This window comes from Acipenser ruthenus, chromosome 34 (genome assembly GCF_902713425.1).
Source record: "Acipenser ruthenus chromosome 34, fAciRut3.2 maternal haplotype, whole genome shotgun sequence".
NCBI lineage: Eukaryota > Metazoa > Chordata > Actinopteri > Acipenseriformes > Acipenseridae > Acipenser > Acipenser ruthenus.
Genome location: NC_081222.1, coordinates 4,357,420 through 4,501,598, shown reverse-complemented (window position 1 = coordinate 4,501,598; position 144,179 = coordinate 4,357,420). Strand labels below are relative to the sequence as shown.

Sequence of the window (144,179 nt, the reverse complement as noted above, 5' to 3'; positions counted from 1 at the left end):
CATGTAAAGCATGGTAAAGCACAGAGAGGTATGGTAAAGAATATTAAAAAAAAAAAAAAAACTAAGTGAAAAGCATGGGAAAACTCTCAAAACATGTTATCAAGTCAAAGCAAAAGAAAAACAAGAGTTAGCTGGAACACCAGCGGTTTTATGCTGTGCAGTAAATCAATCAGTCACCGACACACTGGGAACCAAGTATTTCACACACCTTGTGAAGGTTTCAGTCTTTCACTGGCATGCCATTGGTTATACATATAAAATCTTTCAAATCTCATTTCTTAGGAAATGTTTTCAATCCCTCCCGTATGAGTGTGTGTGTTTATTATTATTTGTTTATTTAGCAGACGCCTTTATCCAAGGCGACTTACAGAGACTAGGGTGTGTGAACTATGTATCAGCTGCAGAGTCACTTACAACTACGTCTCACCCGAAAGACGGAGCACAAGGAGGTTAAGTGACTTGCTCAGGGTCACACAATGAGTCAGTGGCTGAGGTGGGATTTGAACGGGGGACCTCCTGGTTATAAGCCCATTTCTTTAACCACTGGACCACACAGCCTCCGTGTGTGTGTGCGTACATGTGCATGCATGTTTATGTGTGTGTGTGTGTATGTGTGTGTATGTGCATGTCTGCCTCTGTGTGCGCTTATTTGTATGTGTGCGCATGTGTCTATATGTGTGTGTTTATGTGTGTGTGTGTGTGTGTGTGTGTCTATGTGTATGTGTGTGCGCGTGTAGGCTTGAATTTCACAGTTGGATTGCGGGAATCGCACATTTTCCAAGTTTCTCCTGCATATCTGCAACTTTTAGTGCAGGAAAATCCTGCAGAGAAATTTGAAGACACCCAAGCTACTTGTATTTTTCAACCAATTTAGAATGCCTGAAACGCTACAACAATCTATAAGGAAGTGGTGTCAGTGATGAAAGCACTGTGAGCCGCATTCTGAGTAGCTCTGCTTAAAATAAATATGTCAAATAAATAAAAGGAGTCCCGGATATTTTAAGTGCCGCGAGACTTTATTCTCTCGTACGTGGTTCTCGGCCTCTATCTTTAAGCAGTATAGAAACTCAGTAGACATGCAGTAAGTAAACGGTTTTGAAAAACAAAAAAAGACGATATTAAGTCTGTCTAGGTGTTGTTTTGCAATCCATAACTTTTGCTTTAACTCATAACTCTGCCCCATTCATTTTGGGGCGCCGGGGCACCAAAGGTTACGCACATATTACTCAGGCACCCTAAAAGCCACCTACCATCTTAGGTTTCGTTTTGAGCCTATTGCTGTTTTGTGGTTTGTGGACGGGTAAACAGCTTAGCATCCCGTGTTAGTCAGGGAACTTACCTGTGTTTAGTTAGTGCTCCGAACGGGAGCTAGGTGTTTGTTTCATTTTGTTATTGTGTAAATATTAAAAATAGCACGTCAGCGCTTATAAAATTCAATTTCTGTGTCCTGGGTCTGTGCTTTTAAAGGGGCAACGAACCGTGAGTGGTGAGGCTAGTTTACAATATATATATATATATATATATATATATATATATATATATATATATATATATATACTGTATATATATAAATAGCAGTGACCAATGACCAAACATGATTATTATTATTTATTTTTTTTACATATATTCTCATCTCTACCACATATAGTATGCCTGATCCTGTTGCAACTTAAATATGCAAGGACATTTTGTGGCCTTTTAATTTGATATGTTACATGCATGCAATACAAACGATCCAGTAGTTAAACATACATTAATGAAAACAGTGAAAAACAGGATTGAGTGTAAAGAGTTAAAAAAAGGAGCGCTGGTTAAAAAGAAAAGCACCTTTTTCTTCTGCTGCAGCAAAAACTTCACGTCAGGCAATGGCAAAATCAATGGAGAGTGCTCTGTGTCACAGTGATGAACAGCTGTCGGTCTCCTGAAAGCAGCTTATTTTAAAGCAACGGCAGTATGAATGATGATGCAGTAAGATATATATATATATATATATATGCAAAAGTGCCTTTTCTGTAGCCGTTCCCCCCTAAAATTTTGGAATTCCCCCCATTGTCTGCAGCATAGGGGTGAAATCCCCCAGCACACAAAAATGAAATTCAAGCCCTAGCACGTGTGTGAATTTTATTATTTATTTCTTAGCAGACACCCTTATCCAGGGCACCTTACAATTGTTACAAGATATAAACAAATAATAATAATAATAATAATATCACATTATTTTTTAAATACAATAACATTATTATTTTACATACAATTACCCATTTATACAGTTGGGTTTTTAGTGGAGTAATCTGTGTAAAGTACCTTGCTCAAGGGTACAGCAGCAGTGTACCCCCACCTAGGATTGAACCCACAACCCTCCAGTCAAGAGTTCAGAGCCCTAACCACTACTGCAAACACTATTGCAGAAGCAAAGGTCATTCAAAACGATCTAGACAGCATTCAGAACTGGGCAGACACATGGTAAATGACATTTAATAGAGAAAAGTGTAAAGTACTGCATGCAGACTATAAAAATGTGCATTATAATTATCATATAGGAGATTCTGAAATTGAAGAAGGAATCTATGAAAAAGACCTAGGAGTTTATGTTGACTCAGAAATGTCTTCATCTAGACAATGTGGGGAAGCTATAAAAAAAAGGCCAACAAGATGCTCCGATATATTGTGAGAAGTGTTGAATTTAAATCAAGGGAAGTAATGTTAAAACTTTACAATGCATTAGTAAGACCTCACCTAGAATATTGTTTTCAGTTCTGGTCACCCCGTTACAAAAAGGATATTGCTGCTCTAGAAAGAGTGCAAAGAAGAGTGACCAGAATGATCCCGGGTTTAAAAGGCATGTCGTATGCAGACAGGCTAAAAGAATTGAATCTATTCAGTCTTGAACAAAGAAGACTACGCGGCGATCTGATTCAAACATTCAAAATCCTAAAAGGTATAGGCAATGTCGACCCAGGGGACTTTTTTGACCTGAAAAAAGAAACAAGGACCAGGGGTCACAAATGGAGATTAGATAAAGGGGCATTCAGAACAGAAAATAGGAGACACTTTTTTACACAGAGAATTGTGAGGGTCTGAAAACTCATGCTCATACTCATAATTGCCTTTAAGAAGTATTTAAAGTATTTAAGTATTTAAAGTCAGCAGGTGTTCAACAAATCCATTCAAGCTGACTGGAAGATTACTTTCCTCTCAATTATGGTATCTACAACCACAGTACGTTTCTGATAGTTTTACCTCAGGACCTCTTAGTAAAAAAAAATATGGCAAACCATAGTATAGTATAGTAAATGCATATTATAACAATGAGATAAAGATGGGAGGAAAACTGCCAGTTTCTGTACACCCCTAATTAAATGATCTAACCAATCATTTCAAAGTTGTTGAAGCTGACACCCTGGGATCCTTCAAGAAGCTGCTTGATGAGATTCTGGGATCAATAAGCTACTAACAACCAAACGAGCAAGATGGGCTGAATGGCCTCCTCTCATTTGTAAACTTTATGTTCTTATGTTCTTACTCCACACTGCTGCCCCAGTGTATGTGTGCACAAGTGTGTTTGTGTATGTGGCAGCGCAAAAGCCCTAAATGTAAATAGTATGTGTGTTGGGAATATAGGGTTGGCAGGGAGGGGGTTAATGGAATGATTAATGGTTCATTAGCATCCAGCCACATGGTATTTAAGGAGGGGAGAATGCTTTGGTTGGTGTTTGGTGAGTAGGTGAGTTTGGAACTGAAACACAGTATAGTGTTTGGAAGTCTGTAGTGAAGACGAATGCCCATACTTTCAAGAATTCTACTTGTGTTTTGTTTTCACTATAAAGTAGTGGTGGGAAAAGTGAAGCTTCTTGAGCCACTGAACCCTCTGAACCATTTGCTTCATAAAAGATTCACTGAGCCGAATCACTTGAAGCGCTTCGTGCTCCATAGTGACATCTATTGGTAGAGCTGCATCATTGAACATACTTGAACTTGAACATACGAGTTACACACAGGCTGCTATTGCCTGGAACTTGGCATTTAGAAATTATGATCTGTAGCCTAATGTACACAAAAGACACCGTAAAGCACGCTTTTTACAGGCTCTGTCAGTGTCATTTGTGACTTACAAAATGAAGTTACATTTTATAATTTCTCTGCTATCTGTTTATATATCAACCACACATATGATTGATTACCCAACAAAAAAAGCCAGTCACGCATACGCATTATCATACTTGAAATGTAAAATTGTTGTACAATCGAAAACACGATTAATGTTGCTTTTAGAAAGGTAGGCATATGTACTCGGCTGGGAAATTAGTGTTGAAACAAATAAGATATTTGATGTTTCATTTTTTAGCCAGTTTCCCGGTGGCACAACAAGTTAGTAAGTCGTGTAATTAGAAATGCTTGTCAAGCGCAGGATTGAATCCCTGCTCCTGTGAGGAAGTGTGCGTGTAGAGAACTTGTTTTAGATTTTAAATAATAATTACATTTTCCAAAATGCAAAACTAAAAGAATCATATTTGCTGATATTTTTTAAATAAACAAATTGAAAAAAAGAGAAAGAAATAATACATGCTTCCTTCCAGGAGTAATCTAGGCTATATTTCAAGGAAGCATTGTATTGATTCTGGTTCAGTCAGATCACGTGATGCTTCATGCGGAATACTGTTTGCTTCAGATGGTTCGAGGCGGGTTATGTCATTTGTTTGCTTCACATGAAGCAGTGGTCATTTGAATCACCTGAAGTAGTGAATCACTGAATCATGTGACTGATCCGAAGCCTCAATGAACCCTGTGAATGATTTGAAGCCTCAATGAAGCAATGAACCATGTGAATGATTTGAAGCTCCGAACTAATGTAGTTGAATCACTTGAAGCCCCTCTCCAAAACTCATAGACATTCTAGTATTAGGCATAACATTAATGGGTCATTAGTTCAGTGTCTCATCGGTGTCTCTCGGATGGCTAGATTATTCCAGATTATTTTTAAGCATACAACATACTTGAAGTGTAACCCCAAGTCAGTTAAAGCCTATTGGACATTTAAAACAAGAAAAGTGTTTTTAAAGAGCATAATATATAGAAACACAACATCATAATAATGATGATTTTATTACATTTCAGTGAAACATACTTGAATGCAAAGATTTGAACATATACAGCCATATATATTTTTATAAAAAAAAAAAAAAAAAAATGCATATTACATATATGATTGGGCAGACACGAACCCAGACCTCTGGATTGAGATTGATTCCTTCAGCTCACTAAACTCATAGTGCCATCATGGATCCCACAGTCATAATACAAACATCAACAACATATGGTGCTGTGACAGGGTGACTGGGCGGTGACGTCAGGCAGGACAACACTGACACCAGGCAGTACTGCAGTTTAAAGGCTTGCGCTGTTTTAATTAAATAAATCAAAAATAAAATATTTAAACAAAAATAAACACTTGCTCACAGAGCAGAAATAAAACAAGTAAACAAAAATAAATCTCGAACACAAATAATGAATTAGGGTCCGGCTGGGCAGTAGCCTTCACGGATCCTTATCTTCTTTTTAACTATCTCTCTCGCCTCTCGCTCTCCCGTTCTCCACTTCCGAACACCCACCCGGAACATGGAGAGCTGCAGGCTTTTTATACCGTGGCCGAGGGGTTTAATTAATTAATTATCCTATTACCCCTCGGCCACAATCTGCATGAGTTTATTAATTAAAAGTGCAAAACAAATAAATCGGCTACGCCGTCCTAAATACAAACAATAACAAAAACAATAACATAAAAATAAACAAACCAATAACAAATACAAAAACACACAGCACAGGGGCGGAGGGGGAGACCCCGATCCAAAAACAAACAAACAAAACAATGCACAGGGCACCTCGCCCTGCTATAGGTGCTTTAAGGTGTAATGGTGTTTTTTACTATAGCAATTTGATATTTATAAATTATATTTATTTTGTTGATGTATCACAATGAAATAATATTGAATTCAAGACTTCTTTGACAAAGGTTTGAAAACACATTTTATTAACAATTATTTCTGGAAAACATCTCAAATAATCATTACATTTATTTTTATAATAATGAACAATTATTAAACTCCCCCAATTTCACATAGTAGTAGCCAGCATATGTATATATACATATGTATGTGTGTGTGTGTATATATATATATGGTGGTTTGTGTCTTCTTTTGTAAATATACCATCAAAACGTTTCGGTAGTGCACCTACGACACCGTCAGCAAGATTTTACTGAGCGTGCGTGACTGAACACCCCGAGCGTCTGCAGCTTCAGAGGATCCGTAGAACTGTTGGTGTTTGTGTCACGTGATATATTGCTTCATGCGAACCAATTGAACCTTTGATTCACAACACTGTTTGCTTCTAATGGTTCGAGACGGGTCGAAGCGGGTGAGGCTTTGTACCCATCACTACTATAAAGCAGATGTTAGACTGTATTGCTTCTCTTATATGTCAGCACACAGATTGAAAATATACATTACTTTTTGATAAAGGTGACCAGTTTGCAATTGTTTGTGATGCATTTTAAAACAAATGTTAATATGAAATAATGCTGAATACCACTGCAAGTATACTGTATACTAATTAAAAAGTAATTTACATCTGTTCATTGTGTTTTTTGTTCATGTGCTATTTGAAGGTCCATGTTATTCATTCCTATCCTTATTTGGTATACAAGTCCTTATTGGATCCAGCGTACCAGTATGTATATATGACAACCATGCAAACTTCATACCATGTCCAGGTAAGACACTAACATTGAGCAGTCATATATGAGGCAACATATAAAATCCAACATGTCTGCCTTATATGTTGAATTTTGACAATGTTCATACTTGTATTTTAAATTCACAACATATATGTTAAATATATTATACATGCATAACACAGAAGAAGTGGGTGTGCGTGCGTGTTGGTCCCGCACAGACAAACACTTTGGTTAATGTGTTTACAAAGATGAGAGCAGCAACACCTGTCTTAAATCTTCCCCTGGTAAATCTGCAGAGTAATCTTGCAGTTTCCCCCATGCTTTACACATGGTTATATTATGCATAGTTTACCCTGGTTTGCCATGTTTTTTTAATATGCTTTCCCATTTCCAATTTTAAAAAGAATTCCTTCAAAGCAATTGGAATTGGAATTTATGTTTTAGAGACATACGTGTTGTGATTGTTCCACCTGCTTTCATTTGAAGCCAATTTAACAGTGACTTAAATGTAAGTAATTTGTTGCCACTGAGAAGCTCACGATAACAGAATACTGCTAATTGCAATTTTGATCAATTATGTGTTGGGATTGATTAAAAGGGGATTTGAATTGGCAATTGAATTTAAAATTAAATTAGAATTGGAATTGAAATATAAGAGAAGGTTGCCCCAAAGGGGTGTCTTTCTCAATTGACAGGACAGGGTGTGCCTTTTGGCTACAAAACAACCTTTTTTTTTATTTGACTAATTGTCTCATATAATTATGTAAGCTGTCTTGAATTTTCATCAAAGTAAAACCTTGGAGCTAGTGTTGAAAATGACATGGTTTAATTAAACCCTGCCTAAAGGAATTCTTATATTCTGTCTGCGTGCGAGGCAATAAAAAAATCTTTGACTTGTCAAAAACATTTTTAAAAAGCAAGACAAGACATTCTTAAGAACATAAGAACATAAGAAAGTTTCCAAACGAGAGGAGGCCATTCAGCCCATCTTGCTCGTTTGGTTGTTAGTAGCTTATTGATCCCAGAATCTCATCAAGCAGCTTCTTGAAGGATCCCAGGGTGTCAGCTTCAACAACATTGAAATGATTGGTTAGATCATTTAATTAGGGGTGTACAGAAACTGGCAGTTGCCAAAATTGAGAGGAAAGTAATCTTCCAGTCGACTTGAATGGATTTATTGAATACCTGCTGACTTTAAATACTTCTTAAAGGCAATTATGAGTACGAGCATGAGTTTCTGCACACCCTACATATAATTACCTATAGCTAACAAAATAATTCCAGTAAATCTTATCAATATGTATTAGCATCACTTTGTAGAACTCACATTTTCCTATATGACAGATGCACACATATGCTAAATGTGTATTTTATTTTTTTAGCTTCTGTAAAGAATAAGACTGGTGAACGTCACTAGCACTCTTTTCCATGCTGCACTTCCCGTTGGAGGAACGCATCCGACACACGTCAGCTGCTTCTGGGATTATAAATCCTCGTAGAATTAGGATTGGGATTGGTAATTTGGGATTGCTTTAAGGATCACAATGCCCTGCTTCCAGTTCAATCTCAGAGATGGGTGTCCCATAACTTTTTGGAGGGGAGATCTTCTTCAATTCACAGAGGAGAGTGTGCCTCTTAATTACAGAACAACCTGAATACATTTATTTAATAAAATGAATTAATCAAAATGAAGTATTAAATACACAGAGGTACAAAAATAAAATGAACACAATGCATTCTTTAAAAATGTCCTCTTACTTTTACACTTTAAAATAAACTTCTTAACAGTGATTGAAGACGTTGAGGTTGTCTTTGAGCCAACACTCTAAGCCACTTGCCACCATTGGTAGTTTTACAGTTATGGATGATGGAATATACTCCACAGCACAGTAATAGTTAATGAATGATCATGTTCTAAATTCACTTTGATCAGTGCTCAAGTGACTGAGCAGGTTAGGGCAGTGTAATTTTGTTGTTTTTGCTATTGTACCTCAGGCAGCGGAGTCTTTAAAAATGCATACAGTAGTTTACTCCTCCTCCATGCTTGTGCAAGCTTGTGTGGCTTCTACATGGAACAATAGCATACCCCTGTATACAAATAACAACTATCGCATCTGTTGTGTACTTCTATTCGTAGCTCTCATGAGGTTCTGAAACATGTTGCAAATCCAGCATTCGTTTTCTCATTTTCTTATTAAATGAGATTTGGTATCACGCTAGGTTAAAGAAATCCCTCAGTTTGCATGCCTTTGTAGGTTACACGCTTGCACTAACTGGGTCTTCCTAACTCACTGGCTGCAAAGGGCGTCAGTCATTAGGGGATGCAGCACTGGTTTGGTTGAAGACGATTTTGATACGTGTGAAAGTGTGGTTTGCAGTGCTCAGGTGAACAGGTGATGCAGGGGCTCCAACAACGACAGACACAAAGTTACGGTTCAAACAGCACTTTAATAATGCTCCTTGCTTGGTTTGAAACCGTCAAATAATAAGGCTGGCTCTACCCAAAGATGTGTATTGCCAGCATGTAATAAAAGGGATTGCAGTCCCGAAATAATAAGACAAACACAAACACAGACACATAAACCCGTCTCCAGACTGTGTGTGCTCTTTGTGCAGGTGCGGTGCTCTCAGCAGTGGTGGTGTATTTACAGGTCCGGGCTTCATATTAGCTGTCTGGCAAAGACAAATACAGACAATTTCTCAATGGAGAACACTCCACTCAGATTTTCAGTCCTTGTTTCCTCCCATTAACCACACCAAAGGAACCGACCACAGCGTCACGCCTCCCTAAAGTACCCTAAGTCCCGCCCCCTCTGATAGCTAGTTCAATCACGTCTCCTCCAATTCATGAATGAAACTTTGCTTAGCGTACTAGGGCGGAGACTCCTGGTACCGTGACTCCGCCCCCTTCCTGAATGTCCGGCTTCCGACTGCCCCTGGAATGAACTGCCCAACCATTCAGTACGAGGCCCGCAGTTCCTGTTGTACAGCGCCCTCGCAGGGCGAGAGGGAGATTGTTGATTCGGATTCATTCGCTCTCTGTCACATACAGGTCAAATTTAAAGATTGTATTAATGCTTGGTTCACTAAGGGTCCAGAGGAAAAATGATCAGAAACTTACTGAGAGGTCTAGAGGTAAAGCGATCAGAAACGTACTGTGGTTGTACCTACCAAAATAATTCCACAGGGATCACGTGAACCACTGACAGTGGATGCTTGATCTCCAGGCTCGCTGGTGAATTGTAGTATTTTCCTCCATTCTGTAACTTCACTACTAGCTCCCGACGACGTTAAATGATGGCAAATAACCAGGGTATTAAGGCATGCCCTCTTTTCACCTGTTCGCAGAAGTCTGCCGCTACCAAAAAGACCAAAGATACTTCACAGTCCTCCTCCTCCTCTACCGATGGAGCAACAGTGGCTGCGACTACGGGCTCAAGCCAGGATGTGTTGCTTCCTAAAATTTTATTTGAACTAAAATCCCTTAGCTCGAAGTTCGACACACAATGTGAAGTGCTTGACTCTTGCCTAAACGCTATTACAAACTCTGTGACCACAGTGGAAAACTTGCTGACAGGGATAACACAACATACTCTGCTTGAAGCCCGGCTTGATGACACAGAGGGTATGATTGTAAGCTTGGAATCCAGACTACCAGCAAATTAACTGTTGATAAATTCTCTTAAAGAAAGAGTGGCACACTTAGAATCGAAGGTGGATGATATCGAGAACCGTGGTAGATGTAAAAACATTTGTCTAGTGGGTCAGGCCGAAGGAGGGGAGGTACTGGTCCTAGATTTCTCCAAAACATGCTACCAGTGTGGTTGGACCTGCCCTCCGGTCATTCTTTTGCGATTGAAAAAGCTCACAGATCCTTAGTACAAAAAACCTGGAGCTAACCCGAGTCTGAGAAGCATCGTCGTGCGCTTCCTGAAATATTTGGATAAGGAGGCCATTTTAAATGCTTCTAGGAATAAAGGGGAGGTTTTGCACAAAATTGCTGTTCTTTCAAGATTGGTTATGGAGGTGCTACGCAAGAGGAGAGAACTGGCCACGGAGAAAAATAAGTTTGCAGATCTAGGCATATTCAGAGGCTTTGCTTACCTTGTCAAGCTCAGGACTCTGCACAAGGGGAGAATCAGTGTTCGACACAGCAGCTTCGGCCACTGAATTCCTGGAGAAGGAATTTAAAGACAGCTCAGGGATTCCCCCGGTGTGAAGTTGGACTGGGCGCTACAAGTTTCTTTATATTATTATTATTTGTTTATTTAGCAGACGCCTTTATCCAAGGCAACTTACAGAGACTAGGGTGTGTGAACTATGCATCAGCTGCAAAGTCACTTACAATTACGTCTCACCTGAAAGATGGAGGACAAGGAGGTTAAGTGACTTGCTCAGGGTCACACAATGAGTCAGTGGCTGAGGTGGGATTTAAACCAGGGACCTCCTGGTTACAAGCCCTTTTCTTTAACCACTGGACCACACACAGCCTCCTATATATTAACAAGGCAAGCTGATGTGCATGCATCCCCACCCCCCGTTGACATCCCGGAAGGGATTAAAGGATTTACAGTTTGGGCACACATGTATGTTGTGCTTGTTAATGTCTTGTTCAGACTTTGTTTTTCATTGTGCCTGCTTTCTATATGCTTATGTTTACTCACACAGTTGGTTTGGGGCGGGTGCTGGTAAGCCAGCGCGGGCATATTTTTGTCAGTCAAGCACATGGAATTGTGATGCTGTTTCACTTTCTAAGTGTAACATTGATTTCTTTTTTCAATTTTAGGGTGTACTGACGCTGAGGTTGTTGGTTGCCAAGTCGTTTGGGGACTTGGCAAGAGTATGGGGAGGGCTTTTTATTTATTTATTTATTTATTTATTTATTTATTTATTTTTTCTACAACAGGCCAAGCTGTTAAGGTATTCTCGTATGCTATAAGAAATGGGCTTGTAACCTTGAGGTCCCCGGTTCAAATCCCACCTCAGCCACTGACTTATTGTGTGATCCTGAGCAAGTCACCTAACCTCCTTGTGCTCCGTCTTTCGGGTGAGACGTAGTTGTAAGTGACTCTGCAGCTGGTGCATAGTTCACACACCCTAGTCTCTGTAAGTCGCCTTGGATAAAGGCGTCTGCTAAATAAACACATAATAATAATAATAATAATAATATATACCAGGGGTGGCCAATCCTGATCCTGGAGAGCCGCAGGGTCTTGTGGTTTTCGTTCCACCTGAGTTCTCAATTACTTAATTTAACCAATTATTTTCTTAATTGGGCAACACTAATATGTTTCCTATGTCTTTGGCCATTGATGATTTAAAGAGACCCAGAAAACCCACAGGATTGTGGCTCTCCAGGACCAGGGTTGGACACCCCTGCTATGTACAGTCACAGACAAAAGTATTTAGGCAGTTAAAAAAATGAGAAAAACAACAAATGATTACATAACATGCATACAATGAAAAATAACATGTCAAAACGAATTTCATAGTTGACATTAGTATTTGGGCAATCAACATATTTCATATTAAACCTATTTGTTGCTAATTATTGACAATTATCATGATCGAAAACCAACACCTGATGATAATTATAGAATAAATAAATACATAATCATCGTGTGATTAAAAAAGCAACACAAATGGTTAAAACTAGAGTACAGCAACGATCTCAAAATGGCAGCGATATAACTAAACGAAAAAGGAGAAACTACCAGAAAAATAGCAGAAAGACTCGGTTTAACGAAAAGCACTGTGTGGGGTTTGAACTATATCATGCTGTAGCAGGGCGGCAGTAAGCCCTGCTGCTTTAAATGTATTTGTTTATTTTTAGAACGGGGTTTCCCCCTCCGCCCCTGTGCAGATTATTGTTTTGTATTTGTTTTGTTTTATGACTTATTGTAGTTGTATTTATTGACGGCGAAGCGCTGTGTGTTTTGTTTTTGTTTTATAAACAACTCGTGGGAATGCGTGACTGTCAGCTAGTTATTATTGAATTAGCTGGCAGTCACGCATAATAATTGTACCCGTGCAGATTGTGGCCGAGGGGTAATAGAATAATTGCCAGCTAGTTAAACCCCTCAGCCACGGTATAAAAAGCCTGCAGCTCTCCAGCTCGTGGTGGGTGTATGAGAGGAGCAGAGAGAGCGAGGAGAGAGAAAACGAAATTAATGAAATACAAGAACAGTGACAGCAGTTGCCCAGCCTGACCTGTGTTGTTTTATTTATTTTGTGTTCGAGACTTGTTTTGTTTAAACCTTTTTATTTTATTTTTGTATTATTTAAATAAACGGCGCCGCCGCGTCACTTTGTTTGATCTGCAGTATTGGTGTCAGTTTTTAGTTCCTGTTTCTCCCGTGATGTCACTGCCCAGCCACCCTGTCACATATGCATTTACCATAGTTTACCCTGATTTGCCATGTTTTTAAATATGCTTTACCGTAGGGTGCTGATACGGCAGATACTCAATAAATCCATTCATTAGCGTGTTGATTTCATAACAAGAAAAGCTGTCCTCCCCTCACCTTTACAACTGAGTACCCGTCAATGTCAATTAACATCCGCATGGAGTGTTTTAAAAGCTGATTCGAAGAACATTTCCCTCTGACCTCTCTGTGCTTTACCATGTTTATCTTTGCTTTACCACGCTTTCACAATAGTTACTACAATTTTCTATGCTTTTACCTTTTCTACACTGATAAGTTCCACCTGAGAAGTTAAACAAACACAAAGTGGGGTTTTGTTTCTTTGTTTTTATAGTAAAGTGCATACTGCTGCCACGGGCAACAGAGCCTTTTATCAACGACTTGAGTTCACAATATGAGAAAGGGAGTCATTAGGTTAGCCCTTTTTAACAACCCGTTTTCAGATTTCATATGGATGTTTTTCTGCTACAGTGTTTGTTTAACTTTGCTATGAAGGGAAAGGCACACACATGCAGACACATGGAATACAATGAGGGCTGAAGTTGCAAAACATGAACTCCAGTAGTGTTTACACACAGCACAATGTTCATATACTCAGTTCAAACCCCTAAAACTGCCCCCCTAGTCACTGACTTGAAGGCTGCTGTTGCAAAAAGGAAATCAAAGTCGATTGCAGAACTCAAAGCTGTATGTGTTGAAGAATGGGCAAAAATATCTCCGGAAAGATGCCAGGAACTGGTTTCAAAATACAAAGAAAGACTGCAGGCTGTAAATGATGGGCTCACAAAATACTAATGTAAGGGTGCCCAAATACTTTTGTCAAAGTATAAAATTAGTTTTTGCATGTTATTTTTCATTTTATGCATGTTATGTAATAATGTGTTGTTTTATTATAAAGCTAAATCTCTACTTTAATTTATATCTTTCAACAAACCTACTTAAAAAAAAGAACAAGTAGAACGCTGTGTAAAATCCATTAGAACCCCAAGTAACACTGTTGCATACGACCTTTACTCATCATCTCTGATTTCATGGGTTAATGTGGTTACTCATCTCTGATTTCATGGGTTAAACAGGACCCCAGTAATACCAATACTGGTTAACAGTCAAATGCTGGCACACTCACAGGTGCTCTGAAATAATAAATAACAAAAGGCAAAAGAAAAGGGTAAATAAAACACAGTAATTAAACTAGAAAATAAAGGTGCTGCTTACGCAGTGCTCCCACTGCCGCTAAGCTGGTCAGCTCGGGTCTACGTCCTACGCTGTTATGTACTATACACTGGGGTGGCCAAGGTTCACCTTCCACTCATACACCTTCCCTCGGATACATAACCATTTATTTTCTGTATTATTTTCTTTCTCTAGGCTGGCTGTCTTCCTCAGCCGTGTTGCCTATTTTGGTTGCTCGCTCCAACCACTGGCGTTCCTGCCTGGTCTATGTTTACACTGGCCTTCTCAGCCAGCATCTCTGTGTATTCCCAATCACGGCCACCCGAATGCACAACCAAGCGCAGTACTTATGGGCTGAGCAATCCCCCAAGGCCCACCTCTCAGCCACTCAGAGAGAGGGAAAGCCAACACACCCTCTCTCCCACCTCTCCGTGTCATCACCATGACTGACAGGCGGATCTTACGAGGCTGCTGCCCTCTTCCTGCAGAAACTCGCATGCGCCAGACAGTCAAGTCAGATCTCCCCCGTTACATGTGTTGATATCAGCTTTTTGTTTATAAGTGTTCAATGGCTATCTCTAATCAAGTTGAGAGTGTACTCTGTCTTGCACTCTTTGTAGAAAGACCCGACACAGTAAAGAATGCATGAGAAATACACTTTCAACTTGATTCAAGGTAAACACCGAACACTGAAGCTGATGGAACACAAAGCGACTTTTTCAGGAACAGCGGCTTGAAACCTGGTTCTAGGAGACCGGGAGACCTAGTCTGAGGCAACTTTGCTGTATCAAACCCCAAGTCTCCCCTGGTGTGCCACGCAGTGGCCTGAGACCTGGTCTCCTGAAACCACGTTCCAAGCCACAGAGTGGCTTTGTGGTCCCTCAGCTTTAGAAACATACATGGAAGCGCATGATATAAGAGATATTTTGCACTGCTAGTGATCCTGGTTTAACTGACATTTTTCTAGCACACCTCAGTTGCCCTTGACATCGTATATAAACATTGTGCTGTATGTAAACACTGCTGGAGTTCATGTTTTGCAAGACTCTGTTGCCCATGGCAGTAGTATGCAATTTACTATAAAAAAAAAAAAAAACCTACTTTGTGTTTGTTTAACTTCTCAGGTGGAGCGTAGAAAATGGTAGTAACTATTGTGAAAGCATGGTAAAGCAAAGGTAAGCATGGTAAAGCACAGAGAGGTCAGGGGAAATATTCTTCCAATCAGCTTTTAAAACACTCCATGTGGTACTCAGTTGTAAAGGTGAGGGGAGGACAACTTTTCTTGTTTTGAAATTAACACGCTAATGAATGGATTTATTGAGTATCTGTCATATCAGCACACCCCTACGGTAAAGCATATTAAAAACATGGCAAATCAGGGTAAACTATGGCAAATGCATAATATAACCATGGGAAAGCAGGGCAAAAAGTGCAAAATTACTGTACAGATGTACCCTCGAAAACTTTTATAAAGGACCATTACAGCCAGGGTTGGGGTCAATTCCTAATGGAATTGGAATTTGTTGGTAAATTCCAATTCTATTCAAGGATTGGAATTGGAATTTGAATTGAACAAATCTTCAGGATACAGAATTGGAATTTGAATTGGAATGAAAGGAAATAGAATTTAATTCCATGAAATTCCATGAAATTCCACTCATTTTAAAAAGTCAAATGCCACATTTATTTTATACTATATACTTTATACCTTTATATTATACCACTATAAACAATACTGATTGCAATAGCATTAATAAATACTTTCAAATACTGGATCTTAAGCATGGCTCAATGCTTTCAAAACTTAGATTTTTGCATTTTTGTAATGAGATGTTTAAGAGCTACAGTAGTCCTTAATTATTTGTTTTTCTTTTCATCTTTTATTTAATCGTTTAGTTCTTCACGCCTATGTTGTTACATGCCAATCATTTTTAAAAGTTTAAAAAATTGTTCAATTGAATTGGAGTTTACCAACACATTCGGAATTGACCCCAACCCTGATTACAGCATCAGAATGCTATACAAAGTGGCGTGACCATCTTTTACAATGCACCTCTCCTTCCCTTCTGCTGTGCTTTTACCATGACATTCTGTACAGTGCGTTTTGATTAGGGATCGTGTTGGCATCATCGTGGGAATATTTATTTAGCTGGCCCTGATATTTGAATTTTTTTTTCTTTTAATTAATCATTGGATTATTCCTTGATAGATGTCTATGACACATTTCAATTTGGTACTCATTTTTTTTTGTACCTGCAGTGTCGTCCAGGTTTACAGTTTGAACCCGCAGATTCATGCCAGCTCTTGTCTGCCTTGCCTGATTCTGCAATGTGCATTGAGCTGATCGAGCTGTTTGAAGGGTTCCAGTCAGGTAGAGTGTATTTCTCCCACACTGTGTCTGTTATACAAAGAGTGCAAGAGGACTTGGTTTGAGGAAGCCACTAGTGGATAATGGCCAATGGATCAGTGAAAGCTAATTCTTTTAAGATAACTTCATACCTGCTAATAACTGGCCTCAACTTTCACGGAAGCAGCTGTTTCCTGAGATTTCTTTGCCAGCGTGCTTCAGTTCCAATGCCTTGGTGTCCATTTACACTTTAGCTTGTTCATTACCTGCTGTTAACAACTATTAACATGTGGACATAACTACTAAACTCTCAACAGTGATACATTGAGAAATACTAGAAGAAACTTAATCAGCCCAATGACAACCATTTAATATGTTTCATGCTGGCACTGAGAAAGACTTCTAGTCATTGAACCTATTATGTTTCTTTTAGTATTTCTTAACATTTCCATACACTTGAGAATTCAGGATCACTAACTGAGCTCAGTTCCATTGCAGTTTAATACTGCACAGTGGGATAGATTCTCAAAGTCATTTACTACAAATCTTTAGCACAATTGTTTTCTCCACCAATTGCAATCACATTGTGCTGTAAACATACCTTTTAAAAGTGTTGCATGGTGTTCCTGTAGGTTCCCCGTGCTTTCACCATGGTTATACTATGCATTTACCACAGATTAGCGTGGTTTATTTGCCATGTGTTTTTTATAAGCTATCTCTGTGCTTTACAATGCATCCCTATGCTTGACCATGCTTTCACGCTTCATTATTACACTTTGCTATGCTTTTACCATGGGAAACCTTTACAATGTTTGCAGATTTTGCTTTGTTGTAGATTGCTTTCAGAATCTGTCCCATTTACTGTGCTGGTGAGGACACCTCATTCAGTTCAGCAACAAGACCACACCCTGTTGTACTTTATAACTCTCACTTTTTCTGCTTATAGATTTATCACATTCCCACATATAGATTGTGTCAAAGCTCTTTCAGTTGAACTGGGAATACTCCACTGTTGTCTTGCAGAGTTGATGCAGGGTATGATTAAGTTGTTGTCTGCCTTCCTAGTTGCATCTGAGGCCGGCTTGCTGTAAGATTGCCTGTGCTCCTGGTTAGGCAGCCCAGTCTTGCTCAGCATATTGGAAATCTTGCTGTAATTTGACCAGTGCCGGCAGACCAAATCAGTTCATCAATTTATTGGTTCAGTGTTCGCTGACCTTTCCTCTTTTTTCGATGGTGATCCAGTTGGTCGAGTTGCTTTTTGTATTCATTAAGTTTCTCTCAATTTTAACCAAATTATTGGGGTGTTCCTTTTGAATATTGTGAAGAGCTATGAGCTAGCCTGTTGTCCATAGCTCTCCTCTCCTGACTTTGCTTGGTAGATGTTGAGAGCATGCTCCCTTTTCTCTGACTGACTGAAGAACAAGGAACAGCTTCTCCCTTATCCAATTATTCTTTTTGCATCATTCGACCTTGATAACCAGGTGCAACCAGGCACGGCTATATTGTATTTATTCAGGGCCTTCAAGGCTTAGGAATTCAGGAGAGGCTATCTCCCCAAAACATAGTGTGTTACTATGGGGACCAGGCCATTTTCATTATATATAACCTCAAATTGTCATGGCAACCAGGGGCCTATTTCTCTCCATACTATGTTACAAGTTGCTCAACTCCCTTTTACATTCCCAGGTGCTAGACAATTATAACAAAGTTTAACTTTTTAAATACTCTTAGTGTTGTACTTTCCTTTCATCCATTTTAGTCCGATAATGGCTCCAGTAGGAGTTGCGTTCTTCACACAGCAAAGGCATTAGACTTACACATCTGACAGTGATGTGCAGTAATTAAACAGTCCTGCCCCAGCTGCATGATTACTTCAAAGCATGCAGTCCAGAGCGTGACTAATTATTAAAATCCCAAATAATCTGGGATATGATCATCATGTTGACGGGATGATGGGGTAATGGGACATGCTCCAAAAACTATGAGGGGATCAAACGTGCAATAAAAACCACAATATAGTAGGGATCATTAGGGCTTCCCAAATGATCTGCAATGGCAATGCAGACAGACAGACAGTGGGACTGCAATGGCAATACAATGGTTCTGTACTGGGAGGCAATGGTAGCACAAGCTGCACTGGGATGAGGCTGCCATTGGGAGAATGGTACCACTGCATTTCCACTAATGCTGCGGTCCAGAGGCGCCGGCTCCAGGGAGTATAATAAGCGGGTCCTCACACCCACTCCACCACAGCTTGGTTTTATGCAATAAAGGTGATTAATGATCTGTCATGTTAAAAGCGTTGCACTGAAACCAGACACTTAAAAATGGCAAAAATTAAAAGGTCCCTGTAGCAGGGGGAGACCTGTGCTGACTCTTCTGGTGTATTCAAAGTGCTGCAGGAAGAGGGCAGCAGCCATTCAATATCCGCCTGTTGGTCATGGCAGTGACACGGAGAGGTGGGAGAGAGGGTGTGTGGGCTTTCCTTCTCTCTGAGTGGCTGAGAGGTGGGTCTTGGGGGGGATTGCTGGTCCTATAAAATAATATTCTGTTGTTCCCACAGGTCTGCCCTTTTAAGAGACGTGTGGATGCTCTGGTCCAGAACGGTGACGGCCGGGAAGGAAAATCCCAAAAGGAAAAAGAACACAAAGAAAGAGAATACTGGTAGCGGGGAAAACTGTGGGCAGACCCCCTAAGTATTTTTTGTAGGCTGAGGGAGCGGCGAGAGTAGGACGGAGACCTGGGCCATGTGGATAGTGACGGTCGGGGTGAAGCTGCCGAATGCAGCACCTTTTATTTGTAGTTTTGATCACTGTGTCTTATTTTCCTTTTTTCTTTCACTTTTTGTTTATTTTTTTGTTGAGCACCTGTGAGTGCACCTGCACCTGTAATCTGTACCGCCTCTGGTATTACTGTGGTTCTGTCTACCATCGCTGGTAGGCAGACCATGGTCAACAGCGCCCTCTGCGGGCTGAAAAGTGGAACTAACCACCATTAATAAAACTGGGCACCTGTGCGGTGTTTCAAGTTCACCTTTGTCTCCCTTGTGTCAGTGAATCACCCACCACCCTTCCACAGTCCCATATAGTGCAAATCAGTTTCTCAGTCATCGCATTTCTGAAAAGTGAAGGAAATGAATATGCCAACTGAGTGCTGCACATCTTTAACAATCCTGCATCCGTTTCACCCTGCGCTGCAGCACACTCGTTCTCCGGCCTCCACTATCTCCAGTCATCAATGGGACAGGCGAGGCTGAATCATGCTGCTGTCCTTAATGTTCATCAAGACCTTACCAGAGATCTAGATGTGAATACGACTGATGACAATTTCATCCAGAGGGCTACAGCGAGACGTAATGTCTTTTAATTGGGACATTAGCGAAGACTGTGTGTACATGAATACATTCATTATTGTAGTGATTCATAGTTATTTAATCAGGCTGTAACCCCCCCCCGGCACATTTCAAAGCACCCACTGGCAGAAACCAAAGCCAGCGCCTATGCTGGGTCTGCCAGGGTATTGGAATGGCTGTTAAAAGCACAGCACAGGTAATGGGGGTAAAGAATTCCCGGGGCGTACATGCTCGACTCTGACAGTGTTGATACAGTGCAGGGGATTACTTGGTTCTCACTCACCCCTGCAGAACCGTTGAGAAAAGTTAGTAACGCCTACCAGGGTGTGTCTTCATGTGTGTTTGATGTTGTTGCCATAGAAAGCAGTTGAGCAGGACAAAGTTTCAAAATCTTTTCACTTCAACCTGTCATACAAAAGCCTTTGGTAGTGGTGTTTCAATACTCAATAGGTGTCTTTCAAAAACTAAACAAACAATCGCTCAGTGTGGCTGAGGGGTGGAGTGACAGGGAGAGGGTTTAGCCCTTATAAATAATCCTGCTATTAAATCAGATTCTTCTCTTAGCTGCACTGACTTTTTAAACTTTTTTAACAATAAAATAGTGGCCATTAGAAACCGAATCACATTGACGCCTTCTGCTCGGGAGGCTCCTAGTACACTGCTCCGAACTACTACAGAGACCTTGCAGGACTTCTCTCCAATTACCTTTGATGACGTGGAAACAATAGCTAAGCAGACGAGAACGACTACCTGTTCCCTTGACCCAATTCCTGATACACTCTTAAAATATATTTTAATGCTGTTAGCAACCACATTTTAAACATTGTAAATGGCTCACTTTCATTGGGCACAGTTCCACTGGCACTCAAGGTAGCTGTGGTAAAACCAGTCCTTAAAAAACATAACCTGGACCCTCAAGTCCTTACTGACTATAGGCCAATTTCCAATCTACCTTTTTTAGACAACATTTTAGAAACACTAGTTGCAACCCAACTAGAAAAATATATCACTCTAAACAGAGTCAATTCCAGTCTGGATTCCTTAGGGCTCATAACTCCAAAACAGCCCTTGTAATAGATGTTAACGACCTGCTCTTCAGCACTGAAACAGCCCTTGTAGAGTTGTTAACGACCTGCTCTTCAGCTCTGAAACAGCCCTTGTAAGAGTTGTTAACGACCTGCTCTTCAGCTCTGAAACAGCCCTTGTAAGAGTTGTTAACAACCTGCTCTTCAGCTCTGAAACAGACCTTGTAAGAGTTGTTAACGACCTGCTCTTCAGATCTGAAACAGACCTTGTAAGAGTTGTTAACGACCTGCTCTTCAGCTCTGAAACAGCCCTTGTAAGAGTTGTAACGACCTGCTCTTCAGCTCTGACTTGAGCTCTCCTTCAGTATTAGCTCTCTTAGATTGAAGTGCTGCATTCGACATTATGGACCACTCCATTCTACTTTACCGCCTTGAATACACTGTGGGACTGTGTGGCACTGTTCTTTTGTCGTTTAAGTCCTATCTTACAGGCAGATTCCAGTTTTTTTCTTATGAGGACATATCTGAAAGATCTGATGTCCTATATGGGGTCCCACAGGGCTCTATCCTGGGTCCACTGCTGTTCTCACTATATATGCTTCCTCTGGGTTACGTTATCGTTACACATGGAGTGAATTACCGCTGTTATGCAGACGACACACAGCCTTATTTGTCTGTAAAGTCAGGTTTAAACACTCGTTTGGCAGGTGTAAATACCAAAGGAGTATTTAACCCTTTTATTGTTATTTGTGTTAGTTATTTGTAATTTAAACATGGCACCGCTGTGTGCAATGGCGGATGTGCTTAAATGACCTATATGGTAACAGTATCCTGGGAGACAATCAGCATGGTTTAGGAAAGGGAGATCGTGTCTAACTAACCTGCTTGATTTTTTTGAGGATGCAACATCAACAATGGTTTATTTAGATTTCCAGAAAGCTTTTGACAAAGTCCTGCATAAAAGATTAATTCTCAAACTGAACGCAGTAGGGATTCAAGGAAATGCATGCACATGGATTAGGGAGTGGTTAACATGTAGAAAACAGAAAGTACTGATTAGAGGAGAAACCTCAAAATGGAGCGAGGTAACCAGTGGAGTACCACAGGGATCAGTATTAGGTCCTCTGCTATTCCTAATCTACATTCATGATTTAGATTCTGGTATAGTAAGCAAACTTGTTAAATTTGCATACGACACAAAAATAGGAGGAGTGGCCATTCAAAATGATCTAGACAGCATTCAGAACTGGGCAGACACATGGCAAATGACATTTAATAGAGAAAAGTGTAAGGTACTGTATGCAGGCAATACAAATGTGCATTATAAATACCATAGGGAGATAATGAAATTGAAGAAGGAATCTGTGAAAACGATCTAGGAGTTTATGTTGACTCAGAAATGTCTTTGTCTAGACAGGCCAACAAAATGCTTGGATATGAAAAGTGTTACATTTAAATCAAGGGAAGTAATGTTAAAACTTTACAATACACTAGTAAGACAAACGAGCAAGATAGGCCAAATGGCCTCCTCTCGTTTGTAAACTTTCTTATGTTCTTATGTTCTTATGACTACACTTCCCATGACCTGTGAGGCAGGCAGTTAGCACTCAGCGGATCAAGAAACATATAAAAGGGAAGTGATTTCTCTGTGCAGGTGTGTGTGGCAGTAGGAATACTGCGTGTGTTCGTGGAGAAAAAAATCTTTGGAAACTTCATGTTACAGCATCCAGTTCAGCAGTGTGAGAACCCCAAGCCTGAGCAAAGCAGCAAAACCGTCTGGACACAGGAATCACTAAAACTGCAAGTAGAGGTCCACTAGAACTAATCTACAGTGTGTTACAGACCTGGGATATTTGACTGCAGTTACTGGACCCTGTGTGTGTGTAATCCAATGTGCTGGAAGAAAATGACAGGACAGTGGGTACAGTAAGTACTTTGTGGACAGTTGCAAGGGACTGTCCACAAAGTACTTACTGTTAAAGAAACGAAGAAAAATTGTCGGTTATTTGCACTGGTGTGTTTTAGTGCAAATATAAAACATAAGAGACTGTTCAGCTTCAACCAAAGCTTTATTTTACAATGAACTTTATTGGAGTGTGGCTATTGCTAAAGGGAGTACAACCAGGACACCAGGAGGTTTCGCAAATACCGGCTCAGCCACAATACTTACCTGGGGTGGCTGCTGAAGAATTAACCTGGGAACCTGTGGAAAAAATTACAACAATATAATTAACAAAGACATTGAAAATACCATGGATATAGTTCTTGTTAACATTTCACTTACCTGGCTGGTTGTGTGAAGTCTTCAATAGAAGAGATTGTGGAAAGCTGGCTAATTCTTCAGGTAGAAAAAACTATATATACCAAAAAAGTTTATTAAAAAAGTATTTTGTCACTGAAAATAAAACTCACCATTGGTTTCACCACTTCTGTTTCCTGCACCGTTTTTAAAAGCACCATCAGCCAGCTTTCCCCAAATAGAGCAACCTCGCTCACAATATATATATAGAATAATAGACTGAATATAAAATTGACTGCACTGGCACTGCTGTAAATGTGAACATTTCCCAGGGGCTTTGCCTCTGAACCCCACCGGGAGCCTGCTGGGTCCCAGACCCCCTTGTGTGTGTGAAAACGCTCACCGTTGCTCCACATTGCGTAACCCGATCGAGCCCACTCACTATTTTCTGTTGGAATCTAACGTCCGCTATCCTTCTCTTCCTTTTCCCTTTGTGAGTAGTAACGCTTGCTTCCCAACCTTGGAGGCTGTCAGTTCGGTCTCACCTCCAGCCAAGGGAAAAGCATGTCATCTTCCTAAAGTCACAAGCACACAATTCCTATTTCAAGTCCCAGGGTTCAAAAGCACACCATGGTAAACTAACCCTTATAAAGGTTTATCAAAATAAAAGCACAGCAAAGTGAAAAGCATGGTAAAGCATAGGTACGTATTGTAAAGCACAGAGTGATATGGTAAAGCATATAAAGAAATGGTAAACTATGGTAAAACTACAGTAAATGTATCGTATAACCATGGGAATCGCATAAGAAAACTGCAAAATTACTGTGCAAATAATCAGGAGGCCATGTCATCTGAGTGTTGTTTTGTATTTTCCACAGTAATTGAATATCTTCTTTTGAACAAACACTCAGATAACATGGCCTCCTGATTATAGAGAGGGGAGAGAGAGAGAGAGAGAGAGAGAGAGAGAGAGAGAGAGAGAGAGAGAGAGAGAGAGAGAGAGAGAGAGAGAGAGAGAGAGAGAGAGAGAAAGTGAGTATGCACCAGATCTTGAAAATACACTGCTAAGAAACCAGACATGTATTTAAACACAGTCTTGCTTTTAACTTAATCAGCAGCAGCATATCCTGCTATTGGCTTCAGTGTGTCGTGCAACGTTAAGATGCTTCCCCACCTCACTTCCTCACAGTCTTGACTATTCAAACCTCATTTGTGCTGGAGGTTTACCACAGTGTTTAACATCCTGTTTGTGCATGTCTGGAAGCCACAGCTCAGGATTTGGTTTCACGTTACAACACTGACACCTGGTGCACATAAGAGGAACAGCAACATGATCCATCCATAAACTCCATTCACTCAGTTTACAGCTGCTGTACCTCTTGCTGGTTTAATAACAAGTGTTGTAAAAATTCTACAGACATTTTAATTTCTCTTTTTATTTGTCCTTTACTATGTTATGATGTGAGTGGTTCTGATTCAGAAGAATCAGTGCACCTGCGTGTGTGTGCGTGTGTGTGTGCGTGTGTGGGTGTGTGTATATGTGAGTGAGTGTGTTTCGGTGTGTGTGTCTGTGTGTTTGTGTGTGTATGTGTGAGTGAGTGTGTTTTGGTGTGTGTGATTGTGCGTGTGTGTGTGCATGTGCGTGTGTGTGTTCCAGTGTGTGTATCTGTGAGTGTGTGTGTCTGTGTGCATGTGTGTCTCTGTGTGTGTGTGCGTCTCTGTGTGGGGGTGCGTGTGCATCTATGTGCGTATGTGTGCGTGCGCGTCTGTGTGTGCGTGTCTATATGTGCGTCTGTGTGTGTGTGCGTCTCTGTGTGGTGGTGCATGTGTCTGTGTGTGCATCTATGTGTGTGTATGCGAGTGCGTATGTGTGCGTGTGCGTCTGTGTGTGCGTGTCTATATGTGCGTGTGTGTGTGCGTGTCTATATGTGCGTCTGTGTGTGCGTGTCTATATGTGCGTCTGTGTGTGTGCGTCTCTGTGTGGTGGTGCGTGTGTCTGTGTGTGCATCTATGTGTGTGTATGCGAGTGCGTATGTGTGCGTGTGCGTCTGTGTGTGCGTGTCTATATGTGCGTCTGTGTGTGCGTGTCTATATGTGCGTCTGTGTGTGCGTGTCTATATGTGCGTCTGTGTGTGCGTGTGCGTTCACTCTCTCACTTCACATTTGTTTGTGTGAAGCAGACCTGGCTGTCCTTGCACGGCTCAGACGAGTTGTTTTCCTTTGCAGTCGGTAGAGCTCAATCAGTAATTGGCACACGTTGTTTTTTAAATTGCTTTACAGCTCTCGTAGTGCTATCTTCCCAGCAGGCGAGAGATAACAGCAGCACCCTTGGATCGGTTTATCTCCATTGACGTCATCGACACTCATTAACCTTCACCCCCATCCATCAGCCAGCAGGCAGGGAAAGGCGCCTGCCCAAGAGTCAGGCTGGACTGGACACTTCCTCATATCTCATCATCCTCCAACAGGCAGACCAGCCAGCCATGTGAGAATGTGGTCAGGTTAGACTGGCAATAAAGCCTGGCCACAAAACAATATTGTTGCAAAGTGGGGTTTATTTTGCCACATTCAGGACCTTTTCACTGTCTGATTGTGCATAAAAGAAGTACTTCCGAAACAGATTAAATTGGAAAACAGGACGGTGCCTGTATGTTCATGAAAATTCTCTTATTGGTATATTTGATAAGTTTCAGTCTGGTTTTCATGCTGCACATAGCACCGAGACGCCCTTGTCTGATCTGATTTGTTTATACAGGCCTCAAGCCTGTCCATAGGAAACAATGTATTTTAGAACTCTGTGACTGGAGTGCGTACAAACCCGGGGGTGGTCTCTTTCCTTAGCTAAGAACCTTGTGCATCTAAAGAGACATGCCACAGTGAAAACTCCCTGGGGTCACTGCATTACAGAAGAGAGAAGTAAAGTTGATGCAAATGTAGTGAAAAGTAAACGGCGATTAGCTTTCTATTGTTCTCTAACTAGGGGGCTTGTGTGAGAGTTCTGTGGTGTCCTGCATACATATTGAGAGCTATAGCCCTGCAATTATTTAGTTTTGAGAGCATAATCTCTCCATCTCAGATGTCTCTCTCTCTGACCATTTCTTAATCACTGCTAATATTAATCTCCCTGCTCCTGATACTGTTGTCTCCTTCCGTCCCAAGAATCTGCTTAATCCTCTGAAACTCTCAGAATATATCTCTGCATCCCCTCTAACTGGTACTCTCCCATCCTCAGATGATGATGCGGTGACCCTCTAGAACGCCACCCTTACTGGTACACCCTCGAACTTCGCAAGTGGAGGTCATCTGGACTAACGGTTCACAGAGAGATCTGGACCGACCATCTCGCGAGCCACAAGCGTGCACTCACCGCTGCCAGGGTGAAATACTTCTCTGAAATCATAACTATGGGACACGGTAAACCTAATGTTCTCTTTAAGACCATTGACCAAAACCTACATCCAGCCACCGACAGATCCAAATCCTGTCCATCCTCCTCTCTTACCTGTCATGATATCTCCTCTTTCCTTCGGAACAAAATCGACAACATCTATTCTACACTCGCCCACCACAAACCCAGTCAACTACTTGACCACCTTGCTCCTGCTTCTGATCTTGCTCCCTCCATTCCGCACACTCTCAACCTGTCCCTGGACTCTGGCTCGGTTCCTGCTGCCCTTAAGCTTGCCCGAGTTACGCCAGTAGTCAAAAAACCCTCCCTTGACCTGGCTGACTTATCTAATTTCTGTCCCATCTCCAATCTCCCTTTTCTCTCAAAAACTCTTGAAAGGGCTGTAGCCAGTCAGCTGATGAAACAACAATCTGCTTGAATCTCTACAGTCTGGTTTCCGGCCGCATCACAGTACTGAAACTGCTCTGCTCCGGATTGTGAATGATCTCCTGCTCAATGCTGATGCTGGTACTCCCTCTGTGCTTGTCCTCCTTGACCTAACAGCCGCTTTTGACACCATAGATCATGGCATTCTTCTTGACCGTCTTCAGAAGTATGCTGGGATCTCTGGAACCTGTCTCTCCTGGATGTCCTCTTACCTATCTGGTCGCATGCAGTCTGTTTTCTATGATGGATGCAGTGGTGTCCCCCAAGGATCTGTTCTTGGGCCCCTTCTCTTCAATATCTACATGCTTCCCTTGGGTCACCTCATCCGCCAACACAGCCTCATGTTTCACTCCTATGCTGAACACACCCAGCTCTACTTAAAACTCAACCCTGGAAGCCCCTCTGCCATGGTCTGGCTCTCGGCTTGCATTCAAGATGCCTGGATGTCTGCCAATTTTCTTCAGCAACACTAGCAAATCTGAACTCCTTCTAGTAGGATCTAAAACTCAACTTAAGAATCGAAATATAGCTGCCCTGAATCTTGGAAACTGTCTGCTGCTGCCTTCCCCCACAGTACGAAGCCTTGATGTACTTCTTGACAGCAACCTCTCATTTGATGCCCACATCTCCTCCGTGGTCAAATCATCCTTCTACCATCTTCGAAACATATCCAAAGTCCGTCCCTACCTTTCTCTCCTGGAGGCGGAGATACTTTGTCATGCATTTGTCTCCTCTCGACTCGACTACTGCAACTCTTTATATGGTGATCGCCCACACACACCATAAATGACGCTGCCAAGATGCTTATCAGATGTAAAAAACGTGAACACATCACCCCCGTCTTGCCCAGCTGCACTGGCTACCTGTAAAGTTCAGGATTATTTTCAAAACTCTCCTGCTCACCTACAATGTCCTTCATCACACAGGTCCCGAGTACTTCCTCACCCTGCTGACCCGCTATGTCCCTGCCCGCAAGCTGAGGTCCTCCGACTCTGGACTGCTTGTTTTCCCCAAGCATAAGTGCACCACACTTGGAGAGAACGCTTGTTTAGCTTCATGACTCTGACTCTCTGGAACTCTCTCCCAGCTTTGGTGCGTGATGCTCCCACCGTCACTCACTTTAAATCAACTCTCAAGACCCACCTGTTCTCTCTTGCTTTCCATGCTCTTTAAGCCTGATATCTGCTATTAACTGCTGTGTTGCTGCTACTATTTCATGTATTATGTTACTATCATGTATTATGCACTTTCCACTGTATTTAATGTATTATGTTTTTTTTTTTTTTTACTGTATATCATGTATTATGCATTTCTCTGTATTTAAAGTATTATGGATTTTCTTGTTGTTACTGCATCTTTGTGATGGTGGTCCACTATGAAAGGCACTATATAAAATAAAGATTGATTGATTGATTGATTGATGTATGTGGGGCGTAACTCTCGAACCCGAGCACCTAGAACCACCATTCAAAGTGTTCTGGACTCAGGGGAGCACTCTGACTCGAGCTTTACATCAGTTTTAATTCTTCTTCATCTAAGAGCTGCATTTGATACTGTAGACCATTCCATCCCACTGAATCATCTTGAAAGCACAGTGGGACTGTCTAGCCTTGTCTTATTTTGGTTCAAATCTTATCTTTCTGATAGGTTTCAGTTTGTCTGTATTGGAAAGGTAAAATCGGCATTATCGGAAGTTGTCTGTGGTGTTCCACAGGGCTCCATTCCAGGTCCCTTGCTGTTTTCATTATATATGCTACCGTTAGGTGACATTATCCGCAGACACGGAGTGAACTTCCATTGCTATGCTGATGATACCCTTGTCCCTAAAGCCAGGAATTTCTTCTACCTGGGTGTTATTAGCTACTTGCCTTACAGACGTCAAGCATTGGATGTCACAGAATTTTCTAATGTTGAATTCAGATAAAACAGAGGTTATGCTATTGAGATCACAGAACCAACTAAAAGGAAATGTGGGATTACATGAGCTCGACCCTTGCAGTCGCTCATCAAAACTTAAACTAGAAATTAAGATCATCATTTGAGACTCATATTAGGGAAGTTACAAAAGTATCTTTTTAACATTTGTGAAATCTAGCCAAACTTAGACCAATTATGATGCCGAGAGACTAATGCATGCCTTTGTTTCATCTAGAATTGATTATTGAAATGCACTTTTTTCTGGTGTCCCAAAACATGTTGTATCCCGCTTGCAGCTTGTTCAGAATACCGTCGCTAGAATTCTGACTAAGGAATAACCAGCAGCCCTGCATCCTGTGATCTCAGAGTGCAGTTTGGAAGATACAGGGTCAGTAACTCCTGCAAATAACTAAGTGCTAATCCATTTAGGACTTTATAGGTTAACAGCAAAATCTTAAAATATATTCTATACTGCACAGCGAGCCAGTGTAAGGAGGCTAAAACAGGGGTAATATGTTCACTTTTCCTGGTTTTAGTCAGAATTCTAGCAGTGGTATTCTGAACAAGCTATAAGCAAGACAGCACACCTTTTGGGATATAAGAGAGAAATGTATTATAGTAATCAATTCTAGATGAAACAAAGGCATGCATTAGTCTCTTGACATCAGATACAAAAATAATTGGTCTAAGTTTGGCTATATTTCTCAAATGGTAGATGACCTCCAAATTTTTCATTTCTAGTTTAAGATTTAATGGGAGATTACTATGGCCGAGCTCCTGTAATCCCACATGTTTTTGTTGGTTCTGAGATCCCACGAGCATAACTTCTACTTTATTTGAATTTAGCATGAAATAATTCTGAGACACCCAACACTTGATGTCTGCAAGACAAGCATCACGTAACTCCCCAGCAGAAGTATTTCCTGGCTTTAGGGACAGATATAGCTGGGTATCATCTGCATAGCAATGGAAGTTCACTCCGTGTCTGCGGGCAATATCACCTAAGGAGACGAATATAATATTAGTGGGTACACACTGTATAGGAAAGACAGGCAGGACAGAAGAGGCGGATGGGTAGCGCAATACATAAGAAATAGTCTTGAAGCCCAGGTGTTAAATCTGGACAAAAAAAACAACGCCGAATCAATATGGGTCAGAATAATGTACAAAAATTCAAAGGGCATAATAATAGGAGCATGCTATAGACCGCCAAATTCAGATGCTGAGCAAAATAATCTGTTATACAATGACATTTGAAATGCGTGTAGAAAAGGAGAAGCCATACTAATGGGGGACTTCAACTTCCCCTCTATAAAATGGGAAAACCCAACGAGGTGCACAACGGACAAAATTGAAATGACAAATGACTGCTTCCTACGCAATTTGTCAAGGCACCGACTAGAGGGGAGGCATGCCTTGATTTGTCTTTTCAAATAACGAAGACAGAATAACTAAAACAGAGGTCAGAGAGCCATTGGCAAACTCAGACCACAACATGGTCTTATTTGAAGTATTTTATAAAACCCCAAAAGTAATGACTAAAGCTAAGGTTTACAATTTTAGAAAAGCAAACTATGAAGGTATGAAATATAGACTAACAGAAGTAGATTGGAGTAAAATAGAGAAAATATCCACAGAAAAAGGATGGCTGTTTTTTAAAAATGTAGTACTAGAGGCACAAAACAATTACATCCGAAAAGTAGACAAATCTAAATCTAAAACAAAATGGCCAAAATAGTTTAATAGATGAATTAAAAAAAATATTCAGCGAAAAAAGGCACTTTACAAAGCGTTTAAAAAGGACCAAAAACAAAGTACACAGAAAGAGTACTTGGAACTGCAAACACAAGTCAAAAAGGAAGTTAGAAAGGCCAAGAGAGAGATAGAAATCAATATTGCTTAGGGGGCTAAAACCATTCCAAAATGTTTTTCCAATATTATAACAGCAAGAGAACATTCAAAGAGTAGGTTAAATGTCTAAGAGACACAAATGGCAAAATCATAGACGAAGAAAAAAAAATAGCAAATATATTAAATGATTACTTTTCACAGGTTTTTACAAAGGAGGACACGGACAACGTGCCCCACATGTCGACCTGTTCCTATCCAGTTTTAAATAACTAGCATAACAGAGGCAGAAGTGTTAAAGGGACTAAGAAAAAGTTATTTACAAACCGCTAACCAAGATCATGCAACAGTCTCTTGACACAGGGGTTGTACCGACAGACTGGAAAATTGCAAACGTAATACCGATCCACAAAAAGGGAGACAAAACTGAACCAGGTAACTACAGACCAATAAGCCTGACTTCTATTATATGGAAACTTATGGAAACTATAATAAGATCTAAAATGGAAAATTACCTATATGGTAACAATATCCTGGGAGACAGTCAGCATGGTTTTAGGAAAGGGAGATCGTGTCTAACTAACCTGCTTGATTTTTTGAGGATGCAACATCGACAATGGATAATTGCAAAGCATACAACATGGTTTATTTAGATTTCCAGAAAGCTTTTGACAAAGTCCTGCATAAAAGATGAATTCTCAAATTGAACGCAGTAGGGATTCAAGGAAATGCATGCACATGGATTAGGGAGTGGTTAATATGTAGAAAACAGAAAGTACTGATTAGAGGAGAAACCTCAAAATGGAGCGAGGTAACCAGTGGTGAACCACAAGGATCAGTATTAGGTCCTCTGCTATTCCTAATCTACATTAATGATTTAGATTCTGGTATAGTAAGCAAACTTGTTAAATTTGCAGTCGACACAAAAATAGGAGGAGTGGCAAACACTGTTGCAGCAGCAAAGGTCATTCAAAATGATCTGGACAGCATTCAGAACTGGGCAGACACATGGCAGATGACATTTAATAGAGAAAAGTCTAAAACATTGCATGCAGGCAATACAAATGTGCATTATAAATATCATATGGGAGATACTGAAATTGAAGAAGGGAACTATGAAAAAGACCTAGGAGCTTATGTTGACTCAGAAATGTCTTCATCTAGACAATGTTGGGAAGCTATAAAATAGGCCAACAAGATGCTCGGATATATTGTGAGAAGTGTTGAATTTAAATCAAGGGAAGTAATGTTAAAACTTTACAATGCATTAGTAAGACCTCACCTAGAATATTATGTTCAGTTCTGGTCACCTCGTTACAAAAAGGATCTTGCTGATCTAGAAAGAGTGCAAAGAAGAGCAACCAGAATTATCCCGGGTTTAAAAGGCATGTCGTATGCAGACAGGCTAAAAGAATTGAATCTATTCAGTCTTGAACAAAGAAGACTACGCGGCGATCTGCTTCAAACATTCAAAATCCTAAAAGGTATAGACAATGTCAACCCAGGGGACTTTTTTGACCTGAAAAAAGAAACAAGGACCAGGGGTCACAAATGGAGATTAGATAAAGGGGCATTCAGAACAGAAAATAGGAGGCACTTTTTTACAAAGAGAATTGTGAGGGTATGGAACCAACTCCCCAGTAATGTTGTTGAAGCTGACACCCTGGGATCCTTCAAGAAGCTGCTTGATGAGATTCTGGGATCAATAAGCTACTAATAACCAAACGAGCAAGATGGGCTGAATGGCCTCCTCTCGTTTGTAAACTTTCTTATGTTCTTATGTTCTTATATATAATGAAAATAACAAAGGACCTAGAATAGAGCCTTGTGGAACACCGCAGACAACTTCAGACCTTTCAGATTTTGCCTCCCCAATAGAGATGAACTGAAATCTATCGGAAAGATAAGATTTGAGCCAGGATACGACAAGGCCAAACAGTCCCACTGTGTTTTCAAGACAATTCAATAAGATGGAATGGTCTACAGTATCAAAGGCAGTACTTAGATGAAGAAGAATTAATACTGATGGAAAGCCTGAGTCAGAGTTTATCAGCAGATCATTCACAAGGGCCGTCTCGGGGCTATGTGCAGCACGGAATCCAGACTGAAACTTCCCTGATACACCAGGAATAGATCAAGAGAGCACGTGGTAGCTCTCATATGCTGCCAGTTCTTGTAAATTAATCAAAGAAAAAGCCTCCATAGTATCCTGAACAGTTCTAATCGGTCATATTGTGGTGGAATCCTCCTTAATAGAAGGTGCTGTGTAATCTGATTTCTGGCGTCCAGTATTTAAGTTTAAAAAGTCATTGCAGAGGAGCCAATGTCAAGGGGGAGGACAATTAAGAGGGGGGGGGGGGGGGGTAATTAATTTGTCAAGGGTAGAAAAAAGAAATCTAGGATTATTTTTATTAACTAGAATAATATGATGATCAAGCCAACGCCAGAGCCTTCCTATATTTAACCAGGTGGCCCTTCTTCCATCTCCATTCTAGTTTACGACCCTCATATTTCATCTTACGAGTTGTATCATTAAACCACGGTGAGCTTTTTTAAAAAGACACTGAGTTTTGATTGGCACTACAGTATCTGTAGGTATTAACCAGTTCATCTACTGATAAGGACTCAGAGAGTGGTAATGAGCTCAAGACATCAGAAAGCTTAACAGTGAAGGAGTTAGAATCAGAATCAATGTCCGCATGAAGGTTAAAATCACCCAATAAAAGAATCCTATCACACTTGAGTGTCAATATATATAGCAGATCACCTACATAATGGGTTTGACTTAGGCGGACGATAAATAATTATAATATGAACAGGCAATGGGCTATTTAATATTAAGGTTAACACTTCAAAATATGAATAACCTTCAACAATTTCCTGTTTGATTCTAAGTTCACTACAGAAGACAGTAGCAAGTCCACCTCCCTGTCCAGCAGAGCGAGCTACAGTACAGTAGATTCTGCCATAGTACAATCACAGAGCAATGCTTAGAGCTTGTCCATTGTACTGTAGAACAATGGCCACTAAGCAAAAGAATATGCACAATGATGCAAAATGATGTACCACTAAGCACCACCGTGTTCATACCACCACTAGAATACTTGTAACATTACTGTATACTCACTTGAACATATTCACGTCGTAATGCCTTGACTCGGTCCTCATTTCTTTGGAAAGGAACCAAATATATCTGCTTCATAGTGCCTTTTCAGAATGCATGCTATAATGGTAGTGCTTATGGTCTCAACCCCTTGGAATGTTTCATTATTTCCTAAGATGTTTTGCTGTATGTCCCTGTGGCAGGGCAAAGTTGTCCTGCCCCTGTAATGGAAGAGGTCACGTGATTGGCGACCATTCTGGCTCTGGAGTGGAGCTACAGACCAGAGCTGGAATGGCCGCCAATTAAACACACATTATCCCAATCACCAAATGGGGGATTATATCATTAATTGTTTAATTGGCCCAGCTGGCCAATATAAAGCGGGCCATGCTGCAGCACGGGGGAAGGGAGAACAAAGGAGAAACACTGAAGTGCTGGGGGCTGTGTGTTTGCTGTTTCCATGACTGTGAGTTTTGTATGTTTAGTTTAAGATATTTCTGTTTTGTTTAAATCTTTGTTTTGGCCATTGTGCCCTTTATTTTGCCGTGTGGCATTTCTTTTTTTTATTTATGTTTTGGTTTATTAAAAATAAATCCCCATTTGCTAAAATACTCTGCCTCTGAGTCTTGAGAACGCCAGTATCCTCTGCCATCCTGTCACAGTCCCTGAGGCGTATATCATTTTGTGCCACCTCCATGTCCACAATGGCCATCTCCTGCTGAGCAGTAAGGATGCGCCCTCGCCCTCCAGAGGAAGGTCTTCTTTCAGTTCTGCAAGACAAAACTTTGACATCAGCACCAAATATATACAATGAGTAACATTGAGTAATTACTGTAAAGAATAACATTAGAATGGTACACACATACCTATTTTCAGCGCAAAATGTCCGGATAATTGATGGAACCGTTGACCGTTTGGTTGGACCGTGCAACCAGCCTCTGCCATAGTTGAACCCCTGTTTATAACAAGATCAACCACTGTAGCTCTGATTTCATTGGACACTGTAATGCTCCTTTCTTGTTGATGACAACCTTGACCACGATCAGGAACTACTTCTAGCTTTTAACTACTACTGCCATTTCCTCAGAGCTTTATGTCGTGATGAACTAATTATCAATTAAGCTGTCTTGCATTCTCACATAGAGAAAGCTATTTGCAATTATGACCCTGTGACGGGGGACTACCCCGTCTTTATGATCATGGTTGGGACTGGCAGGGAGGGGGTTAAAATTCCTCCCTGCCAGAAAAACATGTGAGAATGTGGCTGGAGCCCTAATTGACTAATTAGCAATTATTGATTAATTGGGCTCCAGCCACAGGGGATAAAAGCCAGGGGAGAGGCCCTGGCTAGGAGAGGAAGAAAGTAGTAGAGAGAGTTCTGGAAAGAGAAGGAGTGTTTTGTTTGTGCTGTGTTTTCTGTTCCAGTGAAGGCAACGCCCAGCCTGGAGACTTTATTTTGTAAGTTTTTGTTTTGTGTTTGTATTTTGTGTTTTTGAAACCTTTTTGTTTGGCCCTCGTGCCTATTTATTTTGTATTTTTTGTTAATTAAAAACTTTATTTTTGAACTTAAAACTGTCTCTGAGTCTCAAACCTCGGTCAATCCTGTCACAGACCCCCAATTGTTACCAGGTGATCAAATAGTTAAGAACTCTACCAGATAAGTGTTAGCATTTGACATAAGTCCTAATGGTTGACAGGGCAACTTTATGATTGGAAGAGGTGGTTTACAGTTATGCATGTTGTATGTTAGCATGGAAAAATGTGTCTAAATGGTTGCATTTTACCACTCGGTTTGTCGTTTTGTGTTAAGAGTTGTGCACACTGGGTCGCTGTATTCAAAAATGAGTCAAAGCAATCATAAAAAACTGTAGTATGCCTGCTCCATAACGGTTCAAATGCAACCGATCGTTCCTGTAACAGTTTGGCCGATTCCAAAAGCTATCCTATTTGTCAATAAAGCCAGTATTTTCCTGATCACACCATACGCCTTCCATCCACAACTTTTCCCAGTGGTTCACCACAAAACACACATCTATCTATCTTGTGTGTCTGTGTGACTGGGTGTTGGTGTTTGTGTCTGTGTGTTTGTGTGACTGTGGGTCTGTGTGTGTGTGGGGGACTGTGTGTCTGTGTGACTGTCTTTGTGTGTATGTATTTGTATGTCTGTGTGACTGTGGGTCTGTGTGTCAGTGTTTGTGTCTGTGAGTTTGTGTGTCTGTGGGACTGTGTATCTGTATGTCTGTTTGTGTGTCTGTGTGTTGTGTGACTGTGTGTCGATGTTTGTGACTGTGTGTTGTGTGACTGTGGGCCTGTGTGACTGTGTGTGTGTGTCTGTGTGACTGTTTGTGTGTCTGTGTGTTGTGTGTTGTGTGACTGTGTGTCAATGTGTATGTGTGTGTCTGTGTGTGCTCTTGTGTGATTATTATTTGTTTTGAATTGTATTTGTTTTTTGTTTAGCTGCATCTCCGCTGTCTTGCCTGTGCCTGTTGTGCTGCTGCTAGCCAGCCCTGCCCACAATGCTTCCCTTTCAAGCAGCCTCGTCCCAGTGCATTGGCTTGGGTGCAGCCTCACCAAAATAATGGGTTTGACTGAAACTGAAGAAGGAATCTATGAAAAAAAAACCTGGGAGTTTATGTTGACTCAGAAATGTCTTCATCTCTAGACAATGTGGGGAAGCTATAAAAAAGGCCAACAAGATGCTCGGATATACTGTGAGAAGTGTTGAATTTAAATCAAGGGAAGTAATGTTAAAACTTTAAAATGCATTAGTAAGACCTCACCTAGAATATTGTGTTCAGTTCTGGTCACCTCGTTACAAAAAGGATATTGCTGCTCTAGAAAGAGAGCAAAGAAGAGCGACCAGAATTATCCCGGGTTTAAAAGGCATGTCGTATGCAGACAGGCTAAAAGAATTGAATCTATTCAGTCTTGAACAAAGAAGACTACGCGGTGATCTGATTCAAACATTGAAAATCCTAAAAGGTCATAGACAATGTCGACCCAGGGGACTTTTTTGACCTGAAAAAAGAAACAAGGACCAGGGGTCACAAATGGAGATTAGATAAAGGGGCATTCAGAACAGAAAATAGGAGGCACTTTTTTACACAGAGAATTGTGAGGGTCTGGAACCAACTCCCCAATAATGTTGTTGAAGCTGACACCCTGGGATCCTAAAAGAAGCTGCTTGATGTGATTCTGGGATCAATAAGCTAATAATAACCAAACAAGCAAGATGGGCTGAATGGTATCCTCTGGTTTGTAAACTTTCTTATGTTCTTATGTTCTAAGCATTGATGCATGGCCATTAAAGATTGTACGGATATGTGGAGATTCAAAATGAAACACATTTGCAGGAAGCAATGACCCCCCCACCCCCACCCTCACCCTCCCAACTATGCACGATGCCAGATATTCAAGTCACCCTTTTCAAAGTTTACCACTGTATTTCTGCAGTTTTACCTCATGCTTTTCCATGGGCTATATTTGCTTTATCATAGTTAACCCTGGCTTGTCAAGTTTTTTTTATTATTTATGCTTTACCATTTTTTTAGGATGCTACAAACATATCTTGACATTCTTGTAAGCCCTGTTGCTTGCTGACTGTTAATAACTGAACTACGTGGAACTGAACTTCAATACAGTAAACAGGTAATTGCAAATCAACTTATTCATGGCAAGAAAAATGATGCGTTACTAAGACTTCTTATTGGAACGCCAGTCTGATTCCTCTTCAGGGCTGCAATATGTTTTGCTGCCATGGATAACTGGCAGCAAAACATGGATTATAAACTTTTGAATGTGGCCTGATTTTATCAAATGCTTGCATGTTGGCCAATTAACGCAGTGTACAAACTCCCTCAGTGATTCATTGCATTGATCAGGCATCGGGCCAAACAAAAGTTGCACGACAGGTGAGCAAACCTTTGGATCCATGTTTTAAGAAAGTGGATTTTAGTTGACATGCCTTTAGCACACAGTGCCACTCAGTGGTTGTCACTTGTAAACGCGTTGAGGATCTTCAAAGGCTGATCAAACACTGTGGTCTATTTTACTGGAGGACTTAAACCTCCATTTAAGTCTGTTTTTATGAATAAAATCAAGTCTGATACTGGACTATCAATGGTTTTCTTTATAAAAGTTTCCCACAGTAAAAGTGTAGCAAAGTGTAATCAAGCACTTTTACTGTGGGAGACTTTTATAAGAGCAGGGCCTGCAATGTACAACTTCAATGGCCAAGAAGAAATGGTTAAACAAACCTATGGGCTGCAGCATGTCAGGAAGCTCCTGCTGTTATCTCCTCTTGTCAGCAGCCCACTGGCTGCCTGTTGCTGGTTCAAGCTCCTCTGGGTCGAGGCTGTGCTTCCCTGACCGATGCAGTGCTGGCATGGGGAGGAGCGCAGGGTTTATGGCACCTACACACAGGGACAAAGTCCAGGTAGCTCCGTCTCTCCCAGCTCTCCCCTGTCTGCTCTGCTGTGAGACCGCAGGGACACGCGTGTCGTTTGGAGATGAGCCTCTTTTCACCGGACCCAAGCGCACAAGCTGCACTTTCTTCTGTCGACTATGCTCAGGATTTACTGGGGAGCGATGTGTCCGGCGCTTGTGAGTACCGCACTGCGCTCCTACATTACAATGTACATTTCAATGTTACATTACAAGGCATTTTATCTATCTGTGTACCACAAATGTATACAGGGCAGCAAAACAGGGCAGTAAATAGGGCAGCAGTGTGGAGTAGTGGTTAGGGCTCTGGACTCTTGACCAGAGGGTCGTGGGTTCAATCCCCAGTGAGGGACTGCTGTTGTACCCTTGAGCAAGGTACTTTACCTAGATTGCTCCAGTAAAAACCCAACTATATAAATGAGTAATTGTATGTAAAAATAAAGTCATATCTGTATAATGTGAAATAATGTATAATGTGATATCTTGTAACAATTGTAAGTCGCCCTGGATAAGGGCGTCTGCTAAGAAATAAATAAAAAAAAATACAACCGATTTTAAACCCCCTCTTTATAAAGGTTTACCACTGTATTTTTGCAGTTTTCCCCCCATGGTTAAGCTATGCATTTACTATAGTTTACCATAGTTTGTCATGTGTTTTTTTTTATATTCTTTACCATACCTCTCTGGGCTTTACAATGCCTACGTACAGTATGCTTTACAATGGTTTCACTGTGCTTTATTATACTTTGATTTCCTTTTACTATGGATAACTTGTATATGGGCCCTTACCTTAAATATATATATATATATATATATATATATATATATATATATATATATATATATATATATATATATATATATAGATAATGTAGGCCTCTGTTTAGATCAGCTTTTTTTTTTTTTACGGAAGATCATTAGCGTCACAACAGAAAAAAAAAAAATGTTGCAATCATTATTGAGTTGTTTCGCAATCATTATTATGGTATTAGGAGATAGTCAGCGATAAAGATGTCCTAGTGTAGCAGAAGTGAAGTGCAGCTGGACAGTGAGAAGCTGTGAAGTATCTCTATTACAGGTCTCTCAATGTGAAGTATCTCTATTACAGGTCTCTCAATGTGAAGTATCTCTATTACAGGTCTCTCAATGTGAAGTATCTCTATTACAGGTCTCTCAATGTGAAGTATCTCTATTGCAGGTCTCTCAATGTGAAGTATCTCTATTACAGGTCTCTCAATGTGAAGTATCTCTATTACAGGTCTCTCAATGTGAAGTATCTCTATTACAGGTCTCTCAATGTGAAGTATCTCTATTACAGGTCTCTCAATGTGGAGTATCTCTATTACAGGTCTCTCAATGTGAAGTATCTCTATTACAGGTCTCTCAATGTGAAGTATCTCTATTACAGGTCTCTCAATGTGAAGTATCTCTATTACAGGTCTCTCAATGTGAAGTATCTCTATTACAGGTCTCTCAATGTGGAGTATCTCTATTACAGGTCTCTCAATGTGAAGTATCTCTATTACAGGTCTCTCAATGTGAAGTATCTCTATTACAGGTCTCTCAATGTGAAGTATCTCTATTACAGGTCTCTCAATGTGAAGTATCTCTATTACAGGTCTCTCAATGTGAAGTATCTCTATTACAGGTCTCTCAATGTGAAGTATCTCTATTACAGGTCTCTCAATGTGAAGTATCTCTATTACAGGTCTCTCAATGTGAAGTATCTCTATTACAGGTCTCTCAATGTGGAGTATCTCTATTACAGGTCTCTCAATGTGAAGTATCTCTATTACAGGTCTCTCAATGTGGAGTATCTCTATTACAGGTCTCTCAATGTGAAGTATCTCTATTACAGGTCTCTCAATGTGAAGTATCTCTATTACAGGTTTCTCAATGTGAAGTATCTCTATTACAGGTCTCTCAATGTGAAGTATCTCTATTGCAGGTCTCTCAATGTGAAGTATCTCTATTACAGGTTTCTCAATGTGAAGTATCTCTATTACAGGTCTCTCAATGTGAAGTATCTCTATTACAGGTCTCTCAATGTGAAGTATCTCTATTACAGGTCTCTCAATGTGAAGTATCTCTATTGCAGGTCTCTCAATGTGAAGTATCTCTATTACAGGTTTCTCAATGTGAAGTATCTCTATTACAGGTCTCTCAATGTGAAACACGTGTTTGTAATGGTGTTGGAATACCTGCTTTTGTTGAAAAAACGACAAAAAAAAAAACAAACACTTTTCTCTAATGTATATTACAGTTTTTAAAAACCGTTCACTAATAGATAATGTTGCTACTGTAGTAATTGAATACACATTTTCATTCAGCCCATTTCATGATACACAGACGAATAAAAAAGAATAATCCGGTGTGGAAGTCTGTCCTTTATAAAGATCAATATCATCATGAGGATTTACAACAAAATCTGGAATGGAAAAAAATGAAAATACTTCCTTAAACTGGAGCACACAGAGACACACCGCTTCTGTGTTCTGCCTATAAAACTTGATTGTAAGTGTAGTGAAAATTGTAGAAACTGTTTATCCACTCAAAACTGACACAATTTCTGTTACACATGCAAACAATGTGAAATATTGTAGGAGGCTGTGTGGTTCAGTGGTTAAAGAAAAGGGCTTGTAACCAGGAGGTCCCCAGTTCAAATCCCACCTTAGCCACTGACTCATTGTGTGACCCTGAGCAAGTCACTTAACCTCCTTATGCTCTGTCTTTGGGGTGAGACGTAGTTGTTAGTGACTCTGCAGCTGATGCATAGTTCACACACCCTCATCTCTGTAAGTTGTCTTGGATAAAGGTGTCTGCTAAATAATAATTATTATTATTTATTTGTTAGCAGACGCCCTTATCCAGGGCAACTTACAATTGTTACAAGATATCACATTATACATTATTTCACATTATACAGATATCACATTATTTTTACATACAATTACCCATTTATACAGTTGGGTTTTTACTGGAGCAATCTAGGTAAAGTACCTTGCTCAAGGGTACAGCAGCAGTGTCCCCCACCTGGGATTGAACCCACAACCCTCCTGTCAAGAGTCCAGAGCCCTAACCAGACTCCACAATATTGATTACACATGCAATAATGTGAAATATTGATTACACATGCAACAATGTGAAATATTGATTACACATGCAACAATGTGAAATATTGATTACACATGCAAACAGTGTGAAATATTGATTACACATGCAACAATGTGAAATATTGATTACACATGCAACAATGTGAAATATTGATTACACATGCAAACAGTGTGAAATATTGATTACACATGCAACAATGTGAAATATTGATTACACATGCAATAATGTGAAATATTGATTACACATGCAATAATGTGAAATATTGATTACACATGCAAACAGTGTGAAATATTGATTACACATGCAACAATGTGAAATATTGATTACACATGCAATAATGTGAAATATTGATTACACATGCAAACAGTGTGAAATATTGATTACACATGCAACAATGTGAAATATTGATTACACATGCAATAATGTGAAATATTCATTACACATGCAACAATGTGAAATATTCATTACACATGCAACAATGTGAAATATTCATTACACATGCAACAATGTGAAATATTGGGCATTGAATTAATTGGGGGCCCTCCCTTGTAAGAGTGAGCGCCATGCTTCCAAGCCTGTTTCCTTCATAGTGTGTGTAATAGGACCTCTACAAAGTGCATGTTTATTTAAAAAAAATTCAGAGCTGTTTATTTGTGCCCGCAGTCTGTAGTTTTAACTTATTAAGTTTCGTTTGGGACACAGTTTTAATTCCTGGTGTTACTTTGTGTTTAATAAGAGACACACCTCAGCTTGTTACCCATACACTGGGGCTAACCAAGCTTGTATTGAAACCTGGAATGGGTGAAAGTGCTATACAATAGGAGTCTTATTACCATCCCTGGTGTTACATGAATCTGCTATATATATATATATATATATATATATATATATATATATATATATATAATGATGTCTCTCTGATTCCCTCTCAGCCCTGCAGGTGAAGACAGAGGACAGCTGGGAAGACTCATTCAGAGAGACCTGCCCCATCTGTGGGGACAAAGTGTCTGGATACCACTATGGACTGCTGACCTGTGAGAGTTGCAAGGTGAGAGTAGGGGAGGCTTTTTATTGCTCCAGAGCACAATAATAATAGCTGACACACGCCCAAGCAGCATAGGGCACAGCAATCACAAGGGCTGTGTTGAGCTGTGTGTTCCAGGATTTACCATTGCAGGAGAAACCGTGAGAAACAGAATCTTCCTTACAATCTGCATAAAGCTTTGTAAATCATAAGAATGGGTGGTACAGTATATCACAGGGGAGCAGGATACAGAACAAAATACAGCACAGGGGAGAGGGTACAGCACAGGGGAGCAGGGTACAGCACAGGGGAGCAGGGTATATCACAGGGAGAAGGATACAGAACAAAATACAGCACAGGGGAGAGGGCACAGCACAGGGGAGAGGGTACAGCACAGGGGAGCAGGGTACAGCACAGGGGAGCAGGGTATATCACAGGGGAGCAGGATACAGAACAAAATACAGCACAGGGGAGAGTGCACAGCACAGGGGAGAGGGTACAGCACAGGGGAGCAGGGTACAGCACAGGGGAGCAGGGTATATCACAGGGGAGCAGGATACAGAACAAAATACAGCACAGGGGAGCAGGGTACAGCACAGGGGAGCAGGGAACAGCATAGGGGAGCGGGGTACAGCACAGGGGAGCAGGGTACAGCACAGGGGAGCAGGGTACAGCACAGGGGAGCAGGGAACAGCACAGGGGAGCAGGGTATAGCACAGGGGAGCAGGGTACAGCACAGGGGAGCAGGGTACAGCACAGGGGAGCAGGGTACAGCACAGGGGAGCAGGGTATAGCACAGGGGAGCAGGATACAGAACAAAATACAGCACAGGGGAGAGGGTACAGCACAGGGGAGAGGGTACAGCACAGGGGAGCAGGGTACAGCACAGGGGAGCAGGGTACAGCACAGGGGAGCAGGGTATAGCACAGGGGAGCAGGGTATAGCATAGGGGAGCAGGGTGCAGCACAGGGGAGCAGGGAACAGCACAGGGGAGCAGGGTACAGCACAGGGGAGCAGGGTACAGCACAGCTAAGAGAGGAGCCAATGTCAAGGGGGAGGACAATTAAGGGAGGGGGAGGGGTAATTAATATGTTTAGGGTAGCTGTAGCAATGTGCCCCACCCCTGTGTGCATTTGTGTGTTACATGTTGTATGTTACGTGTGTTAATGTTGGTGTATATATATGGTTGCACGGGATATAAATGGGTGTGTGCAGCACGAGTTATTTAAAATGTATAATTGTATTTAGGCACGGGAATTGCACTTCACTTCACATGCATTTAAAGTATTTAATATGTGAGCACGAGGTTGCACATAACACTGTGTAACAAATTTGTTTTTTTTTTTGGTTCCTGGGTAATAAGTGTTATTTCCTAATTGCTTATGCCTCAAAAGTATAGAAAATGGCTATTATTCCCCACAAACTTTGCTTTTGTGACCAGGACAGTGATATTTTGAAATTTACCTATTTTCCAGAACATTCCAGATAGATTCAGTGCTGAGTAAACTTGGAGTAACTTCTAGAACTTTCCAGTAATATAAATAGTAGTATAAATACAGGGGCCTTAAGCCCACCAGTTCAGTTTAGTTCCAGCTGCCTAAGTGGATACATATCTGCATTTTTCTGAGATGGCATCAAGGTCATAGGAGACTTCAAAATGGTGGCATTCCTGATGGGTCTCTGTCACAAAGACGGCCAGAGTGGGTTGCGTCAGACCAGACAGGAATTCAAACACAGACAGTGGTTGTGATGAGCTGAGTGCAATGGCTGCACTCAGTGTTTATTAACAAATAAAACGGTTGTAAACAGTACAAAAACAGGACACGGCACTTGCGCCAAAATAAACAGACATACAAAACGGACTAACACTAAACAAACGGTGCACGGAGACAAACAAACACGGTGAGAACAAACACTTTACGTTTACGATTTTACTACTACTTATTCCTCTCTCTCTCTCTCTCACCCGTTCTCCTCTTCCGAACACCCAACCACCAGTGAGTGAAAATGTGTCTCTATATATACTGTTGTGCTGGGATTCAATTACTAATTAATTATTCACTTGAATCCCAGCACGTGAATTAATTCTGTGCAACCCCGTGCTCGCATATTATATTTTAAATGCACGTGCGTGATGTGCAATCCCGTGCCTAAATACAAATCTACACTTTTTAAATATACGTGAAACACAGACCCGTTTATATCCCGTGTACCAATCTATACACCAACATTTACACACGCAACATACATACATACACAGAACACACAAATGCACACAGGGGCGGGGCACTTTGCCACATATACCCCCCCTTGTGCGCAGCACACATGGCCTCAACGGCCACCTCCCCCCTTAAATACCCAGCAGTCCAGGCCAAAGTCTCGGGCTGGGAAGGGAGGCTTCAGTGGGCCCATGGCTGGAAATGCTGTCAGCTCCCCTGCCGGTAGTGGCACGGCTGACAGCATGCTGGTCCTGTCCTGCAGCGAAAAAGCTGCGGGGGCAGGTGGTCCCCCGACCTCCCCCTTCTTCGTAGCCGGCAGCTCCCTCCTGTGGGGCTCCGGCCACAAGAACTCCTGCAGCGAAACTGCTGCTGGGGAAAGTGGTCTCCAGACCTCGTCCCCCTTCTTTGTAGCCGGTAGCTCCCTTTGGTGGGGCTCCGACCACAGTACTGCCGGCAGCGAAGAAGCTGCAGTGGGAGCAGGTCTCCGGACCTCCCCCACGATCTCCGGCAGCGAAACTGCTGCAGTGGGAGCAGGTCTCCGGACCTCCCCCACGATCTCCGGCAGCGAAACTGCTGCAGTGGGAGCAGGTCTCCTGACCTCCCCCACGATCTCCGGCAGCGAAACTGCTGCTGGGGTTGGTGGTCTCCAGACCTCCTCCCCCTTCTTCGTGGCCGACAGCTCCCCTTTCTGGGGCTCCGGCCCCCGTACTCCCCGTGGTGGAGGTATGGGAAGCAGAGACAGCTCCTGCTGTTCTGCTTCTGGCAGTGGCAGAGGCAGAGGCAGCTCCTCTGCTCCTGGAAGTGGCCGAGGCAGCTCCTGCTCCTTTGCTCCTGCCGGTGTAGGTGGCGGAGGCAGAGGCAGCTCCGGCTCCTCTGCTCCTGCCGATGTAGGTGGCGGAGGCAGAGGCAGCTCCTGCTCCTCTGCTCCTGGAAGTGGCAGAGGCAGCTCCGGCTGCTCTGCTCCTGCCGGTGAAGGTGGGAGCAGCGTGTAGTCTCCTGCCGATGGAGGTGGGAGCAGCGTGTAGTCTCCCCCTTTTTCAGGGGACTGGTGCTGCTCTGCTTCTGAAGGGGAAACCAGCAGGCATTCTTCCTCTGCTGGTTGTGCTGGGGAAACCAGCAGGCATTCTTCCTCTGCTGGTTGTGCTGGGGAAACCAGCAGGCATTCTTCCTCTGCTGGTTGTGCTGGGGAAACCAGCAGGCATTCTTCCTCTGCTGGTTGTGCTGGGGAAACCAGCAGGCATTCTTCCTCTGCTGGTTGGGCTGGGGAAACCAGCAGGCATTCTTCCTCTGCTGGTTGTGCTGGGGAAACCAGCAGGCATTCTTCCTCTGCTGGTTGGGCTGGGGAAACCAGCAGGCATTCTTCCTCTGCTGGTTGTGCTGGGGAAACCAGCAGGCATTCTACCTCTGCTGGTTGTGATGGGGAAACCAGCAGGCATTCTTGCTCTGCTGGTGAAGGTGGGAACAGCTGCCTCTCAGGCTTCGGATTCCCGCGGTCCCCCCGTCTGGGCGCTGGACGCTCGCGGTCCCCCCGTCTGGGCGCTGGTTCCTCCTCTTCATACTGGGTGGGGCATATGGCTAACGTGTGCCCATAAGCCCCACAGCCAGGGCATAACTCTGCTGCGAGGTTCTTTAAAAAAACCTCCCAGCCATCATCCTCGACCTCCTCCCTTTTGGGCTGTGGACGCCCCGACTCCTCCCACTCGGGCTGTGGACGCTCAGGCTCCTCCCACTCGGGCTGTGGACGCTCAGGCTCCTCCCACTCGGGCTGTGGACGCTCAGGCTCCTCCCGCTCAGGTACTGGAGAGGGCAGCGACTGCTCCTCTCCCTCTTGCTCACTGGAAGGCATCCCTCCCATGTCTGCAGCTAGGTAACCCAGCACCACAATGGTGAGGTCACGAACGGATGCCGGGTTGTGCTGTTGCTCCCAGTCCTCCCATCGTTTCCCATCTCGCATCTGCAGTGCGTGAATAACCATGGGGAGGTCACTGGCGAAGTTCCCCTCGGGGTGCACCAGCCAGTCCCATATTTCCCGGGACGGTGGGGAACCCGGTGGCAGTGGGGGTAGAGGGGTGGCTACTGCCCCGTTGTGGCTGTCCTCCTCCCAGCCCGGCATGCAGGATGAGGGCTGCAGCTGTTGTTGTTGCTGCTGCTGCTTCTGCTGCTTCCTGCAGCTCTTTCTTCCCATCCTCGCTTTATTTTTTTATTTTTTTTTTTCACAAAACCCCCTCTCCTGGTCTGACGCTTGGCGGCGCTATTATCCCACGATGACACCACGTGTCACAAAGACGGCCAGAGTGGGTTGCGTCAGACCAGACAGGAATTCAAACACAGACAGTGGTTGTGATGAGCTGAGTGCAATGGCTGCACTCAGTGTTTATTAACAAATAAAACGGTTGTAAACAGTACAAAAACAGGACACGGCACTTGCGCCAAAATAAACAGACATACAAAACGGACTAACACTAAACAAACGGTGCACGGAGACAAACAAACACGATGAGAACAAACACTTTACGTTTACGATTTTACTACTACTTATTCCTCTCTCTCTCTCTCTCACCCGTTCTCCTCTTCCGAACACCCAACCACCAGTGAGTGAAAATGTGTCTCTATATATACTGTTGTGCTGGGATTCAATTACTAATTAATTATTCACTTGAATCCCAGCACGTGAATTAATTCTGTGCAACCCCGTGCTCGCATATTATATTTTAAATGCACGTGCGTGATGTGCAATCCCGTGCCTAAATACAAATCTACACTTTTTAAATATACGTGAAACACAGACCCGTTTATATCCCGTGTACCAATCTATACACCAACATTTACACACGCAACATACATACATACACAGAACACACAAATGCACACAGGGGCGGGGCACTTTGCCACAGTCTCCAAGGCGGTTTTACCAAGTTTCCCTGCTATCTTTGCCTTTGGGACAGCAGGGACACCAAGGCGCACTACCACAGGCGGGACTGGCCACAGCGGACCGAGTTCTCTGTGGGGAGGAACAACGTCAAGTGGGAGCCACTGGTGGACCCCCGGAAGGTGCTGATGCCACCACTGCACATCAAATTGGGCCTTATGAAACAATTTGTCAGAGCTCTAGATAAGGAGTCGGCAGCCTTCAAGTACCTTCAAGACTTCTTCCCTAAGCTGTCTGTGGCAAAGGTCAAAGCCTGTGTCTTCGTCGGACCACAGATAAAGAAGATCCTGGAGTTCAATGAATTCCCCAAGAAGCTCACTAGTAAGGAGAAAGCGGCTTGGAACAGCTTTGTCGCAGTGGTTCGGGGCTTCCTGGGCAATCACAAGGCCGTAAACTATGTGGAGCTGGTTGAGACTCTGGTGAAGAACTACGGCACAATGGGCTGTAGGATGTCCCTCAAAGTCCATATCCTTGATGCTCATCTTGATAAATTCAAGGAGAACATGGGAGCGTACTCGGAGGAGCAAGGCGAGCGCTTCCACCAGGATATACTGGACTTTGAACGCCGCTACCAAGGACAGTATAACGAGAACATGATGGGAGACTACATTTGGGGGCTGATTCGTGAAAGTGATTTACAGTATAATCGTAAATCTCGAAAAACTACTCACCTCTAAATCTTTTGTAGTCATTTTTGTATTACTTTAGTATAAATACATGTTAATTTGGATTCATATGTTGTTTTTTTCTGACTTTATGTGAATGAAAAGACACAAATTCGCCCGTTTTCTCTCATTGGAAATAGGTACATTTCAAAATATCACTGTCCTGGTCACAAAAGCAAAGTTTGTGGGGAATAATAGCCATTTTCTATACTTTTGAGGCATAAGCAATTAGGAAATAACACTTACTACCCAGGAATAAAAATTGTGTTACATAGTGTAATTAATTCACGTGCTGGGATTCAAGTGAATGCTTAATTAGTAATTGAATCCCGGCACAACAGTATATATAGATGCACGTTTCACTCAGTCGGGGTTGTGTGTTCGGTGAGTGGAGAACGGGTGTGGAGAGGAGAAAGGAAAATAGACGAAAATAATAATAAGTATGTGTACTCACCGTGTTTGTTTGTCTATTTATTTTGGCGTAAGTGCCGTGTCCTGTCTTCTGTTTTGTTTAAATCTTTTATTTTGTTCAATTAAAACACTGAGCGCTGCCGTGACTCAGTTTCAACACACTCCACTACTGTCTCTGTGTATTCCTTTCAGGTCTGAAGTCATCCACTGCAGCCTGCTTGTCACAGTAGCAAAAAGAAATCTAGGATTATTTTTATTTTTATTTGTTTAAAGTAAATTAGAATAATATGATGATCCAGAATGGGTGGTACAGTATATCACAAGGGAGCAGGATACACAACAAAATACAGCACAGGGGAGAGGGTACAGCACAGGGGAGCAGGGTACAGCACATTGGGGAGCAAGGTACAGCACAGGGGAGTAATGTACAGCACAGTAGGGGGCAGGGGGAGCAGGGGGAGCAGGGTGCAAATTGGCTGCAAATGGACAGACTGAGCTCAAGGATCTATCTAAAAAGACGATTGCGAAGAGGCTATAAACAGGGTTTAAAATGAATCTGTTTCAAAGCATAGTCTGTTGAAAATGAAAGTAAAGATCCACCAGGTAAAATAATCCCTGATTTAACTGATTTCATAGAAAAAAGATGTACAAATTGTATTGCTGTTCATTTAAAAAATGTACTTGTGGTATAAAAAGAATGACTGATCGTTCATGGTATAGTGTTTTTATTCCTGTTTGGAGGATGTCCGTGCATAAACCACTCGCCCCTGTCGGGCTTCTGATTTACTGGGACATCCTCCAGCGGTGAATAAAAACTATATACTACAAACCGTCATTCAAATCCTCTGTATGTGTTAAAGTGTATTTCATTGCATTGCATTGTGCTTCTCTGTGTGTCACCCCCAGGGCTTCTTCAAACGCACCGTGCAGAATGACAAGCGCTACACCTGCCTGGAGAAGCAGAGCTGCCCCATCGACAAGACCCAGAGGACGCGCTGCCCCTCCTGCAGGTTCCACAAGTGCCTCAGTGTGGGCATGAGGCTCGAAGGTGGTGCACTCCCATTCACTGCCAAGCCAATAAAATCCAATTCATATCACAGCAAACCAGTAGAATCCAATTCATATCACAGCCAAGCCAATAGAATCCAATTCATATCACAGCCAAGCCAATAGAATTCAATCCCATTCTATTACAATCTAACTCAATTCTATTCCATATAATTTCATTCCAATTCCAGTTTTATTCAATCCAATTCAATCCCTGTCCAACTCATCCCTGTTTCTCTCCTTCCTCAGCCGTCAGAGCTGACAGAACGAGAGGCGGCCGAAACAAACTGGGCCCCCTGTACCGACGGGACCGGCAGCTCAAACAGCAGCGGAGAGGCTTGGACAGCAGCCCTGCCGGCATCAGCGTCTACGGGATCAAACTGGAATACAGCTTCCAACCACAAGGGGGCACCCCTCCCACACCCTCGCCGTCCCCCTGCAGCTACGAGGACTCACAGAGCACAGGCCTGGGCTTCTCCTCCCCCCTGGAATCACCCCTGCCAGGCTGCCTCCCGGAGCTGTGCGATCCCTACTGCCAGGAGGTGAAGTCTGAGTGGCTGTGCAGCTCCCAGGTCAGACCCCCCCTGCCCTCCCCCAGCCTCCTCCCCGAGATGATGCACTGTGAGCTGGAGGAGGCCGCTCTGCGCGCACGGGTCCTGGGGCACCTGCAGAGGGAGCTGGCGAGCAGGGGCAAGCACGACCGGCTCAACACCTTGGGGATCATGTGCAGGGTGGCAGATCAGACCCTCTTCGCTCTGGTGGAGTGGGTCAGGGGCTGCGTCTTCTTCAAGCAGCTCACGGTAACTTATCCAACGTTCAACAGCGCCATCATTTAGAAAGAATAGAATAGCGTATAGCGTGCTGCGTGAGGCAAGCTGACATCCGCTGCACCAAAAGCCTGTCCTTGAGTGGGTGAAAATCAGCTTGTTTCTTTCACAGCACCCTATAGTGTCACTTTTAAAATAGATGAGGATAGTTAAGCAGTACAGCTAATTGTAATGTCCATCTGATACAAACTATCTGATACAACAAAGAGATTTCAGAAGGCTGCATCACATCAATATCAGGGTCTGCTATATATTATAAAGACATTTCAGAGGGCTGTATCACATCAATATCAGGGTCTGCTATATATTATAAAGACATTTCAGAGGGCTGGATCGCATCACTATCAGGGTCTGCTATATATTATAAAGACATTTCAGAGGGCTGGATTGCATCAATATCAGGGTCTGCTTTATATTATAAAGACATTTCAAATGGCTGTATCGCATGAATATCTCACCCACACAAGAACATGAAAGTAATCCATTGATTCACCTTTTAGAACACTGACATGAGTACTAACCACTGCTATAAAATAAGCTCAGTAAAACTGCAGTACTGGCAGCCTGATCAAATATTGTAAGAAACTGTGTGCTAGTTTGAGAGCTCTGACCATTCAGTTAAACACAGGCTGGCGCAGTTGGCTATCGTCCTTAGGGGATCCCTATAGTTAAAGCCATGCCGTTTCGACTGTAATTCTCTCTCAGTGCATTGAACACTGAAGACATTGAGAGAGGCTTCTAGTTGAAACATTTCTCAGAGTTTTACCTTGTTCTGGCTGAAATTCCGGCGTTGATTGTTCTGCAGGTTGAAGATCAGATGAAGCTCATGCAGAACTGCTGGGGAGAGCTGCTAGTCATGGACCATCTCTACAGACAGGTGGCGCTAGGGAGGGAGGGAAGTGTGCACCTGGTCACTGGACAGCAGGTACGGAACCGAAGAATCGACCCCTGCCCAGCTCCAACCATAGCATGAAAACACAAAGCAAGTTGCAACTGATGCACTGAATCCCCAAAACGGGATCCTCAGAGCTTTACAAAATCACCTAAACGCATATAAAGAACAAAAAGCTAAGATTATAGGGGGCTCCCCGAGTGGCTCACCTGGTAAAAGCACAGCCGTGTGGTGTGCAGGGTGAGTCATACAACGCAGGGCCGCGTCCCAGCTGTGAGAGTCACTGGTCTTCACTGGGGACTCCGGGGAGCGTTGCATTGGCTCTGGTGCTCCTGTAGATCAGGGAGGCTAAGCCGGCAAGGACTGTTTCTCCTCAGCGAACCCTGCTGGCCAGGTGGCCAGTGAGCTCAATAGCGGACACCTGCAGGCCTGCCCTTTGTCTCCCAGATGTCAGTAGCTCACTGACATCTGCTCTCGAGCTCCTGGGTGAAAAAGGAAGCTGGCTTGGTCTTGGGATCGGAGGATGTCCACTGGACCTTCGGGTCTCCTGAGCCCTGTGAGGAATTGATGCAGTGAGGGGTTAGGGTTAGGGTTAGGGTTAGGGTTAGGGCACTCCAATTTGGGAGAAAATAAAAAAAAAACATTATTATTTACTGTTGACCCGTCCCTTATAAAAGTTTATGTGGCAATGTGCCCCGTCCCTGTGTGCATTTGTGTGTTGCGTGCGTGTGTAAATGTTGGTGTATAGTCATTGGTACACAGGATATTTCTTTCACTCAGGCCCTGGGTGTTCGGTGAGTGGAGAACGGGAGAGAGAGAAGGAGTAACGTAAATAGAAAAGAACGTAAATATTGTTATCTGCTCACCGTGTTTGTTTGTCTGTCTAGTCCGTTTTGTTTGTCTTTTTATTTTGGCGTGTAGTGCCGTGTCCCGTGTTTTTGTGTTTAAAACCTTTTATTTTCTGTTCTGTTTATTAAATGCTGAGCGAAAGCATTCGCTCAGCTGCACCAAACCCCAAATCTCTGTCTGTTTATTTCCTGCATCTGGTCTGACGCCACCCACTCCGGCCGTCTTTGTGACACGTGGTGTCCTGCGTGGGATCTACAGCGCCTCCAGGACTCAGGCCAGAGCAGGAACCGCATTTTTGGATTTAAAAAAAAAAAAAAATAAAAAAAGAGGGAAAAAAAAAAATGGCAGAAGACGTCATCAAAGTGCGGGACTGGATCCTAGAAAATGCTGGGCTGGAGGCCCACTCTATACCAGTAGCCATCCGGTTCCTGCAGTTGATGGACAGGGAGAGATGGGAGGCATATGCAAGGGAGCAGACCGTAAGCACCTGGGAGGAAGGTGTGGGGTTGGTCCTCAGCTACCTGGAGGCAGTTATAACTACAACAGCCCAGGTAGCAGGTCCACCAGCAGAGGAAGAATGCCTGCTGTCCCCGTCTCCACCAGCAGAGGAAGAATGCCTGCTGGTTTTGCCCCCACAGCCCAAGCGGGAGGAGCCCGAACGTCCTACGCCTGAGTGGGAGGAGTCTGAACGTCCTACGCCTGAGTGGGAGGAGCCCGAACGTCCTACGCCTGAGTGGGAGGAGCCCGAACGTCCTACGCCTGAGTGGGAGGAGCCCGAACGTCCTACGCCTGAGTGGGAGGAGCCCGAACATCCTACGCCTGAGTGGGAGGAGCCCGAACGTCCTACGCCTGAGTGGGAGGAGCCCGAACGTCCTACGCCTGAGTGGGAGGAGCCCGAACGTCCTACGCCTGAGTGGGAGGAGCCCGAACGTCCTATGCCTGAGTGGGAGGAGCCCGAACGTCCTACGCCTGAGTGGGGGGAGCCCGAACGTCCACAGCCCAAGAGGGGGGAGTCGGTGCGTCCACAGCCCAAAAGGGAGGAGTCGGTGCGTCCACAGCCCAAAAGGGAGGAGTCGGTGCGTCCACAGCCCAAAAGGGAGGAGTCGGGGCATCCACAGCCTAAAAGGGAGGAGTCGGTGCGTCCACAGCCCGAAGAGAGGGAAGTCGGGGCTTCCACAGCCCTAGGACCCAAGCTGCTAGCAGAGGGAGAATACCTGCTGGTTCCACCTCCACCAGCAGAAGAACAATGCCTGCTGTCCCCATCGCTGCCGTCCCAAGAGCCAGAAGGGGAGGAATTACAGGCTCAACCCCCTGAATTTTTCTGGGGGGGAGAAGGGCAGGATGCTGGTGTCCCCCAGCAGCCTCTATTTATGCTGCTGAAGGGATCACGGCGCACACCAGCCCAGCCGCCACAGCAGAGGGAGCCAGCACCGCCACAGCCTCCCTCTGAGTGGCCAGCATCAGCCCGATGGCCTCTGCCTCCACCGCAAGGAGCAGAGCAGCAGGAGCTGCCTCTGCCTCCGCCACCACCACTTCCAGGAGCAGAGGAGCAGGAGCTGCCTCTGCCTCCGCCACTGCCAGAAGCAGAACAGCAGGAGCTGTCTCTGCTTCCCGTACCTCCACCACGGGGAGTACGGTGGCCGGAGCCCCAGAAAGGGGAGCTGTCGGCCACGAAGAAGGGGGAGGAGGTCTGGAGACCAACAACCCCAGTAGCAGTTTCGCTGCCGGAGATCGTGGGGGAGGTCAGGAGACCTGCTCCCACTGCAGCAGTTGTGCTGCAGAAGAGACTGTGGCCGGAGCCCCGGAAGAGGGAGCTGCCGGCTACGAAGAAGAGGGGAGGTCAGGAGACCATCCCCCAAGCAGCCTTTCCGCTGCCAGGAATGCCCCGGCTGAAGGAGTCAGTCTGGGAGCTGTCAGCACGTCTGCTGACAGCATGGCCAGTAGCAGCCTGGCTACTGGCAACATTGCCACCTGTGGGCCCCTGGAAGCCTCCCTTCCCAGCCCGAGACTTTGTCCTGGACTGCTGGATTTTTAAGGGGGGAGGTGGCCGTTGAGGCCATGTGTGCTGCGCACAAGGGGGGGTATATGTGGCAATGTGCCCCGTCCCTGTGTGCATTTGTGTGTTGCGTGCGTGTGTAAATGTTGGTGTATAGTCATTGGTACACGGGATATTTCTTTCACTCAGGGTTGGGTGTTCGGTGAGTGGAGAACGGGAGAGAGAGAAGGAGTAACGTAAATAGAAAGGAACGTAAATATTGTCATCTGCTCACCGTGTTTGTTTGTCTGTCTAGTCCGTTTTGTTTGTCTTTTTATTTTGGCGTGTAGTGCCGTGTCCCGTGTTTTTGTGTTTAAAACCTTTTATTTTCTGTTCTGTTTATTAAATGCTGAGCGAAAGCATTCGCTCAGCTGCACCAAACCCCAAATCTCTGTCTGTTTATTTCCTGCATCTGGTCTGACGCCACCCACTCCGGCCGTCTTTGTGACAGTTTACCATGGTAATTTCGCAGTTTACAATAGTCTACCATGGTTTGCTATGCTTTTCATTTTTTGCTTCACCATGCTTTGTTACACTTTGCTGTGCCTTTACTGTGGAAGACTTTTATAAAGGGTAACCCTCCCGTCTCTCCTCTCCTCCAGATTGAAGTTTCCACCATCGTCTCTCAGGCTGGGGACGCCTTGACCAGTTTGCTGTCTCGCTCTCAGGAGCTGGTGTCCAAGCTCAGGACACTCCAGCTGGACAGACAGGAGTTTGTGTGTCTCAAGTACCTGGTGCTCTTTAACCCTGGTAAGACATGGAGTGTCTCTGCCTTACATAAGCACCTATTGTCTTCTATTGGGGCGTGCTTATACTCCTAGCCTTTAAGAAGTATTTGTCAGTAGGTATTAAATAAATCCACTCATTAATGTGTTGTTTTCAAAACAAGAAAAGCTGTCCTTCCCTCACCTTTGCAATTGAGTACCAATCAATGGCAATTTCCGGATTGAGTGTATTAAAAGCCGATAGGAAGATTATTTTCTTCTCATCTGAGGTGCTGACATTTTTACTGCCGTACGGCTCAGGTTACTCCTCGGTTTGCCAGTACAGCAGTACAAATATTAAATTGTATTCAATTGTAAAGGTGAGGGGAGGACAGCTTTTCTTGTTTTTAAATCAACACATTAATGAATGGATTTCTTGAATACCTGCCAATAAATTCTCACTAAAGGCAAATCTGAGTACAAGTATCAGCACAGTCCGAGTCTTCTAGCAATATAATGTTTTTAATGTTTGTGATGATTTGCTGCTTCAACCTGCCCAGGACTGGAGGGAGAACCCTTTCTCTTAGGGGGTGAGGGAGCGGTTCAGTCTCCATGCCTCAATCCTGCCCTTTCTTTTAGAGGGTGAGGGAGGGAGCAGTTTAGTCTCCATGCCTCAAATACCCTGGACTGAAGGGAGCACCCTTTCTCTTAGGGGGTGAGGGAGTGAGTGAGCAGTTCAGTCTCCTTGCCTCAAGCCTGCCCTGGACTGGAAGGAGCACCCTTTCTCTTAGGGGGTCAGGGAGTGAGAGAGCAGTTCAGTCTCCATGCCTCAAACCTGCCCTGGACTAGAGGGAGCACCCTTTCTCTTAGAGGATGAGGAAGGGAGCAGTTCAGTCTCCATGCCTCATGCCTGCCCTGGACTGGAGGGAGCACCCTTTCTCAAATTTTGTTGTAATTTAATATTTAAGTCCTGTGTGATATAAAATTTGTTGTGACAACCCACAATCCTTTTGCCACATTTCCATCTGCACCATGAAACCAGTCATCCGCTTTCATCAGCAGATCTCAATCTACAATCCGATCTGCAACCGGACACAAAAGTCAACAATCACCATGTATCACATTTTTGTACCATTCATTATTATCTATCATTATGTGAAAATGAATTAATCAACCTCCAATATTTCCCTTATATTTACAACCTAGATCATTATTTTTCTGCAGTCAGATTGAGCTCTCTCTAGCGTCCTTCTCCATAGTGTGGAGAGATGGAGTTCTGCCAGCCTGCAATCCTAGCTGGGGCTGACAGTCAGCAGGGATGGAATACGACTCTGTAAAGTTTCTGCTGGAGTAACGTTGTGGTGAAGAATATTTCACTGAATAAGGATTCCAGACATGTGGTTTTCCGAAGAAGCCTTGGTTTATTTATCAACATGTTGCTTTACCCTGTCCTCACAATCTGTTACACAATCCACTGACAGTCTGATAAAAGCACAGCACAGTAAGAGTTCACGTCCGGTATTCAGTGCCAGCTCTGAATTCCATTCACATTACATTTGCTTTTGCTAAGTTTGATATCGCTGCACACTGTTAACTGCCATGCGCTTCACTTACTGAGAGTCCAACTCCATTCCCTGTGATCACACTCCCACAATGCATCTCCTCCGCTGGGTGGGGTTAGACGTCAGTCTCCAAAATGCCCAAACATTAAAGGTACAGAGTACACATACAAGGGGTCATTACAACTCCCATTGCACAGCAGTTTGATCCATTCCTGGTTTTACTAGGAGTTTAATAAGACACACCTGAGCTTGTTACGTAAACACTGGGGCTAATCAAACTCATAGTAAAACCTGGAATGGTGAATCTGCTTTGCAATAGGAGTCTTATTTCCATCCCAATTGAGTCCCAATTGAAATGGAAATGAACAAGTCTGATTTCAATCCCAGTGTGAACGTGTCTTTTGATTGCAGTGTTGGGGTTTCCCTCTCTCTCTCTCTCTCTGGTGCAGATGTGAAGGGCCTGGCTGGCTGCTCAGCGGTCGAGAGGGTGCAGGAGCAGGTGAACCGGTCCCTCATGAGCTACACAGCACAGGAGCACCCCCAGCACCCCGACAAGTTCGGCCAGCTGCTGCTCAAACTTCCTGAGATCCGGAGCATCGGGCTGCAGGCAGAGGAGTACCTGTACACGAGGCACCTCCAGGGGGACCTGCCCTGCAACAACCTGCTCACTGAGATGCTGCACGCCAAGCAGCCCTGACCCTCCGCTCCGCACTCACAAACACACACATATCCATCACAATGCAGCCCTGACCCTCCGCACACACACACACACACACACACACACACCCATCACAATGCAGCCCTGACCCTCCGCACTCACACACACACACACACACACCCAGCACAATGCAGCCCTGACCCTCCGCACACATACACACATCCATCACAATGCACCTGCAGAAACTCCTCTTTTCCCTCTGGACACTTATCACTCTTCCTAAAATGCACTTTACTTGCTCTTATTTGCTCCCTATTTTACTGCATTTAATCCTGTACTTTAGAGTACTGTAATCTGTCAAGTGTCATTTAATCTGTAGTATTTTGTATTTAATTATATCCTGATGTAACTATAACTGACACTGTTATCTGCTCCATTATTGAATTGTATTTTGTCATATACTTGTACTTGCTAGAACCGAAGTGATTGTATTTTATCTTGCTCTTAATTGTATTAATACTTGTACTGTGATTCTTGAAATGTATTTTTGTTTACGACTGTAAGTCGCCCTGGATAAGGGTGTCTGCTAAGAAATAAATGATAATAATAATAAAATGCAGCCCTGACCCTCCACACACACACACACACATCCATCACAATGCAGCCCTGACCCTCCGCACACACACACACACACACACATCCATCACAATGAAGCCCTGACCCTCCGCACTCACACACACACACACACACAGCACAATGCAGCCCTGACCCTCCACACACACACACACACATCCATCACAATGCAGCCCTGACCCTCCGCACTCACACACACACATCCATCACAATGCAGCCCTGACCCTCCGCACTCACACACACACACAGCACAATGCAGCCCTGACCCTCCGCACTCACACACAAACAGCACAATGCAGCCCTGACCCTCCGCACTCACACACACACACCCATCACAATGCAGCCCTGACCCTCCACACACACACACACACACACAGCACAATGCAGCCCTGACCCTCCGCACTCACACACACACACACAGAACAATGCAGCCCTGACCCTCCGCACTCACACACACACACCCATCACAATGCAGCCCTGACCCTCCGCACTCACACACACATCCATCACAATGCAGCCCTGACCCTCCGCACTCACACACACACACACACACACAGCACAATGCAGCCCTGACCCTCCGCACTCACACACACACACCCATCACAATGCAGCCCTGACCCTCCACACACACACACACACATCCATCACAATGCAGCCCTGACCCTCCGCACTCACACACACACACACATCCATCACAATGTAGCCCTGACCCTCCGCACTCTCACTCACACATCCATCACAATGCAGCCCTGACCCTCCGCACACACACACACACACACACACACACACACACCCAGCCCTGACCCTCAGCACTCACACACACACACACACACACACACACACACACACACACACCCAGCACAATGCAGCCCTGACCATCTGCACTCACACACACACACACACAGTACAATGCCAATGAGACGAGACTGGATCATTCCCATACAGCAACAACAATGGGATGAGGCTGGAACATTCACATCTTCAGTGACAGTGCAGACAGTCAGAGGGACAGTGGCACTGCAATAGCAATGCAGAGGGACAGTGGCACTGCCGTGACATTGCAGAGGGACAGTGGCACTGCTGTGGCAATGCAGAGGGACAGTGGCACTGCTGTGACAATGCAGAGGGACAGTGGCACTGCCGTGGCAATGCAGAGGGACAGTGGCACTGCAATAGCAATGCAGAGGGACAGTGGCACTGCAATAGCAATGCAGAGGGACAGTGGCACTGCAATAGCAATGCAGAGGGACAGTGGCACTGCCGTGGCAATGCAGAGGGACAGTGGCACTGCCGTGGCAATGCAGAGGGACAGTGGCACTGCCGTGACAATGCAGAGGGACAGTGGCACTGCAATAGCAATGCAGAGGGACAGTGGCACTGCCGTGGCAATGCAGAGGGACAGTGGCACTGCCGTGGCAATGCAGAGGGACAGTGGCACTGCTGTGACAATGCAGAGGGACAGTGGCACTGCAATAGCAATGCAGAGGGACAGTGGCACTGCCGTGGCAATGCAGAGGGACAGTGGCACTGCCGTGGCAATGCAGAGGGACAGTGGCACTGCCGTGGCAATGCAGAGGGACAGTGGTTAGACTGGGTCTTTTTTTGAAAGGCTGCATTTATTTTGTCTGAGTAGGTAACGGTCAACCCTGCTAAAAAATGCTTCGGAGAGGTTTTTTTTTTACTTTTTTGTCCAGGTCTTTGCAGGTATCTGGAGAAATTCCCTTGTTTCTCCCACTGAATGCAAATACGACGTTGTGAGGTGTATGTCAGTAAGTGTTTTTCTTGTATTTTCATTTTCTTGCTCAATTAAAAACATTTGTTTAAATTGTTCTGTTAATGGTGTGAAGCTGTTGAATTCCAAATAACATTTTTGCCAAGCAATTATATATACTGTTAAATATGGCATTTCTGTGATATCTGTGTATAAATTGTTTTATATATTGTTTTTATTGTTTCCTCATCAGGTCAACATATGATGTTCTCCCATCACCACAGAACCTAAACCTCTGGGTAGGAGAGGATCCCTCATGTCCTTTGTGTTCGTCACCTGCAACATTAAGGCACATTTTGACAGGATGTAAGGTGGCTCTTAGCCAAGGACGGTTTACTTGGCGCCATGACCAGGTGCTGTGATGTTTGGCCTTAACATTGGAAGACAAGCATAACATGACCAATAAGTTGCCACCTGTTCCATCAAAACATTACACACAAAAGACAACATCCCTCCGCCCAGGAGAGCAACCACCAAGAAAAGGTGTTAAAACCAGTCCTCGCCCAGGACAACTGGAAGCTGCTAGAGACTGGAAAATGCTGGCAGATGTTGGTCAACGGCTTATTTTTCCACCTGAGATTGCCACCACTAACCTTCAACCAGATATTGTCTTGTGGTCTGGATCACCACGCCTTGTTCACCTGGTAGAGTTAACAGTGCCATGGGAGGATGCTGTAGATGAGGTGTATGAGAGGAAGAAACTGCGGTATGCTCAACTAGCTACTGAAGCGGAACAGCGAGGATGGAGAGTCCGGGTTTACCCAGTGGAGGTGGGTTGTCGAGGATTTGTGGCACTCTCTACAACCCGGTTTCTCAGAGACGTCAGATTCAGTGGCCAAGAGTTGCGTCGCACAGTGAAGAACTTATCTGAAGCAGCAGAGAGGAGCAGCAACTGGCTGTGGTTGAGACGGAAAGATTCTGGCTAAGGATCTCAAGCACATTAGAAAGAAAGAAATGCTGATGTACAGGTAAGTAAGCTGGGCTGAGTTGAGTGGAGGACGGAGGGGGATGATGCTGGGATGCCAGAATCACCGTCGAGCCCTTTTGGCGTGGTGGGCTAGTCAACAAAACACAGAGGATGGAAGGTGCCCACTTGAAGACCCCAGAGATGTACCCTACTTAGCTCAATCCAGACGGTTGTCATGCTGATGCGCTGGGGAGACCGCACTGTGGTTGATCCCCGGAGCCAGCATCGCAGCCGTTGTGTGTGCTGATGCGCTAGGGAGGCAAAATAAGCTGATCCCTGGAGCCAGCATTACACTTCAGCCATCAACACCAGGCAGAAGGATATCTACATCATCATATGGAAGGAAGTGCAAATGAATGGAGACACATATGGATCACATTAGTTTACTGTAAAGCTACGTCTTAGTTGGTGCTTATCTTGGCAAGAGCCGAGTTCAAATCAGCATGAAGTTTTAACATCTACCCTCATGTAATGGAAATCATTATAGTTCTAATAAAAATAAAAAATCAATGTACATAAAACACTGATGTTCTTTTTTTAAACTGGTTCAATTGTTCTCTATTACACTCCCTAACCATAATATTAATCACATTGCTGTTAGTTTATTAATAACACTGCTGTGCTATACAGCAATGCTGCACGGTGCTTTCCTATGTACCTGTCTAATATTCTTATATTCCTAATTAATACACACTGTGTCCACAAGAGGGCTCTACTTCACTCATTTCCACCTGCTTCTTTTAACAGCAGGTGGTTAATTGCAGTCAGTTTGTCACTCGCCAGGGACTTGAAATAAACAGCTCCCCTACTACTACCTACAGCACCAGGAGGTTATTATTATTATTATTATGTTTATTTAGCAGGTGCCTTTATCCAAGGCGACTTACAGAGACTATGGTGTGTGAACTATGCATCAGCTGCAGAGTCACTTACAATTACGTCTCACCCGAAAGACGGAGCACAAGGAGGTTAAGTGACTTGCTCAGGGTCACACAATGAGTCAGTGGCTGAGGTGGGATTTGAACCGGAACCTCCTGGTTACAAGCCCTTTACTTTAACCACTGGACCACACAGCCTCCAGTTATACAACGTCGCCTGCCTTTGTATATCAAGCATCTCATCTTTGGAACTCATATCTGTAACTCATTGCCTTCAAACATAAAGACAGCCCAATACCTTTTTAAATCACTCATCAATATGTATTTCAGATCTGACCAGGGTTGCGAATCCTGTCAATCCTGACATTGTTCTGTGTTATTTGCATCTGTTTTGCATTACTGTTTGTTCGCTTGTTTTAGGTGTTGTTGTCCTGTCTGAATATTTTGTCTCTTTTTGGTCATTGGTTTTATGTTGTTGAGTCTTGACACCTTCTCCTGCCAGGACCCCCATTGACATGAGATGTATATCTCAAGAGCGCTATCCTGGTTAAATAAACGTTTTTCTGTAGCTCGGAGGGAAGCAAAAACAATAAATTGAATAGTTTTCTGGGTTTCTTTTCCCACCAAAATTGTATTTTTGTTAACTGAAAAAGAACTTCCAGCTTCTACTTAACAACCTTCTGAAATGTGCACTGTAACATACATTACATACTGCATACTGTGTAGTGTAACATACATACTGTGTACTGTATACTGTAACATACACACTGTGTACTGTGTAGTGTAACATACATTACATACTGAATACTGTGTAGTGTAACATACATACTGTATACTGTGTAGTGTAACATACATTACATACTGAATACTGTGTAGTGTAACATACATACTGTATACTGTGTAGTGTAACATACATACTGTGTAGTGTAACATACATTACATACTGTGTACTGTGTAGTGTAACATACATTACATACTGTGTACTGTATACTGTAACATACACACTGTGTACTGTGTAGTGTAACATACATACTGTGTACTGTATACTGTAACATACACACTGTATACTGTAACATTATTATTATTTATTTCTTAGCAGACGCCCTATCCAAGGTGACTTACAATTGTTACAAAATATCACAGTACAAAGTATCACATTACAGATTATTACATTTCACAACATCACATTACAGATAAGAGCAGTTCCAAAGTACAATAAAATCAGTAGCAAAAGATCAAATTCAAATAAGAGCAAAAAAGAGAGATTAGAGTAAATAATTACATGTAAGAGCGGGTTCGACCCAGAGCAGCTAACTTATATTAGAAATATTTGCTTATATGAGTAAAGTCCGGTATGGGCAGGTAGTAAGTACGATGAATGGATGAGGATGATATCAATAAGAGCAATTACAAAACAAACGTGAATACGGATCCCTATAAGAGTAAAATCAAATACAAGATACAGGAGCTAGTTATAATTGAGAGCAGTAGTGAATACGGCAAGGTGTAGAGCAGATCTGTACAAGCACAAGCTGATGCAAGTACAGGAACAACTGGGTGCCATGTAGTCGAGAGCTGTGAGGTTTACAGAGGCACCGGAAGGTTGTCAGGGACTGAGCAGTCCTGATATCTGTGGGTAGGTCATTCCACCACTGAGGGGCAAGGGTGGAGAAGGAGCGGGCTCTGGAAGCATGGGAGCGGAGGGGGGGGGGGCAGCTAGTCTGCTGGTGGTGGAGGAGCGGAGGGAGTGACAGGGGGTGTAGGGAGAAATAATAGTCTGGAGAAAGGTCAAGACATCGATAGGCAAGTACAAGAGTTTTGAATTGGATGCGAGCAGCGATAGGGAGCCAGTGCAGAGAGCGGAGTAGTGGTGTAGCGTGTGAGAAATGAGGAAGGGAAAAGGCGATCAGCAGAGTTTTGGATGAGCTGGAGCGGACGGGTAGCAGAGGCAGGGAGGCCGGCCAGAGGAGATTTGCAGTAGTCAAGGCAGGAGTGGAGCAGTCGGTGAGGAAGGGGCGAATTCTACATATAAGAACATAAGAAAGTTTACAAACGAGAGGAGGCCATTCAGCCCATCTTGCTCGTTTGGTTATTAGTAGCTTATTGATCCCAGAATCTCATCAAGCAGCTTCTTGAAGGATCCCAGGGTGTCAGCTTCAATAACATTATTGGGGAGTTGGTTCCAGACCCTCACAATTCTCTGTGTAAAAAAGTGCCTCCTATTTTCTGTTCTGAATGCCCCTTTATCTAATCTCCATTTGTGACCCCTGTTCCTTGTTTCTTTTTTCAGGTCACAAAAAGTCCCCTGAGTCGACATTGCCTATACCTTTTAGGATTTTGAATGCTTGAATCAGATCACCGCATAGTCTTCTTTGTTCAAGACTGAATAGATTCAATTCTTTTAGCCTGTCTACATACAACATGCCTTTTAAACTCGGGATAATTCTGGTTGCTCTTCTTTGCACTCTTTCTAGAGCAGCAATATCCTTTTGTAACAAGGTGACCAGAACTGAACACAATATTCTAGGTGAGGTCTTACTAATGCATTGTAAAGTTTTAACATTACTTCCCTTGATTTAAATTCAACACTTCTCACAATATATCCGAGCATCTTGTTGGCCTTTTTTATAGCTTCCCCACATTGTCTAGATGAAGACATTTCTGAGTCAACATAAGCTCCTAGGTCTTTTTCATAGTTCCCTTCTTCAATTTCAGTATCTCCCATATGATATTTATAATGCACATTGCCTGAGTGCAATACTTTACACTTTTCTCTATTAAATGTCATTTGCCATGTGTCTGCCCATTTCTGAATGCTGTCTAGATCATTTTGAATGACCTTTGCTGTTGCAACAGTGTTTGCCACTCATCCTATTTTTGTGTCATCTGCAAATTTAACAAGTTTGCTTACTATACCAGAATCTAAATCATTAATGTAGATTAGGAATAGCAGAGGACCTAATACTGATCCCTGTGGTACACCAATGGTTACCTCGCTCCATTTTGAGGTTTCTCCTCTTATCAGTACTTTCTGTTTTCTATATGTTAACCACTCCCTAATCCATGTGCATGCATTTCCTTGAATCCCTACTGCGTTCAGTTTGAGAATTAATCTTTTATGCAGGACTTTGTCAAAAGCTTTCTGGAAATCTAAATGTTGTATGCTTTGCAATTATCCATTGTCAATGTTGCATCCTCAAAAAAATCAAGCAGGTTAGTTAGACACGATCTCCCTTTCCTAAAACCATGCTGACTGTTTCCCAGGATATTGTTACCATATAGGTAATTTTCCATTTTGGATCTTATTATAGTTTCCATAAGTTTACATATAATAGAAGTCAGGCTTATTGGTCTGTAGTTACCTGGCTCGGTTTTGTCTCCCTTTTTCGTTTGCTATTTTCCAGTCTGTCGGTACAACCCCTGTGTCAAGAGACTGTTGCATGATCTTGGTTAGCGGTTTGTAAATAACTTCTTTCATTTCTTTGAGTACTATTGGGAGGATCTCATTCAACCCAGGGGATTTGTTTATTTTAAGATTTCCTAGTCCCTTTAACACTTCTGCCTCTGTTATGCTAAAGTTATTTAAAACTGGATAGGAACAGGTCGACATGTGGGGCACGTTGTCCGTGTCCTCCTTTGTAAAAACCTGTGAAAAGTAATCATTTAATATATTTGCTATTTTTTTTTCTTCGTCTATGATTTTGCCATTTGTGTCTCTTAGACATTTAACCTCCTCTTTGAATGTTCTCTTGCTGTTATAATATTGGAAAAACATTTTGGAATTGGTTTTAGCCCCCTTAGCAATATTGATTCCTATCTCTTCTTGGCCTTTCTAACTTCCTTTTTGACTTGTGTTTGCAGTTCTGAGTACTCTTTCTGTGTACTTTGTTTTTGGTCCCATTTAAATGCTCTGTAAAGTGCCTTTTTTCACTGAATATTTTTTTAAATAGATCTATTAAACCATTTTGGCCATTTTGTTTTAGATTTAGATTTGTCTACTTTTGGTATGTAATTGTTTTGTGTCTCTGAATATGTTGCTGAGAAAGAAGCGACATACCGTATACTGTAACATACATACTGTGTACTGTAACATACATACTGTGTACTGTAACATACATACTGTGTACTGTAACATACATACCATATACTGTAACATACATACTGTGTACTGTAACATACATACTGTATACTGTAACATACATACTGTGTACTGTAACATACATACTGTATACTGTAACATACATACTGTGTACTGTAACATACATACTGTGTACTGTAACATACATACTGTGTACTGTGTACTGTAACACATTTTTTAATGACATGGTCTATTTTGTACTGTTGAGTATTTTTAAAATAGTGTTAATAAACATTCTCTAGTATTTAACAGTGCTTCAAAAAAGGCTTTGTGAAATTACAAACTTATTTTATTTAATCAAAATTATCTTTAAAAAAAATTCGTCCTGAACAAAGCGTTTCCTAAAACGCTGGCTGTGGATTGCAGAAGTGCACTGCACCACAGTCTTAACATATTTTATATGAATTTACTATTTTATCTGAAACTCTGGTACCACTGGGGAATACAAACTGGAGTGGAAACACAGCTGTCATGTGGTATTTGTTGGAGTGCACAGAGGCTTATACTACCAAAGTAAAGTATAGGTAAGCATTGTAAAGCACAGAGAGGAGTGGTAAAGTATAACAGAAAACCATGGTAAACCATGGTAAATGCATAGTATAACCATGGGAACAGCATGGGATTTTTACTGTGCTGCTGTGATTGCTGGGCATCTTATTCATTTCGTAATAACCTTTTTAATACCTATTCTCTCAGTGAGTTTCATCTTTTGTCCACTAGGTGTCCCTATATCCACTGTTTCAGCAGAGTGTGGTCAAACTACAGCAGTATTTATATAGCAGTTTACATAGTAAAAGCTTAGCACAGTGTAATAAAGCACAGTGAAAGCATGGTAGAGCACAGGGAAGTATTGTAAAACACAGAGAGGTATGGAAACTAACCCATACAAAAGTCTGCCATAGTAAAAGCACAGCAAAGTGTAATAAAGCACAGTGAAAGCACAATAAAGCATACGACCACGGCCAAAAGTTTAGCATCACCCTATAGAATTAATGCATGTTGCTTCATAACGTTGAAGGAAACCTGCTGAATAATGTTATGTCAACATATTGAATTACATACCTTTTTGTAGTTTTCCATATACTTCAGGAAAAAGTGACAGAAATTATAAAATGTGACATTTTGAAATACTGTACTACTATGATGGCTTCTGGTAGTCTTTTGCGATATAATTTTGTAGTTTCTTTGATTACATATAGTTTTTTTTTTTAAGTTATGTCTCAACCCTAAAATTCTAGTGGATGCTAAACTTTGGCTACAGCTTCAGATAATGAAAATGACACCACGGCAGCTTATCAAGTGAAATTCCTCTTGCTATGGCTCGGTTTTGACCTTTCTGTCTTGTAACGGGAGGCATTCTCTTTTGAGTGCACCCCTTAGAAAAGTTTCCCACAGTAAAAGCACAGTGAAGTGTAACAAAAGTGTAACAAATGAAAGCATGGTAAAGCACAGAGAGATGTGGTAAATCATATTAAAAAAAAACAACCATGGTAAACTACCCCTTGTAAAAACTACCCACAGTAAAAGTACAGTTAAAAGTTTAATAAAAGTTCTGGTCACCTCGTTACAAAAAGGATATTGCTGCTCTAGAAAGAGAGCAAAGAAGAGCAACCAGAATTATCCCGGGTTTAAAAGGCATGTCGTATGCAGACAGGCTAAAATAATTTAATCTATTCAGTCTTGAACAAAGAAGACTATGCGGCGATCTGATTCAAACATTAAAAATCCAAAATGTATAGACAATGTCGACCCAGGGGACTTTTTTGACCTGAAAAAAGAAACAAGGACCAGGGGTCACAAATGGAGATTAGATAAAGGGGCATTCAGAACAGAAAATAAGAGGCACTTTTTACACAGAGAATTGTGAGGGTCTGGAACCAACTCCCCAGTAATGTTGTTGAAGTTGACATCCTGGGATCCTTCAAGAAGCTGCTTGATGAGATTCTGGGATCAATAAGCTACTAACAACCAAACAAGCAAGATGGGCTGAATGGACTCCTCTCGTTTGTAAACTTTCTTATGTTCTTATGTTCTTTCTTACAGTAAGGTGTAACAGATCATTGTGAAAGCATTGTAAAGAATAGCAAGGTCTGGTAAAGCATATTTAAAACCATGGCAAACCAGAGTAAACTAAGTAAATACATTGTATAATCATGGAGAAAGCATGGGTGAAGAACTGCACAAATACTGTGGAAACGTGTATAAGGGACAGAATGGGGATACAGAGAGGAGAAATCCATCCTCTTCATAATTAGATTAAAATAGTTTTCCAGTAATCCTCTTAGGAAACGATTCCAAACACAAGGTAAAGATTTCGATTGTGACTCCTCTGGGAATCATGTGAGTGTGTAAGTCCCCTGAGAGAGCAGACTGAGATGCACTGAAGGGGTAGCAGCTCAGCATTAAAAACCTACTGCCACCACCTTCAGTGACATGCTCACTGCCACCACCTTCAGTGACATGCTCACTGCCACCACCTTCAGTGACATGTTCACTGCCACCACCTTCAGTGACATGCTCACTGCCACCACCTTCAGTGACATGTTCACTGCCACCACCTTCAGTGACATGTTCACTGCCACCACCTTCAGTGACATGTTCACTGCCACCACCTTCAGTGACATGTTCACTGCCACCACCCTCAGTGACATGCTCACTGCCACCACCTTCAGTGACATGTTCACTGCCACCACCTTCAGTGACATGTTCACTGCCACCACCTTCAGTGACATGCTCACTGCCACCACCTTCAGTGACATGCTCACTGCCACCACCTTCAGTGACATGTCCACTGCCACCCTTATCGTCGTGCAGTTGAACTCCCCATGTATAACATGTTGGTGCGCAGGTTTTAAATGCCCGCTTATAAAAGTTCAACACAGTAAATTTGCACAGTTCTGATATGTGCTGATAAAGCCCTCTCTGTTGGTCCTCTCTGTTTCACATTGAATAATCACTGTTTAATAAACTGCACGGGTTAGAGACTGCAAGGCAGCTGTTTACACAAACAAGACTCGCTCTTACCCTTAGACAAAGTGTCCCATAATAAAAACACAGCAGAGTGTAACAAAGTGCAGTGGAAGCAAGGTGAAGCATAGGCAAGCATTGTAAAGCACAGAGAGGTCTGGTAAAGCATAGGGAAGCATTGTAAAGCACAGAGAGGTCTGGTAAAGCATAGGGAAGCATTGTAAAGCACAGAGAGGTCTGGTAAAGCATAGGGAAGCATTGTAAAGCACAGAGAGGTCTGGTAAAGCATAGGGAAGCACTGTAAAGCACAGAGAGGTCTGGTAAACATAGGGAAGCACTGTAAAGCACAGAGAGGTCTGGTAAAGCATAGGCAAGCACTGTAAAGCACAGAGAGGTCTGGTAAAGCATAGGCAAGCATTGTAAAGCACAGAGAGGTCTGGTAAAGCATAGGGAAGCACTGTAAAGCACAGAGAGGTCTGGTAAACATAGGGAAGCACTGTAAAGCACAGAGAGGTCTGGTAAAGCATAGGCAAGCATTGTAAAGCACAGAGAGGTCTGGTAAAGCATAGGCAAGCATTGTAAAGCACAGAGAAGTATGGTAAAGCATAGGCAAGCATTGTAAAGCACAGAGAGGTCTGGTAAAGCATATGGAAGCATTGTAAAGCACAGAGAGGTATAGGGAAGCATAGGAAAGCATTGCAAAGCACAGAGAGGCGTGGTAAAGCATAGGGAAGTATTGTAAAGCACAGAGAGGTATGGTAAAGCATAGGGAAGAATTGTAAAGCACAGAGAGGTATGGTAAAGCATAGGAAAGCATTGCAAAGCACAGAGAGGCGTGGTAAAGCATAGGGAAGTATTGTAAAGCACAGAGAGGTATGGTAAAGCATAGGGAAGCATTGTAAAGCACAGAGAGGTCTGGCAATTTAAAAAGCTGGTAAGCCATGGTAAAGTATGGTAAATGCATAGTATAACCATGGCTAAAGCATTGGGAAACTTTACTGTGTAAATTTACTGTGACATAGGAGGCTGTGTGGTCCAGTGGTTAAAGAAAAGGGCTTGTAACCAGGAGATTCCGGCTTCAAATCCCGGCTCACTCACTGACTCATTGTGTGACCCTGAGTGAGTCACTAACCTCCTTGTGCTGGTCTTTCTGAGATATTGTTGTAAGTGACTCTGCAGCTGATGCATAGTTCACACACCCTAGTTTCTGTAAGTCACTTTGGATAAAGGTGTCTGCTAAATAAACTAATAATAATAAACTTCTTTTTTTCGAATTTACTGTAGCACTTCCCACACTTTTTTTTCTTTTAATATGATCTTAGCATGTGATATTTATGTAAAATGCATAATGCATGTTGTTATTGCAAGCGCCCCCTTTCACGCTGCTATTTATTTCAGATATCAGATTCGTTTGCCTTGTTAATCCTCAAGATAATAGTGATACATTAATTGAATATTTGTTATGATTTATTAGATCATGATTATTTAAAACGCCTTTTCATCTGGCACACACTAAATTAAAACAAAATACACTTTATTTAAACGCCGTGTATCTGCCCTTATAAAAGTTTATCACGGTGTTCTTGCAGTTATCCCATGCCTTTCCCATGGTTTGCCGTTTGTAAAATGCATTAGCATGCTTTTCCTATAATTTATTACACGTTGCTGTGATTTTACTGTAGGACAGTTTTATAAGGTACGTATGCGTTTCGTGCAGTAATTTCTAGCAACAACCAGTAAGGCTGTGAGAGTAAGACTAGAAATACCTGTATTACACCTGCTACCGCGATAAACCCTATCGTGTACGCGCAGCTACTGGCTGTATCCGTGCACCTGCAGGATAAGATGCCATTGTTCGGGACGGCCCCGCCCTCCTCTAACTAAAGACCGGGATTGGCTAGGCGGTGATCACGTGTCGTGACGGCTCGCAAGCACCTGAATCGGGAACAGCAGTCTGAATTGACCCAGGGCATACATAATACAACCCGGCATCAGAGAAAACATGGGCGTGCTGGAGACATGCTTCAAATAATAAGACCTCCGATCTACAAACCTGGCTCAACTTCTTGACAAGGACTTTTTTTTTTTTTTTGTATAAATATTTGGTATATATACCGATACCCCAAGCGCTTCCCTTGGCTCTCCTGTACCAGCTGACAGGAATGAAAGCACAGCTGTTTGGTTGACTTGAAATACGAAAACCCGTTTTTTGTTGTTTTTTTTTTTTTGCTATGGTGGATGTGAATGCAATGAGAAAGACATACATGGTACCGGAGATCAAGCCTTTGGATCAGTACGATTTTACCCGGGCTAAAATATGCGCCAGTTTAGCCTGGCTGTTGGCTAAATCTTACGGTGCAGCAGGTACGTGTTTTTGAATGATTATTTCGTATGCGGTGAGTGGAGCTGCGTTGCTGTAGCTCCGTAGGGGATTGTTTTGTGTCATTTGAAATGACTTATGTGAATGTGGCTCATTGAAGGGGATGTGTCGCTGCATTTTCCATGTTAGTTTTAATCCGTGTATTAATGTTTGATTCCTAGCCCGGTTTAATAATATTATAAAGCAGTGTCTCTGTGATGTCATTTTCTAATAATGTGGCCGAGTTTCATTAATGACGTGGTGCTACTGCTAGCAATACAGTATGCCTGCCTGTAAGAAAAGATTAGGACGCACGCCCTTATTTTGAGATTATATATATATATATATATATATATATATATATATATATATATAATAAATATATATATATATATATATATATATATATATATATATATATATAAATTATTGGTTACCATTTCCGTTTATTTAATTGTCACTTTATGCAGTTGTATGGAATATGCGGATGAGACTCCGGAGAGACGTACAATAGAATCATCAATATTGGAAACGAAAGGAAATACACGATTCTGTGTGTTTGTTTTTTCAACAAACGGTGCGAGTGACGGAAGCGGCATCATCATTTCAAAGGCTAGGTTAACTGGGTTTCATAATCTTATGAATTGTTACTGTAATTGTGTATTTCATTACTGCTCCCCACATAATAAAGCAATATGACGTCATTTGACAGGACATACATAATGGGAAGCATATCTGTGTATATATCTACCTGTCACTGACTACTGCATCCATTAAACGAAACCTCAACCGCCGTTGTATGGCAGCTTTTAGACTTTTTCTGTTTTATATTATTCTAATTGTTCCTTTTCTCTATACTGATTCATCGTTTTAAGTCTAACTGTTGCACGAACAGTTCTGAAATCAGTAACAATCTTATTACATCATTATTTCCAGTAATAATAGGTAAAAATAAACGGGTGAAATGCTATAATGATATTTAAAAAGCGAAATAATTCCACTAATGCTAGCGGTGTATACAGTCTGGATTAATTGTTGTTGGATTATGATTATTGTTAAGATGATACATTGTCCAAGCACATCACACCACCTTGTTGTATACTAGTGATTTGGGTCTTGCATACACCTCGATGACTCATAATGCACACTTTTGAACTGGCCAATAGGAGCACAGCGTACCTGCATCCCACGTCCTGAATCGGTCTTGCAAGTTCCACCTGTAAAGGAAGTTTGGACAGTGAGGTTAAACACGATAAACACGTCAGTCTCCATTTACAGTATAACCTTCGTAACCACCTGCAATTCAGCATGAAGCGAATATTACTTTGATTAGTTCAGAAAAAGCGAGTTATGAAATTGCTCTTGAAAAGTAAACACATACCCGAGTACGATTACAAAATCCTACTTGTAAATTAGCAACAAAAATAAATGTTTTCCTGTTGTTGCGGTATAGTCAATTCAGTACAGTATCTTCATATGGTTAATTTCAGCGCGGAGGTGTAAAGCATCGTAACTGTTAGTGAGTGGCTGGTGAAGGCTTGCGGTTGTGTTGTCTACAGTAATAACCTTAGTTTGTCAGTATGGTATACCGGGATACGTGTCGTCTATATATATATATAACATGGACACCCTTGCTAGCTAGACGATAACATATTAATGACATCACAGATAAGCGGAAGCTTCGTGAGCCAGCGACCTTTAGAGAATTCTAATGAGCTCAGGTGTGGCTGCTTGACATTCCTGTAAAGAATGAGCCAGCTTGCAACGCACTAGAAGTGCAGAAGCTGCCACTCTGAACAATGTGCCCCTTTGTCCTGCACTGAGTATGTGACTATAAAGAAAGGGTTGTTTTGATAACGCTGTACAGCATTGCTGTGGGAGAAGCAGTGCAGCACCAGTACAGCAGCATATCCACTTCACTGCACACCAGTGCTGTCATTTAAAAAGTCCAGCTGTTTGCTGGCATTAGAGGAGTCATGGGCTCCTGGACTGCATCTGGGTACAGGCCTGTAATCAGACAAGTACAATCTAATCTCTTATGTTTTTGGGAAAACTTCAATCGGAATTCAACAAACTTATCCTTAGTAGTTGCGTCTAATTTTTTTCCCTACTTTAAATTTAATTAGATTTTTATTGGGTCACATATCTCCCCATGGCATGTTAGCCGTTGACCCATTTTTCTAAAATAGTTTAACACTAATTTTACATTCGTCTATAACTATAAAACACTCCGTAGTTTTTCATGTTTGAATAAGGGATGGAAATAAGACTCCCACTGCATAGCAGTTTGATCCATTCCTGGTTTTACTATGAAATGACTTCTTGGAGAAAGGAGAGACGCTGTTCTGTGGAATAGAATGTTATTTATTTCAGACCTCATTGATGTGTCATTTATACATTGTGTTAAATGAACGCACACTAACATGGTTTATTTTTTCCTTCTCATACAGAACATTTGTCCCAGGATCAATACGATATACGTATATCTGTGCCCATTTCCGTTTATTGTTAGTACGAGACACTGCAGTGATTCAGCTGTCCATGGGTGATCTTCTGGTAAAGTTACTGAAAATGTTAATCGAAACAGTCTTTAAATATCTTGTGATGAGTAGAATCTTTGTGAATATAACCCATTATGACATCACAGGATCTGCCTGTCCGCACAATAGAGTTTCTCCTTCCTGAGCTCCTAGCCCTGTAAAAATAATACTATGCAAATATTATACATACTGTACTGCGTGAGGTCACATGACTGCACAACAGCAGCTAACCCTTTCAGTTCCAGAGCCGCGAGAACAGCAGCAACCCAAAACCTGTGAAACGACGAGCAACTTGCTGTGCTGCTGTTCAAGCACAGAGTTCAACTGCATTATTATTATTGTTATTATTATTATTATTATTATTATTATTATTATTTATTTCTTAGCAGACGCCCTTATCCAGGGCGACTTACAATTGTTACAAGATATCACATTATTTTTTACATACAATTACCCATTTAGTTGGGTTTTTACTGGAGCAATCTAGGTAAAGTACCTTGCTCAAGGGTACAGCAGCAGTGTCCCCCACCTGGGATTGAACCCACGACCCTCCGGTCAAGAGTCCAGAGTCCTAACCACTACTCCACACTGCATGTATGTCAAGCTATCTTTAAACACCGGGGATGGAAATAAGACTCCTATTGCATAGCAGTTTCACTCGTTCCAGGTTTTACTACGAGCTTGATTAGCCACAGTCTATAGGTAACAAGCATAGGTGCATCTTATTAAACTCTTAGTAAAACCAGAAGTGGACCGCACTGCTATGCAATGAGAGTCTCATGACCATCCCTGAATACCGGAGGGGGGGTTGGCTTGTAAGTTGTCAGTGAAAAAAAGGAGAAACAGAAGGTGCTGTTGTTCCCATGACCTTTATGTCTGGATAAGAGCAGTTTAAGACTTTCCTGGTGCTGGTAGACACAATGCCTGAACTCGCTTCCTACAACAAAGTATAGGGTAAGCTCCCAGGAGGCAGTCTGGTGATACACAGCGCTCCAGTTGTATTGAGATTCAGTGGAGATCAAAGGAAACCACAAGAGTGGTCTTGATTGACTAGTGGGGGTGAATGGTGTGCTAGGGAGGGTGAGCCTTGATGGGCCACTTTTTCTTCCATTCTTATGTATACAATGTTAATGGAAGTGTCCACCGGTAAATGTAAGCCTTGTATGACAGTGCACATGAGTTAAATGGTTGAGAATAAGAGTTAGACAGATCAGTCTGATGACCATCCTCCGTCCCTGTGTGTTTAATGATGTCCACAGAGCAGGCAGGACCATGGCCCACCTCTAGGGGATTGTGTAACTCTGTGCAGTTGCGTAAGCACTATGATGTCATTGGTATGATCTCATACAACCTGTTTCTTTGGGCTGAATCTTACAAAACACTTTTGTAATATTTGTTGATGTATGTTAAGGGTAATCCCAGGGTTGCTCTGCTCTGTCTTCACAGTGAAGGTTGAAGTCAATGTAGACAAAGAATTATGTGTCAACCCACAGGACTTCAATTAAAATGAACAGTGCAGTAGAATGACTTCTCTTGTGCAGGAAGAATACCGTGCCTTGGTTTACTAGCGTTAACAAGGTTATAGCTAAATCACTTTATATACACACACAAACACACACACACTGAGACACATACGCATACACACACATGCACACACACACATACACACGGACGCACGCGCACACACACATACGCGCACACACACACACACATACGCGCACACACACCCTCTGCAAGCAGCGGTAGCCTTTTTTATACTGAGTTCCCTGCTCCATTAAGCTGATGTCCAGTTTGCTGTATCTTTTTCCAATGTACTGCAATGTTGCTGTGCACACAGTGCAGGGTCTCGTGTGAATACAGGTCATTAAGGAAGGTTTGCAGCGCTAGGAACCATTGAGCTGTGAGCTCAGGACTGGAACAGAGCACAGATAAGATCTTCCAGTGTCTGTAAAGATGAGGAGCTGTTTCCACTGTGTGCCAGGGCTGTGGACACTCTCTCTTGCTCTATCTTGCAGTATTTCACTGGCCATTAAGGCCATTCGGCCCTTCTCAGCACAGTCCCCTTGCCAGCCATATTAAATGGCATTTTCAAATGAATCTGAACAGGATATGGTCTGTGTCTGTCTGTACTTCCAGTTTACATGTGTGTTTTGCATGTGTGTACTGTGTAATGATTTACAGCAGCACAGTCCAGTGGATGGCTGTTGTTTTTTTGTTAGCAATGTATGCATCGTTTCTGTGGCTCTTTAAGAACCTATCGCTGGCACACTTGGTGTTTTACAGCAGTCCTGCATTTCTTTCCAGGGTGGCCCAGGGTGTAACGGGATTGTCTCTTCAGTGACTCATAACCCCTGTCGCAGGTACTGGACTATCCCTGGACACCTGTCAGACTTTCCAACACAGCCCACGCTGTTTTTGGCTCTGCTGTTCTGGGCGTGAAGTCTAGTTACCAGCGAGCACCAGGGATCCTCCCTGGTACAGTGTATCCTGAATGTTTTCAAGACGTGTTCATCACACATTATTTTAGGCAGTGCAGATAGGCTAATAGATTCATCTTCCACACTGCAATGCAGATGCCAGTTTGGCACAATTTGTCATTTTCTTGCAGATCTGTGTGACTTAAAATCTGACCTACATGTATTGCACAGGAAGTGAGTTTGCAGGAACAATGGGGCAAAGGAACGGAGGTCTTTTGTAATGGGAATCAGCTGTTAACTTTAATGGGCAATCCCAGTTAAGCTCCTGAGGCCCTGAATCTATAGAGGACAGGCAAGGGAATATAGTCACAAAGTCACCCAGCACCATCATGTGTCCTGTTTATCTTTCTGCAATATAAGCAGGGCTACCTGTATTGTGAGACCAGAGATGCCTGCTCTGTGCTTGTGCCCAAGAAATAAACCATCATAAAATGTTTATGAAATGATTACTTGTGGCAGTAGGTGTGACATGACTGATAGAAACCAGGGATGGAAATAACACTACTGTTGCGTAGCAGTTTCACCCATTCCAGGTTTTAATACTAGCTTGATTAGCTGCAATGTATAGATAACAAGCTCAGGTGTGTGTAATTAAACTCATAGTAAAACCAGGAATGGATCAAACTGCTATGCAATAGGAGAGTCTTATTTCCATTCCTATAAACACAGAGCTGTGCTGCACAACTCTGGCCCTTGACTTTGCTCCAGTCAGGTCTTAATTAGTTAATTGACTCTCAGCAGGTTCAAGTCACCAATTTTATGCCCCGCTTGGAATAAAGAGCTGGACTGGAATGGAGCTCGAGGTGCCACTGACATAGTGTAACATGCATGCTTGTGTGCAGTTATACAAATCAGTCGAGAGGAGCCGTTCGGTCTCAGGCTTCGGGGTCTCGCTCTCGCTGTCTCTCTGTGTCTCTTTCTCTCTTTCTCGGTCTCTCTCTCTTGCTCTGTTCCTCCCTCTCCATTGTTCCTCTTTTTTTTCCAAGGACACCTTGTCTGTCTTTGCTTGGGAACAGAGCAAACTTCCCAGAAGCAACTGCAGCAACCCGTCAGCTTTAAGACAATAACAAAAAAAATAAATAAAGCAAAACTGAACCAGGCTGCCTTGGATTGCAGCACAGGCACGCCTCTTCGGAGCACAGGCAAGCCATTACAAAAATGGCTGTTCATTTTACGCAGCATGGACAAGGGTCTGTAAGATGCGGATTTTGCCTACAAGTGACAGCCAAAATGAAATGTGTACAACCTTTAATAGAATCACTATAGGATGACTACTTTTTCTTATGTTCTTATGAAAGAAGTCGACAAGACGTTTGACTAGGAAAGAGCTGTCTGAGTTTTTGAAAATCTTGAAGTACTGTACTGTGGTATTTGGGGATGTGTTTTTTAGATGGCAGCCCATAATGTACTATGGTAGGTTCTATTGCTGTTGCAGTCATGTATTGTTCTGACTGGGCAGTATGCTAATGGTTGATGACGAAAGCGTGTTCTCCTGTGTGTCTGTGTGGGTTGATGTTCTTTATGTAAATGACTTACTGACCCTGTCTCCTCGAGCTGGACTCGTCGGCTGCTCCTGCTGTGTGGATGCCGGGGTGATTTTAGAGGTGATTGACTGGGAAAATTCCACTAGCCAGCAGAATCACATTTGATGAGAGAGAGGGAGAGAGGGAGAGAGAGAGGGGGAGGGAGAAAGGGAGAGAGAGAGGGGGAAGGAGAGAGGGGGAGGGAGAAGGGAGAGAGCGTATATTGAGATAACCCTGTTAAATCGGAAGCATTGCTTCTGAATTGTAAGCGGGACTACAAGTACCAGAGTGCATTGGGGTTATGTGTTAAAAACCTGCTGACCTGTCCCAAATTGTCGCTGTGAAGCCATATGGAGTCCCTAAGCAATGGCAGACATGCCTGTACTTGCCACACCGTGTGTGATTGCGACAGTGCTTGTGAATGCATCTCAGTACAGTGCCACACAGCTATCCTGCTTTGTGTTTGTGTGTTCCAGTGTGAATGCATCTCAGTACAGTGCCACACAGCTATCCTGCTTTGTGTTTGTGTGTTCCAGTGTGAATGCATCTCAGCACAGTGCCACACAGCTATCCTGCTTTGTGTTTGTGTGTTCCAGTGTGAATGCATCTCAGCACAGTGCCACACAGCTATCCTGCTTTGTGTTTGTGTGTTCCAGTGTGAATGCATCTCGGTACAGTGCCACACAGCTATCCTGCTTTGTGTTTGTGTGTTCCAGTGTGAATGCATCTCGGTACAGTGCCACACAGCTATCCTGCTTTGTGTTTGTGTGTTCCAGTGTGAATGCATCTCGGTACAGTGCCACACAGCTATCCTGCTTTGTGTTTGTGTGTTCCAGTGTGAATGCATCTCGGTACAGTGCCACACAGCTATCCTGCTTTGTGTTTGTGTGTTCCAGTGTGAATGCATCTCGGCACAGTGCCACACAGCTATCCTGCTTTGTGTTTGTGTGTTCCAGTGTGAATGCATCTCAGCACAGTGCCACACAGCTATCCTGCTTTGTGTTTGTGTGTTCCAGTGTGAATGCATCTCAGCACAGTGCCACACAGCTATCCTGCTTTGTGTTTGTGTGTTCCAGTGTGAATGCATCTCGGTACAGTGCCACACAGCTATCCTGCTTTGTGTTTGTGTGTTCCAGTGTGAATGCATCTCGGTACAGTGCCACACAGCTATCCTGCTTTGTGTTTGTGTGTTCCAGTGTGAATGCATCTCGGCACAGTGCCACACAGCTATCCTGCTTTGTGTTTGTGTGTTCCAGTGTGAATGCATCTCAGCACAGTGCCACACAGCTATCCTGCTTTGTGTTTGTGTGTTCCAGTGTGAATGCATCTCAGCACAGTGCCACACAGCTATCCTGCTTTGTGTTTGTGTGTTCCAGTGTGAATGCATCTCGGCACAGTGCCACACAGCTATCCTGCTTTTTGTTTGTGTGTTCCAGTGTGAATGCATCTCGGTACAGTGCCACACAGCTATCCTGCTTTGTGTTTTTGTGTGTTCCAGTGTGAATGCATCTCGGTACAGTGCTACACAGCTGTCTTCAAGGTCAAGCAGACAAATGCTTCAACCAGAAGTCTTCCTCAGTGACATTCCAAGCATGGATAAGCCTTCTACAGGGGTGGAAATAAGACTGTTGCATAGAAGTTTCACATACAAACTTGATTAGCTCCAGTGTACAGTATAGGTAACGTGCTCAGGTGTGTGGTCTTAAACTCCTAGTGAAACCAGCAGTGGATTAAACGACTGCAGTATCCAATGGGAGTCTTATTCCCATCCATGTTCTATCAAAACCTTTGTCTAACTCGACTTTCTTAAAGCTGTAGTTCAGATGCTCTGACTTTGAGTGTGTTGTGGTCGAAGTATCTTTTTAAAAGTAGTGTAATTACTGGCAGTGATAGTCATGGCTTAGTCATACTAGTGACATCATCACCTGCTCCTCTTTTCTTGGTTTATTTAACACTGCACTAGAGATTGACAAGAGCTTCCTGGTACCTATTAACTTCCTGTGATGTAGGTTAATCGCCCAGTTGTCTAGCTGCTATCAGACCATAGTTAAAGCTGTGTTATTATTATTATTATTATTATTATTATTATTATTATTATTATTATTATTATTATTATTATTTTTTTTTTTTTTTTTTTTACAGATTTCACAATTTCCGTGAAATATACCCATTGCCGTGTAAATATGTAGTATTTTGATTACAGTCCATCTTTCTCCATTTTGAGAAAACCTCCAGAACTTTCGAATGCTCCCATCAGAATTCTATAAGGAAATAGAATCCTCCAGAACTTAAGAACGCTCCCATCAGAATTCTATAAGGAACTAGAATCCTCCAGAACTTAAGAACGCTCCCATCAAAATTCTATAAGGAACTAGAATCCTCCAGAACTTCAGAATGCTCCCATCAGAATTCTATAAGGAACTAGAATCCTCCAGAACTTCTGAATGCTCCCATCAGAATTCTATAAGGAACTAGAATCCTCCAGAACTTCCGAATGCTCCCATCAGAATTCTATAAGAAACTAGGTCAAGTTGATGATCGTTTCTGGCACCTCATCAAATTGCTTGTGAAAGGAAGGAGAGTTAAACGCTCCTCTGTACAACACAATGTGTGTGATCTATTTCAGAAGTCATCGATGGATTGGTTTCCTTTGCATATCTTTTTGATGCAGTCGTTTTTATACATTTTGTTATGTGAACCAATACGAACACAGTCATTTAATTGCCTTCCAATCCATTTCAAGCAGTGTGTGTTTGTTTGTTCAGTAATGGAACATTTGTCCCAGCGCTGGTGTAATACACTGTATAGATCTGGTCTTTCCCAGTTCAGTGCAGAGCAGTGCTGTGCTGGTACTGTAAGCCTCAACTAGGAAATTGTGCCGCGACTGTTTTGTGTTGCTCGCTGAAAATGTCAAGGAAAGTTCCTGTTGCCTAGGAAACGCCTGGGCTCTTCCAGCATTCCAAATGTCCCAGCAGGCCACCTGGAAAAGTACCCTGACCTTTGACCCTGCTGTCAGCAGTGCCCTGACTGAAAGACTGAAGAGGAAAAGCAAACTGTTTAAAGAGGGCTTGATCAGGAGCTGGGAGTGTTTACTGCAGAATTACTCTCTGAGCTTGAGTCACAATGCAGTCCCAGGGCATGATGAGCTGGGGCACACTGGAACCGTCTCCTGCTCGGGTGTGTGAAATACAAGACACATGGGCAGATCTGCACAGTAATTTCGCAGTTTCCCCCCATGTTTTTCCCATGTTTATACCATAGTACCATGGTGTGTGTGTGTGTGTGTGTTTTTTAAATATGCTTTTCTGTCCTTTTACAGTGCTTCCCTATGCTTTACCATTCTTTCACTGTGCATTATTACACTTTGCTATGGTTTTACTGTGAGGAACTTCTAGAAAGGTAGTAGCAAGCAACCCAGATCCTTGTCACCTGGATGGCTATTGCCAAACTCCTTGTCCCGATCTTTAGGGGTGATTTTTTTTTATCGTATTTGGCATCTTTAAACAGCTTGTTGAGTAGTAAAAACTCACTGGATACTGAAGTAAACTGCAGCTACGTTTCAGCATGAATGTGACCGTGCACCTCGTTCAGCCTTCACCTCTGTACACCAGAAGCAGTTTTATTGAACAAGTATGTTTATGTAAATTATAAAGCAAAATTGCCTGTGTTGATGATTATATATGATGAGTGTATTGATGTGGTTATCAAACCAACAAAAAAAGCCTCAAGTGTAAAATTAAAAACTCTCCAACATAGAAATAGAAAACATAGGCATAGAAAATCTGTGTTATTATTATTATTATTATTATTATTATTATTATTATTATTATTATTATTATTATTATTTATTTCTTAGCAGACGCCCTTAACCAGGGCGACTTACAATCGTAAGCAAATACATTTCAAGTGTTACAATACAAGTAATACAATAAGAGCAAGAGTTATTCCACAGCAAACAGATTCCTAGGATCCCTGATCAGAACAGCTCTCTAATGAAGCTCTTCCCTGATTGGTTACAAACATTCCCAGTATGTTTCCAGTTTCTACGCTTTGAGTGTGTTTAATCCTAACGTTTAGGAAATTGAATCGGATCAGAATCTCCCATTCCTAGCTGCTAGATGCCCTGGTTGATGGTTTATATAGAAGGTGTCCAGTGTGTTGCTGCAGCAGCAGGGCTCTCCACAATGTTTTTCCATTGAGGGTTCAGAACTGAAGCTCCCTGAGGAAATTTTGGGGGTCCCAATAATGTACGAAATTCCAGCCGCATTTGGCGCTGTGTGTTACTGACACACCTTTATTTGTAAGCTGATCTGTAGAGTTGACCCTGTCTCTCCTGACAAGAGGACCGCAAAGAGAAGCACTGTTTATATTTTCTTTTCTGTCTGAATTTTCACCCCTGTCCTTGCTCTGTCTCCTGCATACTCCAGTCCTCCTGCATGTCTAATTCCCCTGGTGGAGAGGAGCCAAGGTAAGGGATTAAGAGGGTTCTGGTTCTTGTTCTTGGACAGGGCGATATCTTTGATTACTCTTCAAGCCCTGGGAATTGTATCCGTGGGCTTTGCTATGCACTGTACAGGTTGTGCTTTTCTGTTTAATCGCTGACGTATCTCCTTCCCTACTTGTAGCTTGGTTTTCTGGGACTGTCTAGATCAGGGGTTCCCAACCTTTCTATAAATTTAGGCTCAGCTCACCGCTACCACCCCTGCGCTGATTCGGGAGGGCGAAGGCGAACACACGTGCCGAAGCATGTGCCGTCAGCCGACCGCTTTTTTCACACTGCGGACTCGCCATGAAGCCACCCAAGAGCTACGGCGTCGGAAGACAACGCAGCTTTCGAGCTACAGGGGTCGCTCGTGTGCTGTGAGCCGAGGACACCCTGGCCGACCTAACCCTCCCTCCCCTCAGGCGACGCTCGGCCAATTGTGCATCGCCCCCTGGGAGCTCCCGTCCACGGTTGGCTGTGGAATAGCCTGGACTTGAACTCGCTATGTCCAGACTATAGAGCGCATCCTGCACTCCACGCGGAGCGCCTTTACCGGCTGCGCCACTCGAGAGACCCTCCAACCTTTTTTTAATCACGCCCCACCTAAGCAATATTTTTTTAATTGGATCCCCCCCACATATGAATGTATAGGTTATGGCTACCCAGCGTTGCTAATGTGATTTTTCAAAAATACAAAAATCAAGTTTAGTAGTACTATAAAAACCCACCTTGCCTGCATTAGGGCTGCTGATGCCAGTCAGTGGGAGATTTGAGCTTGTCTGGTCCTGTAAAGCAGATCAATACGAGGCTCCATGTTTGAAAGGGAGTCGCAGGTCGTCTTCTACTTGGAGCCCATTTCTGTCCTTCATCTTCAATGCTGTAAGTTTGGAAAACTCAGCTTTTCACAGGTATGTCGAAGCAAAAGGGAGGAGCACTCCGTGAGAGCTCAGGAATTCTGTGCAATTCAGAGCCAGAAATGTGGGAGAGAACAGGTGCCAAAATGTTTCAATCTGTTGTTGCATTTCAGCTCAATTAGCTGTTCTTCCACCTCTCCTGAAAGACTGGTTGAACCGACAAAAGTGACGAACAAATCACAAACCCAGGCAAGTGAGCTGCAATCTTCTTGGAAGTAGTCGCTGAACTGTTTCAGCCCCGTCACGCGTTCAACAATGGGAGCTTTCAGATCATCGTAGTCCCCAGTGCCACCACAATCCTGAACGAAATCTGAAAATGTGGGAAAAGTGTCACAATTTCCATCTGATAGTCGGGAGGCCTAAATGGCAAAACCAGATTCTCGGCTATTGGGGGGGGCTTACAAAGTTTAGCAACCCAGGATGACACAGCATAGGAATCCTTAAGACACTTGGCAGACACTATGGCGTGCTTGCTGATAGCACAGAATAATAATAAAAAATAAATAAAAAGAACAGCAACAACAACCAAAAAAACATTAAATTTAATTGTTTGTAAAATTCACATTCAATTATTCTAATTTTCTTTTTCTACGTTCATCTCTGGTCTAGATGAAATAGCCCGGCTCTTTTGTACAGTGGTTAAGATGCTGGACTAGCGTGCACCCAGTACCTGGAGTACACAGTGTAGTACGAAAAATTTGTGATAAGTAGTATGTAATAGGTGCCATGCAATCGAAATTGAAACGAAGGTATACACCCAGATTCCCATAGAAGTATGGTTGACTGGCGATTACATTAGTAGCCTTTTAGTACATCTTCCCCTGCCACTGTAGATGGGCTGCCTGTATTCCTTCTGTTAATAGGGTAGCAGGAACTTAACCCAAACCAGTCTTTGCCTGTGCTTTGTGTTGCCTGGTTCTTTCAAACCCCACGCCTGACCATTCTAGAACTCCTGACCCTTCTAGAACACTCTATTACTACTATCATATATTTTGCTGTAAGGAGGCCAGGAGTGAAAGGAGAATAAGAGAGCCAGTGGGCTTCCCCCTCCGAGACCCATTTTTTTTATTCTCATTTTTAATCTTCATGCACTTCATGCTGTTGAAATAAATGTAAAAAAAAAAATAGAAAGAATGTATACAAGGGTTGAATGCAAATCCGTATGCAAAGCCGTCCGGTGCTTCCAGATAGCAATGCTGATACAGGCGAGGTTCAGATAATAGCGGCGCTGTCCCTGTGCTAATACCAGGATGAGACTATTCTGGGGAAAACAAATGATGGGAAATAAACAAGAACCGCACGAAATAACATGACTTGCAAACATACGGCAGAGTGTTCGTGTTGCAGGTCCATTTCAGATCATTTACATGTTTTATGAATGGTATTCACAGCAGCTACACTTATAATTTCACTGAGAGTGCAGATCTCGAAACGTTTAAACTACAGCAGGTTCAATAGAAAGTGATTCAAGTACATTAATATCTGGGTTTTGTCTGTTTTTTTATTTGGATTTCAGGACTTGTAATATGTTTATACGTCTTCAAGCTGAGAGTGGACTTTCTCTTGCACTGTTTGTAAAGAATCACAGACTGACACAGCAAAGAGTGTGGGAGAAATACACTCAAGCTGATTAGAGGTAGCCAGGAACACTTCGAAACATACAAGACATTTATTATGCCAGTATTCTATTCTATTCGATTCTAATCTATTACTGCATAAAATATATATTATATTTATTGTGTATATTGAGACCACAACAGCTAGTGCTGGGACAAGATCATTGGAACAAACAGTGCTTGAAATTAATTGGCTGGCAAAAATGATCATGTTTGTATTCGTTCAAACGTGACTGTATCAAATAGACATCCTGCAAAGGAAACCAATGCTAGAGCGTCTGAAGTTAACACACACATTCTGCATTGTGCTGCACACGTTCTCTCATTGGTGGAATGTGTAATTGGATGGGTACCTGCAGGGCTGCATGAGCCGATTATTCGGATTGAGCTCTCTGCAGGTGAGGCCCTTTGTGTCAATTGGGCTGACTTTCCATTCCGAGTGAGCTAAGTGAAGAAGCAGCTGCTTGGGTTTGTGTGGATCGCTGTGCTCCACAGAGTCAAAGAAAAGCAGCAATCGGCACAAACCCAAGCAGCTGTTTCTTCACTTTTTTTTTCACTTATAATGGTAATTAACCCAATCAACATCAATGACACTCGCCTGATTGTCAGCACCTGAGAAGAGCACGACCCGAATAATCGGACAGACGGTTTGTGCAGCGCAAAGTACTAGGATTATTATTTTTTTTACTGTAATGTGGTAAGAAATATACTTTTGTTTTCCACCTTATTCCAAATGAAAGAATGTTCGTTTCATTTTTTTGTTCTAAAACCAGTTCTTCCCAGCACTCAATAAGCCTGTGTGTGTTTACGCTGCATACAGAGCAGCATATCCAGTCTTGTAGGTTTCCTGTATGTAAACCGTGTGTGTGTGTGTGTGTGTGTGTGTGTGTGGAGAGGAAAGAGTTTGTTGCTGGCTGCCAAGGGTTAAAAGAAATCGCAGTCCAGCCTTTGACGGAGACAGTTTAATAGGACAGCGTGAAGCTGCAATCAACACAGCTCTCCACTCCTCCACTCCCCTGTGGTCTCTCCATGTGAAACTTGATTGTCTGTGCGGTGTTGTGACAGTGTGTGTGTGTGTGTGTTGTGTCTGTGCATCTGTGACTGTGAAGTAAGTGTCTGTGTGTTGTGACAGTGTGTCTGGGTGTCTGTGTTGTTGTGTCTGTGCCTGTGTGGCCATGTCTCAGCAGCATGTGACTGATTGCTAAACTCGTTCATGTTCAAGGCGTGACGCCGCACATGGCACCCTTACACACACGAGCTGACAGTGCTGTGTAATCCCTCCTGAGACCTCGCCTAGAATACTTTATTGCACTTGCAGCCTAGTCCAGGTGTGTTTGTGATTGACTGGCTCTTTAAGGACACGCTGGTTGTTGGAATAGGTTGTTTGGTCTAAAAGCCAGGACAGCTTTGTAGTAAGTGCATTCAGTGAACTGTATTGTATTGTAGTGTAACGTGATTGTGAGATACCAGGAAGCGCTGGGGCTGGGGGCTCTTTCTTCCTGGGACTGCTGTTTGAAATACTTGAAAAGGTTTCAAAACCAGGCCACTTTTTCATTGGTGAGAGAAGAGGGAGAGATCAGACAAAGGCAGGTGTGTGCGTTTGAGTGAATCAGATCAGTTCTCAGGTGCATAGTTGTTTATCGAGAGAGGAAACAAATGCAGCATTCACAACGCCCGGCCAGCTTTCACTTCCTTGGTTGGCCTCGGCACAGACAAAACGGGCTAACCCTTTAATTCCTGGAAACCTGGGCAGGGCTCCCCCAGATGAGCCGCAGGGGACTGCCATTTCCCTGACAGCCCCAGTGCAGCAGGTATTGCAGGGATTGAAACAAAAATCCTATTGCATAGCAGTTGGATCCATTCCGGGTTTTACTATAGTTTTACTTTTAATTAGACACACCTGAGCTTATTACCTGTCAAGCTTGTAGTAAAACTTGGATTGGGTGAAACTGCTGTGTTGTATTGCTGAAGGATGAAGGAGAATACCTTCAGTGACTGCCACCAGATACACCTGCTACGACTGACCGAATGGAAAACAACGAGTAAGGGGCCGTTCATGTGCGTTCAGTGGAGAATCGGGGCGCTCCATTTCCTTTCACAGCCTGTTTCCTTCTTTGTGTCCCCATCACTACTGACCTTAACTTTTTTTATAACGATAAAAAGCTATAATACTGAAATTCATTAGCGGTCCCAAATCCCAGTAGAAATGCACCAAGGAAACCAATTATTGATCGCGATGGCTTATTTTGCGAGCCTCAATTAAACAATGATCGATCGATGAATCACAGTGCTGCTCTGTGTGGGCCTCATGTACTGCAGTGAGCCCCCCGCCCTGTACATGGTTCAGTCTCGTCTCGCACAGAGACACAGACAGGCAGACATGCCCCCTCCGTGCTCCAGAACAATAGACACAGCAATCCCAATGCGCTGTGTGAGAGAGGAGGTGAGACACGGTGCAGGGCTGGACAGTCCCGCACACCCTGCTCCCAGACGTTCTCCTCTTGTTTTATTGTTCTCATTCTTGTTCGTGCTGGGAGAAACACACGCTTCTCAGGGTAGAATATTCTTTCAAAATTTAAAAGCAAATATTATTTAATTTTGAATTGGCTGAGGAAATAAACCCAGTATCCCGTCAAATGACCTGTTCAAGAAAGGAGCGTGGGTGGTGTTGTTTATTTCTGATGGCACTAATGCATTGGTTTTATTTGCATCTTTGTTAGTCAAAAGGAATGCTAACACGGTCATTTTTTGGCAGCGAATACATTTCAAGCAGTGTTTGTTTAAATATTTGCCCTTGCACTAATTATTACTGTGAAATTGTTTTTTTAGCCTCCCCCCCTTTTTTTTTGTTTTGTCCAGGATGTGTTATTTGCTAAAGATTAACCGACACTGTAATATAAACATTATGTTAACCAGAGAGTCTTATTTCAAGCACAAGGTTAGTTAATCTGTGTTCAATTCGTCCCATTTCACTTGCTCTGCTGGTAAGGTACAGTACTGTAATTCAGGGTAATGAACCTCGTTTTTGGGAGGGGAGTTTTCGTGCTCATGCTATAAGGTTCTGATGCATTAGTAGCACTGCTGGAGACCTGAGAAGGGAAAAGCAGCTCTGTCGAGTTATACATGGAGCAAGGATAGCAGCCTCTATCTCTCAAGCCTGCCCTGGACTGGAGGGAGCACCCTTTCTCTTAAGGGGTGAGGGAGGCAGGGAGGGAGCAGTTCAGTCTCTGTGCCTCAAGCCTGCCCTGGACTGGAGATCGCACCCTTACTGGTGTTCCAGGCCGGGCAGTGGCATGGTAAGCACTAAGGTTGTGCAGAGATGCCAAGCTGATTACGCGCATGTCAATTGTTGGAAGAGATTTTGCCCATTGTTAAATACATTGGAATATGCCTTGTCTTTAACCCTTGGAATAGCCAGGATTTGCTTATCACAGGAGAGCAGGAGCCAGTAAACACTGTATTCCCTAGATGAGGAGTGTGTAAGCGCTGTAGGGAGACAAAACCGAACCAGTTAACTACAGACCAATGAGCCTGACTTCTATTATATGTAAACTTATGGAAACTATAATAAGATCCAAAATGGAAAATTACCTATATGGTAACACTATCCTGGGAGACAGTGTGCATGGTTTAGGAAAGGGAGATCCTGTCTAAGTAACCTTTTGAGGATGCAACATCGACAATGGATAATTGCAAAGCATACGACATGGTTTATTTAGATTTCCAGAAAGATTTTGACAAAGTCCCGCATAAAAGATTAATTCTCAAACTGAACGCAGTAGGGATTCAAGGAAATGCATGCACATGGATTAGGGAGTGGTTAACATGTAGAAAACAGAAAGTACTGATTAGAGGAGAAACCTCAAAATGGAGCAAGGTAACCAGTGGTGTACCACAGGGATCAGTATTAGGTCCTCTGCTATTCCTAATCTACATTAATGATTTAGATTCTGGTATACTAAGCAAGCTTGTTAAATTTGCAGATGACACAAAAACAGGAGGAGTGGCAAACACTGTTGCAGCAGCAAAGGTCATTCAAAATGATCTAGACAGCATTCAGAACTGGGCAGACACATGGCAAATGACATTTAATATTGGAAGCTGTAAGGTACTGCACACAGGCAATAAAAATGTCCATTATAAATATCATATAGGAGACACTGAAATTGAAGAAGGAATCTATGAGAAAGACCTAGGAGTTTATGTTGACTCAGAAATGTATAAAAAAGACAATGCTATAGAAAAGACCATCAAAATGCTCGGATATATTGTGAGAAGTGTTGAATTTAAATCGAGGGAAGTAATGTTAAAACTTTACAATGCATTAGTAAGACCTCATCTAGAATATTGTGTTCGGTTTTAGTCACCTCGTTACAAAAAGGATATTGTTGCTCTAGAAAGAGTGCAAAGACGAGCAACCAGAATTATCCTCGGTTTAAAAGGCATGTCTTATGCAGTCTTGACCAAAGAAGACTATGCAGTGATCTGATTCAAGCATTCAAAATCCTAAAGGGTAGGGGACTTTTTTTGACCTGAAAAAAGAAACAAGTGGTCACAAATGGAGATTAGATAAAGGGGCATTGAATACAGAAAATAGGAGGCACTTTTTTTACACAGAATTGTGGGAGCCTGGAACCAACTCCCCAGTAATGTTGTTGAAGCTGACACCCTGGGATCCTTCAAGAAGCTGCTTGATGAGATTCTGGGATCAATAAGCTACTAACAACCAAACGAGCAAGATGGGCTGAATGGCCTCCTCTCGTCTGTAACCTTTCTTATGTTCTTATGTAGTCCCAAGATGAGGTGTGTAAATGCTGTATTCCGTAGATGAGAAGTGTCTAAACTAAGTCAGTTAAGCCTCTAAATAGCAATCGTTTATTTGGGCACACAAAATATAATCGTTCAAATAGATATCGATGATTTTATCGCCCACATGCATTTTCGCTCCATTCCTCCCCCTCCGCCCCCCTCCACCCCCCCCGCCCCCCGACGTGATTAATGCGAGGGGTAATTATACCTTGGCAGGGGCGTAGCATACATTGAGGCAGCCGAGCCAATCTGTAATGCATTTCTTTTGGAAGAAGCCAGCTCTGGGTACGAATGTTTAGTGATTGTATTTCTTCTATTAATATTGTTTTTCTGCGGACAGTTCTGTGCAATGTGATGTTTAGTGGCGATACGTTTTCATAAATCGGTGTTTTTCTTGCGCAATGTCAACGCCTTCCCCCTCCCCCGATATAACGATTCATAGCTGTTCGTTTTTAGTACTTTTCATGTATTGTATTTGATGCCAAGGGTTAGAAGAATTGGAGGTAATTCTATTTAGAAATTAGCAGTACCAGTCCCAGCAGTGTCAGCACCAGTCTTACCAGTCCCAGCAGTGGCAGCACCAGTCTTACCAGTCCCAGCAGTGGCAGCACCAGTCTTACCAGTCCCAGCAGTGGCAGCACCAGTCTTACCAGTCCCAGCAGTGGCAGCACCAGTCTTACCAGTCCCAGCAGTGGCAGCACCAGTCCAAGCAGTGTCAGCACCAGTCTTACCAGTCCCAGCAGTGTCAGCACCACTTGCCAGTCCCAACAATGGTAGCACCAGTCCCAGCATGGGCAGGGCCAGTCCAAGCAGTGTCAGCACCAGTCTTACCAGTGTCAGCAGTGTCAGCACCACTTGCCAGTCCCAGCAGTGTCAACACCAGTCTTACCAGTCCCAGCAGTGTCAGCACCACTTGCCAGTCCCAGCAGTGGCAGCACCAGTCCCAGCAATGGCAGCGCCAGTCTTGCCAGTTCCAGCTGTAGCATCAGTGTCACCAGTCTCAGCATTAACTTAAGTAGCAGTGAGCCAAACGCATGTCTGTCAATGAAGGTATAAACCCATCTACTGATTCATATTTATGAATGAAGTGCTATTCTTCTTGTCCTTTTAATATCACATATTTCTAACAGTGTGAAGAGAGTCATTTTAGGTTGGTGTTGTTTTCTGCTGGGAGATTTGTCTAAAAAAATATGCGTCATGAAATTTCAAACATCATCCAAGGCGGGTCACTGGGTAAAAAGAGTTAACGACTTATATTGTTATGCAGTTTGCATTAATACTCTCCAGGAGTCATGAACAGGATATGCAGGTTTATTTTAGATCATTTGATTTTTGCCTCAGTAAAAATCTATTCCTCGCTACGGGAGAAAAAAACTAAACACAACAACATTCGCAACAAGCCTAAAGCAAGTTTAACATAATACAGGGTGCTACTAAAATATGTATTCCAAATAGAGTACAGTACTTTGGAATGTAGTCAATTTAAACTAGAAAAGAGTTTCTGAAAAGCGTCTCTTTTTAATTTGAATCCGTGACAAGCTGCAGCATCACGCATTGCATCTTGTTAATACTGTAACCTTCACTATCTGTGAATCCCTGCCTAAAATAATAATAATAATAATAATAATAATAATAATAATAATAATAATAATAATAAATGGATTTACTTACCACAACATGCATATCTGCTATAGGTCAAGCTGATCGTTACTCCAAAATTGCGTTTAACATCACTGATTGTTTATTTATTCAATTTTTTAATGTTTTGTTAAATATTAATTTTATATAACAGTTAATTTTGAAACTCCAAAGAAGCGCAATCTATATACAATCAGTTTTCTTCAATGTACACACTTTATTTACAGGCTGTTTGCCAGGATGCTAGTTAACACGAGCAGGAAAAGAAGAGCACGCCCACTGCTTGTCTGTGGCAGAAATACTGTAACTTGCAAGGCAGGACGTTCACTGCGTTTTCGTTGATAAACTTAAATAATGTTATTAACTATGCATGTTACAAAAATGTAATTCTTGAATAGATTATCCAGTATTTATATCTCTGTATATAATGAGGAATCGAATCAATCGAAAAATCATTTTCCAATTTAATCGTAGCAGCCCTAGTGTAAACGCTGCAGTCCCTAGATGAGGAGTGTGTAAACGCTGCACTCCCTAGATGAGGAGTGTGTAAACGCTGCAGTCCCTAGATGAGGAGTGTGTAAACGCTGCACTCCCTAGATGAGGAGTGTGTAAACGCTGCACTCCCTAGATGAGGAGTGTGTAAACGCTGCACTCCCTAGATGAGGAGTGTGTAAACGCTGCACTCCCTAGATGAGGAGTGTGTAAACGCTGCACTCCCTAGATGAGGAGTGTGTAAACGCTGCACTCCCTAGATGAGGAGTGTGTAAACGCTGCACTCCCTAGATGAGGAGTGTGTAAGCTGGTGTACCCGCGCTTCCCCTCGACTGCCCTGCTGTTGTGTTGGCATTGTGAAGCGGGCATGGCCAGTGACAGGGCAGCCTCGCTGCAGAGCCGGAGGAGCAGGTTTGAGTCCTGACTCAGCAGGAGGGGCAAACGAACCCTGACAGTCCTGCTGGGTGTGACACGGGAGTGCAGCCACACTTCCGGACACAGCCCTGTTTCACAGCAGGGCAAGGCTAAACTAACTGCAGGACAACCTGTCCAATCCGGAGTCGCCTGGGACAGGAAAACTGTGTCGGATTACAGAGTCACTGTAAAAAATCTAATACTGTACCTAGAAACGAAAAGGTACAAACCTATAGAAACGCTTACAAAAAAAAAAAAAAATATATATATATATATATATATATATATATATATATATATATATATATATATATATATATATATATATATATATACATATACAGTGCCTTGCAAAAGTATTCAGACCTCTGACCAATTCTCTCATATTACTGAATTACAAATGGTACATTGAAATTCGTTCTGTTTGATATTTTATTTTAAAACACTGAAACTCAAAATCAATTATTGTAAGGTGACATTGGTTTTATGTTGGGAAATATTTTTAAGAAAAATAAGAAACTGAAATATCTTGCTTGTATTCAACCCCCACACATTAATATTTGGTAGAGCCACCTTTCGCTGCAATAACAGCTTTAAGTCTTTTGGGATAAGTATGTACCAGCTTTGCACACAGTGTTGGAGTGATTTTGGCCCATTCTTCTTGGCAGATTTGCTGCAGGTTGTTCAGGTTGGTTGGACGACACTTGTGGACCGCAATTTTCAAATAGTGCCACAGATTCTCAATGGGATTGAGATCAGGACTTTGACTGGGCCACTGTAGGACATTCACCTTTTTGTTCTTGAGTCACTCCAATGTTGCTTTGGCCTTGTGCTTGGGATCATTGTCCTGCTGAAAGGTGAATTTCCTCCCAAGCTTCAGTTTTTTAGCGGACTGAAGCAGGTTCTCTTGCAGTATTTCCCTGTATTTTGCTCCATCCATTCTACCTTCAATTTTAACAAGATGCCCAGTCCCTGCTGATGAGAAGCATCCCCACAGCATGATGCTGCCACCACCATACTTCACTGTAGGGATGGTGTGTCTTGAGGCATGGGCAGTGTTAGGTTTGCGCCACACATAGCGCTTTGAGTTTTGGCCAAAAAGCTCTATCTTGGTCTCATCTGACCACAAAACCTTTTCCCACATCGCAGCTGGGTCACTCTCATGCTTTCTGGCAAACTCCAGATGTGCTTTCAGATGGTACTTTTTGAGTAAAGGCTTCTTTCTTGCCACCCTCCCATACAGGCCAGTGTTATGCAGAGCTCTTGATATGGTTGACTGGTGCACCATTACTCCACTCCCAGCCACTAAACTCCTTCAAAGTGATTGTTGGCCTCTCTGTGCCTTCTTGTTTGAACGCTGAGTGGACTGCCTTTTCTTGGCTTTGCCTGGGTGGTGTGATGCAGCTTCCACTTCCTGATTGTTGATCCAACTGTGCTCACTGGGATATCCAAACACTTGAATATTATTTTGTACCCTAATCTATGCATTTGTATTACTTTATCTCTAACTTCTGTAGAATGCTCTTTGGTCTTCATTTTCCTTCAGATTCACAGCCTGACCAATGATCCTTCAACGGTGGGGTTTTTATCCAGAAAATGTGACAGCAACTTTAATGGTTCACAGGTGGAGGCCAATGGTAAGGTAATTGTGTCCTCGTTAGGGTAATTTCTTTCATCGGTGTAAACTGGGAGCTTCCACAACACAGGGGTTGAATACTTATGCAAGCAAGATATTTCAGTTTTTTATTTTTCTTAAAAATATTTCCCAACATAAAACCAATGTCACCTTACAATAATTGATTTTGAGTTTCAGTGTTTTAAAATAAAATATCAAACAGAACGAAATTTCAATGTACCATTTGTAATTCAGTAATATGAGAGAATTGGTCAGGGGTCTGAAAACTTCCTAAGTTAAAACATTAGTATTGTGTTGTTTAAAAATGAATATGAACTTATTTTCTTTGCATTATTCGAGGTCTGACAACACTGCATCTTTTTTGTTATTTTGACTAGTTGTCATTTTCTGCAAATAAATGCTGTAAATGACAATATTTTTATTTGGAATTTGGGATAAATGTTGTCAGTAGTTTATAGAATAAAACAAAAATGTTCATTTTACCCAAACACATACCTATAAATAGTAAAACCAGAGAAACTGATAATTATGCAGTGGTCTGTTAATTTTTTCCAGAGCTATATATACCGAGCATCAAAAGAAACTTCTCACTATTATAATACATTTATTTATGAAAAAAATAAGCTATGTAAATGAGGGACATTGACGAAATGTTTTTGGGTTTTTTTAATCACTCGATCATTCATCCTTGACCATGACACGCTTGAGTGACTATGACTGAAGCACTTAATCACCTAATTAGTGAGACAGTTGATTGGACTCTGGATATGGAGTGATTTTCAGCTGTTGAATTGCAAGCTTGAATAAAAGCAGTAAAGAAAATCACAGAAACAAAACAATATGCCACGCCTGTCAAGTGAGCAGCGCCCTCATGCAATCGACATGCTGGAGGCTGGACTAGGGCAGTGAACTGTGGCTCGCCATCTTGGGTGCTCATATATATATTAATATATAATTATTATTATTATTATTTATTTCTTAGCAGACGCCCTTATCCAGGGCGACTTACAATTGTTACAAGATATCACATTATTTTTACATACAATTACCCATTTATACAGTTGGGTTTTTACTGGAGCAATCTAGGTAAAGAACCTTGCTCAAGGGTACAACAGCAGTGTCCCCTACCAGGGATTGAACCCACGACCTTCTAGTCAAGAGTCCAGAGCCCTAACCACTACTCCACACTGCTGCCTTATATATATTACTATACATACAGTATAATAAACACAACAATACCTCAACAAAATCTGTACCTGTTATTAGCAGGAGCCTGTTTACACCATTCCCACAGAAAGACCTTCACTTGCTCGTACTGTACCTGCATGCGGATTCAGGTTTTCTTGCTGTTGCTTTTACGGGCATCTTTTTGGTTTGTCATGTGATTTTTGAATATTTCGCTTGGCTCTTTTTTTTTTGGTAGACTTTCAGCTTTTCTGATGAGCTCAGCGTTTCTATCACGAGCTCGCTCACTGTGTGGACATTTTATTTACTGTTCAACAATTACACAATTCAGAAAGGTGTCGGCTGGATATTATTATTATTATTATTATTATTATTATTATTTATTTCTTAGCAGACGCCCTTATCCAGGGCGACTTACAATCGTAAGCAAAAACATTTCAAGCGTTACAATACAAGTAATACAATAAGAGCAAGAAATACAATAACTTTTGTTCAAGCAAAGTACAAGTTTGACAAACCACAATTCAATAATACAGCAAGTAATAGTGATAGTTACATCAGGATATGATTAAATAGTGATAGTTACATCAGGATGTGATTAAATACAAAGTACTACAGGTTAAAAACTTGGCAGATTACAACATCTTACTTTTGTTTTTGTTTTAATCTTAGAAAAGTCATATTTATAGTCATGATTTTCAGACAGACACGATTTAAGAATCATGCGTAATTCCAGAATAGACAGGTTCTGGATTGTAGAGGGTAGCGCTCTATTCATTTCAATAGCGATTTGGTCAGAACCCAAGAATCCTGCCGAATTCTACAGAATGCCGGTTTGTAGAGGGGTGGATTAGACAGGTTTTATTGTAGTTGGAGACTAAAAGCACTCAAAACAATGATCAAACTGCTCCCTCCTGTTTACATAACAGTGTGAAGGTCATGAAACCAGGACATTGGGTTCTGCCACTGATTCATTATTTATTTTTCTATCATTATCATTTTGGTTGTGCAACTTCTTCTCACAGTTCTGTATCGGTCGACACCATAGCTAGGGGTGTAAAGATTCATGGTGTATCACTGAGTCTTAATACTTTCTTTACATGATAAATCGGAATAGAGGTGTGTGTTGTTTGTATCTTTACACAGCATCGCTCATTGTAGGTCACCAAATGGTTCTTGAATGAAAAATAAATGTGTTTTATAGTTGGTGTGGATACATATCTTTAATAGAATGATCCATCATTAAATGATCATTTGATCTTATTATGCATCATACAAGTTGCCCACCAGGACCACCACCTGCATCGTGATGCGTATCGTAACACGACCTGGATATCCTGATACCTATCGTATCGTGACGTTAGTGTATCGTTACACCCCGAAACAGAACTCCTTGAGTTTGTACCATTGTTCTTCAAACTGGTATGTGTTTTTCAGTTTTCTTTTCAGTTCTAGTTTAGCGTTTTGACGATTTGAGCTTTTTATAGTCAAGGATGAGAATCAGAAAGACCCCGGCAATGCTAACCATCGCTGAGTGAGAATCAGAAAGACCCCGGCAATGCTAACCATCGCTGAGTGAGAATCAGAAAGACCCCGGCACTGCTAACCATCGCTGAGTGAGAATCAGAAAGACCCCGGCAATGCTAACCATCGCTGAGTGAGAATCAGAAAGACCCCGGGCACTGCTAACCATCGCTGAGTGAGAATCGGAAACACACTGGGCACTGCTAACCATCGCTGAGTGAGAATCAGAAAGACCCCGGCACTGCTAACCATCGCTGAGTGAGAATCAGAAAGACCCCGGCAATGCTAACCATCGCTGAGTGAGAATCAGAAAGACCCCGGGCACTGCTAACCATCGCTGAGTGAGAATCGGAAACACACTGGGCACTGCTAACCATCGCTGTGTGAGAATCAGAAAGACCCCGGGCACTGCTAACCATCGCTGAGTGAGAATCAGAAAGACCCCGGCACTGCTAACCATCGCTGAGTGAGAATCAGAAAGACCCCGGCAATGCTAACCATCGCTGAGTGAGAATCAGAAAGACCCCGGGCACTGCTAACCATCGCTGAGTGAGAATCGGAAACACACTGGGCACTGCTAACCATCGCTGTGTGAGAATCAGAAAGACCCCGGGCACTGCTAACCATCGCTGAGTGAGAATCGGAAACACACTGGGCACTGCTAACCATCGCTGTGTGAGAATCAGAAAGACCCCGGGCACTGCTAACCATCGCTGAGTGAGAATCGGAAACACACTGGGCACTGCTAACCATCGCTGTGTGAGAATCGGAAACACACTGGGCACTGCTAACCATCGCTGTGTGAGAATCAGAAAGACCCCGGGCATTGCTAACCATCGCTGTGTGAGAATCGGAAAGACCCCGGCACTGCTAACCATCGCTGTGTGAGAATCGGAAACACACTGGGCACTGCTAACCATCGCTGTGTGAGAATCAGAAAGACCCCGGGCACTGCTAACCATCGCTGAGTGAGAATCGGAAACACACTGGGCACTGCTAACCATCGCTGTGTGAGAATCAGAAAGACCCCGGGCACTGCTAACCATCGCTGAGTGAGAATCAGAAAGACCCCGGCACTGCTAACCATCGCTGAGTGAGAATCAGAAAGACCCCGGCATGCTAACCATCGCTGAGTGAGAATCAGAAAGACCCCGGGCACTGCTAACCATCGCTGAGTGAGAATCGGAAACACACTGGGCACTGCTAACCATCGCTGTGTGAGAATCAGAAAGACCCCGGGCACTGCTAACCATCGCTGAGTGAGAATCGGAAACACATTGGGCACTGCTAACCATCGCTGTGTGAGAATCGGAAACACACTGGGCACTGCTAACCATCGCTGTGTGAGAATCAGAAAGACCCCGGGCATTGCTAACCATCGCTGTGTGAGAATCGGAAAGACCCCGGCACTGCTAACCATCGCTGTGTGAGAATCGGAAACACACTGGGCACTGCTAACCATCGCTGAGTGAGAATCAGAAAGACCCCGGCACTGCTAACCATCGCTGAGTGAGAATCAGAAAGACCCCGGCACTGCTAACCATCGCTGAGTGAGAATCAGAAAGACCCCGGCAATGCTAACCATCGCTGAGTGAGAATCAGAAAGACCCCGGCACTGCTAACCATCGCTGAGTGAGAATCAGAAAGACCCCGGCAATGCTAACCATCGCTGAGTGAGAATCAGAAAGACCCCGGCACTGCTAACCATCGCTGTGTGAGAATCGGAAACACACTGGGCACTGCTAACCATCGCTGTGTGAGAATCGGAAACACACTGGGCACTGCTAACCATCGCTGAGTGAGAATCAGAAAGACCCCGGCACTGCTAACCATCACTGTGTGATCTGCATTCCTGAGATTAACTCTGGTTATTTGAACTGCTGTAGTCTTGATTGCTTTATGGGGCAGCACTGCGGTTTCACTGTGTCTGTTTATTCGATTATTGAGATTGAACGATCCACAGGTGAGGGTCATTGGGGTTGATTGGGTGAATTTACCATTCTAAGAGAAACGAGTGAAGAAACAGCTGTTTGGGTTTGTGTGGATTTCTGTTCTCTACAGAGTCCTGAGAACAGCAACGATCTACACAGACCCAAGCAGCTGTTTCTTCACTTGTTTCACTCTGAATGGTAAATGAGCCCAGTCAACACCAATGACCCTCGCCTGATTTCAGTGGAGAGCTCAATCTGAATAATTGGTTGGTGCAGCGCTGCTGTGTTTAAACAAGAGTGTTGGTTTTTTAATCCCTGGGTGTTTACTGTGTTTCATCAGAATGAAAGCAGGGCTGTGCCTCATGAGACAGGAACCCAGCCTCCTGTCCTAGCAACCTGCTCACCACTGTATTGGACAGTTGTGCTCTTGCTACTGCTTGCAACAGTAGGAGGTTATTCAGTCACTAACATCCAGACTCTGCTATAGCCCAGAAAATAAACCAGGAATTGGAAAAGGAGATTTGTTATACAGTAAAATAAACTAGATTGTTATATGTTAGCTGTATTAACATTTACCTACTGCGCTACTTTTTTATCCAAAAGGGTATGGAAAGGGGTACCAAGGGTTACCTATCCACATCATTGATGCTGAATTATTGTGATCCTTTAAGACCCGACTAGACAAAGCTCTGGGGTCTGCTCGGAACCGGATGGGCACTGGTGGGCTGATTGGGCTCCTCTCGTATGGAGTTTCTGATGGTCTATATAAGTTTTGCATTAACTTTATTAACTTTCTGCACTACCTAGATAATTGACAGAGAATTTGAAAGTAATGGATGAGTTATTTTATCTGTAACAGTGACCCTTTATTCCCACACCGTCAGTGACACTTTTTGACAAGGCATTTAAAATCAGTGATGTACTTTATAAAGGGTCACTACAGTAAATATGCACACCAACCTTTCTCTGCTCCTCTCTGTTCACTGCCTCTCTCCTGTTCCTGTGTGTTTCTCTCTGTTCACTGCTCTCTCCTGTTCCTGTGTGTGTGTGTGTGTGTGTTTGTTTCTCTCTGTTCACTGCCTCCTGTTCCTGTGTGTGTGTGTGTGTTTCTCTCTGTTCACTGCCTCTCTCCTGTTCCTGTCTGTTTCTCTCTGTTCACTGCCTCTCTCCTGTTCCTGTGTGTGTGTGTTTCTCTCTGTTCACTGCCTCTCTCCTGTTCCTGTGTGTGTGTGTGTCTTTCTGTTCACTGCCTCTCTTCTGTTCCTGTGTGTGTCTCTCTGTTCACTGCCTCTCTCCTGTTCCTGTGTGTTTCTCTCTGTTCACTGCCTCTCTCCTGTTCCTGTGTGGGTGTGTGTGTGTCTCTCTGTTCACTGCCTCTCTTCTGTTCCCGTGTGTGTCTCTCTGTTCACTGACTCTCTCCTGTTCCTGTGTGTGTGTGTCTCTCTGTTTACTTCCTCTCTCCTGTTCCTGTGTGTTTCTCTCTGTTCACTGCCTCTCTCCTATTCCTGTGTGTGTGTGTGTGTTTCTCTCTGTTCACTGACTCTCTCCTGTTCCTGTGTGTGTGTGTGTGTCTCTCTCTGTTCACTTCCTCTCTCCTGTTCCTGTGTGTTTCTCTCTGTTCACTGCCTCTCTCCTATTCCTGTTTGTGTGTGTGTGTGTGTGTGTGTCTGTGTGTGTTTCTCTCTGTTCACTGCCTCTCTCTTGTTCTTGTGTGTGTTTCTCTCTGTTCACTGCCTCTCTCCTGTTCCTGTGTGGGTGTGTGTGTGTCTCTCTGTTCACTTCCTCTCTCCTGTTCCTGTGTGTTTCTCTCTGTTCACTGCCTCTCTCCTGTTCCTGTGTGTGTCTGTGTGTGTGTGTGTGTGTGTGTGTCTCTCCTGTGTCTCTCTGTTCACTGCCTCTCTCGTGTTCCTGTGTGTGTATGTGTGTGTGTGTGTGTGTGTCTGTCTGTTCACTGCCTCTCTCCTGTTCCTGTGTGTGTGTGTGTGTGTTTCTCTCTGTTCACTGCCTCCTGTTCCTCTGTGTGTGTGTGTGTGTGTGTGTGTGTGTCTCTCTCTCTGTTCACTGCCTCTCTCCTGTTCCTGTGTGTTTCTCTCTGTTCACTGCCTCTCTCCTGTTCCTGTATGTTTCAGAGAGCGTCCCAGAGGAGCTGAGGGAGCCCTTCTACAGTGACCAGTATGAGCAGGAGCACGTCAAGCCCCCAGTCACCAGGCTGCTGCTGTCCTCGGAGCTGTACTGCCGGGTCTGCGGGCTGATCCTGCGGGGCGAGGGCCGTGGGGAGGGGGGGGCCGCACCCCGAGACAATGCAGCCCTCCTCCAGCTCCTCACACGCAGGGGGCTGCAGCCCACCGACCAGGACCAGCCCATCACGGAGGCTGACCTGAGGCTCCAGCCCATCAAGATGGTGAGCCCCTCCTTACCTCACCTCTGATGCTGTTTGTTCAGGGTTACCCGCGCCTCATCTCTGATGCTGTTTGTTCAGGGTTACCCGCGCCTCATCTCTGATGCTGTTTGTTCAGGGTTACCCGCGCCTCATCTCTGATGCTGTTTGTTCAGGGTTACCCGCGCCTCATCTCTGATGCTGTTTGTTCAGGGTTACCCGCGCCTCATCTCTGATGCTGTTTGTTCAGGGTTACCCGTGCCTCATCTCTGATGCTGTTTGTTCAGGGTTACCTGCGCCTCATCTCTGATGCTGTTTGTTCAGGGTTACCCGCGCCTCATCTCTGATGCTGTTTGTTCAGGGTTACCCGCGCCTCATCTCTGATGCTGTTTGTTCAGGGTTACCCGCGCCTCATCTCTGATGCTGTTTGTTCAGGGTTACCCGCGCCTCATCTCTGATGCCGTTTGCTGTTTGTTCAGGATTTTCGGCACTGTGTATTTAAGCCATAACCACCGAGCGCTGCATTGAATATAGAAGGGAGTAGCAAGATATAGTAAACATGTTAATAAACATAAACTGTGGTAAATCCCTAGTATAGCCATGGGAGAAGCATGGTAAAACTGCATGTATTACACTCCATGTGTCCTCTGGCTGTCCTCCAGTAGATCTCCAGTTATAGGGTCTTGTTTTAAATTTAGAAAGTCCTGTAAGTGTTTCAGCTCAGGGTTTGATGTGCTGCTGTCGCAGTGCTGTCAATCGACTCTTTCTTGTGATGTTTGTTCATCCAAACTGTACTGTGTTGTTTAATCGCAGGATACAGGATATGGAATCCCAATGAACATGAACGGAGGAGAGACTCCCTCTTGTCATGTAATGCTCCTGCCCTTGCCACTCAATACAATGGCAATGCAATAGTATAAATTAGTCATTTAGCAGATGCTTTTATCCAAAGCGACTTTGTGACAGGCTGGCTGAGGCGGGTGACGTCAGACCAGAAAAAGAAACCACAGCAAAGGCTGTTCTTGCGGGGCCGAGACGCTGCTGCGCTCAGGGTTATGAAATAATACACACTTTCAATAACAAAACAAACAAAACAGCACGAGGGCCCAAATAAACAAGCACTGTAAACATAACACAAAACACATACCGTGCTGGTACAGCCATCCGGTAGGTAGCAGTTGCTTTCTGTATTTCATGCATATATCTCTCAAAACACCGTCTCTGTTTGTCTCTCTCTCTCTCTCTCTCTCTCTCTCTCTCTCTCTCTCTCTCTCTCTCTCTCTCTCTCTCTCTCTCTCTCTCTCTCTCTCCCGTTCCTTCTCCCTCTCCACCTCATTCAGTCACTGCTGCCGGTTTTTATATACGTGACCGTCTCCAAATTAGCAATAAATGAATTAATCTGAAGATGGTCACATTCTACACGAGTTTAGTATGGGATGGGGAATTTTAACCCCATCCATGCTCCAAAAATAACAAAAACATTCTCTTTTATAAACTAAACAATACGTTTTAAATAATAATACAACAAATACAAAATAATACACGCACACACACAAGGGTGGCGTGTACCCTGTCACAGACTTACAGAGACTAGGAGGTGAACCATGCATCACAACTACTGCTGCAGAGTCACTTACAGTAGGACCTCGCTCTGCAGAGTCACAGTAGAACCTCGCTCTGCAGAGTCACTTACAGTAGAACCTTCGCTCTGCAGAGTCACTTACAGTAGAACCTTCGCTCTGCAGAGTCACTTACAGTAGAACCTTCGCTCTGCAGAGTCACTTACAGTAGAACCTCGCTCTGCAGAGTCACTTACAGTAGAACCTTCGCTCTGCAGAGTCACTTACAGTAGAACCTCGCTCTGCAGAGTCACTTACAGTAGAACCTTCGCTCTGCAGAGTCACTTACAGTAGAACCTCGCTCTGCAGAGTCACTTACAGTAGAACCTTCGCTCTGCAGAGTCACTTAGAGTAGAACCTCGCTCTGCAGTCACTTACAGTAGAACCTTCGCTCTGCAGAGTCACTTACAGTAGAACCTTCGCTCTGCAGAGTCACTTACAGTAGAACCTTCGCTCTGCAGAGTCACTTACAGTAGAACCTCGCTCTGCAGAGTCACTTACAGTAGAACCTTCGCTCTGCAGAGTCACTTACAGTAGAACCTTCACTCTGCAGAGTCACTTACAGTAGAACCTCGATCGCTTAAAGTAGGACCTTGGTTTGACGTCTCATCTGAAGGGCGGGATTGTAGTTCTGGTCCCTTGATTGGATGGATCGACAAGTTCCAGTTCTCAAGGTAATCGGTCTCAAAGAAGCCCATTGCATCTTATAGTATTTAATCCGCAGGCCTTAATTCCTCAGAATTAAGGCTTGCTTCTGTTAGCCAAGCCAGTTGACACCGTTATTTTCCTGAGATTTAAGGCCATTGCATCCCAGATTAATTTCATTATTCTACAAATATTAATTTGACAAGCACATACATTTCTTATTCTACCAAATTATCAATGACAGAAACATGGTGTTTTTTTTTTTAATGTAACTGCATCTAACATTTAATACGATGCTGGGTCTGGTAACAGATTGCCATTGAAGTGCCACTGTCTGTCAGCATTGAAGTGCCACTGTCCGTCTGCATCTGTGAAAAGGAAGTCAAAGTGTTAACTTGAATAGTTGAGTAGGCTGGGCAGAGACTGTGCAACAGCAGCCCCCTCCTCCTGCCCCCCCCCCCCCCCAAACACACACACACACACACACACAAGTGCCTGAGAAGAACCAGAACAAATTGCACCGTATTTCATTGAATTGCTCTGAATTACACAGACAGACGGTGGAAGAGGGGGAGGAGGGGAGAGAGGGAGTAAAAGTCACATGAGGTGAGGTTGATCTGCAGCCGGGTTTCTTGCCTGGTGCCTGCTGGGATTGCCCCCGGCGTGGAGGGCTCTGCGATGATACAGATGAATACGTTAACTGAATATGTTAACTGCGGCTGAACGATCTGTCTGGATTGTCTGAGGAGACAACAAAGGAGGGATGGGTGAAATGGGACCAGCGATGCTCCCCTCCCCAGTTTCTTTATCCATTAACCCTTAATGTCCTGGAGAAACACAGGTACAGTGGTGGTAGTCCAGGACAGGACTCTTTATCCTAGACTGCCATGTCTTTTATTGATCCAGTCACACAGACAAAAGATTACTTAATGATCAGGGCTGAGGCAGACCTTCACACCGTCCTTTAAATTATAAGCAGCGGTGTGCTGAAACTCGGATTCCCCCCCAAGTAAGAAATATATAAGAAATTTGAAGCGGTTAGGTATTCATTAAATGGAATACATTTAATAGTTCAGTTTCACTAAAGGTCTTGTTTTCATGACATATCAGTTGCATTTGCTAGTTTTGCAGCATATTTTCACTGTCAGTTTACAGCCTTTGTACCACAGTGAAAATGTCAATGCCCCGGATGAGAGGAGAATTCGCTTCCAATCAGCTTTTAAAACACTTATTGCTGAATCTATTTGTCATTGATTGGTACTATATTGTAAAGGTGAGGGAAGGGAGGGGGGAGAGTATCAGCACATAATGATGAGAATGATGTCAAGAGTAATAGAAATTCAAAGTGATGTTTTTGCAACAGCAGACAGATAATCCTGTGGATTTAGTTCTCAAGGGGCAATCTGTCTGATTCGGGCCACGTTTAATAAGGCAGTGCTGCACATTTAAATAACGTTAGCGGTGAGATGAAGCCAGCGAGGTGTGGGCTTTGTTCCTGATTTGTGACGTTTTGAAATGGGAAATCTCTTCTTGCAGTGGTGCTGGTGTCACAGAGACCGACTGATGTGTCTCTGTTTTGCTGAAGTTTCCTGGCTCTCATGCATAATTTTCTATTAGACGCCCTTCCACTACTCCCAGGCTCAGCAAAACGTCCTGCGCTCCAAATGACTAGAAATCTGGAATCGCATTCTGCAATGGAAGAGAAATGAGAGGCAGTGATAGTGATGCAACCGGCTGTGGTACGGTGTAACCATATAGGCAGAACAGACGGCCGCCTAGGGCGGCAAATTGAAGGGAGAGGCAAAAATGGTACATAATTACATTTTATACTCCACATTTCTTTAGTCGAAAAATGTTCAACATCTTAGATCACTGTTTCTTGTTCTGCTGATGTCACTTGCTGATGTTCCAGAACCATATCATGAGCAGTGGTGTAGTCCTAAATCTGGAAGTACAGGAACGCTGGAAGGGCGGGGTGATCATGCCGCTGCGGTGTCACGACGCTGGGAGGGCGGGGTGATCATGCTGAAGCGGTGTCACGACGCAGGGAGGGCGGGGTGATCATGCCGACGCGGTGTCACGACGCTGGGAGGGCGGGGTGATCATGCCGCTGCGGTGTCACGACGCTGGGAGGGCGGGGTGATCATGCCGACACGGTGTCACGACGCAGGGAGGGCGGGGTGAACATGCCGACGCGGTGTCACGACGCAGGGAGGGCGGGGTGATCATGCCGACGCGGTGTCACGACGCAGGGAGGGCGGGGTGATCGTGCCGACGCGGTGTCACGACGCAGGGAGGGCGGGGTGATCGTGCCGCTGTGGTGTCACGACGCAGGGAGGGCGGGGTGATCATGCCGACGCGGTGTCACGACGCTGGGAGGGCGGGGTGATCATGCCGACGCGGTGTCACGACGCTGGGAGGGCGGGGTGAACATGCCGACGCGGTGTCACGACGCTGGGAGGGCGGGGTGATCATGCCGACGCGGTGTCACGACGCTGGGAGGGCGGGGTGATCGTGCCGACGCGGTGACACGACGCTGGGAGGGCGGGGTGATCGTGCCGACGCGGTGTCACGACGCTGGGAGGGCGGGGTGATCGTGCCGACGCGGTGTCACGACGCTGGGAGGGCGGGGTCATCGTGCCGACGCGGTGTCACGACGCTGGGAGGGCGGGGTGAACGTGCCGACGCGGTGTCACGACGCAGGGAGGGCGGGGTGATCGTGCCGACGCCGTGTCACGACGCTGGGAGGGCGGGGTGATCGTGCCGACGCGGTGTCACGACGCTGGGAGGGCGGGGTGATCGTGCCGACGCGGTGTCACGACGCTGGGAGGGCGGGGTGATCGTTTTATATCTCTGAAATTCTCAGATGATTGTCCTGGAAATCGCTAGATATGTAGCTAGTTGCTTTTGACAAGAAATCTCGCCAAGTCAGCCCTTAAAGTCACTAGATTTGGCGGGAAATTCGCTAAATTGGCAACACTGCTTGAAGGCACAGAAAAAAATATTTGATTTCCGCACGGCTTATTATTGACTTGACACAACAAGGAAAAGAGATCGCTTCATTGGTGCCCAGGCACTGAAATTAGAGCGCTTGTGTGCCATTTAAGCATTTTCATAACACATCGGTAAAGATTCTTAAATTCTTTAAAGTTAATTCTTAAGTCAAGGATCTGCCTATAGAAAAAAGTACCAGAGGATTTACTGAGCATGATTATATGATCACTAACCTACATGTTAGATACCAGTTTTATAGTCGTTAAGGAACGTAATACAGTACTGTACAAATAAGGTGCAATGAAAATACCATGTTTTTGAAGTAACCTGCGTATCCTGTATCAATTGTTATTTATAACTCTAAGCTCATGCATGGTTGTAGAGTCCATTGATCATAAATATTGTCATTGTAGAGCTGACAGTAGATGTACAAAATCCCTGTACAAAATGTGTCCAGGTCCTAATTGATTAATTGATAGTCAATTACACCTGGCTACCCACATGGTGTAAAAGAGAAGCCAGTCTCTGTTTTGGGGCTGAGATGGTTCTGGCTTGGGGTGCATCTTTATTTTGCATTTAGTTTTGTTTTAAACCTTTTTGTTTCTTTATCTTTTTGCTTAGAAAAGTGTGTGAGAAGCACTGAACTGCAGCCTTCTGCCTCTGCTGTTCCTGCCTCTAGCCAGTCTTGACTGTCCAGCTACCCTAGCACACTGGCCAGCAATGCAATTCATACAAACTGCACACCACTGGCAACTCCCCTAGGGTGAAATGATCAGGACTGAGTCAGCAGCAATTTGAACAGCTAGGCAATCAGACAATCAGACCCCTGCAAAACCTGCTCCTCAACAGATCAGAGCAAAAGCAGCCTCCCTTCAGCTGTGTCATTACCAGAACAGGTTATTTCAGTGCGTTTGGTATTCCTTGCTAAATGTTTAGTTTTGCTGCAGTTAGTTATTATTATTATTTATTTCTTAGCAGACGCCCTTATCCAGGGCGACTTACAATTGTTACAACATATCACATTATACATTATTTCAATTTTTTTTTTTTTTTTTTTACAGATATCACATTATTTTTACATACAATTACTCATTTATACAGTTGGGTTATTACTGGAGCAATCTAGGTAAAGTACCTTGCTCAAGGGTACAACAGCAGTGTCCCCCACTGGGGATTGAACCCACAACCCTCCGGTCAAGAGTCCAGAGCCCTAACCACTACTCCACACTGCTAGTTAGCCCACACATTTAGAAATATTATAATCATGGAAGCCCTCAGGCCTAAACCCTGTGCAGGAAGTTAATGTAGGAAACCAGGGCAACCTAAACCAGGGCAATTTAAACCAGGCCAGCCTAAACCAGGCCAATTTAAACCAGGCCAATTTAAACCAGGCCAACCTAAACCAGGGCAACCTAAAGCTCCGTTTCAGCTGCCCAAGCATTGTTCTGAATTCTCAATGAGGTTAAAACAGGTTAATTCAGGTCTGTGTGTGGAAAATGGGTGGTAAAGCACTGTGCTGTTCCAGTGACTGCCCTCCCCTCCCTCTGCAAGCAGGTTAATTCAGGTCTCGGTGTGGAGAATGGGTGGTAAAGCACTGTGCTGTTCCAGTGACTGCCCTACCCTCCCTCTGCAAGCAGGTTCATTCAGGTCTCAGTGTGAATGGGTATAAAGCACTGTGCTGTTCCAGTGACTGCCCTTCCCTGCTCAAAACAGGAAAAGACGTTGAGGGTCTTGTTTTGAAAAGCTGAGATGTATAAATCTAACCTTGTGTACTAATGGAGAACCAATATTACATTTTAAACAAACAGCAGAGGAAGCTTAATTATTTAATACTAACATTTGATTTTTTTAAGTTCTCAACAAGAAAACATGTGATCTTTGCATGCACTTGTGAACAGCAGCCATGGAAACAGCCTAATTCACTTCCAGGACCAACCCAACCAGGACCGTGCAGTGCAGGGGGGTGTCTGCCTCTCTGTGTGAGTTCAGACAGGGGTGGGGGTCCCATCTGTGCCGGGGGATTGAGTTTAGACTTCAGCTTTAGCAGACATGTTTGAATATTTGGCTAGTGCAGGATTAGCATAACGGTTTGAAACCGGGTATTTTCAGGGATTTACAAATATATTAAAGTGGGTCAGTCAGCAGCAGCCGGAGGGAATCGGAATCGCTGTGTGATCACTAGTGTCTGTCCTGACTGCAGTGCCGTGGTGCAGAATGCTAAGGAGCTTCTCCACTCGGTGTGGACTGGAAGGAGCTGTGGGGGCGTGTGTATATTCTGTGTTCATCGTGGTCTGTGTTTATCTAGCTCTCTAACCCATTTGTACTGTCTAGCAGTAAGTTGCATTTTTCCTAATTTTAAGTGCAGAGCACATTGTTTTTATACATGTGTTTGCTTGTTTCTCTGAGTGCCTTGTTGAATTGATCTGACAATGTGTACACGGCTTCGTATTGATGAGAGCAGAAAACGGAGACAGTAACAGATTTTTAATACACCCCCCCTCTGCTAAGTAGATGGGCTGTTTGCTAGCTGAAATTGTTCTGGTTTGCCATGTTAGGCAAACACTGCACCAGTTCCTCATAATATTGTTAGGACTGCTTTATTCTTCATGTTTTTTCTTGATTTGGGGACCCCTATGCACTGATCATGTCCGTCTATCTGTCTGCTCTTTACGTGGCTGACACGCTTCATTTTTGCCACAGACTTGTGTCACACACTCCTATCCTCTTGGGTTGCATTTAGCTATAATTGGATAAACAGATGTTTTTTCGTACTGTGCGTGTATATGTGTGAGTGTGCTCTGGTCTTGTTTTATCACATACTGAATTGTGGTTCCAAAACAAAAGCACCCCTACTTGGTACAGTGCAGTATCCCACTGCTATTCTGCTTCCCAGGCGATCAGTCCTGCTTTATGTTAAGCTGCTTGACTGACCGGTCTGTGATCCTTTGCGTGGGGTGTGGGACAGGACGGACAGGACAGACAGGACGGACAGGACAGACAGGACAGACAGTGATGCCATGGGGCTGGTCCCTTGCTTCTCTTCTCCTCAGTCCCAATGGGAGGAAATTCATTTCAGAAGTGAAATTAAACTAGGCTCGCTGTGGTTCATGATCTGCTTTGACAGACTGGCACAGAACAAACAGTATGTGTGTGTGGGGGCGGGGGGGTGGCTCAGTTTTCAGACTTGGTTGCAGTTCATCATGATGGAAAATCTGCAGTTTTTGGATTCAAGACAATTACAAAAGGATAGTAAACATAGTGCTTAACAGGCTGCTTTGTTCTTTATTGTAACTTTCCGTGCCTGGCATTTTAACCCTGTCACAAACATTTCCATGCATTCCAGAGTGCTATCTTTATTATTGCAATCAAAGAAACTGCGTGCATTGCCAGACAGTTTCTGCCAGCACAGTTTTCAATGCATGAACCCAAAACTGAAACCAAGCAGGCAAGCAAGCAAGCAAGCCCTTCATACCAGTAACGTTTTACTAGATTTTTAACAAAGGGATAAAAACAAATATCCTACTGTACCTACCTGCCTACCTCCTGGGTCTGGTGACAACAAACCAATATTATATGAACGGTGGCAGTGTGTGCTTCTTTCTTTCTTTCTTTCTTTCTTTCTTTCTCTCTCCTCCCACAAGCAGAGACAAAGGGAGAGGAGCTGCTGCATTAATTGCACAGTGCTTTTGTTTTGTCACATAAATTACTGCTGTTTAATGAGGCCTGAGTACAGTTAATATCTTCCACCAGCTCTGCTGCACCCAGTCCTCAATGAAGTCTATTATTATGGAAAACGATCAGGAGCCAGGAGTTTGAGCAGGGTTAGAAACGCACTAGTCCTGCTGCATTCAGTCTTGTTTCAGAGCTCCCCTTGTTCAGGTATATCATTGAAATCACCAGGACCTGGAGTTTGAGCAGGGTTAGAAACGCACTAGTCCTGCTGCATTCAGTCTTGTTTCAGAGCTCCCCTTGTTCAGGTATATCATTGAAATCACCAGGACCTGGAGTTTGAGCAGGGTTAGAAACGCACTAGTCCTGCTGCATTCAGTCTTGTTTCAGAGCTCCCCTTGTTCAGGTATATCATTGAAATCACCAGGAGCCAGGAGTTTGACCGATCAGGTCCCTGGTAAATCTGAACTGATCACACTTCTCATCACAGCATGAAAACGTCACACCTGTGTCTGTAGGTTTTACTATTAAGCCAACTAATAAATAGTTGATGGAGGTATAAGGGAGGAACAGTTTTCATTTAGACCCAGAAGTCGATTTGAAACCTGGGTTAGAGATGAAAAGCAGAGCCTCTGTACAAACCCAGCCCTCTGTGAGTGAGTCGGCGCGATGCCCTGGTCTGGCATAACCTGCGTGGCAAAAAAAAGAAAGAAAACCAAAAGAATCTAAAAACCGATTCTCCCCGGAGGAGTGAAAGTGAGGAGAGAGGGACTTCCATTGTTCCGAAGTGGATGTAAAGGAATTGAACTCTTGGGTAAATTATTCTTAACTTCAAAATGTTCAGTCAAGTAGACAAACTCTTCGACGTAAATCCAAACACTCCCTGAAACGTTTGTTTATTTGACTTCTAGTTCTTATAGGCTTACCTTAGCATTCGTATAAATCCCATTGCTGAGATTGCTGAAAGTAACCAAATCAAGGAGACAAGCAGTCAACTAGAAGATGGCACTAGCCGAAATGTGTGTCTACTTGGTCTTCAGAAGTTTGTGTGGAGGACTATTTTTCAGCTTTGATCAGTTATAACATCCCAGGCCTGAATTAGACAAAAGGTCAACACTTAGTCCTTCAGATTGCTCAGTCACACAGCCCTGTCCTCTTTTCATCCCCTTGTGGCTCGGTCCCAGCAGACTTCCTGAATGGAATGAGGGGGAAGTGAAGTAGACAAGCCCAGCTCTGTCAGACTCCAGGCCCCTGTGAGGAGGTACGTGTGGAATTGGAATAGCACTAGCTGAACAGCACTAACGTCATTGTCTAACGAGTGCCGTCCTTATTACTGTGCTGTGCCTGGCCCATCATTAACCCTAAAGCTAGGGGAACACGGACACTTTTTTTTTTCAGGACCAGTGGCTTGAAACCTGGTTCCAAGATACAGGGAAGCAACTTTTGCTGTATCAAACTCCAAGTCTCCCCTGGTGTAGTAGTGGGAACCAACCAAGACGTAGCTTCACTGTAACATATGAGCCTCCAGCGTTTTTCCTCCAGGTAATGTGGATTTCCTATTGGCCCTGTGTTCAGCTTATTTGCAGCCTCCCTGGTGCATCAGCACACGCTATGCTGGAGATGCTGGCTCCAGAGATCAACCAAAGTAGCCGACGGCATCAGGGAACAAGTTCAGAACTGTTGGGTGGACTTGATCCGTAAAGGTGCTAAGTAACTTCGGCATTCGTTTGGCCTTCCAGAGTAATCAAGGGACGCAGGCTATACCAGGAGAACACGCCCCGCACCAGGCTATACCAGGAGAACACGCCCCGCACCAGGCTATACCAGGAGAACACGCCCCGCACCAGGCTATACCAGGAGAACACGCCCCGCACCAGGCTATACCAGGAGAACACGCCCCGCACCAGGCTATACCAGGAGAACACGCCCCGCACCAGGCTATACCAGGAGAACACGCCCCGCACCAGGGTATACCAGGAGAACACGCCCCGCACCAGGGTATACCAGTAGAACACGCCCCGCACCAGGGTATACCAGGAGAACACGCCCCGCACCAGGGTATACCAGGAGAACACGCCCCGCACCAGGGTATACCAGGAGAACACGCCCCACACCAGGGTGATGCCAGGTCCAGTTGGGTAGATGGATCCTAATAAAGTTACAGTGGTCTGGCTTAGTGTCACTGACTATTATTATTATTATTATTATTATTATTATTATTATTATTATTATTATTATTTTTATTATTATTAAATGGTTTGATGGCACAGCCTTTGCGTTTCAGAGTATTTTAGCTTGCAGTGCTGTTAAAGGAAAGGATAAACTGCTTGGGTTTGTGTTTTGAGGACCCAGATAAGAGGGAGGCAGAGAGCAATTGAAATGTGATTGTCAGGGCTTAAGAAACTGCAGTGGGTTTCAGACGTCATTAAAACTGCATGCAGTGAAGTAAGTAAGTGTGTGTGTGTGTGTGTGTGTGTGTGTGTGAGTGTGTGACCTTGTGTGAAATCAGTGGGGCGTCACCAAATATTCATTTTTATCTTGCAGCCAGAATGAAGGACTTGGTTCTGGTCAGAAAATAAATCAACTGGCCTAGGCCGTGATTCAAGAAATTCAGTTTTTATTATTATTATTATTATTATTATTATTATTATTAATATTGTTATTATTAATAATAATAATAATAATAATAATAATAATAATAATAATAATAATAATAATAATAATAATAATAATAATATTTTAACAGTTCAGATGTCTTCTAAAAGCCAGATCAGTTTTGGGGTTTAGCATCGCACAGTATAATCACTCAGGTTCATTTAAGCACAGCACAGTTCCCAATTGGAATCTGAGAGCCAGACTCTGGTCCTTGTTTCACACAGAGTGGTGAGGGGACGGGACTGGTTACTTAGTCATGTTGTTGATGTTGAATCATGGACTTCCTTTAAGACCCGATCTTGACACAGTTTGTAGATCAATCAGCTGCCAGGAACCGGACGGACGAGCGCTGATGAGCAGAATGGCCTCTTCTCGTTGGTAATCTATAGCCCTCAATGGCAAGCAGGGTTTTGGCACATGTTTGATCACACAGTTGCTTTGGTTTTTCATTCCGAGTGAGTGGGTTGATCCCCTGGAGCTAGCTGCTGCTGCTGCTTCTTTGTGAATTCGGCACATTCACACAGAGATTTTCAACACTATTAACTCCAGATTAGCACTGAACTTGACAGAAAACAAACACACACACACACACACACACACACACACACACACACACACACACACACACACACACACACACACCGGTTATGTAAGTTTTACACAATTTCCCTGCAGTTTTAATTCACGTGTGCAGAGAGGCAGGATTGAGAGACGGGCTGTCCCAGGCTGGTATATCTGAGGAGGGGTTACCCTGTCACAGATCTGCTGCTTCGTCGCGGCTCTTCCACTCATTACCCACAGCCTCTCTGAGGGGGCAAGCTGCTTACTGCCCTGTCCTGCACTGCACTAGCAGTAATTAGTTTGGAAGGAGGAGAGAGGGGGGGAGGGGGGAGAGGGGGGAGGGGGGAGAGGGGGGGAAGGGGGGGAGGGGAGAGGGGGGGAAGGGGGGGAGGGGAGAGAGAGGGGGGAGGGGGGAGGGGGAGAGAGGGGGGGAGGGGAGAGAGAGGGGGGAGGGGGGAGGGGAGAGAGGGGGGGGGGGAGGGGGGAGGGGAGGGGAGGGGAGAGGGGGGGAGGGGGGAGGGGGGAGGGGAGAGGGGAGAGGGGGGAGGGGGGAGAGGGGAGGGAGGGGGGGGGGAGAGGGGAGAGGGGGGAGAGGGGAGAGGGGAGAGGGGAGAGGGGGAGAGGGGGGGGGGGGGGGCTGATCAAAGAAAGGCACCCCCCTGCCCTGGAATCTGAGCTCTGCTAAGCTGAGTTCTGGACAAACTTCTTCCTTGTACTGCAATAGTGCTGGCCTGGCTGGACTTGAGGGAGCATTTTTCTGAATCCTCTGTGTATTGAGCTTGGTGTAGGCTTGGCACATTACCACTGAGGCCTGTACAGTAGCTATGCAACTCAAACACTCATCTCTTACAGCAGAGACATTGGAGCTTAACTGTGAGTATACCCTTATTTCATAACACGTGCAGCAGGACCTCTCTGTGCACAAAACAACCCATAGTACACTAAACACAGTGCGGTGACCCTAATACTGTGCAAACCTTCTGAAAGAACGCTTCTGTAGTCTGCAGTGTCCTCCCTGGATACTGTCCTTATTGCCACAGTCTCAGCAGTGCTTTTAAAAGGGTACCCCGATGAGATCTGTGTGTTTGCAGGTGGTGTTAGTGAATTACTGTGCTCCGTCTAGCTGGTGGATTTAGTGCTCCCACCCCCCCGCTTCCTTCCTAGATTCCTCCCTTATAAAAGTTCCCACTGAAAAAAGAATAGCAAAGTACAATAAATAATAGTGAAAGCATACGTACGCATTGTAAAGCAGAGAGGTGTGGTAAAGTGTATTAAAGCATAGGTAAGCATTGTAAAGCACAGATGAGTATAGTAAAGTGTAATAAATTACAGTTAAAGCATAGACAAGCATAAACACGGTGAACTATGGTAAAAGCATGGTATAAACATGGTAAAGGCATGGGAAAAGAGTGGGACATGTTTCTAAGAGCTGTGCTGTGTCATCACTGATTATTATGGGATGCACTTTGCATTGGGTAGGGAACAGTGCAGAGTTAATGATTAGACTGTGTGCTGCTAACCTGGATTATTCATTAGATCAGGAGGAATTCCCTACAAAAGAGAGAAGTCTCAGTGTGTGTGCATGTGCGTGTGCGTGTGCGTGTGCGTGTGTGCGTGTGTGTGTGTGTGTGTGTGTGTGTGTGTGCGTGATAAGGAATCATTTTCACTGTGATCTCACCTGCCCCAGGTGTGTGGAATGCAGGATGTTTCTGGAATTCTGCGAACGTGTTTGTTTTATTTACGATGTTTGTTTTGTGAGACATAGGGAATCTACAATGGGCTGGACCTTTGGGATCAGATGTAAAACGAGTTGAAGGGGTTGTTTGTTTTTTCCATGGGTTAGTTAATTGTAGTGATTTTACCTCATGAATACTGTGAGTGTGCAGAGATAAGGGTTTGGACACCTGAGAACAAACTGTCTTGTAAACAAGGAGTTCTGAATGGCAGGACGAAGGCGCGCTGCTTTAGAAACTCTTTACAAGGGCATCCCCAGAGAACGTCTACTTGTATCCTTTATATTCAGTTAGAAAACCATTAGAATTGCAACCGCATCAATGCAGCAAATACATTTCTCGGAGGTACAGCTCTCAACACCCCCATCAAATTTTGAACACTGTTTGTTTTTGAAGTCATTTGTGAATTTGACATTTTTAGATGCAGTCATTTGTAAATTCTGCTGTAGAAAGAAATTTTGAATGCGGATCAAGCAGCCTTTGTTCAAATATTATTAGGTAAAAGTATAACCTATAGAATATTGTGTAGGGTTCTGCACGATGCAAGCTAATATCCAAGTTTATAAAACGTTCTGTAAAACGTTTTATAAAATATCATTTAAATCAGCTTGTATCTTCCACAGCACTCTACTGTATTTGATATATTTTTAATAATATATAGTTAAAAAGAATAATTCTCATCACATCACTGTCAGGGTCTGCTGTATATAATAAAGACATTTCAGAGGGCTGTGTCGCATCAATATCAGGGTCTGCTATATATTATAAGTAATTTCAGGGGGGTTGTATCGCATCAATGTTAGGGTAATTGGATACAATTATTTCAATGGGGCTGTATTCATTAACCCTGCAAAATGTAGACCTGCACAATCTATACTGTGTATTCATCATTTTCAATCACCTAATGACTCGGTGCATTCCAGTAATAGCACTGATCAAGTGCCAGTAAAAAAATCCTGACCTTCCTGAACACGAGGTTAGTCAACTCCAGGACTGTGAACTCAAGTGCTGCTCTTCAACGATCCGACCGGCTTTCAGAAGAATAAATGAACCTAACCCTCACCGCGGCACAGTTTAAAAGATAAAATAACGATAAAAAAAAAAAAAAAATCAAACTAATATTGTATGCGCTTTAGAGAGCAAGTAACTGCAAGTCCACCCCCGTCCACCACGTTATCTTTGTATGTTGTCATTGAGAGCTCTGGATTGCTACAATATTTTGAGTTCTCATTTTTCTCTGTATCTGTGTTTACCTGGCTTTGAACTTGCCTGGAGAATCCTAACTGCCTAGCACTGAACAGGCTTCCTCATTCCATCCAAACCAAGAGACAATGTGATCTTAAAACGCTGTTGCATGGGTGTGTGTGTGTGTGGGTGTGTGTGCTCCTTTCCTCTGGTTATTTGCACTAGTTATTGCACAGTGTGTGTGTTTTGAGTGTCTCTGCTCCTTTCCTCTGGTTATTTGCACTAGTTATTGCACAGTGTGTGTGTTTTGAGTGTCTGTGCTCCTTTCCTCTGGTTATTTGCACAGTGTGTGTGTTTTGACTGTGTGTGCTCCTTTCCTCTGGTTATTTGCAGTAGTTATTGCACAGTGTGTGTGCTCCTTTCCTCTGGTTATTTGCACAGTGTGTGTATTTTGAGTGTGTGTGCTCCTTTCCTCTGGTTATTTGCACTAGTTATTGCACAGTGTGTGTGCTCCTTTCCTCTGGTTATTTGCACAGTGTGTGTGTTTTGAGTGTGTGTGCTCCTTTCCTCTGGTTATTTGCAGTAGTTATTGCACAGTGTGTGTGTGCTCCTTTCCTCTGGTTATTTGCACAGTGTGTGTGTTTTGAGTGTGTGTGCTCCTTTCCTCTGGTTATTGCACAGTGTGTGTGTTTTGAGTGTGTGTGCTCCTTTCCTTTGGTTATTTGCACAGTGTGTGTGTTTTGAGTGTCTGTGCTCCTTTCCTCTGGTTATTTGCACAGTGTGTGTGTTTTGACTGTGTGTGCTCCTTTCCTCTGGTTATTTGCAGTAGTTATTGCACAGTGTGTGTGCTCCTTTCCTCTGGTTATTTGCACAGTGTGTGTATTTTGAGTGTGTGTGCTCCTTTCCTCTGGTTATTTGCACTAGTTATTGCACAGTGTGTGTGCTCCTTTCCTCTGGTTATTTGCACAGTGTGTGTGTTTTGACTGTGTGTGCTCCTTTCCTCTGGTTATTTGCACAGTGTGTGTATTTTGAGTGTCTGTGCTCCTTTCCTCTGGTTATTTGCACAGTGTGTGTGTTTTGAGTGTCTGTGCTCCTTTCCTCTGGTTATTTGCACAGTGTGTGTGTTTTGAGTGTGTGTGCTCCTTTCCTCTGGTTATTTGCACAGTGTGTGTATTTTGAGTGTGTGTGCTCCTTTCCTCTGGTTATTTGCACTAGTTATTGCACAGTGTGTGTGTTTTGAGTGTCTCTGCTCCTTTCCTGTGGTTATTGCACAGTGTGTGTGTTTTGAGTGTGTGTGCTCCTTTCCTCTGGTTATTTGCACTGGGACAAGCCGGTCTGTTATTGCACAGGCTGCGTTTTCCACCTGGTCTGGCCGCTCTCTGACTGTGCACTTTCTCAAAGCCATGATAGGAACAGGCTTGCATATTTAACTGCAGGGCACCTTAATTGCATTAGGAGGCTCAGTGAAGCTAATCCTGTAATGATGTTACTCCGCTCTAACACAGCCCAAGACTTACATGCACTCTTGAGCCCTTTATAGCTCAGAACCAGCCATGATGCATTGGGCATATACATACATATAACATGCACACATACCCTAAGATAATTGTTACAGGATTATTATTTATATCCTGTGGATGGTGGTGTGTTTTTTTCAGGATGCATTTCCAGCCCATGACGGGATATGTATGTACGTTAAGCAGTGTTTTATTTCGTATTTTCTTCTCCCTCGCTGGGTAGGTATTTCTGTGCATTTCATTGCTCTCTGGCAGTGATGAGTAAGCGTTGCAGTGAAAGTAGGTTAAGAGTGCATGTGTTTGCCCGGTATTGAATTGCCAAGCATTCTGGATTTTTGCTCACCGAGCAAGGCTGGCCTTCCATTGCATTAAAACAAAGGGAGGGAGAGGGGGTGGGAGGGGGCATGGCCTCATCCTGGCTCTGCAGCTACAGAGACCCCTAGTGGAGGCTTTGGGAACTTCTTGTAAGCCACTTAACTGTTTTTACAGCAAAACCCCTGAGATATTAATGAAGCTCATTAAACTGCCAGTAAAACCTCAAACTGCTCAGCAATGGAGTGTTGCTGTTGTTGCTGCTGCTGTTGTTAAGCAGCTCACAGAATGAATGTAAAACTTGGACTGGCTCACACTGCTCTGCAATTGGAGTTGTTGTTGTTGTTATTATTATTCTTATTCTTATTGAACTCGCAGAATGAATCTAAAACCTGGACTAGCTCGCAGTGCCCTGCATTGGGAGTCTTGTTATTATTTAGCTCACTGACTGCAGGTTCAAATGAGAATTTAAACTCACTGCGTCTTTCTTGCTATTTTTTCTGTCTCGGTTGCAGAGCGCGCACCTGGCTGTGATTGACGCGCTGATGTCAGCCTTTGCCATGGAGACGATGAGCTCAGTGAAGATCAGCGTGGGCGGGGTGGAGACAGACAGCGGCTCTGCCCCCTCCAAGCTGCAGCCAGTCCCCTGGGAGTACGCCATCCTCTTCTGGGTAAACAAGGTAAGGCCAGCACCCAGACAGTGCAGCCAGACTGGTCAGCATCTCCCCTTGTAACAGGGGAGGTCTGTGCAGCCAGACTGACCGCCATCTCCCCTTATAACAGGGGAGGTCTGTGCAGCCAGACTGGTCAGCATCTCCCCTTATAAGTGGGGAGGCATTTCAACCTTCTAACCCTTCGAGGTACAAGGCATAAATAATTATACTAACTTTCTTATTTTTGCAATGAGGTGTCCGAAAGGGTTAAGATTACAGACAGGCTGGATCTGGTCACCCAAATGGTCAGTTTCCTCCTCGTGATACCCGAGTCACTCTCAAATGTATTTTAAGAAGAAACCGTTTGAACAACAAGCACTAAATTCCTTGTGTACCTGAAGGGGCTACGAGTATCTTTTTTTTTTTTTTTTTTTAAAGCTTTTAAAATTTCTATTGGCATGTTGTTGCTCTGAAAGAAACAGTTTATAATGCTAATAAGAATCCATGCAGCTGTAACAATACTAGTAGTAGCTATAACAGTAATAACAGTAATTATAGTCTTACATATGGAACAGTTAGAATAGTAAGAATGCATATAGTATTAATAGTAACAATAATACCTGCTTGATTAGCCCCAGTGTGTAGATAACAAGCTCAGGTGTGTCTGAGTAAAACCAGGAATGGATCAAACTGCTGTGCAATGGATTTTCATCACTGTAGTAGGTATAATAGCAATAGTAATAATAGTAATTGTAGTAATAATAATAATAATAATAATAATAATAATAATAATAATAATAATAATAATACTATTCACAGTAACAATAGACTTAGAAATGGAAATGGAAGTAGTAATATAAGTTATAATACTATTAGTTAGTAATTCTAGTAATAGAAATTGTGATGGTGTTAGTTAGTTAGTAGAAATAATAATATTAACAGTGATGCTGATGCTAATACTAGCTGCCCCAGCTGCGTGTGTTCAGTGACACGTTTCTGTCTCTCTGTCTTCCAGCTGATCCACAAGTTACAGGAGGGCACGGAGCGAGAGCAGACACACAGATACCCGCCGGGGACGGACCTGCAGACACAGCCGTCGGTGAGGCCCGGCCCGCGCTGCTCCACATGGGGGGTGGGGTGGGGTGGGGCATGCTGGAGCATGTGTAGGGGGGCACGGGGGCACGCTGGAGCATGTGTAGGGGGGCACGGGGGCACGCTGGAGCATGTGTAGGGGGGCACGGGGGCACGCTGGAGCATGTGTAGGGGGGCACGGGGGCACGCTGGAGCATGGGGAATTAACTGAATGGGTGATTCGTTTGTGTGGGGGGGGGAAAGACCTGAAAGGACTTCAGAGTATTGGGTTTAAGAAAACTACTTAAGAAAAAGTTAAGCGGATTCCATTCTACTCAAGAAACATTCAAGGTGGGAAATACCTGTGTTTTATGCAACTAGCCACTGGTGTTGGTGGACCTGTAGGGGGCGCTTTTGAGACAGGCCACTAATGGGGTCTCAACAAGCCCCCTTGCCCCTCACAGAGTGCCCCGTGTTCCTGCCTTAGTTAGCATATCTTTTTTCATTATTAAAGTGCTCAGGTCTGTGACAGCATGCGAAAGGCTGTGTCTAAACGCTAGTCTGAATTTGAGGAAACTTTGCAAGGAGGTTCCTGTTATAGTACCGTGAATGCCAGCATGGAAAATCAAATCCGAGGTTATCCTTAAAATAAAAAATAAAAACAACGGCGGTGAAAAGTCTTGTGGTTGCTTCTAACGCCTGTCGTGTTTTCTCCTTTCCACCTTGACCTTTGACCTCCCTCCTTGCTTCTCCCGTGGCAGTGTCCAACCCGCTGGTACTGGAAGCTTGTTCCTGTAAGTTCTGTCTCTCTCTGTCTCTGTCTCTGTCACCACTCTAATCTTCATTACACACACTGCGCATCCTTGATAAGCTACCTGCTTCCCCCCCCTGTGTGCTTTCAGTGGTGTGTCAGCAGCAGCAGCAGCAGCAATGTTTAAATAACGATAAGCTGGGCAAGGAGACTCGAGGGTCTAGACTACTGCTACATAATACATAGCACCACAGACTGTATAGTACCACCTCTCGAAATATCTCACCCCTACTTGCTTCTGGCTTTGGTTTATTCCTTTCAAATGAGCCACTGTGGGACGCCTGGGTGATACCAAGTTAAATTTTGCAGGGTAGTTCAAGAGTAAGGTGTGTGGATATATTGCCTTGTGGAAAGCCTTTTTGTGTTCCTCTAGTACAAAAAACAGACAGACTTTGACACTGGAACATCTGTGGAAGTGTAAAATATTGAGCCTGCATAGATGTAATTAATTGTAATGTATGTTGTATGTAATGAAGAAGAAAAGTGATTTATTGTAATTTGAAGACAATGTTGTAGCTAATTATTAATATAGTGAGTTTTCAGTTATCAGCTACTTTTCTTCATATATTGAGAACACAGAATTGAACAGCGTTTCCATCAAAACCAGCAAACCTCTCTCTATTCGAGGAGAATCAGGATCCAACAGGTTACTCATCAGTGACAAGAAATACTTCATGAAGAAGTAAAGTCATTGATTAACTGAAAACTCACTATTTTAATAACTAGCTACAATGTTTAGGCTTTCGTCTTCTTCAGATAGCATGGTAGAGAGAGCCAGGTATCCAGGTAGCGTGAAGCCAGGTAGCGTGAAGCCAGGTAGCGTGAAGCCAGGTAGAGCGAAGCCAGGTAGAGCGAAGCCAGGTAGAGCGAAGCCAGGTAGAGAGAAGCCAGGTAGCGCGAAGCCAGGTAGAGCGAAGCCAGGTAGCACGAAGCCAGGTAGCGCGAAGCCAGGTAGAGAGAGCCAGGTAGAGCGAAGCCAGGTAGAGAGAGCCAGGTAGCGTGAAGCCAGGTAGAGCGAAGCCAGGTAGAGCGAAGCCAGGTAGAGAGAGCCAGGTAGCGCGAAGCCAGGTAGCGCGAAGCCAGGTAGCGCGAAGCCAGGTAGCGTGAAGCCAGGTAGCGCGAAGCCAGGTAGCGTGAAGCCAGGTAGAGCGAAGCCAGGTAGAGCGAAGCCAGGTAGAGAGAGCCAGGTAGAGAGAGCCAGGTAGAGCGAAGCCAGGTAGAGAGAGCCAGGTAGAGCGAAGCCAGGTAGAGCGAAGCCAGGTAGCACGAAGCCAGGTAGCGCGAAGCCAGGTAGAGAGAGCCAGGTAGAGCGAAGCCAGGTAGAGCGAAGCCAGGTAGAGCGAGCCAGGTAGAGCAGAGCCAGGTAGAGCGAAGCCAGGTAGAGCGAAGCCAGGTAGAGCGAAGCCAGGTAGAGAGAGCCAGGTAGAGCGAAGCCAGGTAGAGAGAGCCAGGTAGAGCGAAGCCAGGTAGAGCGAAGCCAGGTAGAGCGAAGCCAGGTAGAGCGAAGCCAGGTAGAGCGAAGCCAGGTAGAGCGAGCCAGGTAGAGCGAAGCCAGGTAGAGAGAGCCAGGTAGAGCGAAGCCAGGTAGAGCGAAGCCAGGTAGAGCGAAGCCAGGTAGAGCGAAGCCAGGTAGAGCGAAGCCAGGTAGAGAGAGCCAGGTAGAGCGAAGCCAGGTAGAGCGAAGCCAGGTAGCACGAAGCCAGGTAGCGCGAAGCCAGGTAGAGAGAGCCAGGTAGAGCGAAGCCAGGTAGAGAGAGCCAGGTAGAGCGAAGCCAGGTAGAGCGAAGCCAGGTAGAGCGAAGCCAGGTAGAGCGAAGCCAGGTAGAGCGAAGCCAGGTAGCACGAAGCCAGGTAGCGCGAAGCCAGGTAGAGAGAGCCAGGTAGAGCGAAGCCAGGTAGAGAGAGCCAGGTAGCGTGAAGCCAGGTAGAGCGAAGCCAGGTAGAGAGAGCCAGGTAGCGCGAAGCCAGGTAGCGCGAAGCCAGGTAGAGCGAAGCCAGGTAGAGCGAAGCCAGGTAGAGCGAAGCCAGGTAGAGCGAAGCCAGGTAGCGCGAAGCCAGGTAGCGCGAAGCCAGGTAGCGCGAAGCCAGGTAGAGCGAAGCCAGGTAGAGCGAAGCCAGGTAGAGAGAGCCAGGTAGAGAGAGCCAGGTAGAGCAGAGCCAGGTAGAGCGAAGCCAGGTAGAGCGAAGCCAGGTAGCGCGAAGCCAGGTAGCGCGAAGCCAGGTAGCGCGAAGCCAGGTAGCGCGAAGCCAGGTAGAGCGAAGCCAGGTAGAGAGAGCCAGGTAGAGCGAAGCCAGGTAGAGCGAAGCCAGGTAGAGCGAGCCAGGTAGAGCAGAGCCAGGTAGAGCGAAGCCAGGTAGAGCGAAGCCAGGTAGAGCGAAGCCAGGTAGAGCGAGCCAGGTAGAGCGAAGCCAGGTAGCACGAAGCCAGGTAGAGAGAGCCAGGTAGAGCGAAGCCAGGTAGAGCGAAGCCAGGTAGAGCGAAGCCAGGTAGCACGAAGCCAGGTAGCGCGAAGCCAGGTAGAGAGAGCCAGGTAGAGCGAAGCCAGGTAGAGAGAGCCAGGTAGAGCGAAGCCAGGTAGAGCGAAGCCAGGTAGAGCGAAGCCAGGTAGAGCGAAGCCAGGTAGAGCGAAGCCAGGTAGCACGAAGCCAGGTAGCGCGAAGCCAGGTAGAGAGAGCCAGGTAGAGCGAAGCCAGGTAGAGAGAGCCAGGTAGCGCGAGCCAGGTAGAGAGAGCCAGGTAGCGTGAAGCCAGGTAGAGCGAAGCCAGGTAGAGCGAAGCCAGGTAGCACGAAGCCAGGTAGCGCGAAGCCAGGTAGCGTGAAGCCAGGTAGAGCGAAGCCAGGTAGCGTGAAGCCAGGTAGCGTGAAGCCAGGTAGAGCGAAGCCAGGTAGAGCGAAGCCAGGTAGCACGAAGCCAGGTAGCGCGAAGCCAGGTAGAGCGAAGCCAGGTAGAGCGAAGCCAGGTAGAGAGAGCCAGGTAGAGCGAAGCCAGGTAGAGCGAAGCCAGGTAGAGCGAAGCCAGGTAGAGCGAAGCCAGGTAGAGCGAAGCCAGGTAGAGCGAGCCAGGTAGAGCGAAGCCAGGTAGAGAGAGCCAGGTAGAGCGAAGCCAGGTAGAGAGAGCCAGGTAGAGCGAAGCCAGGTAGAGAGAGCCAGGTAGAGCGAAGCCAGGTAGAGCGAAGCCAGGTAGAGCGAAGCCAGGTAGAGCGAAGCCAGGTAGCGCGAAGCCAGGTAGAGCGAAGCCAGGTAGAGCGAAGCCAGGTAGAGAGAGCCAGGTAGAGCGAAGCCAGGTAGAGCGAAGCCAGGTAGAGAGAGCCAGGTAGAGCGAAGCCAGGTAGAGCGAAGCCAGGTAGAGCGAAGCCAGGTAGAGCGAAGCCAGGTAGAGAGAGCCAGGTAGAGCGAAGCCAGGTAGAGCGAAGCCAGGTAGAGAGAGCCAGGTAGAGCGAAGCCAGGTAGAGCGAAGCCAGGTAGAGCGAAGCCAGGTAGAGCGAAGCCAGGTAGCGTGAAGCCAGGTAGAGAGAGCCAGGTAGAGAGAGCCAGGTAGAGCGAAGCCAGGTAGCGTGAAGCCAGGTAGAGCGAAGCCAGGTAGAGCGAAGCCAGGTAGAGCGAAGCCAGGTAGAGCGAAGCCAGGTAGCGCGAAGCCAGGTAGAGCGAAGCCAGGTAGAGCGAAGCCAGGTAGAGCGAAGCCAGGTAGAGAGAGCCAGGTAGAGCGAAGCCAGGTAGAGCGAAGCCAGGTAGAGAGAGCCAGGTAGAGCGAAGCCAGGTAGAGCGAAGCCAGGTAGAGCGAAGCCAGGTAGCGTGAAGCCAGGTAGAGAGAGCCAGGTAGAGAGAGCCAGGTAGAGCGAAGCCAGGTAGCGTGAAGCCAGGTAGAGCGAAGCCAGGTAGAGCGAAGCCAGGTAGAGCGAAGCCAGGTAGAGCGAAGCCAGGTAGAGCGAAGCCAGGTAGAGAGAGCCAGGTAGAGCGAAGCCAGGTAGAGCGAAGCCAGGTAGAGCGAAGCCAGGTAGAGCGAGCCAGGTAGAGCGAAGCCAGGTAGAGAGAGCCAGGTAGCGCGAAGCCAGGTAGAGCGAAGCCAGGTAGAGCGAAGCCAGGTAGAGAGAGCCAGGTAGAGCGAAGCCAGGTAGAGAGAGCCAGGTAGCGCGAAGCCAGGTAGAGCGAAGCCAGGTAGCACGAAGCCAGGTAGAGCGAAGCCAGGTAGAGCGAAGCCAGGTAGAGCGAAGCCAGGTAGAGCGAGCCAGGTAGAGCGAAGCCAGGTAGAGAGAGCCAGGTAGAGCGAAGCCAGGTAGAGAGAGCCAGGTAGCGTGAAGCCAGGTAGAGCGAAGCCAGGTAGAGCGAAGCCAGGTAGAGCGAAGCCAGGTAGAAAGAGCCAGGTAGAGCGAAGCCAGGTAGAGCGAAGCCAGGTAGCGTGAAGCCAGGTTGTTGTTGTTTACTTTTGAAAGTTTCAAACTCAAACTACATCATCAGTTTGCCCAGCTATTTCTATGGTTCTGCCATCTGAAGAAGGGGAAAGCCGAAACGCTGGTGCTAAATATTAAAATAGCGCCTTATTTTTAAGAATTATTTTTCTTCATCATTATGTACTATATAAACTGTGTGTGTGTGTGTGTGTGTGTGTGTGTGTGTGTGTGTGTGTGTGTGTGTTCAGCATAGAGGCGTGTGGTTTTTTTTTTCATAGTCAGTGTACAAAGTGTTTCCCTTGCAGTCTAATACAGCCTAACATTCCCACTATGTTAATGTTGAAAAGAATAACAAACGGTTGGAGTGTCACGCAATCCCACCATCCTCTCCTTTATCGGACTCTTTCTCTGTCCAGTAACGTTTCCATCAGTGAAGAGAGCTCATTAGTCCTGACACACAGTAGTGCCCTGTCTCTTAGACCATTGCATTGGGTTTCCTGACAGTACATTAACTCAACACATTGACGCAGGAACTGTACTGTCAGTACCAGGTCTCGCCTCCCAACAATACTGGCCAGACAGATTCGATGAGTGTGCAGATAGAGCTGCTCACCCGCGGAGGTAGAGCTGTACAGAGTAAAACCCTTCAGGCAGTCTTTAACAGCACTGATGATGGAGATTGACTCTCTCAGATATCCAGACACACAGACCCCTCTTCACAGTCTGTGGGGTCTATTGTAATGACCTAACCAGTGACACATCTAAATAACATTGCTCTTAAACTCTGTTAAGCCAGCTGCCTGTGATTTACTGACCCGCTTATTAACATTACCACATACAATAAAAAAAATAATTAAAAATACAGTGAAAATGAGGCTGTAGGCTGGTTTCTGCTTTATTGAAAGGTGAGTCACGTTTAATTTGTGCATAATTACTTGTACGACACACCAGAACATTAGTTTTTAAATGTTTTTAAGTCTCTTTGAACTGCCTGGCTCTTCATACTAATTATATCAGCAGGCATACTCCTTAACTAAATAGTTTTCATTTTTGTGATCTAAACCCTTCCGCATCTAAATATAACATTATTACATATAATTAAAATAAAGTAAAACCTGAGGCCACCTCAATTTAAAGATCATCTCACAGTTAACGCCACTTTCTTTACTGTCCTGCATTTCTCCTGTTGACACCAATATAAACCTGCTTCAGTATTCATGCCTGTGTTAATGACCTCTCTCGTGAGACCAGCATGCTGGAAAAGCACCGTCTGTTTTCGAAAGCTCTGAAAACTCGGATGCAACGTGCTGGAACTCTTTTTGCCACTTGATTTGGATCAGTTATGACATTTTCCTTAGACCAAAGCTAAATAAACAACAGATAGAATGGTTAACCTTTTCAATCCAGTGTTTACTAGCCAAGTAAACTGACTAAACTGTTATGCTCACATTTCCTTGGTCCCTGGCCTTAAGAGTGTACTGCGAAACGAGGTTTGCGAGAAATCACTTCAAAATGTTTTGGTAGGCAGGTCTGCCGCTGTTAAAGTAGATCTGGTTTAGCTGTAATCCAATGAAATGAGCTAAGAGAGCAGCAAAGGGGTGTGTGTGTGTGCGTGCGTGTGTGTGTGCGACACTGGGCCACGGCCCTGTCCCCACGCCCCGTGCCTCCTCCTCCCCTCCCCCTGTTCTCTGGTGGCTCAGGCTGCGTTCGTGGCATTTACCGCTTCTCCTTTCTTTGCCATTGCATCCAGCATGCCATCGCTTTTTGTTTGAAGGAGTCTGGAAATAAGCCTCCTGTGGTAACGTATTCTCAATTAATTCGTTTCTTTGGAAGTACTTCCCTTTTTTTTCATTTTTTGTTCTTTGGGGTCTGAGACCGATTTCTGATTTTTTATTTATTATTATTATTATTATTATTATTATTATTATTATTGGTTCTAATGCATACTGTATTATTCCTTTTCAACCAAGTACATAGTATAGGTTTGCCAAAGTTCTACAGAACATGTCTTTTACAAACTCATGTCTTTTACATTGTACAGTGTGCAAAAAACAAACACTGCCTGAATAAATGTATGTTTGAGGAAAGTCTGACAGACAGTCTCCTTTTTAAAAAAAATAAAAATAAAAAACCAGGAAAACTCACAATGCATTCTTTTCTGTTAACTGGTATTGTGTGAAATATCAATCTGGAGCAGACAGCTATAGCACTGTAGCCTCTGAGCAACTCAAATTGAGTTGTCGCTTGTCAGTATTAATCTAGAACCACTGGAAGCAACTGGGGGGCTGATATGGGGCTCCTCTGCAAATAACAACAGGTGCAGTGAACCAGGGAAGCTTGCTGTAAACACGGTTACCTTAAATACTCAGTGCCCCGCGAGCACGCTGCTCGGTGCCCCCGCGAGCACGCTGCTCTGGTGCCCCGCGAGCACGCTGCAAGGCAGCCCTGCACAAGGAGATTAGATCTGCCAGTGCCCGGGCCTGCCTGAATCACAGTGACCAAAGATAATTTACCAAGGGCTGTGCAGATACCCAGTCTGAGTGATTCTCTTTTTAAAAGCGTGTTGATTAAACAACACAAAACAAATCTTTCTCTCCTTTGCCCTCATCTCCACCACAATGATCAAATCGGTGCTTCTCTTAAAGTGTGATTTTAAAGTGTACTGATCAGAAGTGTATGCGGTGGTGTTTCTATATCAGTTAGGAGGGCAGCCCCCCGTGACTGCTACACTGTGTGTGAATGGCAGTCGTTGTGATCAGAAGTGGGGGGATCTCACTGAACACAACAAAGCAAGAAAAAAGAAATGACAATATTCAGTCCTAGTAATAGCTTTTCTTTGGAATAATACAGTATCGATCTTGCTTTTTCCTTTTTTCCATAAAAAAAAAAAAAATTGAAATAATTTCTCCCATGCCGTTTGGTGTCTTGCAAAGCCTGCTGCATTAACATTACATCATGAAATATGATTTCCTTCCATGGCGTTGCATGCTGAGGCAGGCTGGCTGTCCTTTGTGATTTTGGAATGCTCTTCAGCGCTGTTAGTGGACAGCACTGTCTGGCCTGTGGTTCTGTGAGCACTGTGGTTCAGTGGTGTGTGCTGGTGTCTTCAGTGTTGCTGTGATACACAATAGAAATGAACCTGCACTGGGGCTCCTCATTATAAACAAATCAGATATTCAGGGGGGCAGTGGTTTTCAGACTGGGAGGTCAGGGGGTGTGAAATGTAAGAGGGTGGGGTGGGGGAGAGCGAGCATTCAAGAAGTTTGGATCCTCTGCTGTAATGCATGCACTGTAGATAAGATGAATGCTCTAGTCCCAGTTTCTAGTTGGAGAATGCTTCAGATTTGAGTCCAGTGCAATCCCCTTCATTTTTAGGATTAAATTCGCCCTGCTGCACCCAGTCCTGGATTTGTTTGAGCAACTGAGCAATCAGGCTGCTATTAAATAAATGTTTACTCCCTGTAACGTCATGAACAACTCCTATTAGTAAACCTGGGGACTTATTCGTGTTCTGGTAAGTGTGATCAGTTCAGATTTAGTAGGGGCCTGATTGTTCAAACTCCTGTCCATCTCAAGGATATTCCTGAACAAGGGAAGCTCTAAAACCCAGGACCAGGTGAGCGGGGCTAGTGTGAGTTTCTAACCCTGCAGTGTAGTTCAATAATGGCCATTGCATATAAGGGATAAATACAGATGTCCAGTACAAAAGGGTGGCTGTTTTAAAGAGGCTTACTGGTCCCTCATGATTACTGGGAGTGCCAATTATTTATGCTTGGATGCTGTGTAATGTGCACTGAAAGCAGTGCAGATTTAAATTAATTCCCAGTTGAAACAAACCCCCTGGATTTGGGTTCCTCAGGGATGGTACGCTGTGCTGATTTCTTCCACCTCTCCTCCCGCTCCCTCTCTTGTTGGGCAGATCCGCTACAGGAAGGATAAGATGATGACCAAGCAGACGCCCACCTTCCCAGCAGTCACTGGGGTGAAGGACCTCTCAAACGGATGTGCCATCGCTGCGGCCGTCCACCACTACTGCCCTGATATCCTCCACCTGGAAGGTAGAGTAATGATCCCTTTAAGACCTGCCTAAGGCATACACCTTTAATAAATGCCACTGATTTAGCCCCTAAAAAAATAGGAACAAATAAGAATAAACCTTTTCAAATATTGACCCTAGTTAACCCTAGTACAGTAGCCAGGGCTACAGCTGGAAATTGATAGTTGACTTAGAAGAGAGGGAAGGAGTCACTTTACAAAGAGAGTGGTGAGGGGATGGAATGGGTTACCTAGTCATGTTGCTGAAGGAGACTCTTCTTCACACGGAGAGTGGTGAGGGGATGGAATGGGTTACCTAGTCATGTTGCTGAAGGAGACTCTTCTTCACACAGAGAGGGGTGAGAGGATGGAATGGGTTACCTAGTCATGTTGCTGAAGGAGACTCTTCTTCACACAGAGAGTGGTGAGGGGATGGAATGGGTTACCTAGTCATGTTGTTGAAGGAGACTCTTCACACAGAGAGTGGGGATGGGATGGAATGGGTTTCCTAGTCATGTTGCTGAAGGAGACACTTCTTCACACAGAGAGTGGTGAGGGTGTGGAATGGGTTACCTAGTCATGTTGCTGAAGGAGACTCTTCTTCAACCACAGAGAGTGGGGAGGGGATGGAATGGGTTCCCTAGTCATGTTGCTGAAGGAGACTCTTCTTCACACAGAGAGTGGTGAGGGTGTGGAATGGGCTGCCTAGTCGTGTTGTAGATGCTGAATCGCTGGGATCCTTTAAGACCCGAATGATTCTGTTGAAGTCAGACTCTGTGCAGAATCGTCTGTTAACTGACAGGACTTAAAAACAAGGGAAGAACCAAAGGACTTATAAGAGCTAGAACTAGAGGATGCATCGAGTCTCCCTTGCTGGCATAAAAAACCTTGACTCTTTTTATTTGATCCGCTCAGAAGACTGTTGTCAAAGCATCCAAATTTATCAATTTTAAACTCTACAAATCATGCCAGATTTGTCCACTCTTTGCCTTTGTTTCTGCTGCAGCACTGGGTATAATGACTTCTCTCCTAGTTTCCACACTTACCAGTAAAAAAACACAAGGATTCTGCTCGATTCAAGCAAGACAAACAATAGAATGATTGCAAATTTAAAGCCAGGACTATGCAAGGATGGGTTTCACGCGTTCCTTGTAAGAACTGAACTGCAATGCTTGCATGAAATCCTTCCTTTATCTTTACACAGTTCTTTAAACTTGCATTGATCCTAGACATCTCTTTAAAACTGGTGTGGGCAGTTCTTAAGAGGCTGCACAATTCTGTAATCTCCTAATGTTTTTCCCCCTTCCTGTCTTCTCCTTGAAAGATGTCTGCCTGAAGGAGACGATGTCTGTGGCCGACAGCCTCTACAATCTGCAGCTGATACAGGAGTTCTGTCAGGAGTGCCTCGGGAGCTGCTGCCCCCTAGCGCTGGAGGACCTGCTCTACACTCCACCAGTGCTCAAGGTAAGGGGCATTGCTAATGTAAAAGGGGGAGGGAGAGTGTGAGATACTGGAGAGCTAGATTGTGGTTCTAGTTTTTGGAAGGGTCTGTATCCCCCTCTGAAACAATGCTGGAGATTGAAATGAGTGGAGTATCGTTGCAGGACGGAGCATGGTCTAGATACACTGCAATGTGTGTAAGAGAAATTCTCTTTCTAGTAAAAGTTCAGAAATTATTCACCTTGTGAGGAGTGATGTGTGAATATATATATATATATATATATATATATATATATATATATATATATATATTTATATATATATATATATATATATATATATATATATATATATATATATATATATATATATATGGGTTATTATGTTAAAAAAGTTATAAAGCTGCGATATGGACAACATAGGATACAGCAAAGGTAAAGCAAGGGGTCTCCTGTAAACACTGCAGGAGTTCTGAGACTCTTTAATCCAGTCTGACGACTCTTTCTGTCCTCTGAGGGGTTCTGAGACTCTCTTTAATCCAGTCTGATTTCTGTCCTCTGCAGGGGTTCTGAGACTCTTTTAATCCAGTCTGATTTCTGTCCTCTGCAAGGGTTCTGAGACTCTTTTAATCCAGTCTGATTTCTGTCCTCTGCAGGGTTTCTGAGACTCTTTTAATCCAGTCTGATTTCTGTCCTCTGCAGGGTTTCTGAGACTCTTTTAATCCAGTCTGATTTCTGTCCTCTGCAGGGGTTCTGAGACTCTTTAATCCAGTCTGATTTCTGTCCTCTGCAGGGGTTCTGAGACTCTTTTAATCCAGTCTGATTTCTGTCCTCTGCAAGGGGTCTGAGACTCTTTTAATCCAGTCTGATTTCTGTCCTCTGCAGGGTTTCTGAGACTCTTTTAATCCAGTCTGACTCCTCCTTCTGTCCTCTGCAGGTGAACATCATGACGTTCATGGCGGAGTTGTTCTGGTGGTTTGAAATCCGGAAGCCTGAATTCGTTAATCCGAAAGAGCCTCTGGACTTGGAAGGTAATGGGGATCCCCTCATTCTCACCCCTCAACTCTTACTATTGCACTCTGTTAAAAGATCATTAAACCACACACAAACTGTACATGAAATATTGACGTCAGCCCTGGTGTTTACCATAGTAATTTTTCACTTTTCTCCACATGCTTTTCCCTTGGTTATGCTATGCGTTTACTATAGCATGGTTTTTCATATACTTTACCATACCTCTTTGGGCTTTACAATACTTGCTTATGCTTTTACAATGCTATATTATACTTTGCTGTGCTTTTAATATAGTAAACCTGCATAAGGGAGTGTGCTGTCCGTTCTGAATCCCGCTATTGTCTCTTGTTCTTGCAGATGTGTCGGGGATGAACGAGTGCACTAGCCCGACCAGTGGAAACAGCAACAGGTATAGTTCAAACCTTCATCTTATTAGCAGACCACAGGCTGTGTGCTATAACGCTGTAGACTCGTCAAGGGGATCTGATGGAGACATAAAAGCAAGAAAACGAGATGGAATTACAGCGTTGTGAACATCACGTTGTTTTACACAGCAGCAGTGCGTAATATCAGTGTAAATTACAGTGCGTAATATCAGGATTGGTTTTCACAGTTTGTGCTGTGATAATGCTTCAGGTTTTGTATTATAGCATGAAATAACCACAGCATTCCATGAACATTCATGGAGTATTCTGTTTATATAACAAGTAAAACGTATGGAAAAGAAATTCAGTTTCAGTCTAAATTAAACAGGTGCCCTGCTTCCCTTGAATCAAGCTCTGCATCTGCTTAGCAACACAGTGGTATCATTCTGAATGGTTTACCCATCCATTGGATAGTAAAGCATATTAATAAACAAGTCAAACTGTGGTAAACCCTGGTAAATGCATAGTATAACCATTGAAAAAGCATGAGAAATAGTACAAAGCATGGATAAAAAAACGTGCAGATTTGCTGTGAAGGGTTGTGAAGATGATAATCCCGGCTGTGCTCCTTCTCTGTTCCAGCGGCTCTCCTGCCTTCATCTTCAGGCAGCCGTTCCTGACGCTCGCCTCCCCTCAGTCCCCCAGCCGCTCCAGCCCAGGTGAGGACAGAAGCGTTTTCAGAGTGGCTGATTCAACTGTCTGTTGTTGTTCGTTGATTTTTCCAAGACTTCACACAAGCCCATCTTAATGTTTTGCAGGCTCTCTGAATCAGTCTACCTCAATGCCGCACGTGGAAGGCATAGGGAGAACCTGGACCAAGAAGCAGCGAAGGTGAGACTGAAGATTTCGTGCCGTTTTTACCAGCAGCCCAGTCCAGAACAGTTTTGCCTTAGACGCCATTTACTTAAATTTAGTATTGAAGGTGTTTTATGCCAACCCGTTACAATATCCAGTACAGACCAAGCTGATGGTAGCCCACTACCCCTCCCTTCTCTTCCCCCACCCCCTCCTCCCCACAGACCTTTGTCCCAGGAGGTGTCCTTCAGCATCCCGTTCGGTCTGGACAGCGACGTGGAGGTCGTGATGGGGAACCCTGTCCTGAGCAGCAGCAGCCTGGTCCGCTCGGTCAGCTCTGACAGCCTGAACCCCAGTGTCTTCCAAGCGCCCCAGACCGTCACCCACGCCACCTACACCCCTCCCGATGATGTGGACGGCTTCCTTAGGAAGCACCCAGCCGGCAAGAACGGACCCCTGGGGCCTCAGAGGGCAACCTGGAGCACCCAGACGCCCGCGACCTTGGGCAAAATGAAGGCGGAGCGGGAAGGGCTGGAGAATGGGCTGCCGGATGACCTGCCTACCATTGAGGAGGCCATGCAGATCATCCACAACGAAGGAACACTGGAGCCCAGGCTGCACCCGGAAGGTGCACCGGACGAGTTCTACCTGCATTCCCCCTACATCCTGGAGGATTCGAGGGGCCGGCTTGACGGGAGCCCGTCCAGGATGAGCTGCTCCGCTCCCTCCCGCTCGGGGATGATGCATCGAGTTCCTGGGGAGGTGGCGGCGGCTGGGTTAGGGTTTCCCTCAGAGCGGGGCTGGCGCCAGCGGAGGACCTCCGAGGGATCAAGGATCTCCCGGGACGACGATTCCGTCCTGAGGGACAATAGTTTGGATTCGGACGAGGAGTTTCCCAAGCAGCAGCAGCAGCCGAAGCAGGACGTGAGAGATGGGAAGGACGACTGCCCCTCTGGCCTCAGCTCCCAGCCGGACAGCAGCAACAGCAACCAGGATTCCAGCACCAGCACAGGGGTCAGGATGACCAGCTTCGCTGAGCGCAAGAAGAAGCTGTCCACCAGCGAGACCCCTAAAGACCCAGCAGAGCCGCAGATGGTCACCAGTGCCCAGAAGTGTGAGGAGAGCCCGGGGAAGAGCCCCGCCCTGAACACAGAGATGTCCCAGCTAGGGGCCAGGCTGGAGGAGAAGAGGAGGGCCATCGAGGCGCAGAAGAAGAGGATTGAGGCCATCTTCGCCAAGCACAGGCAGAGGCTGGGCAAGAGCGCCTTTCTGCAGCTGAAGAGGGAGGGAGGTGGGGGAGGCAGCGACCTGGAGGGAGAGGAAGAGACGCCCAAGCTGTCCCTGGAGGAGAGGCTGTCCCGGATCGAGGACGAGGAAGAGCTGGACACCCCCAGCCCTCTGGGGACCGTGGAGACCCCAGACTCCAAACCCTGGGAGCCCAAATCCCACCCGGAAAAGCAAGTCACCTTCTCCCCGGAGATTGGGAAGGAGAAGCTGGAGGACGAAGCCCACCTGGGGGAGTACAACAAGGCAGTGAGCAAGCTGAACGCAGCCCTGAGCTCCCTGCAGAGCGACATGCAGCGGCTCTCCGATCAGCAGAAGCAGCTGATGCACAAGAAGCCCGCCACCAAGGCTTGGGTCATCCCAGCCAGCCCCAAGCCCACCGCCGCCACCCCTCCCCTGCCGTCCTCCTCCCAGAGGCTGTCCCGCGACTTCCAGCTGAAGCGCTCCACGGACCTGTCTTCCTCCTCCCCTTCCCCCTCACCTTCCAGGAAACCCCCCTCCTCCTCCTCCACCCCCTTGACCCCCAAATCCCCCCAGCCAGCCTACAAGAGACCCCAGTCCGCCCCTCCCAAGAGCCCCAAGCACTCCCGACCGCTGGATTTGAAGTTCCCCCCTCTGACACGAGTGATGACCCCTCCCAATAACGTGGACACCCTCCCGCACCTTCGCAAGTTCTCCTCCAGCCAGTGCACAGTTCAGACCTCCTCCTCCTTCAACATAGGAGGGGAGAGAGCCAGCAGAGCCCCCGTGGTGGAGGATGACTCCTCCGAGACCGGCTCCAGTGAAGACCAGCTCTTCAGCCTGGAGATGGAGGGCAATGCGAGACCCTGGGGCAGGAAGGAGCAGGATGGGGGCAGCAGCTCAGGGGCCCCCTCAGAGTGCTCCTTCGAGAGCGACCCCCAGCCCCCGGCCCCCACGCTCAACGGGAAGCGGTCGAGCCTGATCGAGATTGCGCTGTCCTCTCTGAGAGCCCCCGAGGAAGAGGAGGAGGGGGAGGAGAACGGCTGCGACTCCACCAACGAACAGAGAGGAGGGGTGGGCTTCTTCTTCAAGGTCAGTCCCAGCATTTTTATTTGAATTGAATTTCACATTTGCTGCTTGTGCTTGGTCTAGTGCTCTGCTCTTCAGAGTCCAAGGCATAAACATATACCCACAATCAACAGAGCAGTTAATAATAGTTTCTTCTGAGGACTGCTGCAACCTGTATTCACTCCCAGTAATGTCAATATGGGAGATGTAGTAGGACTGAAATCTAAAATACTGGTTAAGTGAGTTTCATTTTTTTGCGCTTCCACAGCATATAAAACGTACCAGGTGCTTCCAACATCCTAGCTGATAAAATATTTCTAAAACAACCATAATAATGTTTTAACAGTGACTGATAAAGCTGGTATTTGTTTTCAATGAGCAGCCTGATGCAAAAGGCAAAAGAAACTCGATTCTGTTAACCACACAGACTGCTTTCAGAGAGAGGGAGAGGGAGAGGGAGAGGGAGAGGGAGGGGGAGGGCAGAGAGAGAGAGAGGGCAGAGGGAGAGAGAGGGCAGAGGGAGAGAGAGGGCAGAGGGAGAGGGAGAGGGAGAGGGAGAGAGCAGAGAGGGCTGTGCACACGAGATCATATAGAACCATACACTTGTTTATTAATTATTTATTATTATCCATCCGTCAATTATTTATTTCTTGCCCTAGTTTAGTTTTTAGATTGATAACAATTTTTGTTTTCCCAGCCTGGGGGTATGAAATTAGGGCTGTCCTGGGCTGCATGTCTGTATATTTTATAGATGTCACATTTGTCAAATATTTTATATTTATTCACCGGCATGAAATATATAGGCTTCACAGCAACCTGCAGCAGCTGTGAAAAGATTAAACTTCAAACCAGTATTGCTTAAGAGGAGAACTGTCACAGCTCATGAATAATGTGATTATTATCAAGAACCCTTTTGGAAATCGGATGTTACAATTATCAAGGAGTTCAACTTCATGTATTTCAGTGATGGATTTAACATGTTTAAATGGTGATTACTGCATGCTAAATTTCTAACAGTTTGATTCTGTGGTTTGTGGACCAGCAAGATCATGTCTGTGGGTTGTTTTCAGCTCAGTCCCCAGTAGGGCCAGTCCTGTATTTCAACCTGTGCAGGATGTGCAGTGCGGGGTTCATGTTCTGACTTGCTTGCAGAACAGTTTGAAACGGTGCTAACGGCACTTTGGACTAGATTCTCACAGCTATTTATTCCAGTTCATCATTAGCACCAATGAAAATTCTAAAACAAATCGGAAACAACTTTTAACCAGGAGCACCTAAATTAAAATCGTGCTTTTCAGAAACCAGCAGCTCAAGCAGCTTAATCATGTTGTCTCAATGTAAAAAACAGGAACTACTAAAAACAAATACTGTTAACTGCAGGTATTTGCTCAAATACAACAAAGGTTAAGTTCAGTGACATGCTTATTAAACTTCAAATAACAGCTAGCACAGTACAGAATTGGTTTAGCTTCCTCATTCCAGAGCTACAGAGTGTAGCAGTCTTCTCTTCTTCCTCTGAAGACCGACTAACTTGGAGTAAAATGATAGAATGTAGCCCTTTATAAAGCAGTGAAATGATTTATGTTTTCCCATGTGATTGAATGGCACAGTGCTAGCCGTTGGTTGAATGCTCTTTGGATCCTGTTGTGTGTTTGTTTAGGGAGGAGTGTAACTGCAAACTGTTTTTGTGTGTGTTTGCGCAGGACGAGGCTCGACCGGAGGATGAGATGGCGCAGAGGAGAGCGGCTCTGCTGGAGAAACAGCAGAAGAGAGCGGAGGAGGTCAAGAGACGCAAGCAGTGGCAGGAGCTGGACTCCAAGTGAGTGTGCGGAGCAAGCTCAGAACACATTCACCTCACCTGCTCACTTCAACAGTACGCCTGCCCTAGGGGAGTTCCTGAAACCCAGGACTTCAAGGCTTTCAAATGCCATTTCTTAATGCATTGTGGAAATTGAATATACTATCCATGCTCTGTTATAGAAACAAAATAGATGCTAGTGTTAGGAACCTTGTGTGTGTAACCCCTGCCCGCCTCTCCCCTCTGCTTCCCAGGCCGGCAGGAGAGGTGGGGGAGGTGAAGGAGGAGAAGCCAGAGCAGCCATCTCGTCCCGTGGAGAAGGGGGCGCGCAGGGGAGACTTCACCCGGCAGGAGTACGAGCGCAGGCACCAGCTGAAGATCATGGAGGACCTGGACAAGGTTCTGAGGCAGAAACCCACCACCGTGCGCGGGGTCAAGAAGCAACGGCCCAAGACCGTGTTCAGGGACGATTCTGTGCTCTCGCGAAGCCCCGTCAAGGGATACCTGGGTAACGCTCTTCATGCATGCCAGCTCTGTGGCTCCAATTACCCCGTATACAACTTTCTACAGTCCAAGCACAGCAAAGTGCAATAAAGCACAGTGAAAGCATGGTGAAGCATAGGCAAGCATTGTAAAGAATAGCGAGGTGTGGTAAAGCAAATGAACCCTTTAAGGTACAAGGGACTTGTGTCCCACAAAATGTATTTTTGCAATGAGGTGCACGAAAGAGGGTTTCAAATTTAATGACAGGTTGAATCTGGTCATCCAAATGGTCAGTTTCCGCCTTGTGATACTCGAGTCACTCTCAAATGTAATTTAAGAAGAAACCGTTTGAACAAGCGCTCAGTTCCTTGTGGACTTGAAGGGGTTTATAAACATGGCAAACCAAGGTAAACTGTGGTGTACACATGTTATTACCATGGGAAAAGCATGGTAACAGTACAAAACTACCATGCAGAAAATACCGTGGGAAACCTGTATAAGGGTTGCACTGTCACTGTCACTAAGCCATCTCTCTGAGTCTCACATGACTGCTAACCAAGGCTTTAAAGCCCCATTTCTTATCTCTTGTTATCACTGCCCCCCCTTTTAAAGGAGCTCTAACTAAGACTGTAATATGCAGTTGTGCCTCCTGTTGGTATTAGCAGCATTAGCTCTGAGTGGGTTTATTCAAGCTAAGAGCGTAAGAACGATATGAACGAGAGGAGGCTGTTCGACTCTGTCGGTGCTCCTCCGGTTCCTAGTAGCTGCTTCAGAGCAGAATGTTGTCGAGTCAGTTCTTAAAGTGACTCCATATCAGTGATGTTTTGTAGTAGGTTTATATTTTTTACAGTTTAAAAAACATCATCGGATGAGCGCTGACGGTCTGAACGGCCACCTCCCTCCCGTTCTCCTCTCGCTCGTAAATGTTCTCATGTTCTTACCTTCTTATTTACAAATTCTGATTTTATAACTCAGGAAACAAAACAGGAATTGGGATGGGGGACTGCCCTGGACTGACCTGTGTCCCCTTGAGTTTCTGTAAGGGTTTGCCCTGTGTCCCCTTGAGTTTCTGTAAGGGACTGCCCTGGACTGACCTGTGTTGTTGTGTCTCTGTTGTGTACACAGGCTCCAGGCTGAGTAAAGTCTACTCCCACTCCACCCTTTCGCTCTCCACTATGGCCAGTGACACAGGCAAGAAGTCACCCAGGTAAGGCACTGCGCTATAGCATTGCTATTGTTATTGTTATTGTTAGTTATTTGCATTGTGATGATGAGGATTATTATTTATTAGTTTTATTTTTTATTATTATTATTATTATTATTATTATTATTATTATTATTATTATTATTATTAGTGGTGATAAACTGTTGTTTTACGGCTGGGTTACTGTAAAGAGACTCTTCTGATCTGTTTCTCTTTCTCTTGCTTGCTGTCTGTCGCACAGGGCGCAGTCCCCCTCTGGGCTGAAGTCGCCGAGCCGCCTGCTGTCCAATCAGAACGGAGAGGACTGGGAGAACACCTCGACCGCATCATCACCAGCCTCCATCCCAGAATACACTGGTACAGACACACAGAGAGAGAGAGAGAGAGAGAGAGAGAGAGAGAGAGAGAGAGAGAGGGAGAAAGACAGAGCGAGAGGGAGAGAGAAAGAGACCTCACCTAGTCTTTATTACTCTTTGCAATGTTTTTACTGTAGAAAACTTAAAAAGGTCCTGCCACTCTTGAGTGTTTGTTTCAAGGTTCTAGGTTATTTTTGTCTGTCAGTGTGTAAAGGCTCTGTGTCCTTTTTGGTTCTCAGGTCCCAAGCTGTACAAGGAGCCGAGCTTGAAGTCCAACAAGTTCATCATCCACAACGCCCTGTCTCGCTGCTGCCTGGCAGGCAGGGTGAACGAGGCCCAGAAAAACAAGATCCTGGAGGTGAGGGGGCACGGGCACAGTGTGTTTCTGTAGGCATTGCTATTGCTTTTCAGTATCACCTAGAAGGGTTTTTGCCCAGTCACAGAAATGTGAGGATGTCCAACAAACAACCAGCCGCAGCATTACAGATAGATGCCCGCCTCTCAGGACAGCTGCTTTGCGTTGTGTAATACGGCAGCTGTTTTGCGTTGTGTAATGCGGCAGCTGCTTTGCGTTGTGTAATGCGGCGCTGCCCGTTCATCTCTCACTCTCTGTTGTTGTTGTTGTCTCAGGAGATGGAGAAGAGCAAGGCGAACCACTTCCTGATCCTGTTCCGCGACGCAAGCTGCCAGTTCCGCGCCGTCTACTCCATGAACCCCGAGACGGAGGAAATGCAGCGGGTAGCGGGCATTGGGCCGCGGGTCATCAGCCTGGGCATGGTGGAGGGCATCTTCAAGTACAGCTCAGACCGCAAGCAGTTCACCCCCATCCCCTCCAAAACCATGTCCATGAGTGTCGACGCTGTCACTATACAGGGGCACCTCTGGCAGAGCAAGCGCCCCGGGACCCCCAAGAAACCAGGCACCCCCAAATAAGAACAGCACCCAGAACGAGACCAAGAGCGAAGATAAAGATAATGATGAGATGATGGTAATAATAAAAATGATCAACACTCTTTGATCGGGATACTCTGTCAAAACTAGCTTTAGATATGCTCTGGCTGTTTCTCTTGGTGTCTGGCTTGTCCAATGTTAAACTCACACTGAACGCGAACGCTGTGACTGAAGCATCATGGAAATCAGATACTGCAAGAAACTGCTGTTGGAAGATAGTGGAGTAAAAGTTCATACCAGATTCTGCGTGAATGTGTGACTAACGCATTATTATTATTATTATTATTATCATTATCATTATTATTATTATTATTATAGGCGTCTTCCCCCAAAACACTGAATGCTGAACTAGCAGGTTTCTCTGGTACCTGCCATTTAGATTTTGCGGAGATCCTTAAATCCTTTATGGATGGAGCCCACATGTGATTGGGAACGAAGGTCGTAGAAAACGTCCTGTTTACCCGCATACAGAATATCATTCTAGTAAGCCAGCCAGCCAGCCAGCCAGGGCTAGTTTTCATATGACGGAGGCAGAAGCAGACTGTCCCCTCAACGCACTGCCTGGGAATACAATGTGGCTGAAGGTAATGGAGAGTGTGGAGGTCAGTGTCTGGGAGTTGACTGGTCCACTCACAGAAGAATCAGAATGGAAGAGTCGTCACTGCTAGTGGTTGGACCCCAGGACCTGAAGGAGCCTGCTGTCTGTCTAATGTGAGCGGGGGTTCCTGACCCTCAAAGACCCCCCAACATAGGCGGCAGCATGCTGTAGGGGCTCTCAGAGCCAGTACTGATGCTCTACTGGTACCCAGAACCATTGCTGTTACCTGCTTTCATATACTGCCTTGAAGTTTGCAAATGAAAGAAGTGATCTGTAAAATACTAATGAATGATGTTCTCTCTATACCCTCACACCCTGAGCTCTGATCTTGGTTCATTCATCTCTCTGTGGTGGAGGACGCTACATAATGGTTTTTTTTTATTATTTTCCAAGGTCCTAGCGTTTTCATATATATATATGTGTGACCTTTATTGAATGTATTGTACAGTCTTAAAAGACACTGGGGAGTTTGTGTTGCGTTGCTGTTTTTTCAATGACTTGTCGGTGGGACGTCTGTGTTAGCAGAAAGGAGACGAGGGAAGGCAATCCTAGTCATTGCGAGGGCATGGAGTCTCAGGCCTGTGGGTGAACGGCTCTGGTAAAGCATGAGCTTTGTGTGGCCAGGCTCCTGAGTGAATCTGCAAAGGCAGTCAGCTGTTGGCTGTTCTTTATAATTGTGAACTGTAAGGCAGTGGTCAGAATATTTTTATACTGTTGGACCTATTTATGGGGAAAAAAAGCAAACGGAAACAGATTGTGTTATACACATATATATATTCATGTGTTTCCAATCAGGAGGACTTTTTTGATTCTTCCAATTCTTGTGTTTTTTGTTTTTTTTTGGTTGATGAGTTGTTCTTCTCTCACCTGATCTCCTGGAATAATAGTAATAATAATAAGAAAAAAGTATTACAGTCAAATGGAAAAGAATATATATCTCTCAATGATGGAAATCATCGCTAAGAAAACGAATCACAGAATATCTGTATATTTCTGAAATGATTTCATGTTTATGATTTTCTTTGCAGTTGTTTGTATGAAATGGAAATGAAGTTGTAAAGTGTGTTCTGAGCGAGCGTCTTCTTGGGAAGGGAGGGGGAGCTGGAGAGAAGCAGAGGAGTAAACCCATTTCCACCCCATTGTCTTTTCTGCATTGTCTGCTGTATAGCTTCTTGAAGGATGTAGATACCGGAAAACTCTTTTTACTGTTTTGTACAATGGCGCTCATAGTTTAAAACTAAAACTAAGATATTTGTAACCCTTACAGACCCAAACCTAATGTGTTTTTCTTCTTTTAGATTCACTCTGTGTATTGCTTTCTGTTTCAGCCCTCCACTTTAAAACTCATAAGAAATACACTGAAGGCAGCGCTGGCCAAAACGTTCTTCTGCAATTAAAAACACTGAGGTTTAAACACCCCGCAGCCTCTACCGTCGTCACTCTAGGAACAGCTGGGACACCAGAGTGTAACGATGAATCCGTCCTCCCTGCAACACTCTGGTGCAGCGCATGTAAGAAAAAAGCAACCCTTTTTGAAGTTGTATTTCTTTGTGATGTACATCTTGTATACACTGCAGGCAGCGTGTTGTACGTGGAGAGAATGAGTTTTAAAAATCCCCAAGATGGGACGATGGAAACAGTAACCCAGATCCAAAGCAAATCTAAAAACACTGCATCAGCTAGGAGGACCAGACCAGTTTACCATCAAACTTCAGTTCCCCTTTCACTGGCCCTTAACTTTCCTTACCTTGGAACAATCTGACTTCATGAACATTCTACCTACTATTACATAATCCCTTAGTGTGTATCTAAACTTTACTCTGTGCTCCTGTCAGTGCACAATCCTGTATTCAACTGACGTGTTAAACGCTACACAAGCATATAATTCATGCAAACCGTCACTCAGAATTCAGCAAAGGTCTGTATTTTTGGGATTCGTTTTTCAGACTGCTTGTTAGCACACGGTGGACCGTCCGATTCTGCAGCAAAGAGAGTTGTCATTGTGAAAAAAGAAACTTCATTGATGGAAATAAGACTCCCATTGCACAGCAGTTAGATCCATTCATGGTTTTACTAGGAGCTTACGACACACCTGAGCTTGTTACCTATGCACCGGGGCTAATCAAGCACATATTAAAACCTGGAATGGGTGAAACAGCTATGCAATATGAGTTATTTCCATCCCTAAGAGCATGTCCCCTTGTGAGGCATCTAAGGCTGTAAACCTAGGTTATAGGTTGCATGTTTAAACCATCAATGATTTAGTATTAGTTATCTTTTATAAGTTTTATATTGATTTTCACATTCCCCATTCAGTTACAATGCACCAGGATACGCTACATGACACTATGTTGAAAGATAAAGATAAAACAGTTAGTAAAATACTATACTCCATTCTTGAATTAACTCCAATTTTTTTAAAGGAGAAAAAAAATCATGTTAATGTACAAAATGAAAAACAAAACACGCTGAGCACTGCAAGAGGACTTGAAATATATCGCAGTTTTGTAAAATGAAAAGGTGTATTCAAAAATAGAAATAGGAGTTAAAGACTGGAGTAAACCCTTTGAGAATACGGGTTCCAGCCTGAGTGGCACAGCGCTGTTTCGGGTCCTAAAGACTGGAGTAAACCCATTGAGAATACGGGTTCCAGCCTGAGTGGCACAGCGCTGTTTCGGGTCCTAAAGACTGGAGTAAACCCATTGAGAATACGGGTTCCAGCCTGAGTGGCACAGCGCTGTTTCGGGTCCTAAAGACTGGAGTAAACCCATTGAGAATACGGGTTCCAGCCTGAGTGGCACAGCGCTGTTTCGGGTCCTAAAGACTGGAGTAAACCCTTTGAGAATACGGGTTCCAGCCTGAGTGGCACAGCGCTGTTTCGGGTCCTAAAGACTGGAGTAAACCCATTGAGAATACGGGTTCCAGCCTGAGTGGCACAGCGCTGTTTCGGGTCCTAAAGACTGGAGTAAACCCTTTGAGAATACGGGTTCCAGCCTGAGTGGCACAGCGCTGTTTCGGGTCCTAAAGACTGGAGTAAACCCATTGAGAATACGGGTTCCAGCCTGAGTGGCACAGCGCTGTTTCGGGTCCTAAAGACTGGAGTAAACCCATTGAGAATACGGGTTCCAGCCTGAGTGGCACAGCGCTGTTTCGGGTCCTAAAGACTGGAGTAAACCCATTGAGAATACGGGTTCCAGCCTGAGTGGCACAGCGCTGTTTCGGGTCCTGCAATGCTGGCTGCTCTTAGCTCTTCATTGCAATACTAGGGTTTCTCCTTGGAACTCCTCATTTGTTTTTTCACAGCTAATAATGGCACCAGTTCATGTATTCATTATTGCACTGTTTCAGCTCTTCCCACTGCCTTTTGTGTTTCTTTCTGTTCCTGTTTTTTTTATATTCATCTTTTTTTATATCTTTCTCTACTTCAGTTTGTGTGTCCAGTAACCGCAACTCCTGTTTTGTGTGCAATGCTACTGTATAGAGGACGCCTTGCAAAGCACAGGCGAGATATTTATTGAAGGATGCAACAGAAAAGAAGCAATGTATTTAGCTTGTATGATTGTTTTAATTTATGCTGGGTATGAACGCGATCAAGAAAAATTTTGGTTTATTATAATTTTTTTGGTTGTACATTTTTTTGTGCAGGAATGATATTCTTGTTTATTAAAAAATAAAATAAACACAGAGAAAAAAGTGTCCCTTGTGCTACCTAATGTGGCCTGCCTTCTGACTGTATATAAGTAAATAAATAAATATATCACAGGTATGGTCATCTGGAAATAATTAATAAACCCATTTTAAATGACACCCCCCTTTTTTCTGTTTTTCTTTTAATTTTTTTCGCTTATTATTTGCTGGTATTGTTTCATTATCCATTCATTTTTTTTAATTTTACAAAAGATACATTTCCATTTTAAAAAGATCACACGATAACACTAAACGAATATGAAGCATATGTTTTATAAATCTAAAACTCTGGGTCTACAGAGTACACCCTTCTAAAAGTTTACCACATTAATTAAAATGAGAGCAAAGTGCAATTAAGCATAGTAAAAGCATGGTAACGCAAAGACACGCATTGCAAAGCCAAGAGAGCTATGGTTAAGTGTAGGTAAGGATTGTGAAGCCCAGAGAGGTATGGATCAGCATATTAAAAAATGACAGACTGGTAAATTCATAGTACACTGCATAACCATAGAAGCATTAGAAAAATAACATTACTGTGCAGATTTACTGTGGTAAACATTTACAAGAGTAGAAGCGTTTCAGAATGCTTTAACCTCTTTAAACTGGGTTGTGTGCCAGT

The 144,179-nt window shown here is 44.1% G+C and overlaps 2 protein-coding genes across 5 annotated transcripts; both read left to right on the top strand.

Moving 5' to 3' along the window:
• Positions 1-38,300: 38,300 nt before the first annotated feature.
• On the top strand, positions 38,301-58,192 carry LOC131696709 (nuclear receptor subfamily 5 group A member 2-like). Of its 2 annotated transcripts, XM_059007137.1 has the most exons (7): positions 38,302-38,599; positions 42,487-42,602; positions 49,709-49,850; positions 50,099-50,649; positions 51,482-51,601; positions 55,055-55,202; positions 57,168-58,192. In XM_059007137.1, exons 1-7 carry the CDS (start codon positions 38,506-38,508, stop codon positions 57,413-57,415), a joined length of 1,419 nt encoding a protein of 472 aa, XP_058863120.1. In that variant the 5' UTR covers positions 38,302-38,505; the 3' UTR covers positions 57,416-58,192. The 2 variants fall into 2 exon arrangements, with proteins under 2 accessions (XP_058863121.1, XP_058863120.1); XM_059007138.1 differs by lacking the exon at positions 51,482-51,601 and having other exon boundaries at positions 38,301-38,599.
• A 12,335-nt stretch (positions 58,193-70,527) lies between these two features.
• LOC117401958 (calmodulin-regulated spectrin-associated protein 3) lies at positions 70,528-143,680 on the top strand. 3 transcript variants are annotated; one of them, XM_059007134.1, is made up of 19 exons: positions 70,528-71,094; positions 100,401-100,672; positions 118,054-118,218; positions 119,207-119,290; positions 120,024-120,056; positions 126,213-126,260; positions 128,382-128,520; positions 129,822-129,961; positions 130,874-130,967; positions 131,308-131,359; positions 131,958-132,034; positions 132,134-132,206; positions 132,395-134,507; positions 136,187-136,302; positions 136,536-136,789; positions 137,890-137,971; positions 138,210-138,325; positions 138,564-138,682; positions 138,955-143,680. In XM_059007134.1, the coding sequence occupies exons 1-19, from the start codon at positions 70,962-70,964 to the stop codon at positions 139,255-139,257; spliced, it is 4,413 nt and encodes a 1,470-aa protein (XP_058863117.1). In that variant the 5' UTR covers positions 70,528-70,961; the 3' UTR covers positions 139,258-143,680. The 3 variants fall into 3 exon arrangements, with proteins under 3 accessions (XP_058863117.1, XP_058863118.1, XP_058863119.1); XM_059007135.1 differs by lacking the exon at positions 126,213-126,260; XM_059007136.1 differs by lacking the exons at positions 120,024-120,056; positions 126,213-126,260 and having other exon boundaries at positions 70,529-71,094.
• The last annotated feature ends 499 nt before the right edge of the window (positions 143,681-144,179 follow it).

Coding starts and splice junctions, on each gene's coding strand:
- LOC131696709 (XM_059007137.1), top strand. CDS start 38,506: ATGAGCCTCTTTTCACCGGACCCAAGCGCACAAGCTGCACTTTCTTCT. Junction 38,600..42,486: donor GAGCGATGTGTCCGGCGCTT/GTGAGTACCGCA, acceptor ATTCCCTCTCAG/CCCTGCAGGTGAAGACAGAG. Junction 49,851..50,098: donor TGTGGGCATGAGGCTCGAAG/GTGGTGCACTCC, acceptor CTCCTTCCTCAG/CCGTCAGAGCTGACAGAACG.
- LOC117401958 (XM_059007134.1), top strand. CDS start 70,962: ATGGTGGATGTGAATGCAATGAGAAAGACATACATGGTACCGGAGATC. Junction 132,207..132,394: donor TGGACCAAGAAGCAGCGAAG/GTGAGACTGAAG, acceptor TCCTCCCCACAG/ACCTTTGTCCCAGGAGGTGT. Junction 137,972..138,209: donor ACAGGCAAGAAGTCACCCAG/GTAAGGCACTGC, acceptor TCTGTCGCACAG/GGCGCAGTCCCCCTCTGGGC.